The following is a 144,179-nucleotide window of genomic DNA, read 5'->3' on the forward strand; positions in this document are numbered from 1 at the left end:
CGTATATATATATATATATATATATATATATATATAAATATATATATTTATATATTTATTATATATATTGTATATTTTTTTAAGCATTTTTGAAGGTGCGCCGCTACTTCGCGGATTTTCAGTTTTCGCGGGTGGTCTCTGTCCCCATTAACCGCGATTACCGAGGGTTCACTGTACTCCATAAAATTTACAAAAAGCGAGGTGAAACACTCAACCAGGGCTGCTTTTTTTAACATTTCTCGAGGGCCATGGCGAGCCATTTCAAAAAAGCTGCACAACTAACGTATAAAATATTGATAAATTTGCTCGGCCTGATGTGTGTGTAAAGTTTCACGAGTTGTCGTTCATATTTAGAACCTCATAATCAGCGTTGTTTTATTGCCGAACAGTGCAATGCCACTCCCACAACTTTACACGAAAAAGGACGAATTTCGTATTGTGACATCCTCATGGCCGAAACAGTCATCCGAGCATATATGAGGGCGACCTTGTTGAGTTGCACGGGGAAAAACATCCAAGAAAATAACTTGTATTAGCTTTTACCAGTTGGTGGCGCTACTACTACGATGAAAAATAAGTTGGTCGATGTCTTCAGGGCTGAAGTATCCTCAAATGTGTACAACTTCGAGAAGATAGGATCATCTGAGTCATGTTGCCGGAGCTTTTGTTGCCACAGAGTACAATCTGACTTTTCAGCACCGTAATAGCCACGCCTTTTGCCAAAACGTCACAAAATTCGGCAGAGAGAAAGATCATTGTCTTGAGTCTTTTCTGACTAATTTTCAGTCGGATTTGTCAAAAGGGCACCGTGCAGGATGTGAAAATTAAAATAAAAACACATTTTTGATTCCACTTGGCGGCGCTGTGTGTAGAACAAAATAATAACATTAAGATGTCTTCAGGTCGGGACGTTTTATTTACAGGTGAAGGTTTGGATTTTCAGGAGCATGTGCAGGGGAGTTATTAAGCATTCATTTATTTGTATTAGGTTCATTTTGTCTTCTTATTATTGATATTTGACTGATTCATTAAAAGCAGACAATTATGTTTTAGGTTAATTTTTTACCTGACATGTTTCGGCGAGTCTTTCGCCTTCTTCAGAGTGTCGCATGATGGTGTCTTGAGACCCGTCTTTATCAGCTGATGTTCCATGAGGGTGTGACTTACCTGTCAAAAAAATGAAAAATCAGAGCAGTAAAAGAACAAGCACAACATGAACATTACAAATCAGCAATCACTGACCACTGCAAAAGGGAAAACCACATCATGGACCGGGAGAAGGGCAGGGTCATCCGCACCGAAGAGAACAAACAACAGCGCTGGATCAGAGAGGCCATTGAGATCTGCAAGCGAGGCATAAAAACCATGAACAGAGACAAGGGAGCCTTCATCCTCTCTACCACCTAGAGCAGCATCTTGGCGGAGTGAACGGACAGCGGGGGGTGTGACTTGCCTTCATTCTTGTGACAGGTAAGTCACGCCCTCATGGAACATCAGCTGATAAAGACGGGTCACAAGACACCATCATGTGACACTCTGAAGAAGGCGAAAGACTTTCGTATTGTGACATCCTCAAGGCCTAAACACTCATCCGAGCAAATATAAGGTAGATTTTGTGAACCTGCCCGGAGAAAAACATCAACGAAAATAATTTGTATTTGTTTTAACCAGTTGGTGGCGCTACCACTGCGATCAAAAATAAGTTGGCAGCCGTCTTCAGGGCCTGAATATCCTCAAATGTGAAAAATTTCGAGAAGATGGATCATCTGAATCATTTTGCAGGAACTTTTGTTGCCACGGAGAATAATCAGACTCTGCGGCACCGCAATAGCCACGCCCTTCGAAGGAAAGTCACAAAAATAGGGATAGAGTAAGATCAATGTCTTGAGTCTTTTCTAGCCAATTTTCAATCGGATTCGTTAAAAGGGCACCGTGCAGTACGTCAAAATGTAAAAAATGTTATTGATTGGCGCAAGGTGTATAACAGAATATAAACATATAGATGTCTTCAGGTACCGACTCTTTATGTACATGTGAAGTTTTGGATTTTTAGCAGCATGTGCAGGAGAGTTATTAAGCATTTTGTCCATTGCGGCGAAGGAAATCTTAAGTGAAAACTTTGAAGCCCCGCCCCCGTCATATAGTATTTCGGAAACAAAAGATTTTAGCCCCAGTGTTTGTCCCAGGTCTTAAGATGCTACAGACAGAATTTTAAGGCAATCAGATGAAGCCTTTAGGATCAGGGTGCAAAAGAATGACCCCTGTAAACATGCAAAAAAGGGCAAAAGTCGGACTTTCAAAAATTCATAACTCACTTCCTGTTCATATTAGACGTTAAAATATCAAATTTCTCGCCATGCCCGATGAGACTGCCAAGTTTGGTGAGTTTTTGTGCATGTTTCGGGGTCAAAAATGCGATCGTACAATCGGAAAAATAATAATAATAATAATTTCTACAAAAACAACAGGGACTTCGCAGCGGTCGCTGCTCAGGCCCTAATAATAATAATAATAATAATAATAAAAGTAATGATATTTTCTACAAAAACAATAGGGACCTCGCAGCCGTCGCAGCTCGGGCCCTAATAACAATTTCTAGAAAAACAATAGGGACCTCGCAGCGGTCACTGCTCGGGCCCTAATAATAATAATAATAATAATTTCCACAAAAACAATGGGGACCTCGTAGCGGTCGCTGCTCGGGCCCTAATAATAATTTCTACATAAACAATAGGGACCTCGCCGCGGTCGCTGCTCGGGCCCCAATCATAATTTCTACACAAAGTCCATTGTGGTGACCCGCCCCTTTTAAGTAAATTCAAAATGGCCGACTTCCTGTAAAACCTAGCTCATTGCTTCAAGAGACTTTTTTGTAGGTCTTGGTCTTATACATACAGTGAACCCTCGCTACTTCGCGGTTCACCTTTCGCGGGTTCAGTGCTTCGCGGGTATAAAAAATATTCGGGGGCATTGTAGTTTCGCCGAGTGGCACGACGGGCGCTGGAGCGGTTAGACGGCCGGCGTGCGCCGGAGAAGAGCGTGGGCGAAGAGGAGAGTGGACGAAGAAGAGCACGTTCCCCCGGACACGATCGGTGGCGACGTTTCGCGCGGTTCGGACCGTACCAAGGCTCCGGCCGGCGTGCGTGGCAGTTAAGCCGTAGAGGAGCACCGTCCCCGGGCACGGGCGGTGCCAAGCGGCCCCTAAGTTTAACCGAATGGAAGCTCCGGAGGAGGAGGGCATGCTCGCGTCACAGTAAGCCGAAGAGGAGCACCTTCCCCAGGCACGGGCGGTTCCAAGCGGCCCCTAAGTTTAACCAAATGGAAGCTCCGGAGGAGGAGGGCATGCTCGCGTCACAGTAAGCCGAAGAGGAGCACCTTTGCCGGGCACGGGCGGTTCCAAGCGGCCCCTAAGTTTAACGAATGGAAGCTCCGGAGGAGGCGGGCATGCTCGCGTCACAGTAAGCCGAAGAGGAGCACCTTCCCCGGGCACGGGCGGTGCCAAGCGGCCCCTAAGTTTAACCGAATGGAAGCTCCGGGGGAGGAGGGCGGGCGTGTGTCACAGTTAAGCCGAATTGGAACACCTCTTCCGCCCGGACACGAACGGAGCGCGAAGCTGTCAGTTATGAATGAATAAATGAATAAATAAATAAATAATTAAAGAATGCCACCTTTCATTTCACAGGGAACACCGGACGGCGTACCAGCTGGTAAAAGTCGGAGTAATTAAATAAATACAAAAAGAATGGCTGGGGAATAAAAAAATAATACGTTTTAATAATAATTTGGTTTTTTTGTTATAACATGAATTTCACTCTCTCTCTCTCTCTCCGTATATATATATATATATATATATATATATATATATATATATATATATATATATATATATATATATATATATATATATATATATATATATATATATATATATATATTATTATATATATTGTATTTTCTTTTAAGCATTTTTGAAGGTGCGCCGCTACTTCGCGGATTTTCAGTTTCCGCGGGTGGTCTCGGTCCCCATTAACCGCGATAACCGAGGGTTCACTGTACTCCATAAAATTTACAAAAAGCGAGGTGAAACACTCAACCAGGGCTGCTTTTTTGAACATTTCTCGAGGGCCATGGCGAGCCATTTCAAAAAAGCTGCACAACTAACGTATAAAATATTGATAAATTTGCTCTGCCTGATGTGTGTGTCAAGTTTCACGAGTTGTCGTTCATATTTAGAACCTCATAATCAGCGTTGTTTTATTGCCAAACAGTGCAATGCCACTCCCACAACTTTTCACGAAAAAGGATGAATTTCGTATTGTGACATCCTCATGGCCGAAACAGTCCTCGGAGCATATATGAGGGCGACCTTGTTGAGTTGCACGGAGAAAAACATCCAAGAAAATAACTTGTATTAGCTTTTACCAGTTGGTGGCGCTACTACTACGATGAAAAATAAGTTGGTAGATGTCTTCAGGGCTGAAGTATCCTCAAATGTGTACAACTTCGAGAAGATAGGATCATCTGAGTCATGTTGCCGGAGCTTTTGTTGCCACAGAGTACAATCGGACTTTTCAGCACCGTAATAGCCACGCCTTTTGCCAAAACGTCACAAAATTCGGCAGAGAGTAAGATCATTGTCTTGAGTCTTTTCTGACTAATTTTCAGTCGGATTCGTCAAAAGGGCACCGTGCAGTACGTGGAAATTAAAATAAAAACAAATTTTTGATTCCACTTGGCGGCGCTGTGTGTATAACAAAATAATAACATTAAGATGTCTTCAGGTCGGGACATTTTATTGACAGGTGAAGGTTTGGATTATTAGGAGCATGTGCAGGGGAGTTATTAAGCATTCATTTATTTGTATGAGGTTCATTTTGTCTTCTTATTATTGATATTTGACAGATTCATTAAAAGCAGACAATTATGTTTTAGGTAAATGTTTTACCTGACATGTTTCGGCGAGTCTTTCGCCTTCTTCAGAGTGTCGCATGATGGTGTCTTGAGACCCGTCTTTATCAGCTTATGTTCCATGAGGGTGTGAATTACCTGTCAAAAAAATGAAAAATCATAGCAGTAAAAGAACAAGCACAACATGAATATTACAAATCAGCAATCACTGACCACTGCAGAAGGGAAAACCATATCATGGACCGGGCGAAGGGCAGGGTCATCCGCACCGAAGAGAACAAACAACAGCGCTGGATCAGAGAGGCCATTGAGATCTGCAAGCGAGGCATAAAAACCATGAACAGAGACAAGGGAGCCTTCATCCTCTCTACCACCTGGAGCAGCATCTTGGCGGAGTGAACGGACAGCGGGGGGTGTGACTTGCCTTCATTCTTGTGACAGGTAAGTCACGCCCTCATGGAACATCAGCTGATAAAGACGGGTCACAAGACACCATCATGTGACACTCTGAAGAAGGCGAAAGACTTTCGTATTGTGACATCCTCAAGGCCTAAACACTAATCCGAGCAAATATAAGGTAGATTTTGTGAACCTGCCCGGAGAAAAACATCAACGAAAATAATTTGTATTTGTTTTACCAGTTGGTGGCGCTACCACTGCGATCAAAAATAAGTTGGCAGCCGTCTTCAGGGCCTGAATATCCTCAAATGTGAAAAATTTCGAGAAGATGGATCATCTGAATCATTTTGCAGGAACTTTTGTTGCCACGGAGAATAATCAGACTCTGCGGCACCGCAATAGCCACGCCCTTCGAAGGAAAGTCACAAAAATAGGGATAGAGTAAGATCAATGTCTTGAGTCTTTTCTCGCCAATTTTCAATCGGATTCGTTAAAAGGGCACCGTGCAGTATGTCAAAACGTAAAAAATGATATTGATTGGCGCAAGGTGTATAACAGAATATAAACATATAGATGTCTTCAGGTACCGACTCTTTATGTACATGTGAAGTTTTGGATTTTTAGCAGCATGTGCAGGAGAGTTATTAAGCATTTTGTCCATTGCGGCGAAGGAAATCTTAAGTGAAAACTTTGAAGCCCCGCCCCCGTCATATAGTATTTCGGAAACAAAAGATTTTAGCCCCAGTGTTTGTCCCAGGTCTTAAGATGCTACAGACAAAATTTTAAGGCAATCAGATGAAGCCTTTAGGATCAGGGTGCAAAAGAATGACCCCAGTAAACATGCAAAAAAGGGCAAAAGTCGGACTCTCAAAAATTCAAAACTCACTTCCTGTTCATATTCGACGTTAAAATATCAAATTTCTCGCCATGCCCGATGAGACTGCCAAGTTTGGTGAGTTTTTGTGCATGTTTCGGGGGTCAAAAATGCGATCGAACAATCGGAAAAATAATAATAATAATAATTTCTACAAAAACAACAGGGACTTCGCAGCGGTCGCTGCTCAGGCCCTAATAATAATAATAATAATAATAATAAAAAAAGTAATAATATTTTCTAGAAAAACAATAGGGACCTCGCAGCCGTCGCAGCTCGGGCCCTAATAACAATTTCTAGAAAAACAATAGGGACCTCGCAGCGGTCACTGCTCGGGCCCTAATAATAATAATAATAATAATTTCCACAAAAACAATGGGGACCTCGTAGCGGTCGCTGCTCGGGCCCTAATAATAATTTCTACATAAACAATAGGGACCTCGCCGCGGTCGCTGCTCGGGCCCCAATAATAATTTCTACACAAAGTCCATTGTGGTGACCCGCCCCCTTTTAAGTAAATTCAAAATGGCCGACTTCCTGTAAAACCTAGCTCATTGCTCCAAGAGACTTTTTTGTAGGTCTTGGCCTTATACATACAGTGAACCCTCGCTACTTCGCGGTTCACCTTTCGCGGGTTCAGTGCTTCGCGGGTATAAAAAATATTCGGGGGCATTGTAGATTCGCCGAGCGGCACGACGGGCGCTGGAGCGGTTAAACGGCCGGCGTGCGCCGAAGAAGAGCGTGGGCGAAGAGGAGATTGGACGAAGAAGAGCACGTTCCCCCGGACACGATCGGTGGCGACGTTTCGCGCGGTTCGGACCGTACCAGAGCTCCGGCCGGCGTGCGTGGCAGTTAAGCCGTAGAGGAGCACCTTCCCCGGGCACGGGCGGTGCCAAGCGGCCCCTAAGTTTAACCGAATGGAAGCTCCGGAGGAGGAGGGCATGCTCGCGTCACAGTAAGCCGAAGAGGAGCACCTTCCCCGGGCACGGGCGGTTCCAAGCGGCCCCTAAGTTTAACCGAATGGAAGCTCCGGAGGAGGAGGGCATGCTCGCGACACAGTAAGCCGAAGAGGAGCACCTTCCCCGGGCACGGGCGGTGCCAAGCGGCCCCTAAGTTTAACCGAATGGAAGCTCCGGGGGAGGAGGGCGGGCGTGTGTCACAGTTAAGCCGAATTGGAACACCTCTTCCGCCCGGGCACGAACGGAGCGCGAAGCTGTCAGTTATGAATGAATAAATGAATAAATAAATAAATAAATAAAGAATGCCACCTTTCATTTCACAGGGCACACCGGACGGCGTACCAGCAGGTAAAAGTCGGAGTAATTAAATAAATACAAAAAGAATGGCTGGGGAATAAAAAAATAATACGTTTTAATAATAATTTGGTTTTTTTGTTATAACATGAATTTCACTCTCTCTCTCTCTCCTCGTATATATATATATATATATATATATATATATATATAAATATATATATATATATATATTTATATATTTATTATATATATTGTATTTTTTTTAAGCATTTTTGAAGGTGCGCCGCTACTTCGCGGATTTTCAGTTTTTGCGGGTGGTCTCGGTCCCCATTATAATATAATAATAATAATATAATATTCCCTTTATTAGTCCCACAATGGGGAAATTTGAGATTCGAACCCAGGCCTCGTGGGGAGACTGGGTCCTGAACGCGGCGCCTTAGACCACTCGGCCATCCTGGCAGCCAAAGAAATCATGCGAGGCACATCAGGTGGGGATCGAACCCGCGCCGATAATACGTGCTTGCACTGCAATTCTTGTCATTGACCATTCGACCATTTTAACATTAACCGCGATAACCGAGGGTTCACTGTACTCCATAAAATTTACAAAAAGCGAGGTGAAACACTCAACCAGGGCTGCTTTTTTGAACATTTCTCGAGGGCCATGGCGAGCCATTTCAAAAAAGCTGCACAACTAACGTATAAAATATTGATAAATTTGCTCTGCCTGATGTGTGTGTAAAGTTTCACGAGTTGTCGTTCATATTTAGAACCTCATAATCAGCGTTGTTTTATTGCCGAACAGTGCAATGCCACTCCCACAACTTTTCACGAAAAAGGATGAATTTCGTATTGTGACATCCTCATGGCCGAAACAGTCATCCGAGCATATATGAGGGCGACCTTGTTGAGTTGCACGGAGAAAAACATCCAAGAAAATAATTTGTATTAGCTTTTACCAGTTGGTGGCGCTACTACTACGATGAAAAATAAGTTGGTAGATGTCTTCAGGGCTGAAGTATCCTCAAATGTGTACAACTTCGAGAAGATAGGATCATCTGAGTCATGTTGCCGGAGCTTTTGTTGCCACAAAGTACAATCGGACTTTTCAGCACCGTAATAGCCACGCCTTTTGCCAAAACGTCACAAAATTCGGCAGAGAGTAAGATCATTGTCTTGAGTCTTTTCTGACAAATTTTCAGTCGGATTCGTCAAAAGGGCACCGTGCAGTACGTGAAAATTAAAATAAAAACACATTTTTGATTCCACTTGGCGGCGCTGTGTGTATAACAAAATAATAACATTAAGATGTCTTCAGGTCGGGACGTTTTATTTACAGGTGAAGGTTTGGATTTTTAGGAGCATGTGCAGGGGAGTTATTAAGCATTCATTTATTTGTATTAGGTTCATTTTGTCTTCTTATTATTGATATTTGACAGATTCATTAAAAGCAGACAATTATGTTTTAGGTTAATTTTTTACCTGACATGTTTCGGCGAGTCTTTCGCCTTCTTCAGAGTGTCGCATGATGGTGTCTTGAGACCCGTCTTTATCAGCTGATGTTCCATGAGGGTGTGACTTACCTGTCAAAAAAATGAAAAATCAGAGCAGTAAAAGAACAAGCACAACATGAATATTACAAATCAGCAATCACTGACCACTGCAAAAGGGAAAACCACATCATGGACCGGGAGAAGGGCAGGGTCATCCGCAACGAAGAGAACAAACAACAGCGCTGGATCAGAGAGGCCATTGAGATCTGCAAGCGAGGCATAAAAACCATGAACAGAGACAAGGGAGCCTTCATCCTCTCTACCACCTGGAGCAGCATCTTGGCGGAGTGAACGGACAGCGGGGGGCGTGACTTGCCTTCATTCTTGTGACAGGTAAGTCACGCCCTCATGGAACATCAGCTGATAAAGACGGGTCACAAGACACCATCATGTGACACTCTGAAGAAGGCGAAAGACTTTCGTATTGTGACATCCTCAAGGCCTAAACACTCATCCGAGCAAATATAAGGTAGATTTTGTGAACCTGCCCGGAGAAAAACATCAACGAAAATAATTTGTATTTGTTTTAACCAGTTGGTGGCGCTACCACTGCGATCAAAAATAAGTTGGCAGCCGTCTTCAGGGCCTGAATATCCTCAAATGTGAAAAATTTCGAGAAGATGGATCATCTGAATCATTTTGCAGGAACTTTTGTTGCCACGGAGAATAATCAGACTCTGCGGCACCGTAATAGCCACGCCCTTCGAAGGAAAGTCACAAAAATAGGGATAGAGTAAGATCAATGTCTTGAGTCTTTTCTAGCCAATTTTCAATCGGATTCGTTAAAAGGGCACCGTGCAGTACGTCAAAATGTAAAAAATGTTATTGATTGGCGCAAGGTGTATAACAGAATATAAACATATAGATGTCTTCAGGTACCGACTCTTTATGTACATGTGAAGTTTTGGATTTTTAGCAGCATGTGCAGGAGAGTTATTAAGCATTTTGTCCATTGCGGCGAAGGAAATCTTAAGTGAAAACTTTGAAGCCCCGCCCCCGTCATATAGTATTTCGGAAACAAAAGATTTTAGCCCCAGTGTTTGTCCCAGGTCTTAAGATGCTACAGACAGAATTTTAAGGCAATCAGATGAAGCCTTTAGGATCAGGGTGCAAAAGAATGACCCCTGTAAACATGCAAAAAAGGGCAAAAGTCGGACTTTCAAAAATTCATAACTCACTTCCTGTTCATATTAGACGTTAAAATATCAAATTTCTCGCCATGCCCGATGAGACTGCCAAGTTTGGTGAGTTTTTGTGCATGTTTCGGGGTCAAAAATGCGATCGTACAATCGGAAAAATAATAATAATAATAATTTCTACAAAAACAACAGGGACTTCGCAGCGGTCGCTGCTCAGGCCCTAATAATAATAATAATAATAATAATAAAAGTAATAATATTTTCTACAAAAACAATAGGGACCTCGCAGCCGTCGCAGCTCGGGCCCTAATAACAATTTCTAGAAAAACAATAGGGACCTCGCAGCGGTCACTGCTCGGGCCCTAATAATAATAATAATAATAATTTCCACAAAAACAATGGGGACCTCGTAGCGGTCGCTGCTCGGGCCCTAATAATAATTTCTACATAAACAATAGGGACCTCGCCACGGTCGCTGCTCGGGCCCCAATAATAATTTCTACACAAAGTCCATTGTGGTGACCCGCCCCTTTTAAGTAAATTCAAAATGGCCGACTTCCTGTAAAACCTAGCTCATTGCTCCAAGAGACTTTTTTGTAGGTCTTGGTCTTATACATACAGTGAACCCTCGCTACTTCGCGGTTCACCTTTCGCGGGTTCAGTGCTTCGCGGGTATAAAAAATATTCGGGGGCATTGTAGTTTCGCCGAGCGGCACGACGGGCGCTGGAGCGGTTAGACGGCCGGCGTGCGCCGAAGAAGAGCGTGGGCGAAGAGGAGAGTGGACGAAGAAGAGCACGTTCCCCCGGACACGATCGGTGGCGACGTTTCGCGCGGTTCGGACCGTACCAGGGCTCCGGCCGGCGTGCGTGGCAGTTAAGCCGTAGAGGAGCACCGTCCCCGGGCACGAGCGGTGCCAAGCGGCCCCTAAGTTTAACCGAATGGAAGCTCCGGAGGAGGAGGGCATGCTCGCGTCACAGTAAGCCGAAGAGGAGCACCTTCCCCAGGCACGGGCGGTTCCAAGCGGCCCCTAAGTTTAACCAAATGGAAGCTCCGGAGGAGGAGGGCATGCTCGCGTCACAGTAAGCCGAAGAGGAGCACCTTTGCCGGGCACGGGCGGTTCCAAGCGGCCCCTAAGTTTAACCGAATGGAAGCTCCGGAGGAGGCGGGCATGCTCGCGTCACAGTAAGCCGAAGAGGAGCACCTTCCCCGGGCACGGGCGGTGCCAAGCGGCCCCTAAGTTTAACCGAATGGAAGCTCCGGGGGAGGAGGGCGGGCGTGTGTCACAGTTAAGCCGAATTGGAACACCTCTTCCGCCCGGACACGAACGGAGCGCGAAGCTGTCAGTTATGAATGAATAAATGAATAAATAAATAAATAATTAAAGAATGCCACCTTTCATTTCACAGGGAACACCGGACGGCGTACCAGCAGGTAAATGTCGGAGTAATTAAATAAATACAAAAAGAATGGCTGGGGAATAAAAAAATAATACGTTTTAATAATAATTTGGTTTTTTTGTTATAACATGAATTTCACTCTCTCTCTCTCTCTCTCCCCGTATATATATATATATATATATATATATATATATATATATATATATATATATATATATATATTATATATATTATTATATATATTGTATTTTCTTTTAAGCATTTTTGAAGGTGCGCCGCTACTTCGCGGATTTTCAGTTTCCGCGGGTGGTCTCGGTCCCCATTAACCGCGATAACCGAGGGTTCACTGTACTCCATAAAATTTACAAAAAGCGAGGTGAAACACTCAACCAGGGCTGCTTTTTTGAACATTTCTCGAGGGCCATGGCGAGCCATTTCAAAAAAGCTGCACAACTAACGTATAAAATATTGATAAATTTGCTCTGCCTGATGTGTGTGTCAAGTTTCACGAGTTGTCGTTCATATTTAGAACCGCATAATCAGCGTTGTTTTATTGCCAAACAGTGCAATGCCACTCCCACAACTTTTCACGAAAAAGGATGAATTTCGTATTGTGACATCCTCATGGCCGAAACAGTCCTCCGAGCATATATGAGGGCGACCTTGTTGAGTTGCACGGAGAAAAACATCCAAGAAAATAACTTTTATTAGCTTTTACCAGTTGGTGGCGCTACTACTACGATGAAAAATAAGTTGGTAGATGTCTTCAGGGCTGAAGTATCCTCAAATGTGTACAACTTCGAGAAGATAGGATCATCTGAGTCATGTTGCCGGAGCTTTTGTTGCCACAAAGTACAATCGGACTTTTCAGCACCGTAATAGCCACGCCTTTTGCCAAAACGTCACAAAACTCGGCAGAGAGTAAGATCATTGTCTTGAGTCTTTTCTGACTAATTTTCAGTCGGATTCGTCAAAAGGGCACGGTGCAGTACGTGAAAATTAAAATAAAAACAAATTTTTGATTCCACTTGGCGGCGCTGTGTGTATAACAAAATAATAACATTAAGATGTCTTCAGGTCGGGACATTTTATTTACAGGTGAAGGTTTGGATTTTTAGGAGCATGTGCAGGGGAGTTATTAAGCATTCATTTATTTGTATTAGGTTCATTTTGTCTTCTTATTATTGATATTTGACAGATTCATTAAAAGCAGACAATTATGTTTTCGGTAAATTTTTTACCTGACATGTTTCGGCGAGTCTTTCGCCTTCTTCAGAGTGTCGCATGATGGTGTCTTGAGACCCGTCTTTATCAGCTGATGTTCCATGAGGGTGTGACTTACCTGTCAAAAAAATGAAAAATCAGAGCAGTAAAAGAACAAGCACAACATGAACATTACAAATCAGCAATCACTGACCACTGCAAAAGGGAAAACCACATCATGGACCGGGAGAAGGGCAGGGTCATCCGCACAGAAGAGAACAAACAACAGCGCTGGATCAGAGAGGCCATTGAGATCTGCAAGCAAGGCATAAAAACCATGAACAGAGACAAGGGAGCCTTCATCCTCTCTACCACCTGGACCAGCATCTTGGCGGAGTTAACGGACAGCGGGGGGCGTGACTTGCCTTCATTCTTGTGACAGGTAAGTCACGCCCTCATGGAACATCAGCTGATAAAGACGGGCCACAAGACACCATCATGTGACACTCTGAAGAAGGCGAAAGACTTTCGTATTGTGACATCCTCAAGGCCTAAACACTCATCCGAGCAAATATAAGGTAGATTTTGTTAACCTGCCCGGAGAAAAACATCAACGAAAATAATTTGTATTTGTTTTAACCAGTTGGTGGCGCTACCACTGCGATCAAAAATAAGTTGGCAGCCGTCTTCAGGGCCTGAATATCCTCAAATGTGAAAAATTTCGAGAAGATGGATCATCTGAATCATTTTGCAGGAACTTTTGTTGCCACGGAGAATAATCAGACTCTGCGGCACCGTAATAGCCACGCCCTTCGAAGGAAAGTCACAAAAATAGGGATAGAGTAAGATCAATGTCTTGAGTCTTTTCTAGCCAATTTTCAATCGGATTCGTTAAAAGGGCACCGTGCAGTACGTCAAAATGTGAAAAATGATATTTATTGGCGCAAGGTGTATAACTGAATATAAACATATAGATGTCTTCAGGTACCGACTCTTTATGTACATGTGAAGTTTTGGATTTTTAGCAGCATGTGCAAGAGAGTTATTAAGCATTTTGTCCATTGCGGCGAAGGAAATCTTAAGTGAAAACTTCGAAGCCCCGCCCCCGTCATATTGTATTTCGGAAACAAAAAGTTTTAGCCCCAGTGTTTGTCCCAGGTCTTAAGATGCTACAGACAGAATTTTAAGGCAATCAGATGAAGCCTTTAGGATCAGGGTGCAAAAGAATGACCCCTGTAAACATGCAAAAAAGGGCAAAAGTCGGACTTTCAAAAATTCATAACTCACTTCCTGTTCATATTAGACGTTTAAAATATCAAATTTCTCGCCATGCCCGATGAGACTGCCAAGTTTGGTGAGTTTTTGTGCATGTTTCGGGGGTCAAAAATGCAATCGAACAATCGGAAAAATAATAATAATAATAATTTCTACAAAAACAACAGGGACTTCGCAGCGGTCGCTGCTCAGGCCCTAATAATAATAATAATAATAAAAGTAATAATATTTTCTACAAAAACAATAGGGACCTCGCAGCCGTCGCAGCTCGGGCCCTAATAACAATTTCTAGAAAAACAATAGGGACCTCGCAGCGGTCACTGCTCGGGCCCTAATAATAATAATAATAATAATTTCTACAAAAACAATAGGGACCTCGCCGCGGTCGCTGCTCGGGCCCCAATTATAATTTCTACACAAAGTCCATTGTGGTGACCCGCCCCCTTTTAAGTAAATTCAAAATGGCCGACTTCCTGTAAAACCTAGCTCATTGCTCCAAGAGACTTTTTTGTAGGTCTTGGTCTTATACATACAGTGAACCCTCGCTACTTGGCGGTTCACCTTTCGCGGGTTCAGTGCTTCGCGGGTCTAAAAAATATTCGGGGGCATTGTAGTTTCGTCGAGCGGCACGACGGGGCGCTGGAGCGGTTAGACGGCCGGTGTGCGCCGAAGAAGAGCGTGGGCGAAGAGGAGAGTGGACGAAGAAGAGCACGTTCCCCCGGACACGATCGGTGGCGACGTTTCGCGCGGTTCGGACAGTACCAGAGCTCCGGCCGGCGTGCGTGGCAGTTAAGCCGTAGAGGAGAACCTTCCCCGGGCACGGGCGGTGCCAAGCGGCCCCTAAGTTTAACCGAATGGAAGCTCCGGAGGAGGAGGGCATGCTCGCGTCACAGTAAGCCGAAGAGGAGCACCTTCCCCGGGCACGGGCGATTCCAAGCGGCCCCTAAGTTTAACCGAATGGAAGCTCCGGAGGAGGAGGGCATGCTCGCGTCACAGTAAGCCGAAGAGGAGCACCTTCCCCGGGCACGGGCGGTGCCAAGCGGCCCCTAAGTTTAACCGAATGGAAGCTCCGGGGGAGGAGGGCGGGTGTGTGTCACAGTTAAGCCGAATTGGAGCACCTCTTCCGCCCGGGCACGAGCGGAGCGCGAAGCTGTCAGTTATGAATGTATAAAAGAATAAATAAATAAATGAATAAAGAATGCCACCTTTCATTTCACAGGGCACACCGGACGGCGTACCAGCAGATAAAAGTCGGAGTAATTAAATAAATACAAAAAGAATGGCTGGGGAATAAAAAAATAATACGTTTTAATAATAATTTGGTTTTTTTGTTATAACATGAATTTCACTCTCTCTCTCCCCGTATATATATATATATATATATATATATATATATATATATATATATATATATATATATATATATATATATATTTATAATATATATTGTATATTTTTTTAAGCATTTTTGAAGGTGCGCCGCTACTTCGCGGATTTTCAGTTTTCGCGGGTGGTCTCTGTCCCCATTAACCGCGATTACCGAGGGTTCACTGTACTCCATAAAATTTACAAAAAGCGAGGTGAAACACTCAACCAGGGCTGCTTTTTTTAACATTTCTCGAGGGCCATGGCGAGCCATTTCAAAAAAGCTGCACAACTAACGTATAAAATATTGATAAATTTGCTCGGCCTGATGTGTGTGTAAAGTTTCACGAGTTGTCGTTCATATTTAGAACCTCATAATCAGCTTTGTTTTATTGCCGAACAGTGCAATGCCACTCCCACAACTTTACACGAAAAAGGACGAATTTCGTATTGTGACATCCTCATGGCCGAAACAGTCATCCGAGCATATATGAGGGCGACCTTGTTGAGTTGCACGGAGAAAAACATCCAAGAAAATAACTTGTATTAGCTTTTACCAGTTGGTGGCGCTACTACTACGATGAAAAATAAGTTGGTAGATGTCTTCAGGGCTGAAGTATCCTCAAATGTGTACAACTTCGAGAAGATAGGATCATCTGAGTCATGTTGCCGGAGCTTTTGTTGCCACAGAGTACAATCTGACTTTTCAGCACCGTAATAGCCACGCCTTTTGCCAAAACGTCACAAAATTCGGCAGAGAGAAAGATCATTGTCTTGAGTCTTTTCTGACTAATTTTCAGTCGGATTTGTCAAAAGGGCACCGTGCAGGATGTGAAAATTAAAATAAAAACACATTTTTGATTCCACTTGGCGGCGCTGTGTGTATAACAAAATAATAACATTAAGATGTCTTCAGGTCGGGACGTTTTATTTACAGGTGAAGGTTTGGATTTTCAGGAGCATGTGCAGGGGAGTTATTACGCATTCATTTATTTGTATTAGGTTCATTTTGTCTTCTTATTATTGATATTTGACTGATTCATTAAAAGCAGACAATTATGTTTTAGGTTAATTTTTTACCTGACATGTTTCGGCGAGTCTTTCGCCTTCTTCAGAGTGTCGCATGATGGTGTCTTGAGACCCGTCTTTATCAGCTGATGTTCCATGAGGGTGTGACTTACCTGTCAAAAAAATGAAAAATCAGAGCAGTAAAAGAACAAGCACAACATGAACATTACAAATCAGCAATCACTGACCACTGCAAAAGGGAAAACCACATCATGGACCGGGAGAAGGGCAGGGTCATCCGCACCGAAGAGAACAAACAACAGCGCTGGATCAGAGAGGCCATTGAGATCTGCAAGCGAGGCATAAAAACCATGAACAGAGACAAGGGAGCCTTCATCCTCTCTACCACCTAGAGCAGCATCTTGGCGGAGTGAATGGACAGCGGGGGGTGTGACTTGCCTTCATTCTTGTGACAGGTAAGTCACGCCCTCATGGAACATCAGCTGATAAAGACGGGTCACAAGACACCATCATGTGACACTCTGAAGAAGGCGAAAGACTTTCGTATTGTGACATCCTCAAGGCCTAAACACTCATCCGAGCAAATATAAGGTAGATTTTGTGAACCTGCCCGGAGAAAAACATCAACGAAAATAATTTGTATTTGTTTTAACCAGTTGGTGGCGCTACCACTGCGATCAAAAATAAGTTGGCAGCCGTCTTCAGGGCCTGAATATCCTCAAATGTGAAAAATTTCGAGAAGATGGATCATCTGAATCATTTTGCAGGAACTTTTGTTGCCACGGAGAATAATCAGACTCTGCGGCACCGCAATAGCCACGCCCTTCGAAGGAAAGTCACAAAAATAGGGATAGAGTAAGATCAATGTCTTGAGTATTTTCTAGCCAATTTTCAATCGGATTCGTTAAAAGGGCACCGTGCAGTACGTCAAAATGTAAAAAATGTTATTGATTGGCGCAAGGTGTATAACAGAAGATAAACATATAGATGTCTTCAGGTATCGACTCTTTATGTACATGTGAAGTTTTGGATTTTTAGCAGCATGTGCAGGAGAGTTATTAAGCATTTTGTCCATTGCGGCGAAGGAAATCTTAAGTGAAAACTTTGAAGCCCCGCCCCCGTCATATAGTATTTCGGAAACAAAAGATTTTAGCCCCAGTGTTTGTCCCAGGTCTTAAGATGCTACAGACAGAATTTTAAGGCAATCAGACGAAGCCTTTAGGATCAGGGTGCAAAAGAATGACCCCTGTAAACATGCAAAAAAGGGCAAAAGTCGGACTTTCAAAAATTCATAACTCACTTCCTGTTCATATTAGACGTTAAAATATCAAATTTCTCGCCATGCCCGATGAGACTGCCAAGTTTGGTGAGTTTTTGTGCATGTTTCGGGGTCAAAAATGCGATCGTACAATCGGAAAAATAATAATAATAATAATTTCTACAAAAACAACAGGGACTTCGCAGCGGTCGCTGCTCAGGCCCTAATAATAATAATAATAATAATAATAAAAGTAATGATATTTTCTACAAAAACAATAGGGACCTCGCAGCCGTCGCAGCTCGGGCCCTAATAACAATTTCTAGAAAAACAATAGGGACCTCGCAGCGGTCACTGCTCGGGCCCTAATAATAATAATAATAATAATTTCCACAAAAACAATGGGGACCTCGTAGCGGTCGCTGCTCGGGCCCTAATAATAATTTCTACATAAACAATAGGGACCTCGCCGCGGTCGCTGCTCGGGCCCCAATAATAATTTCTACACAAAGTCCATTGTGGTGACCCGCCCCTTTTAAGTAAATTCAAAATGGCCGACTTCCTGTAAAACCTAGCTCATTGCTTCAAGAGACTTTTTTGTAGGTCTTGGTCTTATACATACAGTGAACCCTCGCTACTTCGCGGTTCACCTTTCGCGGGTTCAGTGCTTCGCGGGTATAAAAAATATTCGGGGGCATTGTAGTTTCGCCGAGCGGCACGACGGGCGCTGGAGCGGTTAGACGGCCGGCGTGCGCCGGAGAAGAGCGTGGGCGAAGAGGAGAGTGGACGAAGAAGAGCACGTTCCCCCGGACACGATCGGTGGCGACGTTTCGCGCGGTTCGGACCGTACCAAGGCTCCGGCCGGCGTGCGTGGCAGTTAAGCCGTAGAGGAGCACCGTCCCCGGGCACGGGCGGTGCCAAGCGGCCCCTAAGTTTAACCGAATGGAAGCTCCGGAGGAGGAGGGCATGCTCGCGTCACAGTAAGCCGAAGAGGAGCACCTTCCCCAGGCACGGGCGGTTCCAAGCGGCCCCTAAGTTTAACCAAATGGAAGCTCCGGAGGAGGAGGGCATGCTCGCGTCACAGTAAGCCGAAGAGGAGCACCTTTGCCGGGCACGGGCGGTTCCAAGCGGCCCCTAAGTTTAACCGAATGGAAGCTCCGGAGGAGGCGGGCATGCTCGCGTCACAGTAAGCCGAAGAGGAGCACCTTCCCCGGGCACGGGCGGTGCCAAGCGGCCCCTAAGTTTAACCGAATGGAAGCTCCGGGGGAGGAGGGCGGGCGTGTGTCACAGTTAAGCCGAATTGGAACACCTCTTCCGCCCGGACACGAACGGAGCGCGAAGCTGTCAGTTATGAATGAATAAATGAATAAATAAATAAATAATTAAAGAATGCCACCTTTCATTTCACAGGGAACACCGGACGGCGTACCAGCTGGTAAAAGTCGGAGTAATTAAATAAATACAAAAAGAATGGCTGGGGAATAAAAAAATAATACGTTTTAATAATAATTTGGTTTTTTTGTTATAACATGAATTTCACTCTCTCTCTCTCTCTCTCCCCGTATATATATATATATATATATATATATATATATATATTTATTATATATATTGTATTTTCTTTTAAGCATTTTTGAAGGTGCGCCGCTACTTCGCGGATTTTCAGTTTCCGCGGGTGGTCTCGGTCCCCATTAACCGCGATAACCGAGGGTTCACTGTACTCCATAAAATTTACAAAAAGCGAGGTGAAACACTCAACCAGGGCTGCTTTTTTGAACATTTCTCGAGGGCCATGGCGAGCCATTTCAAAAAAGCTGCACAACTAACGTATAAAATATTGATAAATTTGCTCTGCCTGATGTGTGTGTCAAGTTTCACGAGTTGTCGTTCATATTTAGAACCTCATAATCAGCGTTGTTTTATTGCCAAACAGTGCAATGCCACTCCCACAACTTTTCACGAAAAAGGATGAATTTCGTATTGTGACATCCTCATGGCCGAAACAGTCCTCCGAGCATATATGAGGGCGACCTTGTTGAGTTGCACGGAGAAAAACATCCAAGAAAATAACTTGTATTAGCTTTTACCAGTTGGTGGCGCTACTACTACGATGAAAAATAAGTTGGTAGATGTCTTCAGGGCTGAAGTATCCTCAAATGTGTACAACTTCGAGAAGATAGGATCATCTGAGTAATGTTGCCGGAGCTTTTGTTGCCACAGAGTACAATCGGACTTTTCAGCACCGTAATAGCCACGCCTTTTGCCAAAACGTCACAAAATTCGGCAGAGAGTAAGTGAGTCTTTTCTGACTAATTTTCAGTCGGATTCGTCAAAAGGGCACCGTGCAGTACGTGAAAATTAAAATAAAAACAAATTTTTGATTCCACTTGGCGGCGCTGTGTGTATAACAAAATAATAACATTAAGATGTCTTCAGGTCGGGACGTTTTATTTACAGGTGAAGGTTTGGATTTTTAGGAGCATGTCCAGGGGAGTTATTAAGCATTCATTTATTTGTATTAGGTTCATTTTGTCTTCTTATTATTGATATTTGACTGATTCATTAAAAGCAGACAATTATGTTTTAGGTTAATTTTTTACCTGACATGTTTCGGCGAGTCTTTCGCCTTCTTCAGAGTGTCGCATGATGGTGTCTTGAGACCCGTCTTTATCAGCTGATGTTCCATGAGGGTGTGACTTACCTGTCAAAAAAATTAAAAAATCAGAGCAGTAAAAGAACAAGCACAACATGAACATTACAAATCAGCAATCACTGACCACTGCAAAAGGGAAAACCACATCATGGACTGGGAGAAGGGCAGGGTCATCCGCACCGGAGAGAACAAACTACAGCGCTGGATCAAAGAAGCAATTGAGATCTGCAAGCGAGGCATAAAAACCATGAACAGAGACAAGGGAGCCTTCATCCTCTCTACCACCTGGAGCAGCATCTTGGCGGAGTGAACGGACAGCGGGGGGCGTGACTTGCCTTCATTCTTGTGACAGGTAAGGCACGCCTTCATGGAACATCAGCTGATAAAGACTGGTCACAAGACACCATCACAGGGTTCGAAGTTAACTTTAAAAACTGCTTCCCCATAGGGCAAGTGCCACTAAAATTTGCCTTGCCCGAGTGGCCAAATTACTTGCCCAACTAGGGCAAGTGACAATTTTTTTTCTCTTGCCCTGAGTGACTTTTTGTATGACAAAGTGTCTAATTACAAATTGCATGAATTTTTTGTTCGGACAGTTCCCGCCTAGAAAGAATTAAAAATACGTTACAATCATAAGTGTTGCTTATATAAAAATGTATCATGTATTAACACATTAATTAGGTGTCTGCTGACCCAGGATTATGTTATTGTTATGTTATGTTATATATCAAAGAGAATGTGGAATGACACTGAACGATGGAAGGTGGAAGGATGTGGAAAGATCGTGAATGACATTGAATGATTTGGAATGACACTGAAAGATTTTGAATAATACTGAATGACACTGAATGAAGTAAAACTCTCTGGGAACGGGCCAATTCAAGATAGCTGCCGCACTGTGGGGGAGGCTTTGGTACCAAATTTGGAAAGAGACCCAAACGGTTGGGTCCATTTTATATCAGTGTGGGGGTGAAACGTTGGTCTTGGCGGAGCTGTCTGAATATTGGAGAAGTGAGAAGACAAAGTAAAACAGAACAATTAAAATCACTCTTCAAATACATATTGTTTGGTAAGCAGAGCATGATTTACAGCTCACCATTTTATTGCATGCACCAAGCATGTTATACATTTTTCTGTCCACGGGATGGCGTAGTCAAGAAAAATGAAGCATCTCGAAGCCCATTCGTGTGTGAAGTATTTCCCTGCAGGGCTTGGCTGCTTTATGGGGCTTCATTTTGCCATCACTAGTTTTAGATTGTTTTAATTTTTGAAAGAGCATTTTCATTTTACAGTGAACCCTCGCTACTTCGCGGTTCACCTTTCGCGGGTTCAGTGCTTCGCGGGTCTAAAAAATATTCGGGGGCATTGTAGTTTCGCCGAGCGGCACGACGGGGCGCTGGAGCTGTTAGACGGCCGGCATGCGCCGAAGAAGAGCGTGGGCGAAGAGGAGAGTGGACGAAGAAGAGCACGTTCCCCCGGGCACGATTTGGGGCGACGTTTCACGCGGTTCGGACCGTACCAGAGCTCCGGCCAGCGTGCGTGGCAGTTAAGCCGAAGAGGAACAACTTCCGCCCGGGCACTAGCGGGGCGACATTTCGCTCTGTTCGGGAGCGTACGAGAGCTCCGGAGGAGGCCGGCCGGCGTGCGTGGCAGTTAAGCCGAAGAGGAGCACCTTCCCCGGGCACGGGCGGTGTCAAGCGGCCCCTAAGTTTAACCGAATGGAAGCTCCGGAGGAGGAGGGCATGCTCGCGTCACAGTTAAGCCGAAGAGAAGCACCTTCCCCGGGCACGGGCGGTGCCAAACGGCCCTTAAGTTTAACCGAATGGAAGCTCCGGGGGAGGAGGGCGGGCGTGTGTCACAGTTAAGCCGAATAGGAGCACCTTCCCCGGGCACGGGCGGGGCGAAATGAAACCGAGTTCAATCGAACGGAGACACGCTTCGGGGGAGCAGGTCCGGCGTGCATGACAATTAAGCCGAAGAGGAGCACCTCTTCCGCCCGAGCACGAGCGGAGCGCGAGGCTGTCAGTTATGAATGAATAAATGAATAAAAAAAATAAATGAAGAATGCCACCTTTCATTTCACAGGGCACACCGGACGGCGTACCAGCAGGTAAAGGTCGAAGCAATTAAAAAAATACAAAAAGAGGTAATTGAATAAATACAAAAATAATGGCTGGGGAATAAAAAAATAATAAGTTTTAATAATAATTTTTTTTTTTTTGTTATAGCATGAATTTCACTCTCTCTCTCTCTACCCGTGTGTATATATATATATATATATATATATATATATATATATTTATTAATTTTTTTTTTTTAAACATTTTTGAAGGTGCACCACTACTTCGCACTTTTTTTTTTAAGCATTTTTGAAGGTGCGCCGCTACTTCGCGGATTTTCAGTTTTCGCGGGTGGTCTCGGTCCCCATTAACCGCGATAACCGAGGGTTCACTGTATTTTTTTCATTATCGAATTTTATTTTTTTCTATTCAAGTTTTGAGTTCATTTTCGTTTACTAAAATAACCTTGGGCTGCAACTACTATCACAGCAACGGCTCATTATATTTTGGCTGCTAAATATGCCAATTTGTCAGAGAGAAGACCGTGACAAAGAATGGCCCAATCGCAATAAACACTCTACACCATACGTTCCTCGTTGACGTGTACATGGGGTGTTGCAGAGCACAGGTTCCAAGCGTACCGATATTGCAAAATTGGGACAATGCGTGTGACGACACCAACTTCCGCCTCCTATGTCATCGAGCTTGGCGGCACGTTATCATTATGTATTTATTTGTAACAATTTTGACGTTGAGAGTGATATTAAAACTTAAGTAATGTGGTAGTTAGGAAAAAACCCTGGCTTGGGACCCACCGGAACAAGCTATAGCTTCATTTGTACTATTTGAGGCGCTCTCACAATCTGCGGCGCATGCACACAAGGTCGCTAAGTACGCTAGCTGCACTCGGACAAAACACGTAGGTGACTTTAAAAGAGTGACCGAAATTGCACACATGCAACTGTTTATCATAATGTCATAATTCGATATGTACATTTGAAGAGAATTTTTTTCAGCATGGGCACAAGAATTCCACCGAACATCGCCAGTTCAATGGGATTTTGGTTAAGTCCGCAAATAATTGTGGACAATATACTTTGGCTGCGCGCTCGAATAATTTTACTCGTATATACTTCAATGAGGGTGTAGTGTGGGTATCGGGATCTTTAACACGCCCTAACACGAAGCTGACTCTCCAACCGCCACAGCCTTTTAATGACGAAATTATAAAATAAACAAAAACACTGTTCAACAACATAAAATAAAATAAAAAATCACATCATACTTACATTTATAAACTTTAATCCTCAAGAACATTATTCTCAGGTTGACCGAAAGACGAGGACACGGGAGCGCCTCGGGCATGTTCTTCTTCCTTGTGTAGGCGAATGACATTTTAAGGTGCTTGTCCGCCACCTGCTGTGCTGAACTATGTATTAAATAAGAAAAGCAAATTGTTGAATGTTTTTTCCCCAATGAAGACTGAATTGTAAAATACCCGGAAATGGCTTTTCTGTTTTATTGTGCATTTAAAAAAAATTCAGATTGTCCTTTTTTGTTGAGATAATTGTTGAATATTGAAATTGCACATGTAACTGGTAATTTAGTTTTAGATATTATTTGAACCAGTGGAGGGCCATGCATTTCACACCTGGGCCTTCAACGAAGTCCTACTTCGTCCTACTTGAATAAATCCCCCTCATAATACCATAATTTATGACACCACGGGTGGACAAACAATATACAGAAAAGCACTTAGACAGCACTGACCGAGTGTTGGACGATATAGCTTCTCTTGAAAGGTCCGTGTTGAAAATGGCCTCGCAAGTGAATCTTCAATTTCTAAAGATAAAGATGTCTTTTAGTTGTCCCATAACGGGGACATTTGCAGTGTTACAGCAGCAAAGATATACATCACACAGTGGCACCGACGTAATGTAGCCGTTAATGTATAACATTGGCAGCAGGCATTCATAAAAAGCATGCAAATATACACAGTATATACGTATATACACAGATCCCCATGTATATACACACTTACAGCCCACAACATATACAAGTGTAAGGAAACACTCCTAATGCCTGTCTATGGTTCAGAGGGGAAATAAATAAAAACGCTGCAATGATAAAAAAAAATACTGAATGATTGAAAATACTGCAATGATAAAAATACTGCAAGAATAAAAGTACTGTACCCAGCCAACATGTCCAACTGGGCCCCAAATGGGGTAAATGCGGGATTCCTGGGTACCAAGTGGGAATGGGCTAGAAGTGGGCAATGGTACAGGGTTCCATGTGGGCGCCATCTGGGATTGGTGGGCATGGGCTTAAACTGGGCAAATGTTGTGGGTGCAATACGGGTTGTGTATGGGCTAAGTGGGCATGGGTTAGAACTGGTAAAGATAAAGATAAAGATGTCCTTTATTAGTCCCACAATGGGGAAATTTGAGGTGTTACAGCAGCAAAGATATAGCTCACACAGAGTCGGCGGCGTAATGTAGCCGTTAATGTATAACATTAGCAGCAGACATTCATAAAAAGCATGCAAATATACACAGTATAAACGTATCTAAGTGTAAGGAAACACTCCTAATGTCTGTCCATTATACAGAGGGGAAAATGCTGTAATGATAAAAACTACTGAATCTACTACTGAAACCATTTATAGGTCCTATTTGGGTTATGTGTGGGCTAAGTGGGCATGGGTTAGAACTGGTCAACCATGTGAGGGTCTCATATGGGCTGTATATGGGCCAAGTGGGCATGGGTTAGAGCTGGTCAACCATGTCTGGGTCCTATTTGGGTTATGTGTGGGCTAAGTGGGCATGGGTTAGAAGTGGTCACCATTTATCGGTCCTGTTTGGGTTATGTGTGGGATAAGTGGGCATAGGTTAGAGCTGGTCAACCATGTCTGGGTCCTGTATGGGTTATGGATGAGCTAAGCGGGCATGGGTTTGAAAATTTGTTCTGGAGCCTTTTTGATATTTAATGCATGCTATGCTAATAGTAACCACCCGAAGACTATTCTCAGTAGAACTATTCAATGGATGCCAAAACGATAGAGACGTGGCCATGGAGCCTATGCTGCGAGATTGTGAAAGGACTAAAATAAGTGTAGGATTTTTGAGGACCAGAAGTCAGCTTTTATTAGGTTTGACATTGATTTAACTTATGGAACAATGCAAATTATGGTCGGGTTGTTGTTGGACTTTTTCCGCTTTTGACTAAGGGACGGGTGTTTTTATTTTCTGGGACTCTTTAGAACAAGCGGCACGGTGGCGGACTGGTTAGCAAGTCCGCATCACAGTACAGAAGTGCAAGGTTCTCCCTGTGCCTGCTAGGGTTTTCGCCGGTTTCCTCCCACTTTCCAAAAACATTCATGATAGGTTGATTGGTCACTGGTCCAAGGTCTGAGTGTGAGAGCGGATGGTTGCTTGTCTCTGTGTGCCCTGCGATTGACTGGCAACCAGTTCAGGGTGTACCCTGTCGACTGCCCGAAGACAGCTGGGATAGGCTCCAGCACTCCCGGGGACCCTTGTGAGGACAAGAAGCAGTACAGAGGATTGATTGATTTATTAAAATTAAAATTAAATTCATGTATTTATCTATGCTAAATTTAACAAGGCTGGACGTTATATTTTGTGAATTTACATGTACCCCCAACTGTGACTTAATAACCCTTAAGGGACAAGATAACATTTTATAATATTCCAGACAGCTAAGATTGTCATCTATGAACTATTTGACAAGGCAGGTCCAGCATCGTCAGCCACATCCAACAGTCAACACAGTTACTTTTTTTTTAATAAACAAAATCAACATTATTAATTAATGTTATTTTATTAATTCTGTATGCTGTGAAAGATCTTTATTCAAAGTATATTTGAAGTTATTTCTACCTTATTGCTTGATTTTTGTAGATTCAAGTTGGAGTTGTCAAAATTACAGATTCTTTTGAAGGCAGCATATTCAAACTGTGAGAAAAGGAGCGAATGCAAGCTACGCGGTCTTTGAGGTGCGGCAGAAGAGCTGAAAGCACGGTGAGTCCCGAACGATAATTGAATTAATTAATTAATCTTGGGTAAATGTCTGGCTCTCATTTTTTAGACTTACTTTACAATGTGTTTTGTAATTTTTCAAGGTTGCCTGTGTTGGAAAACTGCTTGGTGCGTTAGCTAAAACACAGTATGCTAAAATGATAAGTGACGAGAACACAGAGGGTATATCAACAACGTACGTACTCGAATTATTTTGGGGAAAACTTAAGTACATTATAATCACCCTTTTAATAATACTGATAAGCGTTGTGTGTTTTATTTATTTTTATGAGGACCTTTACAACGAGCTACATATTGTTAGCATTGGGCCTACGACGCTAAACACAGTGTCCCTCGATCTCTCTCCAAAATTCTCCAAAAGACTTAAGCTTTCACTCAAATTAATACAATCTACTCCACTAGCTCATTTAAGGCTTTTTTGTGATGTGTTTGATTTGGGTAAGTAAAGCAAAACATATTAACTGTTGAATGTTGCCTGTTATTTAAATAATAGAAATTCAAGATGAAAGTTGAACAGATATTGAAATGCTAGATTGGCTCATTCAGAATCATGCCACAATGTGCTTTGTATGTTTTGTGTGTGGGTTTATCAAGCTCTAATTCAATGCAGTGTCCAAAACGAGCGCGCATAATTGTTGGATGAATGTTGGTTAATAGAGTCAGATAATAGTTAAAATTCCAACAGTTGAACAGATGTTGAAATGCTAGATTGGCTCATTCAGAATCATGCCACAATGTGCTTTGTATGTTTTGTGTGTAGGCTTATCAAGCTCTAATTCAATGCAGTGTTGAGCTGCATTTGAGAGGAACTACGTAAGTAACTAATGTGGAAAAATTGTGACTTCTTTGTGTACTTTTATTTTGACTATTCAAATTTTGTGGGTAAAGGTTAGAGAAAATAAGTTTAAAATGAGAGCTGTACAGGTATTTAAGTTTTTGGTTTGTAAAATACCCGAATGTGGGTTTCAGCAGGTGAGGCAATGATTGGACAGAGCAAAAGCTATGCTCCAAAATAGAAGTGATTACACCTTCACTAGACTAACCTGCAGCTAATTACATAATTATAAAATTAACACTTTAACCTGGCTTCCCCATCACAGATGTATTCTTTTAAATGCAAAGCTTTTTGTTCTAGCTTTTGTTGTTAAATGACATTCATGCCCAAGTGTCTATGCATCCATTGCAGGGATGTTTTCTCAAGTGACGAGTCTGAAGCCTGTGATGACGAAGTACCATCTACACCTCCCCATGGATTGTCACAGAGAAAAAGCTTCCTAACCAAGAGAGGCGCTGCAGAAGGTCCTTGAGTACGTCCAACGTGTTGAGTCTGTGAGTCTACTGCAGGATCTAATGCAGGTATGAAAATGATGAAATTTTAATGTATTATCTTCAAAATTATAAATAATTATTTAATTTCTTGAAATATAAAATTAGGTACCCTAAACCCAAGTAGGAACCCCAGTCCCAGTACATTCCTGATTCTGGAGCTACAGAGATCAAACCATCCTACTGTATCACTAAATAGCCCCACCTCTAAAACCCTGATTCGGAAGGCCGAGTTGAAAGACTTCAGAGTTCAAGATGGTCAACTGCAACTATGATAAGCCGAATGTGTTCACCCCAAGTCGGAAACTGAGAAAAAGACTCAATTTTCACATGATTTCAGTCCCTTCTATATTTAAAAGAATGTATTGGGGCTCTAAAAATGTGAAATATTTTTACAAGTATTTCTTTTACTACTCATAGGCAGTTTCATAATAATAGTACAATTTGGCATCGTGTATTGTTTTTTGGTTCCATTCAAAATGCACAAGACGTATAGACATATTTTGTTTGTGGATCGCTGCAGCATCACACGAGCGCACAGAGACAAACGTGGCAGCAACTTAAAACAATTAAAATATCGAATCGAAATCGAGAACTGAAAATCAAAAATCGAATCGGGGCTTGAGTGAATCGTTACCTCCCTAATCATAATCATTTTGGTAGAATGTTGGGCTCTTGCCCTTTGAGTGTATATGGCGTTACCGAAGCTGTTCACTTAATCGACAATTCCTTTCCTGTGACGTTTATCATACCCAGTTTAACTGCCAAAATATTTTTAAGTGTGTGATGATTATCTGGATCGAGTGACACCCATGTTATAATGGTTGCAGGTATTGGTGGATTGGACGATAGTGTCAGAACAATGATGGCGTTCATCATGACAAATCCTCTGTCTCTGAAGTACAATCTCTTTGGACATCGTAGCAAGAACAAGCGCCGAGACCTGCCTTTTTCGGATGTTCTATACGGTAATATATTTTTTTTTTTTTTTTTTTTTTAAGGGATTGTGGTGTGAAGACATTTCAGCATGTCCCATAAGGTTTCACAATCATTAAATAGCTTTACTAAGTTGGCTTCTTGTCTTTTTTGTTTTAGGAGCACTGAAAAGGAATGGAGCCACAAAGGACATCAACGAGAAGGACACAGGCAACCCTGTCCAAGTGGTTCATGGGAGCTTGTGATCAAGGTGGGAATAGGGCAGTTCGAGCTCGGAGATCTCAAGGCAACTGTCAGGTTTAAAACGTCCTGACGCCATTTTTAGACTGAAGGTGGCATAAATCCAGACCAAACCAGTTAGAGTTTTGTTTTTGACCATTCGCGAATGGGAGAGGAAGTCAGGAGGTGAAGCAGGCGTCTTGCCAGTTCAATCTCGCGCACTCTCTCTCACTCTCTACCACCCGTTCGGTCTTTTATCAGCAACCTAAGCAGACAATGGAGGTCTGTCTGAAATTCTAGCAGGCAGGCAGGAAGCAATCAACCACAGTAGTCAGTCAGGAATTCGAAACTAAAGTGTGTGCGTGTGTTCCAGTTGTGCGCGTGTGTGCTAAAGCAATAATGTGAGTGTCTGTGTGTGTGTGCGCAATTATAACTGATACAAATAGTGTATAAAAACATGATTAGAAATACACAAACTATTTACATATCCTCATCCCATCTCACATTCCCCCGTTTGTGGGTTTAAATCATGTCCTTACGGCTTTAAGACAGATCATCATAATGAAGTCATACAACAGTGTGGTCATCCGTGGAGGGGCGAAAACCCTCAGTAGGGACAAAATTCCCCTCCTCCCTTCCGGCGTGGAACGAGATTCTCATGGTATGTTGGTCACTTGGGAATAAAACATAAAAAAACTTCAATATACCTAGTGAAAAATAACAAAACTGTCTCCACGCAGAGCTTGTCTCCACGCAGAGCTTGTCTCTGCGGCGACTTGATGGAGGCCCTTGCCTCGTTGTAGGAGGGGACAGCCGTCTTTACCTCCCGGATCTTCGTGTGTGGTGTATGTGTGTGCATGTGTGGGGGCAGGGGCAAAAGGGTCCATGTGTTATTTAGGTTTCAGTGTCCAGTTCGAGTTTGTCATTGTCCAGTTCGAATTCGTCATTCTCAACATCAATCAGGTTGTAATGGTACATTTGGGCAACAAACATGCAGTTAATAATCATCTTTGTCATAAGAATAATGCAACATGAACAGACTACACATAACAAAAATGAAAACCATAATTATCCCGATATATTGTCTTTCAAATTCTTCGTAGTGGTCATAACATCAATAATTGTTTCATTTTATTAAAAATGTAAATGCAGTAATGTTCTCCAATCAAGGCTAAAATTCTTTATGTACGTCATTAATTTCCAAACAATATCTAATCTTTTTGTTCTGTGGCTTCAACATTCGTATCTGTGGCTGGTTGTGCGGTTCCGATGTGCGTGTGGTCCGATATTGTGACTCAGGTGGGCTCCTGTTCGAGGGATTCGCGTTGCTCGGCCTTTAGCTGGAAACCGGAGAAGCTTGTACTGCAACTGGTGGATCCAGCTGCCACGCCCCGCGACCTTTGCTGCCGTCGGGGTCACTGCAATCATCTGGCGAGGGCCATCTCAGCATTCACTTGTCCCAACGAAGTCGTTTCAGCACCTTGAAGAAGAGTTGGTCTCCCACACGGACGTGATTTCTCTGTGGATCAGAACACACTGGCCAGTAATTGCGTCTTTTTTTTTTTTTTTTTTTTTTTTTTGGGCAAAACATGTTTCCCATGTGGACTGGGACTGATGTGCCAGTCGCTGGTGGTTCTGATGAACCTGAGAGTCGATAGGGGATAGTGTCCTAACTTCGGCTGGCACTATCCTCATTGCTGTGATTGAAACACAGTCTGGTCATTGTCTCCTTTTTTTCCCTCATATTCTTGATAAGTCTGCCCTTAACAGTCCCATTAGTGCGTTCCACAAGTCCTGCAGACTGTATGCACAATGACGCTTTGAGTCAATTTTGCAACAACTGTCCCACTTGTTACAACATCATTCACAAAATGCATAATTTTCACTTCAAATCACTTCTTGAAATTCCAAATGTCAGGATAATTTGTGTTAGGTTGAAGATGTATTTTATCCCATATTTTACTCTATTAGTATTGCAAAAGAATTGTTCCACAGCGTGACCCATGTTTGACCATATGGATGAGAAGACTTCACAGAGAAGCGGATGCCTGAAGACTGGATCAACGTCTGCAACATCAAAGGAGGTGTGCTGAGACACACCTCTGAAACAAAAGGACTGAGACTTTAGTACCAGAGCACTAAAAGGGCATATCTGCCTTTTCAATCAGTGGATGACTGCCATTGATGTCTGTCTTTCCTCTTGTGTCTGAGATGTTTACATGTTCCTGCTGGTGCTCCCCCCTTCATCTCTTAGTGCAAATACATTGTATTGTTAGGGACTTCCCTAATAAAATAGAGGGCTCGGCGGAGTGTGCTCCAGAACGAATTTGGAGATGTAACTGAGCACACCTCTGTTCGTTCTCCTCGCGAGTAAAAGATCAACTCTTGTCTTCCTTCCATTCATTTAGCCTATGTTCAGTGAATGCTTAGGTGATTGAACCTGACAATTTGATTACACAACACTTTTTCCAACTGTTTTAGCATCAACATATGTTGTCGGAAACAACTTAATCCATTTTGAAAACATATGAATTACAACCAAACAATATTGCATCTCAAACAAATAACACTGTCTAAAAAAAAGTTTTTTGTTGAAAAGTCTGTATGTGGGAACAATTTCATATCATACTACCCCTCTCTTGACTCATGGTTATGCTCGTGTGTCACTCTTATTACTTTTCCAATCAATGAATTAGGCAGCCAGGATTTGCCATCTGCCAATTTGCTGATCCTGTCCTCAGCAATGTTTGCACCTTTGTTCTCCCAATTTGTGCGTTCAATTACTGGTACCTTTTTCCCTGGCGTGGGATCAAATTGTCAAGTTGATTTTCTGCGTGTGTGTGCGTGTGGGGGTGTGTTCATTTTCCCTTTTAGCTGCGCTGTGTCGATATAAAGGCGAGGCAGTTTCCAATTGTAATTGTGTCATTTTCTGTTAAGTGAATTTTGCGTTCACAAATAACTATTTTAGACGTGCTTTATGCACAACTTTTCTTTTCCTGTTGTGGTTTTTAAAGCCCAATGTCGACAGAACGCATGAACATTTATCTTGACTGTCAGTCCACATTGTAACCATACAACTCATACAAGATGGGAAACCCCAAATTTTAATTAGCTCACACCCGCCTACGCTCTTCCTGCTTATCCTAACAATCTCTTATCCGTTGGTATCACAATGTTAGTACTCCCATCGCATAAAAGTCAGTTTGATTTCAGGCTGCGACCTTGGTTCTCAAACACTTTTACTTCTTATCAGTCTGGAATGCGCACCTGGTCTGTGTTACAAGTCTGAGTTCCTCCAGTCGGGAGGAAGGTCAAGTCGCGGTTTGGTGATAATTTGGACGGCTCCACAGTCGTGTGGCGCCTCCTAGATGATGCGGGGAAAAAATGACGCTGGGCTGAAATGCACCGCAACTTATCAGTATAATGTGTCCCTGTGACAATTAGGCCGGCGTGCAATGTGAATGTGGTGGGAAAAGAATGTAATTTTTTGATTCCTTAAAGCAGCAGTGAAAGCTCTTAATCACACTCTAAGTGGTTCTCTGCCACGAAATCCAAATTGTTGTGACTAAATATGCAAATGAATTCATTTTGCCCTGGTTCCTGCAGTAACCCAGGCTAATGAAGTCATTTTTTGCAGTCACTGTTTTGCTCAAATGGCTTATAATAATTTGGTAGTGCGTTAAGATGCTTTGTCGATACAATCTTGTAGTGTATCTTCACAAGTTCCAACATACACAACCCATTCCATGGCCATGACGATACTGTTTTAAAGATTACCAAGGCTTGTTGGACCTTTCTCTGCCACATAAATTACAGCCCTGAGAGGCACTGGGCCTCAACTTTATCTATGAAGGGTCAGGGATTTAATGGGGGTCACCGAGGCGTCCCAAGGAAAGTTTTTACAGAAAAGTGGTCTGGCAATATCTTTTCTCTTTCTTATCACTGACAATGCGCCCCTTTAAAGTTTTGACGTTTGTTTGAATTCGCCCGTGCTTATTAATTCTATTGAAGTCCAATTTTGTCAGTGTATCACGGCCTAATGAGTAAAACGCATGTTGATGTAGAACTCCTTCTACACACACTTTTATGTTTGACTTTTTACGTCACGTGATCCTCCATTGCTACCACAACTCGTCCTGAAAAGTTAATGTTTTGTAACAAGACTTACTGCTTCCTCCTTTCTTTCTTTTCTTTTTCCTTCCTTCTGCCCAACACGTTCATGCTTTCTGTGCATAATTTAGAATTTTCTTTTCCATTTTACAAGTTGGCCAATTTAAATTAGGTTGTTTTATTTGAAAAGCCTGTAATTCTCTTTTTTTTCCCCTTTTCACCTAATCACAAATTTCTTATCACAAAAATGAACATGTTAATTCTATTTTATTTCCTATTTTTCCAATCTTGTGACTCATTTCACTTCAACCAGTTCTACCTTAAAGTGGACAAGTACACATCAATGTTTTTTGTAGTTTCTATTTTCTTCTCTGCTTTAATGAAAATTATAGCCCTTCTAGCCAAATTTTTCCTGTGTCATTTCTATCTCTGCATTTCATTCCATTTCTGGCCTACCTTAATACTAAAACAAAAATGCTCTTTCAAAAATTAAAACTATCTAAAACTAGTGATGGCAAAATGAAGCCCCATAAAGCAGCCAAGCCCTGCAGGGAAATACTTCACACACGAATGGGCTTCGAGATGCTTCATTTTTCTTGACTACGCCATCCCATGGACAGAAAAATGTATAACATGCTTGGTGCATGCAATAAAATGGTGAGCTGTAAATCATGCTCTGCCCACCAAACAATATGTATTTGAAGAGTGATTTTAATTGTTCTGTTTTACTTTGTCTTCTAACTTCTCCAATATTCAGACAGCTCCGCCGAGACCAACGTTTCACCCCCACACTGATATAAAATGGACCCAACCGTTTGGGTCTCTTTCCAAATTTGGTACCAAAGCCTCCCCCACAGTGCGGCAGCTATCTTGAATTGGCCCGTTCCCAGAAAGTTTTACTTCATTCAGTGTCATTCAGTATTATTCAAAATCTTTCAGTGTCATTCCAAATCATTCAATGTCATTCACAATCTTTCCACATCCTTCCACCTTCCATCGTTCAGTGTCATTCCACATTCTCTTTCATATATAACATAACATAACAATAACATAATCCTGGGTCAGCAGACACCTAATTAATGTGTTAATACATGATACATTTTTCTATAAGCAACCCTTATGATTGTAACGTATTTTTAATTCTTTCTAGGCGGGAACTGTCCGAACAAAAAATTCATGCAATTTGTAATTAGACACTTTGTCATACAAAAAGTGGCAAGAGAAAAAAAATTGTCACTTGCCCAAGTTGGGCAAGTAATTTGGCCACTCGGGCAAGGCAAATTTTAGTGGCACTTGCCCTATGGGCAAGCAGTTTTTAAAGTTAACTTCGAACCCTGTGATGGTGTCTTGTGACCTGTCTTTATCAGCTGATGTTCCATGAAGGCGTGCCTTACCTGTCACAAGAATGAAGGCAAGTCACGCCCCCCGCTGTCCATTCACTCCGCCAAGACGCTGCTCCAGGTGGTAGAGAGGATGAAGGCTCCCTTGTCTCTGTTCATGGTTTTTATGCCTCGCTTGCAGATCTCAATGGCCTCTCTGATCCAGCGCTGTAGTTTGTTCTCTTCTGTGCGGATGACCCTGCCCTTCTCCCGGTCCATGATGTGGTTTTCCCTTTTGCAGTGGTCAGTGATTGCTGATTTGTAATGTTCATGTTGTGCTTGTTCTTTTACTGCTCTGATTTTTTAATTTTTTTGACAGGTAAGTCACACCCTCATGGAACATCAGCTGATAAAGACTGGTCTCAAGACACCATCATGCGACACTCTGAAGAAGGCGAAAGACTCGCCGAAACATGTCAGGTAAAAAATTAACCTAAAACATAAATGTCTGCTTTTAATGAATCAGTCAAATATCAATAATAAGAAGACAAAATGAACCTAATACAAATAAATGAATGCTTAATAACTCCCCTGCACACGCTCCTAAAAATCCAAACCTTCACCTGTAAATAAAACGTCCCGACCTGAAGACATCTTAATGTTATTATTTTGTTTTACACACAGCGCCGCCAAGTGGAATCAAAAATTTGTTTTTATTTTAATTTTCACGTACTGCACGGTGCCCTTCTGACGAATCCGACTGAAAATTAGTCAGAAAAGACTCAAGACAATGATCTTACTCTCTGCCGAATTTTGTGACGTTTTGGCAAAAGGCGTGGCTATTACGGTGCTGAAAAGTCCGATTGTACTTTGTGACAACAAAAGCTCCGGCAACATGACTCAGATGATCCTATCTTCTCGAAGTTGTACACATTTGAGGATACTTCAGCCCTGAAGACTTCTACCAACTTATTTTTCATCGTAGTAGTAGCGCCACCAACTGGTAAAAGCTAATACAAGTTATTTTCTTGGATGTTTTTCTCCGTGCAACTCAACAAGGTCGCCCTCATATATGCTCGGATTACTGTTTCGGCCATGAGGATGTCACAATACGAAATTCGTCCTTTTTCGTGAAAGGTTGTGGGAGTGGCATTGCACTGTTCGGCAATAAAACAACGCTGATTATGAGGTTGTAAATATGAACGACAACTCGTGAAACTTTACACACACATCAGGCCGAGCATATATATATATATATATATATATATATATATATATATATATATATATACGGGGAGAGAGAGAGTGAAATTCATGTTACAACAAAAAAAAACAAATTATTATTAAAACATTATTTTTTAATTCCCCAGCCATTCTTTTTGTATTTATTTAATTACTCCGACTTTTACCTAATGGTACGCCGTCCGGTGTGCCCTGTGAAATGAAAGGTGGCATTCTTTATTTATTTATTCATTTATTCATTCATAACTGACAGCCTCGCGCTCCGCTCGTGCCCGGGCGGAAGAGGTGCTCCAATTCGGCTTAACTGTGACACACGCCCGCCCTCCTCCCCCGGAACTTCCATTCGGTTAAACTTAGGGGCCGCTTGGCACCGCCCATGCCCGGGGAAGGTGCTCCTCTTCGGCTTACTGTGACGCGAGCATGCCCTCCTCCTCCGGAGCTTCCATTCGGTTAAACTTAGGGGCCGCTTGAAACCGCCCGTGCCCGGGGAAGGTGCTCCTCTTCGGCTTACTGTGACGCGAGCATCCCCTCCTCCTCCGGAGCTTCCATTCGGTTAAACTTAGGGGCCGCTTGGAACCGCCCGTGCCCGTGGAAGGTGCTCCTCTTCGGCTTACTGTGACGCGAGCATGCCCTCCTCCTCCGGAGCTTCCATTCGGTTAAACTTAGGGGCCGCTTGGCACCGCCCGTGCCCGGGGAAGGTGTTCCTCTACGGCTTAACTGCCACGCACGCCGGCCGGAGCTCTGGTACGGTTCAAACCGCGCGAAACGTCGCCACCGATCGTGTCCGGGGGAACGTGCTCTTCTTCGTCCACTCTCCTCTTCGCCCACGCTCTTCTTCGGCGCACGCCGGCCGTCTAACTGCTCCAGCGCCCCGTCGTGCCGCTCGGCGAAACTACAATGCCCCCGAATATTTTTTAGACCCGCGAAGCACTGAACCCGCGAAAGGTGAACCGCGAAGTAGCGAGGGTTCACTGTATGTATAAGACCAAGACCTACAAAAAAGTCTCTTGGAGCAATGAGCTAGGTTTTACAGGAAGTCGGCCATTTTTAATTTACTTAAAAGGGGGCGGGTCACCACAATGGACTTTGTGTAGAAATTATTATTGGGGCCCGAGCAGCGACGGCGGCGAGGTCCCTATTGTTTTTGAAGAAATTATTATTAGGGCCCGAGCAGCGACCGCTACGAGGTCCCCATTGTTTTTGTGGAAATTATTATTATTTTTATTATTATTATTAGGGCCCGAGCAGTAACCGCTGCGAGGTCCCTATTGTTTTTCTAGAAATTGTTATTAGGGCCCGAGCTGCGACGGCTGCGAGGTCCCTATTGTTTTTGTAGAAAATATTATTACTTTTATTATTAATAATATTATTATTATTATTATTAGGGCCTGAGCAGCGACCGCTGCGAAGTCCCTATTGTTTTTGTAGAAATTATTATTATTATTATTTTTCCGATTGTTCGATCGCATTTTTGACCCCCGAAACATGCACAAAAACTCACCAAACTTGGCAGTCTCATCGGGCATGGCGAAAAATTTGATATTTTAACGTCTAATATGAACAGGAAGTGAGTTATGAATTTTTGAAAGTCCGACTTTTGCCCTTTTTTGCATGTTTACAGGGGTCATTCTTTTGCACCCTGATCCTAAAGGCTTCATCTGATTGCCTTAAAATTCTGTCTGTAGCATCTGAAGACCTGGGACAAACACTGGGGCTAAAATTTTTTGTTTCCGAAATACTATATGACAGGGGCGGGGCTTCAAAGTTTTCACTTAAGATTTCCTTCGCCGCAATGGACAAAATGCTTAATAACTCTCCTGCACATGCTGCTAAAAATCCAAAACTTCACATGTACATAAAGAGTCTGTACCTGAAGACATCTATATGTTTATATTCAGTTATACACCTTGCGCCAATCAATATCATTTTTTACATTTTGACGTACTGCACGGTGCCCTTTTAACGAATCTGATTGAAAATTGTCTAGAAAAGACTCAAGACATTGATCTTACTCTATCCCTATTTTTGTGACTTTCCTTCGAAGGGCGTGGCTATTATGGTGCCGCAGAGTCTGATTATTCTCCGTGGCAACAAAAGTTCCTGCAAAATGATTCAGATGATCCATCTTCTCGAAATTTTTCACATTTGAGGATATTCAGGCCCTGAAGACGGCTGCCAACTTATTTTTGATCGCAGTGGTAGCGCCACCAACTGGTTAAAACAAATACAAATTATTTTCGTTGATGTTTTTCTCCGGGCAGGTTAACAAAATCTACCTTATATTTGCTCGGATGAGTGTTTAGGCCTTGAGCATGTCACAATACAAAAGTCTTTCGCCTTCTTCAGAGTGTCACATGATGGTGTCTTGTGACCCGTCTTTATCAGCTGATGTTCCATGAGGGCGTGACTTACCTGTCACAAGAATGAAGGCAAGTCACGCCCCCCGCTGTCCGTTCACTCCGCCAAGATGCTGGTCCAGGTGGTAGAGAGGATGAAGGCTCCCTTGTCTCTGTTCATGGTTTTTATGCCTCGCTTGCAGATCTCAATGGCCTCTCTGATCCAGCGCTGTTGTTTGTTCTCTTCTGTGCGGATGACCCTGCCCTTCTCCCGGTCCATGATGTGGTTTTCCCTTTTGCAGTGGTCAGTGATTGCTGATTTGTAATGTTCATGTTGTGCTTGTTCTTTTACTGCTCTGATTTTTTTCATTTTTTTGACAGGTAAGCCACACCCTCATGGAACATCAGCTCAAGACACCATCATGCGACACTCTGAAGAAGGCGAAAGACTCGCCGAAACATGTCAGGTAAAAAATTATCCTAAAACATAATTGTCTGCTTTTAATGAATCAGTCAAATATCAATAATAAGAAGACAAAATGAACCTAATACAAATAAATGAATGCTTAATAACTCCCCTGCACATGCTCCTAAAAATCCAAACCTTCACCTGTAAATAAAACGTCCCGACCTGAAGACATCTTAATGTTATTATTTTGTTATACACACAGTGCCGCCAAGTGGAATCAAAAAATTTTTTTATTTTAATTTTCACGCACTGCACGGTGCCCTTTTGACGAATCCGACTGAAAATTAGTCAGAAAAGACTCTAGACAATGATCTTACTCTCTGCCGAATTTTGTGACATTTTGGCAAAAGGCGTGGCTATTACGGTGCTGAAAAGTCCGATTGTACTCTGTGGCAACAAAAGCTCCAGCAACATGAGTCAGATGATCCTATCTTCTCGAAGTTGCACACATTTGAGGATACTTAAGCCCTGAAGACATCTACCAACTTATTTTTCATCGTAGTAGTAGCGCCACCAACTGCTAATAGCTAATACAAGTTATTTTCTTGGATGTTTTTCTCCGTGCAACTCAACAAGGTCGCCCTCGTATATGCTCGGATGACTGTTTCGGGCCATGAGGACGTCATAATACGAAATTTGTCCTTTTTCATGAAAAGTTGTGGGAGTGGCATTGCACTGTTCGGCAATAAAACAACGCTGATTATGAGGTTCTAAATATGAACAACAACTCGTGAAACTTTACACACACATCAGGCCGAGCAAATTTATCAATATTTTATACGTTAGTTGTGCAGCTTTTTTTAAATGGCTCACCATGGCCCTCGAGAAATGTTCAAAAAAGCAGCCCTGGTTGAGTGTTTCACCTCGCTTTTTGTAAATTTTATGGAGTACAGTGAACCCTCGGTTATCGCGGTTAATGGGGACCGAGACCATCCGCGAAAACTGAAAATCCGCGAAGTAGCGGCGCACCTTCAAAAATGCTTTAAAAAAATATACAATATATATAATAAATATATAAATATATATATATATATATATATATATATATATATATACGGGGGGAGAGAGAGAGAGAGAGAGTGAAATTCATGTTATAACAAAAAAAACAAATTATTATTAAAACTTATTATTTTTTTATTCCCCAACCATTCTTTTTGTATTTATTTAATTACTCCGACTTTTACCTGCTGGTACGCCGTCCGGTGTGCCCTGTGAAATGAAAGGTGGCATTCTTTATTTATTTATTACATTTATTCATTCATAACTGACAGCCTCGCGCTCCGCTCGTGCCCGGGCAGAAGAGGTGCTCCAATTCGGCTTAACTGTGACACACGCCCGCCCTCCTCCCCCGGAGCTTCCATTCGGTTAAACTTAGGGGCCGCTTGGCACCGCCCGTGCCCGGGGAAGGTGCTCCTCTTCGGCTTACTGTGACGCGAGCATGCCCTCCTCCTCCGGAGCTTCCATTCGGTTAAACTTAGGGGCCGCCTGGAACCGCCCGTGCCCGGGGAAGGTGCTCCTCTTCGACTTACTGTGACGCGAGCATGCCCTCCTCCTCCGGAGCTTCCATTCGGTTAAACTCAGGGGCCGCTTGGAACCGCCCGTGCCCGGGGAAGGTGCTCCTCTACGGCTTAACTGCCACGCACGCCGGCCGGAGCTCTGGTACGGTCCGAACCGCGCGAAACGTCGCCACCGATCGTGTCCGGGGGAACGTGCTCTTCTTCGTCCACTCTCCTCTTCGCCCACGCTCTTCTTCGGCGCCCGCCGGCCGTCTAACCGCTCCAGCGCCCCGTCGTGCCGCTCGGCGAAACTACAATGCCCCCGAATATTTTTTAGACCCGCGAAGCACTGAACCCGCGAAAGGTGAACCTCGAAGTAGCGAGGGTTCACTGTATGTATAAGACCAAGACCTACAAAAAAGTCTCTTGGAGCAATGAGCTAGGTTTTACAGGAAGTCGGCCATTTTGAATTTACTTAAAAGGGGGCGGGTCTCCACAATGGACTTTGTGTAGAAATTATTATTGGGGCCCGAGCAGCGACCGCGGCGAGGTCCCTATTGTTTTTGTAGAAATTATTATTACTTTTATTATTATTATTATTATTATTATTATTAGGGCCTGAGCAGCGACCGCTGCGAAGTCCCTATTGTTTTTGTAGAAATTATTATTATTATTATTTTTCCGATTGTTCGATCGCATTTTTGACCCCCGAAACATGCACAAAAACTCACCAAACTTGGCAGTCTCATCGGGCATGGCGAAAAATTTGATATTTTTTAACGTCTAATATGAACAGGAAGTGAGTTATGAATTTTTGAAAGTCCGACTTTTGCCCTTTTTTGCATGTTTACAGGGGTCATTCTTTTGCACCTTGATCCTAAAGGCTTCATCTGATTGCCTTAAAGTTCTGTCTGGAGCATCTGAAGACCTGGCACAAACACTGGGGCTAAAATTTTTTGTTTCCGAAATACTATATGACGGGGGCGGGGCATCAAAGTTTTCACTTAAGATTTCCTTCGCCGCAATGGACAAAATGCTTAATAACTCTCCTGCACATGCTGCTAAAAATCCAAAACTTCTTATTCCATTCTTATTTATTCATCTAATTTATATATTTGTCTGTATTATTGTTGTATTGCACTGGAGAGGGGAGCCCTCTAATCTCGTTGCACACTTGTGTACAATGACAATAAAGGGATTTCTATTTCTATTCTATTCATGTACATAAAGAGTCTGTACCTGAAGACATCTATATGTTTATATTCAGTTATACACCTTGCGCCAATCAATATCATTTTTTACATTTTGACGTACTGCACGGTGCCCTTTTAACGAATCTGATTGAAAATTGGCTAGAAAAGACTCAAGACATTGATCTTACTCTATCCCTATTTTTGTGACTTTCCTTCGAAGGGCGTGGCTATTACGGTGCCGCAGAGTCTGATTATTCTCCGTGGCAACAAAAGTTCCTGCAAAATGATTCAGATGATCCATCTTCTCGAAATTTTTCACATTTGAGGATATTCAGGCCCTGAAGACGGCTGCCAACTTATTTTTGATCGCAGTGGTAGCGCCACCAACTGGTTAAAACAAATACAAATTATTTTCGTTGATTTTTTTCTCCGGGCAGGTTAACAAAATCTACCTTACATTTGCTCGGATGAGTGTTTAGGCCTTGAGGATGTCACAATACGAAAGTCTTTTGCCTTCTTCAGAGTGTCACATGATGGTGTCTTGTGGCCCGTCTTTATCAGCTGATGTTCCATGAGGGCGTGACTTACCTGTCACAAGAACGAAGGCAAGTCACGCCCCCCGCTGTCCGTTCACTCCGCCAAAATGCTGCTCCAGGTGGTAGAGAGGATGAAGGCTCCCTTGTCTCTGTTCATGGTTTTTATGCCTCGCTTGCAGATCTCAATGGCCTCTCTGATCCAGCGCTGTTGTTTGTTCTCTTCGGTGCGGATGACCCTGCCCTTCTCCCGGTCCATGATGTGGTTTTCCCTTTTGCAGTGGTCAGTGATTGCTGATTTGTAATGTTCATGTTGTGCTTGTTCTTTTACTGCTCTGATTTTTCATTTTTTTGACAGGTAAGTCACACCCTCATGGAACATCAGCTGATAAAGACGGGTCTCAAGACACCATCATGCGACACTCTGAAGAAGGCGAAAGACTCGCCGAAACATGTCAGGTAAAAAATTAACCTAAAACATAATTGTCTGCTTTTAATGAATCAGTCAAATATCAATAATAAGAAGACAAAATGAACCTAATACAAATAAATGAATGCTTAATAACTCCCCTGCACATGCTCCTAAAAATCCAAACCTTCACCTGTAAATAAAACGTCCCGACCTGAAGACATCTTAATGCTATTATTTTGTTATACACACAGTGCCGCCAAGTGGAATCAAAAATTTGTTTTTATTTTAATTTTCACGTACTGCACGGTGCCCTTTTGACGAATCCGACTGAAAATTAGTCAGAAAAGACTCAAGACAATGATCTTACTCTCTGCCGAATTTTGTGACGTTTTGGCAAAAGGCGTGGCTATTAAGGTGCTGAAAAGTCCGATTGTACTTTGTGGCAACAAAAGCTCCGGCAACATGACTCAGATGATCCTATCTTCTCGAAGTTGTACACATTTGAGGATACTTCAGCCCTGAAGACATCTACCAACTTATTTTACATCGTAGTAGTAGCGCCACCAACTGGTAAAAGCTAATACAAGTTATTTTCTTGGATGTTTTTCTCCGTGCAACTCAACAAGGTCGCCCTCATATATGCTCGGATGACTGTTTCGGCCATGAGGATGTCACAATACGAAATTCGTGATTTTTCGTGAAAAGTTGTGGGAGTGGCATTGCACTGTTCGGCAATAAAACAAAGCTGATTATGAGGTTCTAAATATGAACGACAACTCGTAAAACTTTACACACACATCAGGCCGAGCAAATTTATCAATATTTTATAAGTTAGTTGTGCAGCTTTTTTGAAATGGCTCGCCATGGCCCTCGAGAAATGTTAAAAAAAAGCAGCTCTGGTTGAGTGTTTCACCTCGCTTTTTGTAAATTTTATGGAGTACAGTGAACCCTCGGTTATCGCGGTTAATGGGGACCGAGACCACCCGCGAAAACTGAAAATCCGCGAAGTAGCGGCGCACCTTCAAAAATGCTTAAAAAAAATATACAATATATATAATAAATATATATATATATATATATATATATATATATATATATATATATACAGGGAGAGAGAGAGTGAAATTCATGTTATAACAAAAAAACCAAATTATTATTAAAACGTATTATTTTTTTATTCCCCAGCCATTCTTTTTGTATTTATTTAATTACTCCGACTTTTACCTGCTGGTACGCCGTCCGGTGTGCCCTGTGAAATGAAAGGTGGCATTCTTTATTTATTTATTCATTTATTCATTCATAACTGACAGCCTCGCGCTCCGCTCGTGCCCGGGCAGAAGAGGTGCTCCAATTTGGCTTAACTGTGACACACGCCCGTCCTCCTCCCCCGGAGCTTCCATTCGGTTAAACTTAGGGGCCGCTTGGCACCGCCCGTGCCCGGGGAAGGTGCTCCTCTTCGGCTTACTGTGACGCGAGCATGCCCTCCTCCTCCGGAGCTTCCATTCGGTTAAACTTAGGGGCCGCTTGGAACCGCCCGTGCCCGGGGAAGGTGCTCCTCTTCGGCTTACTGTGACGCGAGCATGCCCTCCTCCTCCGGAGCTTCCATTCGGTTAAACTTAGGGGCCGCTTGGAACCGCCCGTGCCCGGGGAAGGTGCTCCTCTTCGGCTTACTGTGACGCGAGCATGCCCTCCTCCTCCGGAGCTTCCATTCGGTTAAACTTAGGGGCCGCTTGGCACCGCCCGTGCCCGGGGAAGGTGCTCCTCTACGGCTTAACTGCCACGCACGCTGGCCGGAGCTCTGGTACGGTCCGAACCGCGCGAAACGTCGCCACCGATCGTGTCCGGGGGAACGTGCTCTTCTTCGTCCACTCTCCTCTTCGCCCACGCTCTTCTTCGGCGCACGCCGGCCGTCTAACCGCTCCAGCGCCCCGTCGTGCCGCTCGGCGAAACTACAATGCCCCCGAATATTTTTTAGACCCGCGAAGCACTGAACCCGCGAAAGGTGAACCGCGAAGTAGCGAGGGTTCACTGTATGTATAAGACCAAGACCTACAAAAAAGTCTCTTGGAGCAATGAGCTAGGTTTTACAGGAAGTCGGCCATTTTGAATTTACTTAAAAGGGGGCGGGTCACCACAATGGACTTTGTGTAGAAATTATTATTGGGGCCCGAGCAGCGACCGCGGCGAGGTCCCTATTGTTTTTGTAGAAAATATTATTACTTTTATTATAATTATTATTATTATTATTAGGGCCTGAGCAGCGACCGCTGCGAAGTCCCTATTGTTTTTGTAGAAATTATTTTTATTATTATTTTTCCGATTGTTCGATCGCATTTTTGACCCCCGAAACATGCACAAAAACTCACCAAAGTTGGCAGTCTCATCGGGCATGGCGAAAAATTTGATATTTTAATGTCTAATATGAACAAGAAGTGAGTTATGAATTTTTGAAAGTCCGACTTTTGCCCTTTTTTGCATGTTTACAGGGGTCATTCTTTTGCACCCTGATCCTAAAGGCTTCATCTGATTGCCTTAAAATTCTGTCTGTAGCTTCTGAAGACCTGGGACAAACACTGGGGCTAAAATTTTTTGTTTCCGAAATACTATATGACGGGGGCGGGGCATCAAAGTTTTCACTTAAGATTTCCTTCGCCGCAATGGACAAAATGCTTAATAACTCTCCTGCACATGCTGCTAAAAATCCAAAACTTCACATGTACATAAAGAGTCTGTACCTGAAGACATCTATATGTTTATATTCAGTTATACACCTTGCGCCAATCAATATCATTTTTTACATTTTGACGTACTGCACGGTGCCCTTTTAACGAATCTGATTGAAAATTGGCTAGAAAAGACTCAAGACATTGATCTTACTCTATCCCTATTTTTGTGACTTTCCTTCGAAGGGCGTGGCTATTACGGTGCCGCAGAGTCTGATTATTCTCAGTGGCAACAAAAGTTCCTGCAAAATGATTCAGATGATCCATCTTCTCGAAATTTTTCACATTTGAGGATATTCAGGCCCTGAAGACGGCTGCCAACTTATTTTTGATCGCAGTGGTAGCGCCACCAACTGGTTAAAACAAATACAAATTATTTTCGTTGATTTTTTTCTCCGGGCAGGTTAACAAAATCTACCTTACATTTGCTCGGATGAGTGTTTAGGCCTTGAGGATGTCACAATACGAAAGTCTTTCGCCTTCTTCAGAGTGTCACATGATGGTGTCTTGTGGCCCGTCTTTATCAGCTGATGTTCCATGAGGGCGTGACTTACCTGTCACAAGAATGAAGGCAAGTCACGCCCCCCGCTGTCCGTTCACTCCGCCAAAATGCTGCTCCAGGTGGTAGAGAGGATGAAGGCTCCCTTGTCTCTGTTCATGGTTTTTATGCCTCGCTTGCAGATCTCAATGGCCTCTCTGATCCAGCGCTGTTGTTTATTCTCTTCGGTGCGGATGACCCTGCCCTTCTCCCGGTCCATGATGTGGTTTTCCCTTTTGCAGCGGTCAGTGATTGCTGATTTGTAATGTTCATGTTGTGCTTGTTCTTTTACTGCTCTGATTTTTTCATTTTTTTGACAGGTAAGTCACACCCTCATGGAACATCAGCTGATAAAGACGGGTCTCAAGACACCATCATGCGACACTCTGAAGAAGGCAAAAGACTCGCCGAAACATGTCAGGTAAAAAATTAACCTAAAACATAATTGTCTGCTTTTAATGAATCAGTCAAATATCAATAATAAGAAGACAAAATGAACCTAATACAAATAAATGAATGCTTAATAACTCCCCTGCACATGCTCCTAAAAATCCAAACCTTCACCTGTAAATAAAACGTCCCGACCTGAAGACATCTTAATGTTATTATTTTGTTATACACACAGCGCCGCCAAGTGGAATCAAAAATTTGTTTTTATTTTAATTTTCACGTACTGCACGGTGCCCTTTTGACGAATCCGACTGAAAATTAGTCAGAAAAGACTCAAGACAATGAATGATCTTACTCTCTGCCGAATTTTGTGACGTTTTGGCAAAAGGCGTGGCTATTACGGTGCTGAAAAGTCCGATTGTACTCTGTGGCAACAAAAGCTCCGGCAACATGACTCAGATGATCCTATCTTCTCGAAGTTGTACACATTTGAGGATACTTCAGCCCTGAAGACATCTACCGACTTATTTTTCATCGTAGTAGTAGCGCCACCAACTGGTAAAAGCTAATACAAGTTATTTTCTTGGATGTTTTTCTCCGTGCAACTCAACAAGGTCGCCCTCATATATGCTCGGATGACTGTTTCGGCCATGAGGATGTCACAATACGAAATTCGTCCTTTTTCGTGAAAAGTTGTGGGAGTGGCATTGCACTGTTCGGCAATAAAACAAAGCTGATTATGAGGTTCTAAATATGAACGACAACTCGTAAAACTTTACACACACATCAGGCCGAGCAAATTTATCAATATTTTATACGTTAGTTGTGCAGCTTTTTTTAAATGGCTCGCCATGGCCCTTGAGAAATGTTCAAAAAAGCAGCCCTGGTTGAGTGTTTCACCTCGCTTTTTGTAAATTTTATGGAGTACAGTGAACCCTCGGTTATCGCGGTTAATGGGGACCGAGACCACCCGCGAAAACTGAAAATCCGCGAAGTAGCGGCGCACCTTCAAAAATGCTTAAAAAAAATATACAATATATATAATAAATATATATATATATATATATATATATATATATATATATATATATACGGGGAGAGAGAGAGTGAAATTCATTTTATAACAAAAAAACCAAATTATTATTAAAACGTATTATTTTTTTATTCCCCAGCCATTCTTTTAGTATTTATTTAATTACTCCGACTTTTACCTGCTGGTACGCCGTCCGGTGTGCCCTGTGAAATGAAAGGTGGCATTCTTTATTTATTTATTCATTTATTCATTCATAACTGACAGCCTCGCGCTCCGCTCGTGCCCGGGCGGAAGAGGTGCTCCAATTCGGCTTAACTGTGACACACGCCCGCCCTCCTCCCCCGGAACTTCCATTCGGTTAAACTTAGGGGCCGCTTGGCACCGCCCGTGCCCGGGGAAGGTGCTCCTCTTCGGCTTACTGTGACGCGAGCATGCCCTCCTCCTCCGGAGCTTCCATTCAGTTAAACTTAGGGGCCGCTTGGAACCGCCTGTGCCCGGGGAAGGTGCTCCTCTTCGGCTTACTGTGACGCGAGCATGCCCTCCTCCTCCGGAGCTTCCATTCGGTTAAACTTAGGGGCCGCTTGGCACCGCCCGTGCCCGGGGAAGGTGCTCCTCTACGGCTTAACTGCCACGCACGCCGGCCGGAGCTCTGGTACGGTCCGAACCGCGCGAAACGTCGCCACCGATCGTGTCAGGGAGAACGTGCTCTTCTTCGTCCACTCTCCTCTTCGCCCACGCTCTTCTTCGGCGCACGCCGGCCGTCTAACCGCTCCAGCGCCCCGTCGTGCCGCTCGGCGAAACTACAATGCCCCCGAATATTTTTTAGACCCGCGAAGCACTGAACCCGCGAAAGGTGAACCGCGAAGTAGCGAGGGTTCACTGTATGTATAAGACCAAGACCTACAAAAAAGTCTCTTGGAGCAATGAGCTAGGTTTTACAGGAAGTCGGCCATTTTGAATTTACTTAAAAGGGGGCGGGTCACCACAATGGACTTTGTGTAGAAATTATTATTGGGGCCCGAGCAGCGACGGCGGCGAGGTCCCTATTGTTTTTGTAGAAATTATTATTAGGGCCTGAGCAGCGACCGCTACGAGGTCCCCATTGTTTTTGTGGAAATTATTATTATTTTTATTATTATTATTATTAGGGCCCGAGCAGTGACCGCTGCGAGGTCCCTATTGTTTTTCTAGAAATTGTTATTAGGGCCCGAGCTGCGACGGCTGCGAGGTCCCTATTGTTTTTGTAGAAAATATTATTACTTTTATTATTATTAATATTATTATTATTATTATTAGGGCCTGAGCAGCGACCGCTGCGAAGTCCCTATTGTTTTTGTAGAAATTATTATTATTATTATTTTTCCGATTGTTCGATCGCATTTTTGACCCCCGAAACATGCACAAAAACTCACCAAACTTGGCAGTCTCATCGGGCATGGCGAAAAATTTGATATTTTAACGTCTAATATGAACAGGAAGTGAGTTATGAATTTTTGAAAGTCCGACTTTTGCCCTTTTTTGCATGTTTACAGGGGTCATTCTTTTGCACCCTGATCCTAAAGGCTTCATCTGATTGCCTTAAAATTCTGTCTGTAGCATCTGAAGACCTGGGACAAACACTGGGGCTAAAATTGTTTGTTTCCGAAATACTATATGACGGGGGCGGGGCATCAAAGTTTTCACTTAAGATTTCCTTCGCCGCAATGGACAAAATGCTTAATAACTCTCCTGCACATGCTGCTAAAAATCCAAAACTTCACATGTACATAAAGAGTCTGTACCTGAAGACATCTATATGTTTATATTCAGTTATACACCTTGCGCCAATCAATATCATTTTTTACATTTTGACGTACTGCACGGTGCCCTTTTAACGAATCTGATTGAAAATTGGCTAGAAAAGACTCAAGACATTGATCTTACTCTATCCCTATTTTTACGACTTTCCTTCAAAGGGCGTGGCTATTACGGTGCCGCAGAGTCTGATTATTCTCCGTGGCAACAAAAGTTCCTGCAAAATGATTCAGATGATCCATCTTCTGGAAATCTTTCACATTTGAGGATATTCAGGCCCTGAAGACGGCTGCCAACTTATTTTTGATCGCAGTGGTAGTGCCACCAACTGGTTAAAACAAATACAAATTATTTTCGTTGATGTTTTTCTCCGGGCAGGTGAACATAATCTACCTTATATTTGCTCGGATGAGTGTTTAGGCCTTGAGCATGTCACAATACGAAAGTCTTTCGCCTTCTTCAGAGTGTCACATGATGCTGTCTTGTGACCCGTCTTTATCAGCTGATGTTCCATGAGGGCGTGACTTACCTGTCACAAGAATGAAGGCAAGTCACGCCCCCGCAGTCCGTTCACTCCGCCAAGATGCTGCTCCAGGTGGTAGAGAGGATGAAGGCTCCCTTGTCTCTGTTCATGGTTTTTATGCCTCGCTTGCAGATCTCAATGGCCTCTCTGATCCAGCGCTGTTGTTTGTTCTCTTCTGTGCGGATGACCCTGCCCTTCTCCCGGTCCATGATGTGGTTTTCCCTTTTGCAGTGGTCAGTGATTGCTGATTTGTAATGTTCATGTTGTGCTTGTTCTTTTACTGCTCTGATTTTTTCATTTTTTTGACAGGTAAGTCACACCCTCATGGAACATCAGCTCAAGACACCATCATGCGACACTCTGAAGAAGGCAAAAGACTCGCCGAAACATGTCAGGTAAAAAATTAACCTAAAACATAATTGTCTGCTTTTAATGAATCAGTCAAATATCAATAATAAGAAGACAAAATGAACCTAATACAAATAAATGAATGCTTAATAACTCCCCTGCACATGCTCCTAAAAATCCAAACCTTCACCTGTAAATAAAACGTCCCGACCTGAAGACATCTTAATGTTATTATTTTGTTATACACACAGTGCCGCCAAGTGGAATCAAAAATTTGTTTTTATTTTAATTTTCACATACTGCACGGTGCCCTTTTGACGAATCCGACTGAAAATGAGTCAGAAAAGATTCAAGACAATGATCTTACTCTCTGCCGAATTTTGTGACGTTTTGGCAAAAGGCGTGGCTATTAAGGTGCTGAAAATTCCGATTGTACTCTGTGGCAACAAAAGCTCCGGCAACATGACTCAGATGATCCTATCTTCTCGAAGTTGTACACATTTGAGGATACTTCAGCCCTGAAGACATCTACCAACTTATTTTACATCGTAGTAGTAGCGCCACCAACTGGTAAAAGCTAATACAAGTTATTTTCTTGGATGTTTTTCTCCGTGCAACTCAACAAGGTCGCCCTCATATATGCTCGGATGACTGTTTCGGCCATGAGGATGTCACAATACGAAATTCGTCCTTTTTCATGAAAAGTTGTGGGAGTGGCATTGCACTGTTCGGCAATAAAACAAAGCTGATTATGAGGTTCTAAATATGAACGACAACTCGTAAAACTTTACACACACATCAGGCCGAGCAAATTTATCAATATTTTATACGTTAGTTGTGCAGCTTTTTTGAAATGGCTCGCCATGGCCCTCGAGAAATGTTAAAAAAAGCAGCTCTGGTTGAGTGTTTCACCTCGCTTTTTGTAAATTTTATGGAGTACAGTGAACCCTCGGTTATCGCGGTTAACGGGGACCGAGACCACCCGCGAAAACTGAAAATCCGCGAAGTAGCGGCGCACCTTCAAAAATGCTTAAAAAAAATAAACAATATATATAATAAATATATATATATATATATATATATATATATGTATATATATATATATATATATATATACGGGGAGAGAGAGAGTGAAATTCATGTTATAACAAAAAAACTAAATTATTATTAAAACGTATTATTTTTTTATTCCCCAGCCATTCTTTTAGTATTTATTTAATTACTCCGACTTTTACCTGCTGGTACGCCGTCCGGTGTGCCCTGTGAAATGAAAGGTGGCATTCTTTATTTATTTATTCATTCATAACTGACAGCCTCGCGCTCCGCTCGTGCCCGGGCAGAAGAGGTGCTCCAATTTGGCTTAACTGTGACACACGCCCGCCCTCCTCCCCCGGAGCTTCCATTCGGTTAAACTTAGGGGCCGCTTGGCACCGCCCGTGCCCGGGGAAGGTGCTCCTCTTCGGCTTACTGTGACGCGAGCATGCCCTCCTCCTCCGGAGCTTCCATTCGGTTAAACTTAGGGGCCGCTTGGAACCGCCCGTGCCCGGGGAAGGTGCTCCTCTACAGCTTAACTGCCACGCACGCCGGCCGGAGCTCTGGTACGGTCCGAACCGCGCGAAACGTCGCCACCGATCGTGTCTGAGGGAACGTGCTCTTCTTCGTCCACTCTCCTCTTCGCCCACGCTCTTCTTCGGCGCACGGCGGCCGTCTAACCGCTCCAGCGCCCCGTCGTGCCGCTCGGCGAAACTACAATGCCCCCGAATATTTTTTAGACCGCGAAGCACTGAACCCGCGAAAGGTGAACCGCGAAGTAGCGAGGGTTCACTGTATGTATAAGACCAAGACCTACAAAAAAGTCTCTTGGAGCAATGAGCTAGGTTTTACAGGAAGTCGGCCATTTTGAATTTACTTAAAAGGGGGCGGGTCACCACAATGGACTTTGTGTAGAAATTATTATTGGGGCCCGAGCACCGACCGCGGCGAGGTCCCTATTGTTTTTGTAGAAAACATTATTACTTTTATTATTATTATTATTATTATTATTAGGGCCTGAGCAGCGACCGCTGCGAAGTCCCTATTGTTTTTGTAGAAATTATTATTATTATTATTTTTCCGATTGTTCGATCGCATTTTTGACCCCCGAAACATGCACAAAAACTCACCAAACTTGGCAGTCTCATCGGGCATGGCGAAAAATTTGATATTTTAACGTCTAATATGAACAGGAAGTGAGTTATGAATTTTTGAAAGTCCGACTTTTGCCCTTTTTTGCATGTTTACAGGGGTCATTCTTTTGCACCCTGATCCTAAAGGCTTCATCTGATTGCCTTAAAATTCTGTCTGTAGCATCTGAAGACCTGGGACAAACACTGGGGCTAAAATTTTTTGTTTCCGAAATACTATATGACGGGGGCGGGGCTTCAAAGTTTTCACTTAAGATTTCCTTCGCCGCAATGGACAAAATGCTTAATAACTCTCCTGCACATGCTGCTAAAAATCCAAAACTTCACATGTACATAAAGAGTCTGTACCTGAAGACATCTATATGTTTATATTCAGTTATACACCTTGCGCCAATCAATATCATTTTTTACATTTTGACGTACTGCATGGTGCCCTTTTAACGAATCCGATTGAAAATTGGCTAGAAAAGACTCAAGACATTGATCTTACTCTATCCCTATTTTTATGACTTTCCTTCAAAGGGCGTGGCTATTACGGTGCCGCAGAGTCTGATTATTCTCCGTGGCAACAAAAGTTCCTGCAAAATGATTCAGATGATCCATCTTCTGGAAATCCTTCACATTTGAGGATATTCAGGCCCTGAAGACGGCTGCCAACTTATTTTTGATCGCAGTGGTAGCGCCACCAACTGGTTAAAACAAATACAAATTATTTTCGTTGATGTTTTTCTCCGGGCAGGTGAACAAAATCTACCTTATATTTGCTCGGATGAGTGTTTAGGCCTTGAGCATGTCACAATACGAAAGTCTTTCGCCTTCTTCAGAGTGTCACATGATGCTGTCTTGTGACCCGTCTTTATCAGCTGATGTTCCATGAGGGCGTGACTTACCTGTCACAAGAATGAAGGCAAGTCACGCCCCCGCAGTCCGTTCACTCCGCCAAGATGCTGCTCCAGGTGGTAGAGAGGATGAAGGCTCCCTTGTCTCTGTTCATGGTTTTTATGCCTCGCTTGCAGATCTCAATGGCCTCTCTGATCCAGCGCTGTTGTTTGTTCTCTTCTGTGCGGATGACCCTGCCCTTCTCCCGGTCCATGATGTGGTTTTCCCTTTTGCAGTGGTCAGTGATTGCTGATTTGTAATGTTCATGTTGTGCTTGTTCTTTTACTGCTCTGATTTTTTCATTTTTTTGACAGGTAAGTCACACCCTCATGGAACATCAGCTCAAGACACCATCATGCGACACTCTGAAGAAGGCAAAAGACTCGCCGAAACATGTCAGGTAAAAAATTAACCTAAAACATAATTGTCTGCTTTTAATGAATCAGTCAAATATCAATAATAAGAAGACAAAATGAACCTAATACAAATAAATGAATGCTTAATAACTCCCCTGCACATGCTCCTAAAAATCCAAACCTTCACCTGTAAATAAAACGTCCCGACCTGAAGACATCTTAATGTTATTATTTTGTTATACACACAGTGCCGCCAAGTGGAATCAAAAATTTGTTTTTATTTTAATTTTCACATACTGCACGGTGCCCTTTTGACGAATCCGACTGAAAATGAGTCAGAAAAGATTCAAGACAATGATCTTACTCTCTGCCGAATTTTGTGACGTTTTGGCAAAAGGCGTGGCTATTAAGGTGCTGAAAATTCCGATTGTACTCTGTGGCAACAAAAGCTCCGGCAACATGACTCAGATGATCCTATCTTCTCGAAGTTGTACACATTTGAGGATACTTCAGCCCTGAAGACATCTACCAACTTATTTTACATCGTAGTAGTAGCGCCACCAACTGGTAAAAGCTAATACAAGTTATTTTCTTGGATGTTTTTCTCCGTGCAACTCAACAAGGTCGCCCTCATATATGCTCGGATGACTGTTTCGGCCATGAGGATGTCACAATACGAAATTCGTCCTTTTTCATGAAAAGTTGTGGGAGTGGCATTGCACTGTTCGGCAATAAAACAAAGCTGATTATGAGGTTCTAAATATGAACGACAACTCGTAAAACTTTACACACACATCAGGCCGAGCAAATTTATCAATATTTTATACGTTAGTTGTGCAGCTTTTTTGAAATGGCTCGCCATGGCCCTCGAGAAATGTTAAAAAAAGCAGCTCTGGTTGAGTGTTTCACCTCGCTTTTTGTAAATTTTATGGAGTACAGTGAACCCTCGGTTATCGCGGTTAACGGGGACCGAGACCACCCGCGAAAACTGAAAATCCGCGAAGTAGCGGCGCACCTTCAAAAATGCTTAAAAAAAATAAACAATATATATAATAAATATATATATATATATATATATATATATATGTATATATATATATATATATATATATACGGGGAGAGAGAGAGTGAAATTCATGTTATAACAAAAAAACTAAATTATTATTAAAACGTATTATTTTTTTATTCCCCAGCCATTCTTTTAGTATTTATTTAATTACTCCGACTTTTACCTGCTGGTACGCCGTCCGGTGTGCCCTGTGAAATGAAAGGTGGCATTCTTTATTTATTTATTCATTCATAACTGACAGCCTCGCGCTCCGCTCGTGCCCGGGCAGAAGAGGTGCTCCAATTTGGCTTAACTGTGACACACGCCCGCCCTCCTCCCCCGGAGCTTCCATTCGGTTAAACTTAGGGGCCGCTTGGCACCGCCCGTGCCCGGGGAAGGTGCTCCTCTTCGGCTTACTGTGACGCGAGCATGCCCTCCTCCTCCGGAGCTTCCATTCGGTTAAACTTAGGGGCCGCTTGGAACCGCCCGTGCCCGGGGAAGGTGCTCCTCTACGGCTTAACTGCCACGCACGCCGGCCGGAGCTCTGGTACGGTCCGAACCGCGCGAAACGTCGCCACCGATCGTGTCCGGGGGAACGTGCTCTTCTTCGTCCACTCTCCTCTTCGCCCACGCTCTTCTTCGGCGCACGCCGGCCGTCTAACCGCTCCAGCGCCCCGTCGTGCCGCTCGGCGAAACTACAATGCCCCCGAATATTTTTTAGACCCGCGAAGCACTGAACCCGCGAAAGGTGAACCGCGAAGTAGCGAGGGTTCACTGTATGTATAAGACCAAGACCTACAAAAAAGTCTCTTGGAGCAATGAGCTAGGTTTTACAGGAAGTCGGCCATTTTGAATTTACTTAAAAGGGGGCGGGTCACCACAATGGACTTTGTGTAGAAATTATTATTGGGGCCCGAGCAGCGACCGCGGCGAGGTCCCTATTGTTTTTGTAGAAAACATTATTACTTTTATTATTATTATTATTATTATTATTAGGGCCTGAGCAGCGACCGCTGCGAAGTCCCTATTGTTTTTGTAGAAATTATTATTATTATTATTTTTCCCATTGTTCGATCGCATTTTTGACCCCCGAAACATGCACAAAAACTCACCAAACTTGGCAGTCTCATCGGGCATGGCGAAAAATTTGATATTTTCACGTCTAATATGAACAGGAAGTGAGTTATGAATTTTTGAAAGTCCGACTTTTGCCCTTTTTTGCATGTTTACAGGGGTCATTCTTTTGCACCCTGATCCTAAAGGCTTCATCTGATTGCCTTAAAATTCTGTCTGTAGCATCTGAAGACCTGGGACAAACACTGGGGCTAAAATTTTTTGTTTCCGAAATACTATATGACGGGGGCGGGGCTTCAAAGTTTTCACTTAAGATTTCCTTCGCCGCAATGGACAAAATGCTTAATAACTCTCCTGCACATGCTGCTAAAAATCCAAAACTTCACATGTACATAAAGAGTCTGTACCTGAAGACATCTATATGTTTATATTCAGTTATACACCTTGCGCCAATCAATATCATTTTTTACATTTTGACGTACTGCACGGTGCCCTTTTAACGAATCTGATTGAAAATTGGCTAGAAAAGACTCAAGACATTGATCTTACTCTATCCCTATTTTTGTGACTTTCCTTCGAAGGGCGTGGCTATTACGGTGCCGCAGAGTCTGATTATTCTCCGTGGCAACAAAAGTTCCTGCAAAATGATTCAGATGATCCATCTTCTCGAAATTTTTCACATTTGAGGATATTCAGGCCCTGAAGACGGCTGCCAACTTATTTTTGATCGCAGTGGTCGCGCCACCAACTGGTTAAAACAAATACAAATTATTTTCGTAGATTTTTTTCTCCGGGCAGGTTAACAAAATCTACCTTACATTTGCTCGGATGAGTGTTTAGGCCTTGAGGATGTCACAATACGTAAGTCTTTCGCCTTCTTCAGAGTGTCACATGATGGTGTCTTGTGGCCCGTCTTTATCAGCTGATGTTCCATGAGGGCGTGACTTACCTGTCACAAGAATGAAGGCAAGTCACGCCCCCCGCTGTCCGTTCACTCCGCCAAAATGCTCCTCCAGGTGGTAGAGAGGATGAAGGCTCCCTTGTCTCTGTTCATGGTTTTTATGCCTCGCTTGCAGATCTCAATGGCCTCTCTGATCCAGCGCTGTTGTTTGTTCTCTTCGGTGCGGATGACCCTGCCCTTCTCCCGGTCCATGATGTGGTTTTCCCTTTTGCAGTGGTCAGTGATTGCTGATTTGTAATGTTCATGTTGTGCTTGTTCTTTTACTGCTCTGATTTTTCATTTTTTTGACAGGTAAGTCACACCCTCATGGAACATCAGCTGATAAAGACGGGTCTCAAGACACCATCATGCGACACTCTGAAGAAGGCGAAAGACTCGCCGAAACATGTCAGGTAAAAAATTAACCTAAAACATAATTGTCTGCTTTTAATGAATCAGTCAAATATCAATAATAAGAAGACAAAATGAACCTAATACAAATAAATGAATGCTTAATAACTCCCCTGCACATGCTCCTAAAAATCCAAACCTTCACCTGTAAATAAAACGTCCCGACCTGAAGACATCTTAATGTTATTATTTTGTTATACACACAGTGCCGCCAAGTGGAATCAAAAATTTGTTTTTATTTTAATTTTCACGTACTGCACGGTGCCCTTTTGACGAATCCGACTGAAAATTAGTCAGAAAAGACTCAAGACAATGATCTTACTCTCTGCCGAATTTTGTGACGTTTTGGCAAAAGGCGTGGCTATTAAGGTGCTGAAAAGTCCGATTGTACTCTGTGGTAACAAAAGCTCCGGCAACATGACTCAGATGATCCTATCTTCTCGAAGTTGTACACATTTGAGGATACTTCAGCCCTGAAGACATCTACCAACTTATTTTACATCGTAGTAGTAGCGCCACCAACTGGTAAAAGCTAATACAAGTTATTTTCTTGGATGTTTTTCTCCGTGCAACTCAACAAGGTCGCCCTCATATATGCTCGGATGACTGTTTCGGCCATGAGGATGTCACAATACGAAATTCCTGATTTTTCGTGAAAAGTTGTGGGAGTGGCATTGCACTGTTCGGCAATAAAACAAAGCTGATTATGAGGTTCTAAATATGAACGACAACTCGTAAAACTTTACACACACATCAGGCCGAGCAAATTTATCAATATTTTATACGTTAGTTGTGCAGCTTTTTTGAAATGGCTCGCCATGGCCCTCGAGAAATGTTAAAAAAAAGCAGCTCTGGTTGAGTGTTTCACCTCGCTTTTTGTAAATTTTATGGAGTACAGTGAACCCTCGGTTATCGCGGTTAATGGGGACCGAGACCATCCGCGAAAACTGAAAATCCGCGAAGTAGCGGCGCACCTTCAAAAATGCTTAAAAAAAATATACAATATATATAATAAATATATAAATATATATATATATATATATATATATATATATATATACGGGGAGAGAGAGAGTGAAATTCATGTTATAACAAAAAAACCAAATTATTATTAAAACGTATTGTTTTTTTATTCCCCAGCCATTCTTTTTGTATTTATTTAATTACTCCGACTTTTACCTGCTGGTACGCCGTCCGGTGTGCCCTGTGAAATGAAAGGTGGCATTCTTTATTTATTTATTCATTTATTCATTCATAACTGACAGCCTCGCGCTCCGCTCGTGCCCGGGCAGAAGAGGTGCTCCAATTTGGCTTAACTGTGACACACGCCCGTCCTCCTCCCCCGGAGCTTCCATTCGGTTAAACTTAGGGGCCGCTTGGCACCGCCCGTGCCCGGGGAAGGTGCTCCTCTTCGGCTTACTGTGACGCGTGCATGCCCTCCTCCTCCGGAGCTTCCATTCGGTTAAACTTAGGGGCCGCTTGGAACCGCCCGTGCCCGGGGAAGGTGCTCCTCTTCGGCTTACTGTGACGCGAGCATGCCCTCCTCCTCCGGAGCTTCCATTCGGTTAAACGTAGGGGCCGCTTGGCACCGCCCGTGCCCGGGGAAGGTGCTCCTCTACGGCTTAACTGCCACGCACGCTGGCCGGAGCTCTGGTACGGTCCGAACCGCGCGAAACGTCGCCACCGATCGTGTCCGGGGGAACGTGCTCTTCTTCGTCCACTCTCCTCTTCGCCCACGCTCTTCTTCGGCGCACGCCGGCCGTCTAACCGCTCCAGCGCCCCGTCGTGCCGCTCGGCGAAACTACAATGCCCCCGAATATTTTTTAGACCCGCGAAGCACTGAACCCGCGAAAGGTGAACCGCGAAGTAGCGAGGGTTCACTGTATGTATAAGACCAAGACCTACAAAAAAGTCTCTTGGAGCAATGAGCTAGGTTTTACAGGAAGTCGGCCATTTTGAATTTACTTAAAAGGGGGCGGGTCACCACAATGGACTTTGTGTAGAAATTATTATTGGGGCCCGAGCAGCGACCGCGGCGAGGTCCCTATTGTTTTTGTAGAAGATATTATTACTTTTATTATTATTATTATTATTATTATTAGGGCCTGAGCAGCGACCGCTGCGAAGTACCTATTGTTTTTGTAGAAATTATTATTATTATTATTTTTCCGATTGTTCGATCGCATTTTTGACCCCCGAAACATGCACAAAAACTCACCAAACTTGGCAGTCTCATCGGGCATGGCGAAAAATTTGATATTTTAACGTCTAATATGAACAGGAAGTGAGTTATGAATTTTTGAAAGTCCGACTTTTGCCCTTTTTTGCATGTTTACAGGGGTCATTCTTTTGCACCCTGATCCTAAAGGCTTCATCTGATTGCCTTAAAATTCTGTCTGTAGCATCTGAAGACCTGGCACAAACACTGGGGCTAAAATTTTTTGTTTCCAAAATACTATATGACGGGGGCGGGGCATCAAAGTTTTCACTTAAGATATCCTTCGCCGCAATGGACAAAATGCTTAATAACTCTCCTGCACATGCTGCTAAAAATCCAAAACTTCACATGTACATAAAGAGTCTGTACCTGAAGACATCTATATGTTTATATTCAGTTATACACCTTGCGCCAATCAATATCATTTTTTACATTTTGACGTACTGCACGGTGCCCTTTTAACGAATCTGATTGAAAATTGGCTAGAAAAGACTCAAGACATTGATCTTACTCTATCCCTATTTTTGTGACTTTCCTTCGAAGGGCGTGGCTATTACGGTGCCGCAGAGTCTGATTATTCTCCGTGGCAACAAAAGTTCCTGCAAAATGATTCAGATGATCCATCTTCTCGAAATTTTTCACATTTGAGGATATTCAGGCCCTGAAGACGGCTGCCAACTTATTTTTGATCGCAGTGGTAGCGCCACCAACTGGTTAAAACAAATACAAATTATTTTCGTTGATTTTTTTCTCCGGGCAGGTTAACAAAATCTACCTTACATTTGCTCGGATGAGTGTTTAGGCCTTGAGGATGTCACAATACGAAAGTCTTTCGCCTTCTTCAGAGTGTCACATGATGGTGTCTTGTGGCCCGTCTTTATCAGCTGATGTTCCATGAGGGCGTGACTTACCTGTCACAAGAATGAAGGCAAGTCACGCCCCCCGCTGTCCGTTCACTCCGCCAAAATGCTGCTCCAGGTGGTAGAGAGGATGAAGGCTCCCTTGTCTCTGTTCATGGTTTTTATGCCTCGCTTGCAGATCTCAATGGCCTCTCTGATCCAGCGCTGTTGTTTGTTCTCTTCGGTGCGGATGACCCTGCCCTTCTCCCGGTCCATGATGTGGTTTTCCCTTTTGCAGTGGTCAGTGATTGCTGATTTGTAATGTTCATGTTGTGCTTGTTCTTTGACTGCTCTGATTTTTCATTTTTTTGACAGGTAAGTCACACCCTCATGGAACATCAGCTGATAAAGACGGGTCTCAAGACACCATCATGCGACACTCTGAAGAAGGCGAAAGACTCGCCGAAACATGTCAGGTAAAAAATTTACCTAAAACATAATTGTCTGCTTTTAATGAATCAGTCAAATATCAATAATAAGAGGACAAAATGAACCTAATACAAATAAACGAATGCTTAATAACTCCCCTGCACATGCTCCTAAAAATCCAAACCTTCACCTGTAAATAAAACGTCCCGACCTGAAGACATCTTAATGTTATTATTTTGTTATACACACAGTGCCGCCAAGTGGAATCAAAAATTTGTTTTTATTTTAATTTTCACGTACTGCACGGTGCCCTTTTGACGAATCCGACTGAAAATTAGTCAGAAAAGACTCAAGACAATGATCTTACTCTCTGCCGAATTTTGTGACGTTTTGGCAAAAGGCGTGGCTATTAAGGTGCTGAAAAGTCCGATTGTACTTTGTGGCAACAAAAGCTCCGGCAACATGACTCAGATGATCCTATCTTCTCGAAGTTGTACACATTTGAGGATACTTCAGCCCTGAAGACATCTACCAACTTATTTTACATCGTAGTAGTAGCGCCACCAACTGGTAAAAGCTAATACAAGTTATTTTCTTGGATGTTTTTCTCCGTGCAACTCAACAAGGTCGCCCTCATATATGCTCGGATGACTGTTTCGGCCATGAGGATGTCACAATACGAAATTCGTGATTTTTCGTGAAAAGTTGTGGGAGTGGCATTGCACTGTTCGGCAATAAAACAAAGCTGATTATGAGGTTCTAAATATGAACGACAACTCGTAAAACTTTACACACACATCAGGCCGAGCAAATTTATCAATATTTTATAAGTTAGTTGTGCAGCTTTTTTGAAATGGCTCGCCATGGCCCTCGAGAAATGTTAAAAAAAAGCAGCTCTGGTTGAGTGTTTCACCTCGCTTTTTGTAAATTTTATGGAGTACAGTGAACCCTCGGTTATCGCGGTTAATGGGGACCGAGACCACCCGCGAAAACTGAAAATCCGCGAAGTAGCGGCGCACCTTCAAAAATGCTTAAAAAAAATATACAATATATATAATAAATATATATATATATATATATATATATATATATATATATATATATACAGGGAGAGAGAGAGTGAAATTCATGTTATAACAAAAAAACCAAATTATTATTAAAACGTATTATTTTTTTATTCCCCAGCCATTCTTTTTGTATTTATTTAATTACTCCGACTTTTACCTGCTGGTACGCCGTCCGGTGTGCCCTGTGAAATGAAAGGTGGCATTCTTTATTTATTTATTCATTTATTCATTCATAACTGACAGCCTCGCGCTCCGCTCGTGCCCGGGCAGAAGAGGTGCTCCAATTTGGCTTAACTGTGACACACGCCCGTCCTCCTCCCCCGGAGCTTCCATTCGGTTAAACTTAGGGGCCGCTTGGCACCGCCCGTGCCCGGGGAAGGTGCTCCTCTTCGGCTTACTGTGACGCGAGCATGCCCTCCTCCTCCGGAGCTTCCATTCGGTTAAACTTAGGGGCCGCTTGGAACCGCCCGTGCCCGGGGAAGGTGCTCCTCTTCGGCTTACTGTGACGCGAGCATGCCCTCCTCCTCCGGAGCTTCCATTCGGTTAAACTTAGGGGCCGCTTGGAACCGCCCGTGCCCGGGGAAGGTGCTCCTCTTCGGCTTACTGTGACGCGAGCATGCCCTCCTCCTCCGGAGCTTCCATTCGGTTAAACTTAGGGGCCGCTTGGCACCGCCCGTGCCCGGGGAAGGTGCTCCTCTACGGCTTAACTGCCACGCACGCTGGCCGGAGCTCTGGTACGGTCCGAACCGCGCGAAACGTCGCCACCGATCGTGTCCGGGGGAACGTGCTCTTCTTCGTCCACTCTCCTCTTCGCCCACGCTCTTCTTCGGCGCACGCCGGCCGTCTAACCGCTCCAGCGCCCCGTCGTGCCGCTCGGCGAAACTACAATGCCCCCGAATATTTTTTAGACCCGCGAAGCACTGAACCCGCGAAAGGTGAACCGCGAAGTAGCGAGGGTTCACTGTATGTATAAGACCAAGACCTACAAAAAAGTCTCTTGGAGCAATGAGCTAGGTTTTACAGGAAGTCGGCCATTTTGAATTTACTTAAAAGGGGGCGGGTCACCACAATGGACTTTGTGTAGAAATTATTATTGGGGCCCGAGCAGCGACCGCGGCGAGGTCCCTATTGTTTTTGTAGAAAATATTATTACTTTTATTATAATTATTATTATTATTATTAGGGCCTGAGCAGCGACCGCTGCGAAGTCCCTATTGTTTTTGTAGAAATTATTTTTATTATTATTTTTCCGATTGTTCGATCGCATTTTTGACCCCCGAAACATGCACAAAAACTCACCAAAGTTGGCAGTCTCATCGGGCATGGCGAAAAATTTGATATTTTAATGTCTAATATGAACAAGAAGTGAGTTATGAATTTTTGAAAGTCCGACTTTTGCCCTTTTTTGCATGTTTACAGGGGTCATTCTTTTGCACCCTGATCCTAAAGGCTTCATCTGATTGCCTTAAAATTCTGTCTGTAGCTTCTGAAGACCTGGGACAAACACTGGGGCTAAAATTTTTTGTTTCCGAAATACTATATGACGGGGGCGGGGCATCAAAGTTTTCACTTAAGATTTCCTTCGCCGCAATGGACAAAATGCTTAATAACTCTCCTGCACATGCTGCTAAAAATCCAAAACTTCACATGTACATAAAGAGTCTGTACCTGAAGACATCTATATGTTTATATTCAGTTATACACCTTGCGCCAATCAATATCATTTTTTACATTTTGACGTACTGCACGGTGCCCTTTTAACGAATCTGATTGAAAATTGGCTAGAAAAGACTCAAGACATTGATCTTACTCTATCCCTATTTTTGTGACTTTCCTTCGAAGGGCGTGGCTATTACGGTGCCGCAGAGTCTGATTATTCTCAGTGGCAACAAAAGTTCCTGCAAAATGATTCAGATGATCCATCTTCTCGAAATTTTTCACATTTGAGGATATTCAGGCCCTGAAGACGGCTGCCAACTTATTTTTGATCGCAGTGGTAGCGCCACCAACTGGTTAAAACAAATACAAATTATTTTCGTTGATTTTTTTCTCCGGGCAGGTTAACAAAATCTACCTTACATTTGCTCGGATGAGTGTTTAGGCCTTGAGGATGTCACAATACGAAAGTCTTTCGCCTTCTTCAGAGTGTCACATGATGGTGTCTTGTGGCCCGTCTTTATCAGCTGATGTTCCATGAGGGCGTGACTTACCTGTCACAAGAATGAAGGCAAGTCACGCCCCCCGCTGTCCGTTCACTCCGCCAAAATGCTGCTCCAGGTGGTAGAGAGGATGAAGGCTCCCTTGTCTCTGTTCATGGTTTTTATGCCTCGCTTGCAGATCTCAATGGCCTCTCTGATCCAGCGCTGTTGTTTATTCTCTTCGGTGCGGATGACCCTGCCCTTCTCCCGGTCCATGATGTGGTTTTCCCTTTTGCAGCGGTCAGTGATTGCTGATTTGTAATGTTCATGTTGTGCTTGTTCTTTTACTGCTCTGATTTTTTCATTTTTTTGACAGGTAAGTCACACCCTCATGGAACATCAGCTGATAAAGACGGGTCTCAAGACACCATCATGCGACACTCTGAAGAAGGCAAAAGACTCGCCGAAACATGTCAGGTAAAAAATTAACCTAAAACATAATTGTCTGCTTTTAATGAATCAGTCAAATATCAATAATAAGAAGACAAAATGAACCTAATACAAATAAATGAATGCTTAATAACTCCCCTGCACATGCTCCTAAAAATCCAAACCTTCACCTGTAAATAAAACGTCCCGACCTGAAGACATCTTAATGTTATTATTTTGTTATACACACAGCGCCGCCAAGTGGAATCAAAAATTTGTTTTTATTTTAATTTTCACGTACTGCACGGTGCCCTTTTGACGAATCCGACTGAAAATTAGTCAGAAAAGACTCAAGACAATGAATGATCTTACTCTCTGCCGAATTTTGTGACGTTTTGGCAAAAGGCGTGGCTATTACGGTGCTGAAAAGTCCGATTGTACTCTGTGGCAACAAAAGCTCCGGCAACATGACTCAGATGATCCTATCTTCTCGAAGTTGTACACATTTGAGGATACTTCAGCCCTGAAGACATCTACCGACTTATTTTTCATCGTAGTAGTAGCGCCACCAACTGGTAAAAGCTAATACAAGTTATTTTCTTGGATGTTTTTCTCCGTGCAACTCAACAAGGTCGCCCTCATATATGCTCGGATGACTGTTTCGGCCATGAGGATGTCACAATACGAAATTCGTCCTTTTTCGTGAAAAGTTGTGGGAGTGGCATTGCACTGTTCGGCAATAAAACAAAGCTGATTATGAGGTTCTAAATATGAACGACAACTCGTAAAACTTTACACACACATCAGGCCGAGCAAATTTATCAATATTTTATACGTTAGTTGTGCAGCTTTTTTTAAATGGCTCGCCATGGCCCTTGAGAAATGTTCAAAAAAGCAGCCCTGGTTGAGTGTTTCACCTCGCTTTTTGTAAATTTTATGGAGTACAGTGAACCCTCGGTTATCGCGGTTAATGGGGACCGAGACCACCCGCGAAAACTGAAAATCCGCGAAGTAGCGGCGCACCTTCAAAAATGCTTAAAAAAAATATACAATATATATAATAAATATATATATATATATATATATATATATATATATATATATATATACGGGGAGAGAGAGAGTGAAATTCATTTTATAACAAAAAAACCAAATTATTATTAAAACGTATTATTTTTTTATTCCCCAGCCATTCTTTTAGTATTTATTTAATTACTCCGACTTTTACCTGCTGGTACGCCGTCCGGTGTGCCCTGTGAAATGAAAGGTGGCATTCTTTATTTATTTATTCATTTATTCATTCATAACTGACAGCCTCGCGCTCCGCTCGTGCCCGGGCGGAAGAGGTGCTCCAATTCGGCTTAACTGTGACACACGCCCGCCCTCCTCCCCCGGAACTTCCATTCGGTTAAACTTAGGGGCCGCTTGGCACCGCCCGTGCCCGGGGAAGGTGCTCCTCTTCGGCTTACTGTGACGCGAGCATGCCCTCCTCCTCCGGAGCTTCCATTCAGTTAAACTTAGGGGCCGCTTGGAACCGCCTGTGCCCGGGGAAGGTGCTCCTCTTCGGCTTACTGTGACGCGAGCATGCCCTCCTCCTCCGGAGCTTCCATTCGGTTAAACTTAGGGGCCGCTTGGCACCGCCCGTGCCCGGGGAAGGTGCTCCTCTACGGCTTAACTGCCACGCACGCCGGCCGGAGCTCTGGTACGGTCCGAACCGCGCGAAACGTCGCCACCGATCGTGTCAGGGAGAACGTGCTCTTCTTCGTCCACTCTCCTCTTCGCCCACGCTCTTCTTCGGCGCACGCCGGCCGTCTAACCGCTCCAGCGCCCCGTCGTGCCGCTCGGCGAAACTACAATGCCCCCGAATATTTTTTAGACCCGCGAAGCACTGAACCCGCGAAAGGTGAACCGCGAAGTAGCGAGGGTTCACTGTATGTATAAGACCAAGACCTACAAAAAAGTCTCTTGGAGCAATGAGCTAGGTTTTACAGGAAGTCGGCCATTTTGAATTTACTTAAAAGGGGGCGGGTCACCACAATGGACTTTGTGTAGAAATTATTATTGGGGCCCGAGCAGCGACGGCGGCGAGGTCCCTATTGTTTTTGTAGAAATTATTATTAGGGCCTGAGCAGCGACCGCTACGAGGTCCCCATTGTTTTTGTGGAAATTATTATTATTTTTATTATTATTATTATTAGGGCCCGAGCAGTGACCGCTGCGAGGTCCCTATTGTTTTTCTAGAAATTGTTATTAGGGCCCGAGCTGCGACGGCTGCGAGGTCCCTATTGTTTTTGTAGAAAATATTATTACTTTTATTATTATTAATATTATTATTATTATTATTAGGGCCTGAGCAGCGACCGCTGCGAAGTCCCTATTGTTTTTGTAGAAATTATTATTATTATTATTTTTCCGATTGTTCGATCGCATTTTTGACCCCCGAAACATGCACAAAAACTCACCAAACTTGGCAGTCTCATCGGGCATGGCGAAAAATTTGATATTTTAACGTCTAATATGAACAGGAAGTGAGTTATGAATTTTTGAAAGTCCGACTTTTGCCCTTTTTTGCATGTTTACAGGGGTCATTCTTTTGCACCCTGATCCTAAAGGCTTCATCTGATTGCCTTAAAATTCTGTCTGTAGCATCTGAAGACCTGGGACAAACACTGGGGCTAAAATTTTTTGTTTCCGAAATACTATATGACGGGGGCGGGGCTTCAAAGTTTTCACTTAAGATTTCCTTCGCCGCAATGGACAAAATGCTTAATAACTCTCCTGCACATGCTGCTAAAAATCCAAAACTTCACATGTACATAAAGAGTCTGTACCTGAAGACATCTATATGTTTATATTCAGTTATACACCTTGCGCCAATCAATATCATTTTTTACATTTTGACGTACTGCATGGTGCCCTTTTAACGAATCCGATTGAAAATTGGCTAGAAAAGACTCAAGACATTGATCTTACTCTATCCCTATTTTTATGACTTTCCTTCAAAGGGCGTGGCTATTACGGTGCCGCAGAGTCTGATTATTCTCCGTGGCAACAAAAGTTCCTGCAAAATGATTCAGATGATCCATCTTCTGGAAATCCTTCACATTTGAGGATATTCAGGCCCTGAAGACGGCTGCCAACTTATTTTTGATCGCAGTGGTAGCGCCACCAACTGGTTAAAACAAATACAAATTATTTTCGTTGATGTTTTTCTCCGGGCAGGTGAACAAAATCTACCTTATATTTGCTCGGATGAGTGTTTAGGCCTTGAGCATGTCACAATACAAAAGTCTTTCGCCTTCTTCAGAGTGTCACATGATGCTGTCTTGTGACCCGTCTTTATCAGCTGATGTTCCATGAGGGCGTGACTTACCTGTCACAAGAATGAAGGCAAGTCACGCCCCCCGCTGTCCGTTCACTCCGCCAAGATGCTGGTCCAGGTGGTAGAGAGGATGAAGGCTCCCTTGTCTCTGTTCATGGTTTTTATGCCTCGCTTGCAGATCTCAATGGCCTCTCTGATCCAGCGCTGTTGTTTGTTCTCTTCTGTGCGGATGACCCTGCCCTTCTCCCGGTCCATGATGTGGTTTTCCCTTTTGCAGTGGTCAGTGATTGCTGATTTGTAATGTTCATGTTGTGCTTGTTCTTTTACTGCTCTGATTTTTTTCATTTTTTTGACAGGTAAGTCACACCCTCATGGAACATCAGCTCAAGACACCATCATGCGACACTCTGAAGAAGGCGAAAGACTCGCCGAAACATGTCAGGTAAAAAATTTACCTAAAACATAATTGTCTGCTTTTAATGAATCAGTCAAATATCAATAATAAGAAGACAAAATGAACCTAATACAAATAAATGAATGCTTAATAACTCCCCTGCACATGCTCCTAAAAATCCAAACCTTCACCTGTAAATAAAACGTCCCGACCTGAAGACATCTTAATGTTATTATTTTGTTATACACACAGTGCCGCCAAGTGGAATAAAAAATTTTTTTTTATTTTAATTTTCACGTACTGCACGGTGCCCTTTTGACGAATCCGACTGAAAATTAGTCAGAAAAGACTCAAGACAATGATCTTACTCTCTGCCGAATTTTGTGACGTTTTGGCAAAAGGCGTGGCTATTAAGGTGCTGAAAAGTCCGATTGTACTCTGTGGCAACAAAAGCTCCGGCAACATGACTCAGATGATCCTATCTTCTCGAAGTTGTACACATTTGAGGATACTTCAGCCCTGAAGACATCTACCAACTTATTTTACATTGTAGTAGTAGCGCCACCAACTGGTAAAAGCTAATACAAGTTATTTTCTTGGATGTTTTTCTCCGTGCAACTCAACAAGGTCGCCCTCATATATGCTCGGATGACTGTTTCGGCCATGAGGATGTCACAATACGAAATTTGTGATTTTTCGTGAAAAGTTGTGGGAGTGGCATTGCACTGTTCGGCAATAAAACAAAGCTGAATATGAGGTTCTAAATATGAACGACAACTCGTAAAACTTTACACACACATCAGGCCGAGCAAATTTATCAATATTTTATACGTTAGTTGTGCAGCTTTTTTGAAATGGCTCGCCATGGCCCTCGAGAAATGTTAAAAAAAAGCAGCTCTGGTTGAGTGTTTCACCTCGCTTTTTGTAAATTTTATGGAGTACAGTGAACCCTCGGTTATCGCGGTTAATGGGGACCGAGACCACCCGCGAAAACTGAAAATCCGCGAAGTAGCGGCGCACCTTCAAAAATGCTTAAAAAAAATATACAATATATACAATAAATATATAAATATATATATATATATATATATATATATATATACGGGGAGAGAGAGAGTGAAATTCATGTTATAACAAAAAAACCAAATTATTATTAAAACGTATTATTTTTTTATTCCCCAGCCATTCTTTTTGTATTTATTTAATTACTCCGACTTTTACCTGCTGGTACGCCGTCCGGTGTGCCCTGTGAAATGAAAGGTGGCATTCTTTATTTATTTATTCATTTATTCATTCATAACTGACAGCCTCGCGCTCCGCTCGTGCCCGGGCAGAAGAGGTGCTCCAATTTGGCTTAACTGTGACACACGCCCGTCCTCCTCCCCCGGAGATTCCATTCGGTTAAACTTAGGGGCCGCTTGGCACCGCCCGTGCCCGGGGAAGGTGCTCCTCTTCGGCTTACTGTGACGCGAGCATGCCCTCCTCCTCCGGAGCTTCCATTCGGTTAAACTTAGGGGCCGCTTGGAACCGCCCGTGCCCGGGGACGGTGCTCCTCTTCGGCTTACTGTGACGCGAGCATGCCCTCCTCCTCCGGAGCTTCCATTCGGTTAAACTTAGGGGCCGCTTGGCACCGCCCGTGCCCGGGGAAGGTGCTCCTCTACGGCTTAACTGCCACGCACGCTGGCCGGAGCTCTGGTACGGTCCGAACCGCGCGAAACGTCGCCACCGATCGTGTCCGGGGGAACGTGCTCTTCTTCGTCCACTCTCCTCTTCGCCCACGCTCTTCTTCGGCGCACGCCGGCCGTCTAACCGCTCCAGCGCCCCGTCGTGCCGCTCGGCGAAACTACAATGCCCCCGAATATTTTTTAGACCCGCGAAGCACTGAACCCGCGAAAGGTGAACCGCGAAGTAGCGAGGGTTCACTGTATGTATAAGACCAAGACCTACAAAAAAGTCTCTTGGAGCAATGAGCTAGGTTTTACAGGAAGTCGGCCATTTTGAATTTACTTAAAAGGGGGCGGGTCACCACAATGGACTTTGTGTAGAAATTATTATTGGGGCCCGAGCAGCGACCGCGGCGAGGTCCCTATTGTTTTTGTAGAAAATATTATTACTTTTATTATTATTATTATTATTATTATTAGGGCCTGAGCAGCGACCGCTGCGAAGTCCCTATTGTTTTTGTAGAAATTATTATTATTATTATTTTTCCGATTGTTCGATCGCATTTTTGACCCCCGAAACATGCACAAAAACTCACCAAACTTGGCAGTCTCATCGGGCATGGCGAAAAATTTGATATTTTAACGTCTAATATGAACAGGAAGTGAGTTATGAATTTTTGAAAGTCCGACTTTTGCCCTTTTTTGCATGTTTACAGGGGTCATTCTTTTGCACCCTGATCCTAAAGGCTTCATCTGATTGCCTTAAAATTCTGTCTGTAGCATCTGAAGACCTGGGACAAACACTGGGGCTAAAATTGTTTGTTTCCGAAATACTATATGACGGGGGCGGGGCATCAAAGTTTTCACTTAAGATTTCCTTCGCCGCAATGGACAAAATGCTTAATAACTCTCCTGCACATGCTGCTAAAAATCCAAAACTTCACATGTACATAAAGAGTCTGTACCTGAAGACATCTATATGTTTATATTCAGTTATACACCTTGCGCCAATCAATATCATTTTTTACATTTTGACGTACTGCACGGTGCCCTTTTAACGAATCTGATTGAAAATTGGCTAGAAAAGACTCAAGACATTGATCTTACTCTATCCCTATTTTTACGACTTTCCTTCAAAGGGCGTGGCTATTACGGTGCCGCAGAGTCTGATTATTCTCCGTGGCAACAAAAGTTCCTGCAAAATGATTCAGATGATCCATCTTCTGGAAATCTTTCACATTTGAGGATATTCAGGCCCTGAAGACGGCTGCCAACTTATTTTTGATCGCAGTGGTAGTGCCACCAACTGGTTAAAACAAATACAAATTATTTTCGTTGATGTTTTTCTCCGGGCAGGTGAACATAATCTACCTTATATTTGCTCGGATGAGTGTTTAGGCCTTGAGCATGTCACAATACGAAAGTCTTTCGCCTTCTTCAGAGTGTCACATGATGCTGTCTTGTGACCCGTCTTTATCAGCTGATGTTCCATGAGGGCGTGACTTACCTGTCACAAGAATGAAGGCAAGTCACGCCCCCGCAGTCCGTTCACTCCGCCAAGATGCTGCTCCAGGTGGTAGAGAGGATGAAGGCTCCCTTGTCTCTGTTCATGGTTTTTATGCCTCGCTTGCAGATCTCAATGGCCTCTCTGATCCAGCGCTGTTGTTTGTTCTCTTCTGTGCGGATGACCCTGCCCTTCTCCCGGTCCATGATGTGGTTTTCCCTTTTGCAGTGGTCAGTGATTGCTGATTTGTAATGTTCATGTTGTGCTTGTTCTTTTACTGCTCTGATTTTTTCATTTTTTTGACAGGTAAGTCACACCCTCATGGAACATCAGCTCAAGACACCATCATGCGACACTCTGAAGAAGGCAAAAGACTCGCCGAAACATGTCAGGTAAAAAATTAACCTAAAACATAATTGTCTGCTTTTAATGAATCAGTCAAATATCAATAATAAGAAGACAAAATGAACCTAATACAAATAAATGAATGCTTAATAACTCCCCTGCACATGCTCCTAAAAATCCAAACCTTCACCTGTAAATAAAACGTCCCGACCTGAAGACATCTTAATGTTATTATTTTGTTATACACACAGTGCCGCCAAGTGGAATCAAAAATTTGTTTTTATTTTAATTTTCACATACTGCACGGTGCCCTTTTGACGAATCCGACTGAAAATGAGTCAGAAAAGATTCAAGACAATGATCTTACTCTCTGCCGAATTTTGTGACGTTTTGGCAAAAGGCGTGGCTATTAAGGTGCTGAAAATTCCGATTGTACTCTGTGGCAACAAAAGCTCCGGCAACATGACTCAGATGATCCTATCTTCTCGAAGTTGTACACATTTGAGGATACTTCAGCCCTGAAGACATCTACCAACTTATTTTACATCGTAGTAGTAGCGCCACCAACTGGTAAAAGCTAATACAAGTTATTTTCTTGGATGTTTTTCTCCGTGCAACTCAACAAGGTCGCCCTCATATATGCTCGGATGACTGTTTCGGCCATGAGGATGTCACAATACGAAATTCGTCCTTTTTCATGAAAAGTTGTGGGAGTGGCATTGCACTGTTCGGCAATAAAACAAAGCTGATTATGAGGTTCTAAATATGAACGACAACTCGTAAAACTTTACACACACATCAGGCCGAGCAAATTTATCAATATTTTATACGTTAGTTGTGCAGCTTTTTTGAAATGGCTCGCCATGGCCCTCGAGAAATGTTAAAAAAAGCAGCTCTGGTTGAGTGTTTCACCTCGCTTTTTGTAAATTTTATGGAGTACAGTGAACCCTCGGTTATCGCGGTTAACGGGGACCGAGACCACCCGCGAAAACTGAAAATCCGCGAAGTAGCGGCGCACCTTCAAAAATGCTTAAAAAAAATAAACAATATATATAATAAATATATATATATATATATATATATATATATGTATATATATATATATATATATATATACGGGGAGAGAGAGAGTGAAATTCATGTTATAACAAAAAAACTAAATTATTATTAAAACGTATTATTTTTTTATTCCCCAGCCATTCTTTTAGTATTTATTTAATTACTCCGACTTTTACCTGCTGGTACGCCGTCCGGTGTGCCCTGTGAAATGAAAGGTGGCATTCTTTATTTATTTATTCATTCATAACTGACAGCCTCGCGCTCCGCTCGTGCCCGGGCAGAAGAGGTGCTCCAATTTGGCTTAACTGTGACACACGCCCGCCCTCCTCCCCCGGAGCTTCCATTCGGTTAAACTTAGGGGCCGCTTGGCACCGCCCGTGCCCGGGGAAGGTGCTCCTCTTCGGCTTACTGTGACGCGAGCATGCCCTCCTCCTCCGGAGCTTCCATTCGGTTAAACTTAGGGGCCGCTTGGAACCGCCCGTGCCCGGGGAAGGTGCTCCTCTACAGCTTAACTGCCACGCACGCCGGCCGGAGCTCTGGTACGGTCCGAACCGCGCGAAACGTCGCCACCGATCGTGTCTGAGGGAACGTGCTCTTCTTCGTCCACTCTCCTCTTCGCCCACGCTCTTCTTCGGCGCACGGCGGCCGTCTAACCGCTCCAGCGCCCCGTCGTGCCGCTCGGCGAAACTACAATGCCCCCGAATATTTTTTAGACCGCGAAGCACTGAACCCGCGAAAGGTGAACCGCGAAGTAGCGAGGGTTCACTGTATGTATAAGACCAAGACCTACAAAAAAGTCTCTTGGAGCAATGAGCTAGGTTTTACAGGAAGTCGGCCATTTTGAATTTACTTAAAAGGGGGCGGGTCACCACAATGGACTTTGTGTAGAAATTATTATTGGGGCCCGAGCACCGACCGCGGCGAGGTCCCTATTGTTTTTGTAGAAAACATTATTACTTTTATTATTATTATTATTATTATTATTAGGGCCTGAGCAGCGACCGCTGCGAAGTCCCTATTGTTTTTGTAGAAATTATTATTATTATTATTTTTCCGATTGTTCGATCGCATTTTTGACCCCCGAAACATGCACAAAAACTCACCAAACTTGGCAGTCTCATCGGGCATGGCGAAAAATTTGATATTTTAACGTCTAATATGAACAGGAAGTGAGTTATGAATTTTTGAAAGTCCGACTTTTGCCCTTTTTTGCATGTTTACAGGGGTCATTCTTTTGCACCCTGATCCTAAAGGCTTCATCTGATTGCCTTAAAATTCTGTCTGTAGCATCTGAAGACCTGGGACAAACACTGGGGCTAAAATTTTTTGTTTCCGAAATACTATATGACGGGGGCGGGGCTTCAAAGTTTTCACTTAAGATTTCCTTCGCCGCAATGGACAAAATGCTTAATAACTCTCCTGCACATGCTGCTAAAAATCCAAAACTTCACATGTACATAAAGAGTCTGTACCTGAAGACATCTATATGTTTATATTCAGTTATACACCTTGCGCCAATCAATATCATTTTTTACATTTTGACGTACTGCATGGTGCCCTTTTAACGAATCCGATTGAAAATTGGCTAGAAAAGACTCAAGACATTGATCTTACTCTATCCCTATTTTTATGACTTTCCTTCAAAGGGCGTGGCTATTACGGTGCCGCAGAGTCTGATTATTCTCCGTGGCAACAAAAGTTCCTGCAAAATGATTCAGATGATCCATCTTCTGGAAATCCTTCACATTTGAGGATATTCAGGCCCTGAAGACGGCTGCCAACTTATTTTTGATCGCAGTGGTAGCGCCACCAACTGGTTAAAACAAATACAAATTATTTTCGTTGATGTTTTTCTCCGGGCAGGTGAACAAAATCTACCTTATATTTGCTCGGATGAGTGTTTAGGCCTTGAGCATGTCACAATACGAAAGTCTTTCGCCTTCTTCAGAGTGTCACATGATGCTGTCTTGTGACCCGTCTTTATCAGCTGATGTTCCATGAGGGCGTGACTTACCTGTCACAAGAATGAAGGCAAGTCACGCCCCCGCAGTCCGTTCACTCCGCCAAGATGCTGCTCCAGGTGGTAGAGAGGATGAAGGCTCCCTTGTCTCTGTTCATGGTTTTTATGCCTCGCTTGCAGATCTCAATGGCCTCTCTGATCCAGCGCTGTTGTTTGTTCTCTTCTGTGCGGATGACCCTGCCCTTCTCCCGGTCCATGATGTGGTTTTCCCTTTTGCAGTGGTCAGTGATTGCTGATTTGTAATGTTCATGTTGTGCTTGTTCTTTTACTGCTCTGATTTTTTCATTTTTTTGACAGGTAAGTCACACCCTCATGGAACATCAGCTCAAGACACCATCATGCGACACTCTGAAGAAGGCAAAAGACTCGCCGAAACATGTCAGGTAAAAAATTAACCTAAAACATAATTGTCTGCTTTTAATGAATCAGTCAAATATCAATAATAAGAAGACAAAATGAACCTAATACAAATAAATGAATGCTTAATAACTCCCCTGCACATGCTCCTAAAAATCCAAACCTTCACCTGTAAATAAAACGTCCCGACCTGAAGACATCTTAATGTTATTATTTTGTTATACACACAGTGCCGCCAAGTGGAATCAAAAATTTGTTTTTATTTTAATTTTCACATACTGCACGGTGCCCTTTTGACGAATCCGACTGAAAATGAGTCAGAAAAGATTCAAGACAATGATCTTACTCTCTGCCGAATTTTGTGACGTTTTGGCAAAAGGCGTGGCTATTAAGGTGCTGAAAATTCCGATTGTACTCTGTGGCAACAAAAGCTCCGGCAACATGACTCAGATGATCCTATCTTCTCGAAGTTGTACACATTTGAGGATACTTCAGCCCTGAAGACATCTACCAACTTATTTTACATCGTAGTAGTAGCGCCACCAACTGGTAAAAGCTAATACAAGTTATTTTCTTGGATGTTTTTCTCCGTGCAACTCAACAAGGTCGCCCTCATATATGCTCGGATGACTGTTTCGGCCATGAGGATGTCACAATACGAAATTCGTCCTTTTTCATGAAAAGTTGTGGGAGTGGCATTGCACTGTTCGGCAATAAAACAAAGCTGATTATGAGGTTCTAAATATGAACGACAACTCGTAAAACTTTACACACACATCAGGCCGAGCAAATTTATCAATATTTTATACGTTAGTTGTGCAGCTTTTTTGAAATGGCTCGCCATGGCCCTCGAGAAATGTTAAAAAAAGCAGCTCTGGTTGAGTGTTTCACCTCGCTTTTTGTAAATTTTATGGAGTACAGTGAACCCTCGGTTATCGCGGTTAACGGGGACCGAGACCACCCGCGAAAACTGAAAATCCGCGAAGTAGCGGCGCACCTTCAAAAATGCTTAAAAAAAATAAACAATATATATAATAAATATATATATATATATATATATATATATATGTATATATATATATATATATATATATACGGGGAGAGAGAGAGTGAAATTCATGTTATAACAAAAAAACTAAATTATTATTAAAACGTATTATTTTTTTATTCCCCAGCCATTCTTTTAGTATTTATTTAATTACTCCGACTTTTACCTGCTGGTACGCCGTCCGGTGTGCCCTGTGAAATGAAAGGTGGCATTCTTTATTTATTTATTCATTCATAACTGACAGCCTCGCGCTCCGCTCGTGCCCGGGCAGAAGAGGTGCTCCAATTTGGCTTAACTGTGACACACGCCCGCCCTCCTCCCCCGGAGCTTCCATTCGGTTAAACTTAGGGGCCGCTTGGCACCGCCCGTGCCCGGGGAAGGTGCTCCTCTTCGGCTTACTGTGACGCGAGCATGCCCTCCTCCTCCGGAGCTTCCATTCGGTTAAACTTAGGGGCCGCTTGGAACCGCCCGTGCCCGGGGAAGGTGCTCCTCTACGGCTTAACTGCCACGCACGCCGGCCGGAGCTCTGGTACGGTCCGAACCGCGCGAAACGTCGCCACCGATCGTGTCCGGGGGAACGTGCTCTTCTTCGTCCACTCTCCTCTTCGCCCACGCTCTTCTTCGGCGCACGCCGGCCGTCTAACCGCTCCAGCGCCCCGTCGTGCCGCTCGGCGAAACTACAATGCCCCCGAATATTTTTTAGACCCGCGAAGCACTGAACCCGCGAAAGGTGAACCGCGAAGTAGCGAGGGTTCACTGTATGTATAAGACCAAGACCTACAAAAAAGTCTCTTGGAGCAATGAGCTAGGTTTTACAGGAAGTCGGCCATTTTGAATTTACTTAAAAGGGGGCGGGTCACCACAATGGACTTTGTGTAGAAATTATTATTGGGGCCCGAGCAGCGACCGCGGCGAGGTCCCTATTGTTTTTGTAGAAAACATTATTACTTTTATTATTATTATTATTATTATTATTAGGGCCTGAGCAGCGACCGCTGCGAAGTCCCTATTGTTTTTGTAGAAATTATTATTATTATTATTTTTCCCATTGTTCGATCGCATTTTTGACCCCCGAAACATGCACAAAAACTCACCAAACTTGGCAGTCTCATCGGGCATGGCGAAAAATTTGATATTTTCACGTCTAATATGAACAGGAAGTGAGTTATGAATTTTTGAAAGTCCGACTTTTGCCCTTTTTTGCATGTTTACAGGGGTCATTCTTTTGCACCCTGATCCTAAAGGCTTCATCTGATTGCCTTAAAATTCTGTCTGTAGCATCTGAAGACCTGGGACAAACACTGGGGCTAAAATTTTTTGTTTCCGAAATACTATATGACGGGGGCGGGGCTTCAAAGTTTTCACTTAAGATTTCCTTCGCCGCAATGGACAAAATGCTTAATAACTCTCCTGCACATGCTGCTAAAAATCCAAAACTTCACATGTACATAAAGAGTCTGTACCTGAAGACATCTATATGTTTATATTCAGTTATACACCTTGCGCCAATCAATATCATTTTTTACATTTTGACGTACTGCACGGTGCCCTTTTAACGAATCTGATTGAAAATTGGCTAGAAAAGACTCAAGACATTGATCTTACTCTATCCCTATTTTTGTGACTTTCCTTCGAAGGGCGTGGCTATTACGGTGCCGCAGAGTCTGATTATTCTCCGTGGCAACAAAAGTTCCTGCAAAATGATTCAGATGATCCATCTTCTCGAAATTTTTCACATTTGAGGATATTCAGGCCCTGAAGACGGCTGCCAACTTATTTTTGATCGCAGTGGTCGCGCCACCAACTGGTTAAAACAAATACAAATTATTTTCGTAGATTTTTTTCTCCGGGCAGGTTAACAAAATCTACCTTACATTTGCTCGGATGAGTGTTTAGGCCTTGAGGATGTCACAATACGTAAGTCTTTCGCCTTCTTCAGAGTGTCACATGATGGTGTCTTGTGGCCCGTCTTTATCAGCTGATGTTCCATGAGGGCGTGACTTACCTGTCACAAGAATGAAGGCAAGTCACGCCCCCCGCTGTCCGTTCACTCCGCCAAAATGCTCCTCCAGGTGGTAGAGAGGATGAAGGCTCCCTTGTCTCTGTTCATGGTTTTTATGCCTCGCTTGCAGATCTCAATGGCCTCTCTGATCCAGCGCTGTTGTTTGTTCTCTTCGGTGCGGATGACCCTGCCCTTCTCCCGGTCCATGATGTGGTTTTCCCTTTTGCAGTGGTCAGTGATTGCTGATTTGTAATGTTCATGTTGTGCTTGTTCTTTTACTGCTCTGATTTTTCATTTTTTTGACAGGTAAGTCACACCCTCATGGAACATCAGCTGATAAAGACGGGTCTCAAGACACCATCATGCGACACTCTGAAGAAGGCGAAAGACTCGCCGAAACATGTCAGGTAAAAAATTAACCTAAAACATAATTGTCTGCTTTTAATGAATCAGTCAAATATCAATAATAAGAAGACAAAATGAACCTAATACAAATAAATGAATGCTTAATAACTCCCCTGCACATGCTCCTAAAAATCCAAACCTTCACCTGTAAATAAAACGTCCCGACCTGAAGACATCTTAATGTTATTATTTTGTTATACACACAGTGCCGCCAAGTGGAATCAAAAATTTGTTTTTATTTTAATTTTCACGTACTGCACGGTGCCCTTTTGACGAATCCGACTGAAAATTAGTCAGAAAAGACTCAAGACAATGATCTTACTCTCTGCCGAATTTTGTGACGTTTTGGCAAAAGGCGTGGCTATTAAGGTGCTGAAAAGTCCGATTGTACTCTGTGGTAACAAAAGCTCCGGCAACATGACTCAGATGATCCTATCTTCTCGAAGTTGTACACATTTGAGGATACTTCAGCCCTGAAGACATCTACCAACTTATTTTACATCGTAGTAGTAGCGCCACCAACTGGTAAAAGCTAATACAAGTTATTTTCTTGGATGTTTTTCTCCGTGCAACTCAACAAGGTCGCCCTCATATATGCTCGGATGACTGTTTCGGCCATGAGGATGTCACAATACGAAATTCCTGATTTTTCGTGAAAAGTTGTGGGAGTGGCATTGCACTGTTCGGCAATAAAACAAAGCTGATTATGAGGTTCTAAATATGAACGACAACTCGTAAAACTTTACACACACATCAGGCCGAGCAAATTTATCAATATTTTATACGTTAGTTGTGCAGCTTTTTTGAAATGGCTCGCCATGGCCCTCGAGAAATGTTAAAAAAAAGCAGCTCTGGTTGAGTGTTTCACCTCGCTTTTTGTAAATTTTATGGAGTACAGTGAACCCTCGGTTATCGCGGTTAATGGGGACCGAGACCATCCGCGAAAACTGAAAATCCGCGAAGTAGCGGCGCACCTTCAAAAATGCTTAAAAAAAATATACAATATATATAATAAATATATAAATATATATATATATATATATATATATATATATATATACGGGGAGAGAGAGAGTGAAATTCATGTTATAACAAAAAAACCAAATTATTATTAAAACGTATTGTTTTTTTATTCCCCAGCCATTCTTTTTGTATTTATTTAATTACTCCGACTTTTACCTGCTGGTACGCCGTCCGGTGTGCCCTGTGAAATGAAAGGTGGCATTCTTTATTTATTTATTCATTTATTCATTCATAACTGACAGCCTCGCGCTCCGCTCGTGCCCGGGCAGAAGAGGTGCTCCAATTTGGCTTAACTGTGACACACGCCCGTCCTCCTCCCCCGGAGCTTCCATTCGGTTAAACTTAGGGGCCGCTTGGCACCGCCCGTGCCCGGGGAAGGTGCTCCTCTTCGGCTTACTGTGACGCGTGCATGCCCTCCTCCTCCGGAGCTTCCATTCGGTTAAACTTAGGGGCCGCTTGGAACCGCCCGTGCCCGGGGAAGGTGCTCCTCTTCGGCTTACTGTGACGCGAGCATGCCCTCCTCCTCCGGAGCTTCCATTCGGTTAAACGTAGGGGCCGCTTGGCACCGCCCGTGCCCGGGGAAGGTGCTCCTCTACGGCTTAACTGCCACGCACGCTGGCCGGAGCTCTGGTACGGTCCGAACCGCGCGAAACGTCGCCACCGATCGTGTCCGGGGGAACGTGCTCTTCTTCGTCCACTCTCCTCTTCGCCCACGCTCTTCTTCGGCGCACGCCGGCCGTCTAACCGCTCCAGCGCCCCGTCGTGCCGCTCGGCGAAACTACAATGCCCCCGAATATTTTTTAGACCCGCGAAGCACTGAACCCGCGAAAGGTGAACCGCGAAGTAGCGAGGGTTCACTGTATGTATAAGACCAAGACCTACAAAAAAGTCTCTTGGAGCAATGAGCTAGGTTTTACAGGAAGTCGGCCATTTTGAATTTACTTAAAAGGGGGCGGGTCACCACAATGGACTTTGTGTAGAAATTATTATTGGGGCCCGAGCAGCGACCGCGGCGAGGTCCCTATTGTTTTTGTAGAAGATATTATTACTTTTATTATTATTATTATTATTATTATTAGGGCCTGAGCAGCGACCGCTGCGAAGTACCTATTGTTTTTGTAGAAATTATTATTATTATTATTTTTCCGATTGTTCGATCGCATTTTTGACCCCCGAAACATGCACAAAAACTCACCAAACTTGGCAGTCTCATCGGGCATGGCGAAAAATTTGATATTTTAACGTCTAATATGAACAGGAAGTGAGTTATGAATTTTTGAAAGTCCGACTTTTGCCCTTTTTTGCATGTTTACAGGGGTCATTCTTTTGCACCCTGATCCTAAAGGCTTCATCTGATTGCCTTAAAATTCTGTCTGTAGCATCTGAAGACCTGGCACAAACACTGGGGCTAAAATTTTTTGTTTCCAAAATACTATATGACGGGGGCGGGGCATCAAAGTTTTCACTTAAGATATCCTTCGCCGCAATGGACAAAATGCTTAATAACTCTCCTGCACATGCTGCTAAAAATCCAAAACTTCACATGTACATAAAGAGTCTGTACCTGAAGACATCTATATGTTTATATTCAGTTATACACCTTGCGCCAATCAATATCATTTTTTACATTTTGACGTACTGCACGGTGCCCTTTTAACGAATCTGATTGAAAATTGGCTAGAAAAGACTCAAGACATTGATCTTACTCTATCCCTATTTTTGTGACTTTCCTTCGAAGGGCGTGGCTATTACGGTGCCGCAGAGTCTGATTATTCTCCGTGGCAACAAAAGTTCCTGCAAAATGATTCAGATGATCCATCTTCTCGAAATTTTTCACATTTGAGGATATTCAGGCCCTGAAGACGGCTGCCAACTTATTTTTGATCGCAGTGGTAGCGCCACCAACTGGTTAAAACAAATACAAATTATTTTCGTTGATTTTTTTCTCCGGGCAGGTTAACAAAATCTACCTTACATTTGCTCGGATGAGTGTTTAGGCCTTGAGGATGTCACAATACGAAAGTCTTTCGCCTTCTTCAGAGTGTCACATGATGGTGTCTTGTGGCCCGTCTTTATCAGCTGATGTTCCATGAGGGCGTGACTTACCTGTCACAAGAATGAAGGCAAGTCACGCCCCCCGCTGTCCGTTCACTCCGCCAAAATGCTGCTCCAGGTGGTAGAGAGGATGAAGGCTCCCTTGTCTCTGTTCATGGTTTTTATGCCTCGCTTGCAGATCTCAATGGCCTCTCTGATCCAGCGCTGTTGTTTGTTCTCTTCGGTGCGGATGACCCTGCCCTTCTCCCGGTCCATGATGTGGTTTTCCCTTTTGCAGTGGTCAGTGATTGCTGATTTGTAATGTTCATGTTGTGCTTGTTCTTTGACTGCTCTGATTTTTCATTTTTTTGACAGGTAAGTCACACCCTCATGGAACATCAGCTGATAAAGACGGGTCTCAAGACACCATCATGCGACACTCTGAAGAAGGCGAAAGACTCGCCGAAACATGTCAGGTAAAAAATTTACCTAAAACATAATTGTCTGCTTTTAATGAATCAGTCAAATATCAATAATAAGAGGACAAAATGAACCTAATACAAATAAACGAATGCTTAATAACTCCCCTGCACATGCTCCTAAAAATCCAAACCTTCACCGGTAAATAAAACGTCCCGACCTGAAGACATCTTAATGTTATTATTTTGTTATACACACAGTGCCGCCAAGTGGAATCAAAAATTTGTTTTTATTTTAATTTTCACGTACTGCACGGTGCCCTTTTGACGAATCCGACTGAAAATTAGTCAGAAAAGACTCAAGACAATGATCTTACTCTCTGCCGAATTTTGTGACGTTTTGGCAAAAGGCGTGGCTATTAAGGTGCTGAAAAGTCCGATTGTACTCTGTGGCAACAAAAGCTCCGGCAACATGACTCAGATGATCCTATCTTCTCGAAGTTGTACACATTTGAGGATACCTCAGCCCTGAAGACATCTACCAACTTATTTTACATCGTAGTAGTAGCGCCACCAACTGGTAAAAGCTAATACAAGTTATTTTCTTGGATGTTTTTCTCCGTGCAACTCAACAAGGTCGCCCTCATATATGCTCGGATGACTGTTTCGGCCATGAGGATGTCACAATACGAAATTCGTGATTTTTCGTGAAAAGTTGTGGGAGTGGCATTGCACTGTTCGGCAATAAAACAAAGCTGATTATGAGGTTCTAAATATGAACGACAACTCGTAAAACTTTACACACACATCAGGCCGAGCAAATTTATCAATATTTTATACGTTAGTTGTGCAGCTTTTTTGAAATGGCTCGCCATGGCCCTCGAGAAATGTTAAAAAAAAGCAGCTCTGGTTGAATGTTTCACCTCGCTTTTTGTAAATTTTATGGAGTACAGTGAACTCTCTGTTATCGCGGTTAATGGGGACCGAGACCATCCGCGAAAACTGAAAATCCGCGAAGTAGCGGCGCACCTTCAAAAATGCTTAAAAAAAATATACAATATATATAATAAATATATAAATATATATATATATATATATATATATATATATATACGGGGAGAGAGAGAGTGAAATTCATGTTATAACAAAAAAAACAAATTATTATTAAAACGTATTATTTTTTTATTCCCCAGCCATTCTTTTTGTATTTATTTAATTACTCCGACTTTTACCTGCTGGTACGCCGTCCGGTGTGCCCTGTGAAATGAAAGGTGGCATTCTTTATTTATTTATTCATTTATTCATTCATAACTGACAGCCTCGCGCTCCGCTCGTGCCCGGGCAGAAGAGGTGCTCCAATTTGGCTTAACTGTGACACACGCCCGTCCTCCTCCCCCGGAGCTTCCATTCGGTTAAACTTAGGGGCCGCTTGGCACCGCCCGTGCCCGGGGAAGGTGCTCCTCTTCGGCTTACTGTGACGCGAGCATGCCCTCCTCCTCCGGAGCTTCCATTCGGTTAAACTTAGGGGCCGCTTGGAACCGCCCGTGCCCGGGGAAGGTGCTCCTCTTCGGCTTACTGTGACGCGAGCATGCCCTCCTCCTCCGGAGCTTCCATTCGGTTAAACTTAGGGGCCGCTTGGCACCGCCCGTGCCCGGGGAAGGTGCTCCTCTACGGCTTAACTGCCACGCACGCTGGCCGGAGCTCTGGTACGGTCCGAACCGCGCGAAACGTCGCCACCGATCGTGTCCGGGGGAACGTGCTCTTCTTCGTCCACTCTCCTCTTCGCCCACGCTCTTCTTCGGCGCACGCCGGCCGTCTAACCGCTCCAGCGCCCCGTCGTGCCGCTCGGCGAAACTACAATGCCCCCGAATATTTTTTAGACCCGCGAAGCACTGAACCCGCGAAAGGTGAACCGCGAAGTAGCGAGGGTTCACTGTATGTATAAGACCAAGACCTACAAAAAAGTCTCTTGGAGCAATGAGCTAGGTTTTACAGGAAGTCGGCCATTTTGAATTTACTGAAAAGGGGGCGGGTCACCACAATGGACTTTGTGTAGAAATTATTATTGGGGCCCGAGCAGCGACCGCGGCGAGGTCCCTATTGTTTTTGTAGAAGATATTATTACTTTTATTATTATTATTATTATTATTATTAGGGTCTGAGCAGCGACCGCTGCGAAGTCCCTATTGTTTTTGTAGAAATTATTATTATTATTATTTTTCCGATTGTTCGATCGCATTTTTGACCCCCGAAACATGCACAAAAACTCACCAAACTTGGCAGTCTCATCGGGCATGGCGAAAAATTTGATATTTTAACGTCTAATATGAACAGGAAGTGAGTTATGAATTTTTGAAAGTCCGACTTTTGCCCTTTTTTGCATGTTTACAGGGGTCATTCTTTTGCACCCTGATCCTAAAGGCTTCATCTGATTGCCTTAAAATTCTGTCTGTAGCATCTGAAGACCTGGCACAAACACTGGGGCTAAAATTTTTTGTTTCCGAAATACTATATGACGGGGGCGAGGCATCAAAGTTTTCACTTAAGATTTCCTTCGCCGCAATGGACAAAATGCTTAATAACTCTCCTGCACATGCTGCTAAAAATCCAAAACTTCACATGTTCATAAAGAGTCTGTACCTGAAGACTTCTATATATTTATATTCATTTATACACCTTGCGCCAATCAATATCATTTTTTACATTTTGACGTACTGCACGGTGCCCTTTTAACGAATCTGATTGAAAATTGGCTAGAAAAGACTCAAGACATTGATCTTACTCTATCCCTATTTTTGTGACTTTCCTTCGAAGGGCGTGGCTATTACGGTGCCGCAGAGTCTGATTATTCTCCGTGGCAACAAAAGTTCCTGCAAAATGATTCAGATGATCCATCTTCTCGAAATTTTTCACATTTGAGGATATTCAGGCCCTGAAGACGGCTGCCAACTTATTTTTGATCGCAGTGGTAGCGCCACCAACTGGTTAAAACAAATACAAATTATTTTCGTTGATTTTTTTCTCCGGGCAGGTTAACAAAATCTACCTTACATTTGCTCGGATGAGTGTTTAGGCCTTGAGGATGTCACAATACGAAAGTCTTTCGCCTTCTTCAGAGTGTCACATGATGGTGTCTTGTGGCCCGTCTTTATCAGCTGATGTTCCATGAGGGCGTGACTTACCTGTCACAAGAATGAAGGCAAGTCACGCCCCCCGCTGTCCGTTCACTCCGCCAAAATGCTGCTCCAGGTGGTAGAGAGGATGAAGGCTCCCTTGTCTCTGTTCATGGTTTTTATGCCTCGCTTGCAGATCTCAATGGCCTCTCTGATCCAGCGCTGTTGTTTATTCTCTTCGGTGCGGATGACCCTGCCCTTCTCCCGGTCCATGATGTGGTTTTCCCTTTTGCAGCGGTCAGTGATTGCTGATTTGTAATGTTCATGTTGTGCTTGTTCTTTTACTGCTCTGATTTTTTCATTTTTTTGACAGGTAAGTCACACCCTCATGGAACATCAGCTGATAAAGACGGGTCTCAAGACACCATCATGCGACACTCTGAAGAAGGCAAAAGACTCGCCGAAACATGTCAGGTAAAAAATTAACCTAAAACATAATTGTCTGCTTTTAATGAATCAGTCAAATATCAATAATAAGAAGACAAAATGAACCTAATACAAATAAATGAATGCTTAATAACTCCCCTGCACATGCTCCTAAAAATCCAAACCTTCACCTGTAAATAAAACGTCCCGACCTGAAGACATCTTAATGTTATTATTTTGTTATACACACAGCGCCGCCAAGTGGAATCAAAAATTTGTTTTTATTTTAATTTTCACGTACTGCACGGTGCCCTTTTGACGAATCCGACTGAAAATTAGTCAGAAAAGACTCAAGACAATGATCTTACTCTCTGCCGAATTTTGTGACGTTTTGGCAAAAGGCGTGGCTATTACGGTGCTGAAAAGTCCGATTGTACTCTGTGGCAACAAAAGCTCCGGCAACATGACTCAGATGATCCTATCTTCTCGAAGTTGTACACATTTGAGGATACTTCAGCCCTGAAGACATCTACCGACTTATTTTTCATCGTAGTAGTAGCGGCACCAACTGGTAAAAGCTAATACAAGTTATTTTCTTGGATGTTTTTCTCCGTGCAACTCAACAAGGTCGCCCTCATATATGCTCGGATGACTGTTTCGGCCATGAGGATGTCACAATACGAAATTAGTCCTTTTTCGTGAAAAGTTGTGGGAGTGGCATTGCACTGTTCGGCAATAAAACAACGCTGATTATGAGGTTCTAAATATGAACGACAACTCGTGAAACTTTACACACACATCAGGCCGAGCAAATTTATCAATATTTTATACGTTAGTTGTGCAGCTTTTTTTAAATGGCTCGCCATGGCCCTTGAGAAATGTTCAAAAAAGCAGCCCTGATTGAGTGTTTCACCTCGCTTTTTGTAAATTTTATGGAGTACAGTGAACCCTCGGTTATCGCGGTTAATGGGGACCGAGACCACCCGCGAAAACTGAAAATCCGCGAAGTAGCGGCGCACCTTCAAAAATGCTTAAAAAAAATATACAATATATATAATAAATATATATATATATATATATATATATATATATATATATATATACGGGGAGAGAGAGAGTGAAATTCATTTTATAACAAAAAAACCAAATTATTATTAAAACGTATTATTTTTTTATTCCCCAGCCATTCTTTTTGTATTTATTTAATTACTCCGACTTTTACCTGCTGGTACGCCGTCCGGTGTGCCCTGTGAAATGAAAGGTGGCATTCTTTATTTATTTATTCATTTATTCATTCATAACTGACAGCCTCGCGCTCCGCTCGTGCCCGGGCGGAAGAGGTGCTCCAATTCGGCTTAACTGTGACACACGCCCGCCCTCCTCCCCCGGAACTTCCATTCGGTTAAACTTAGGGGCCGCTTGGCACCGCCCGTGCCCGGGGAAGGTGCTCCTCTTCGGCTTACTGTGACGCGAGCATGCCCTCCTCCTCCGGAGCTTCCATTCAGTTAAACTTAGGGGCCGCTTGGAACCGCCCGTGCCCGGGGAAGGTGCTCCTCTTCGGCTTACTGTGACGCGAGCATGCCCTCCTCCTCCGGAGCTTCCATTCGGTTAAACTTAGGGGCCGCTTGGCACCGCCCGTGCCCGGGGAAGGTGCTCCTCTACGGCTTAACTGCCACGCACGCCGGCCGGAGCTCTGGTACGGTCCGAACCGCGCGAAACGTCGCCACCGATCGTGTCAGGGAGAACGTGCTCTTCTTCGTCCACTCTCCTCTTCGCCCACGCTCTTCTTCGGCGCACGCCGGCCGTCTAACCGCTCCAGCGCCCCGTCGTGCCGCTCGGCGAAACTACAATGCCCCCGAATATTTTTTAGACCCGCGAAGCACTGAACCCGCGAAAGGTGAACCGCGAAGTAGCGAGGGTTCACTGTATGTATAAGACCAAGACCTACAAAAAAGTCTCTTGGAGCAATGAGCTAGGTTTTACAGGAAGTCGGCCATTTTGAATTTACTTAAAAGGGGGCGGGTCACCACAATGGACTTTGTGTAGAAATTATTATTGGGGCCCGAGCAGCGACGGCGGCGAGGTCCCTATTGTTTTTGTAGAAATTATTATTAGGGCCTGAGCAGCGACCGCTACGAGGTCCCCATTGTTTTTGTGGAAATTATTATTATTTTTATTATTATTATTATTAGGGCCCGAGCAGTGACCGCTGCGAGGTCCCTATTGTTTTTCTAGAAATTGTTATTAGGGCCCGAGCTGCGACGGCTGCGAGGTCCCTATTGTTTTTGTAGAAAATATTATTACTTTTATTATTATTAATATTATTATTATTATTATTAGGGCCTGAGCAGCGACCGCTGCGAAGTCCCTATTGTTTTTGTAGAAATTATTATTATTATTATTTTTCCCATTGTTCGATCGCATTTTTGACCCCCGAAACATGCACAAAAACTCACCAAACTTGGCAGTCTCATCGGGCATGGCGAAAAATTTGATATTTTAACGTCTAATATGAACAGGAAGTGAGTTATGAATTTTTGAAAGTCCGACTTTTGCCCTTTTTTGCATGTTTACAGGGGTCATTCTTTTGCACCCTGATCCTAAAGGCTTCATCTGATTGCCTTAAAATTCTGTCTGTAGCATCTGAAGACCTGGGACAAACACTGGGGCTAAATTTTTTTGTTTCCGAAATACTATATGACGGGGGCGGGGCTTCAAAGTTTTCACTTAAGATTTCCTTCGCCGCAATGGACAAAATGCTTAATAACTCTCCTGCACATGCTGCTAAAAATCCAAAACTTCACATGTACATAAAAAGTCTGTACCTGAAGACATCTATATGTTTATATTCAGTTATACACCTTGCGCCAATCAATATCATTTTTTACATTTTGACGTACTGCACGGTGCCCTTTTAACGAATCTGATTGAAAATTGGCTAGAAAAGACTCAAGACATTGATCTTACTCTATCCCTATTTTTGTGACTTTCCTTCGAAGGGCGTGGCTATTACGGTGCCGCAGAGTCTGATTATTCTCCGTGGCAACAAAAGTTCCTGCAAAATGATTCAGATGATCCATCTTCTCGAAATTTTTCACATTTGAGGATATTCAGGCCCTGAAGACGGCTGCCAACTTATTTTTGATCGCAGTGGTAGCGCCACCAACTGGTTAAAACAAATACAAATTATTTTCGTTGATGTTTTTCTCCGGGCAGGTGAACAAAATCTACCTTATATTTGCTCGGATGAGTGTTTAGGCCTTGAGCATGTCACAATACGAAAGTCTTTCGCCTTCTTCAGAGTGTCACATGATGCTGTCTTGTGACCCGTCTTTATCAGCTGATGTTCCATGAGGGCGTGACTTACCTGTCACAAGAATGAAGGCTGTCCGTTCACTCCGCCAAGATGCTGGTCCAGGTGGTAGAGAGGATGAAGGCTCCCTTGTCTCTGTTCATGGTTTTTATGCCTCGCTTGCAGATCTCAATGGCCTCTCTGATCCAGCGCTGTTGTTTGTTCTCTTCTGTGCGGATGACCCTGCCCTTCTCCCGGTCCATGATGTGGTTTTCCCTTTTGCAGTGGTCAGTGATTGCTGATTTGTAATGTTCATGTTGTGCTTGTTCTTTTACTGCTCTGATTTTTTTCATTTTTTTGACAGGTAAGTCACACCCTCATGGAACATCAGCTCAAGACACCATCATGCGACACTCTGAAGAAGGCGAAAGACTCGCCGAAACATGTCAGGTAAAAAATTAACCTAAAACATAATTGTCTGCTTTTAATGAATCAGTCAAATATCAATAATAAGAAGACAAAATGAACCTAATACAAATAAATGAATGCTTAATAACTCCCCTGCACATGCTCCTAAAAATCCAAACCTTCACCTGTAAATAAAACGTCCCGACCTGAAGACATCGTAATGTTATTATTTTGTTATACACACAGTGCCGCCAAGTGGAATCAAAAATTTGTTTTTATTTTAATTTTCACGTACTGCACGGTGCCCTTTTGACGAATCCGACTGAAAATGAGTCAGAAAAGACTCAAGACAATGATCTTACTCTCTGCCGAATTTTGTGGCGTTTTGGCAAAAGGCGTGGCTATTAAGGTGCTGAAAAGTCCGATTGTACTCTGTGGCAACAAAAGCTCCGGCAACATGACTCAGATGATCTTATCTTCTCGAAGTTGTACACATTTGAGGATACTTCAGCCCTGAAGACATCTACCAACTTATTTTACATCGTAGTAGTAGCGCCACCAACTGGTAAAAGCTAATACAAGTTATTTTCTTGTATGTTTTTCTCCGTGCAACTCAACAAGGTCGCCCTCATATATGCTCGGATGACTGTTTCGGCCATGAGGATGTCACAATACGAAATTCGTCCTTTTTCGTGAAAAGTTGTGGGAGTGGCATTGCACTGTTCGGCAATAAAACAAAGCTGATTATGAGGTTCTAAATATGAACGACAACTCGTAAAACTTTACACACACATCAGGCCGAGCAAATTTATCAATATTTTATACGTTAGTTGTGCAGCTTTTTTGAAATGGCTCGCCATGGCCCTCGAGAAATGTTAAAAAAAGCAGCTCTGGTTGAGTGTTTCACCTCGCTTTTTGTAAATTTTATGGAGTACAGTGAACCCTCGGTTATCGCGGTTAATGGGGACCGAGACCACCCGCGAAAACTGAAAATCCGCGAAGTAGCGGCGCACCTTCAAAAATGCTTAAAAAAAATATACAATATATATAATAAATATATATAAATATATATATATATATATATATATATATATATATATATATATATATATATATATATATATATACGGGGAGAGAGAGAGTGAAATTCATGTTATAACAAAAAAACCAAATTATTATTAAAACGTATTATTTTTTTATTCCCCAGCCATTCTTTTAGTATTTATTTAATTACTCCGACTTTTACCTGCTGGTACGCCGTCCGGTGTGCCCTGTGAAATGAAAGGTGGCATTCTTTATTTATTTATTCATTTATTCATTCATAACTGACAGCCTCGCGCTCCGCTCGTGCCCGGGCAGAAGAGGTGCTCCAATTTGGCTTAACTGTGACACACGCCCGCCCTCCTCCCCCGGAGCTTCCATTCGGTTAAACTTAGGGGCCGCTTGGCACCGCCCGTGCCCGGGGAAGGTGCTCCTCTTCGGCTTACTGTGACGCGAGCATGCCCTCCTCCTCCGGAGCTTCCATTCGGTTAAACTTAGGGGCCGCTTGGAACCGCCCGTGCCCGGGGAAGGTGCTCCTCTACAGCTTAACTGCCACGCACGCCGGCCGGAGCTCTGGTACGGTCCGAACCGCGCGAAACGTCGCCACCGATCGTGTCCGAGGGAACGTGCTCTTCTTCGTCCACTCTCCTCTTCGCCCACGCTCTTCTTCGGCGCACGGCGGCCGTCTAACCGCTCCAGCGCCCCGTCGTGCCGCTCGGCGAAACTACAATGCCCCCGAATATTTTTTAGACCCGCGAAGCACTGAACCCGCGAAAGGTGAACCACGAAGTAGCGAGGGTTCACTGTATGTATAAGACCAAGACCTACAAAAAAGTCTCTTGGAGCAATGAGCTAGGTTTTACAGGAAGTCGGCCATTTTGAATTTACTTAAAAGGGGGCGGGTCACCACAATGGACTTTGTGTAGAAATTATTATTGGGGCCCGAGCACCGACCGCGGCGAGGTCCCTATTGTTTTTGTAGAAAACATTATTACTTTTATTATTATTATTATTATTATTATTAGGGCCTGAGCAGCGACCGCTGCGAAGTCCCTATTGTTTTTGTAGAAATTATTATTATTATTATTTTTCCGATTGTTCGATCGCATTTTTGACCCCCGAAACATGCACAAAAACTCACCAAACTTGGCAGTCTCATCGGGCATGGCGAAAAATTTGATATTTTAACGTCTAATATGAACAGGAAGTGAGTTATGAATTTTTGAAAGTCCGACTTTTGCCCTTTTTTGCATGTTTACAGGGGTCATTCTTTTGCACCCTGATCCTAAAGGCTTCATCTGATTGCCTTAAAATTCTGTCTGTAGCATCTGAAGACCTGGGACAAACACTGGGGCTAAAATTTTTTGTTTCCGAAATACTATATGACGGGGGCGGGGCTTCAAAGTTTTCACTTAAGATTTCCTTCGCCGCAATGGACAAAATGCTTAATAACTCTCCTGCACATGCTGCTAAAAATCCAAAACTTCACATGTACATAAAGAGTCTGTACCTGAAGACATCTATATGTTTATATTCAGTTATACACCTTGCGCCAATCAATATCATTTTTTACATTTTGACGTACTGCATGGTGCCCTTTTAACGAATCCGATTGAAAATTGGCTAGAAAAGACTCAAGACATTGATCTTACTCTATCCCTATTTTTATGACTTTCCTTCAAAGGGCGTGGCTATTACGGTGCCGCAGAGTCTGATTATTCTCCGTGGCAACAAAAGTTCCTGCAAAATGATTCAGATGATCCATCTTCTGGAAATCCTTCACATTTGAGGATATTCAGGCCCTGAAGACGGCTGCCAACTTATTTTTGATCGCAGTGGTAGCGCCACCAACTGGTTAAAACAAATACAAATTATTTTCGTTGATGTTTTTCTCCGGGCAGGTGAACAAAATCTACCTTATATTTGCTCGGATGAGTGTTTAGGCCTTGAGCATGTCACAATACAAAAGTCTTTCGCCTTCTTCAGAGTGTCACATGATGCTGTCTTGTGACCCGTCTTTATCAGCTGATGTTCCATGAGGGCGTGACTTACCTGTCACAAGAATGAAGGCAAGTCACGCCCCCCGCTGTCCGTTCACTCCGCCAAGATGCTGGTCCAGGTGGTAGAGAGGATGAAGGCTCCCTTGTCTCTGTTCATGGTTTTTATGCCTCGCTTGCAGATCTCAATGGCCTCTCTGATCCAGCGCTGTTGTTTGTTCTCTTCTGTGCGGATGACCCTGCCCTTCTCCCGGTCCATGATGTGGTTTTCCCTTTTGCAGTGGTCAGTGATTGCTGATTTGTAATGTTCATGTTGTGCTTGTTCTTTTACTGCTCTGATTTTTTCATTTTTTTGACAGGTAAGTCACACCCTCATGGAACATCAGCTGATAAAGACGGGTCTCAAGACACCATCATGCGACACTCTGAAGAAGGCGAAAGACTCGCCGAAACATGTCAGGTAAAAAATTAACCTAAAACATAATTGTCTGCTTTTAATGAATCAGTCAAATATCAATAATAAGAAGACAAAATGAACCTAATACAAATAAATGAATGCTTAATAACTCCCCTGCACATGCTCCTAAAAATCCAAACCTTCACCTGTAAATAAAACGTCCCGACCTGAAGACATCTTAATGTTATTATTTTGTTATACACACAGTGCCGCCAAGTGGAATAAAAATTTTTTTTTTATTTTAATTTTCACGTACTGCACGGTGCCCTTTTGACGAATCCGACTGAAAATTAGTCAGAAAAGACTCAAGACAATGATCTTACTCTCTGCCGAATTTTGTGACGTTTTGGCAAAAGGCGTGGCTATTAAGGTGCTGAAAAGTCCGATTGTACTCTGTGGCAACAAAAGCTCCGGCAACATGACTCAGATGATCCTATCTTCTCGAAGTTGTACACATTTGAGGATACTTCAGCCCTGAAGACATCTACCAACTTATTTTACATCGTAGTAGTAGCGCCACCAACTGGTAAAAGCTAATACAAGTTATTTTCTTGTATGTTTTTCTCCGTGCAACTCAACAAGGTCGCCCTCATATATGCTCGGATGACTGTTTCGGCCATGAGGATGTCACAATACGAAATTCGTCCTTTTTCGTGAAAAGTTGTGGGAGTGGCATTGCACTGTTCGGCAATAAAACAAAGCTGATTATGAGGTTCTAAATATGAACGACAACTCGTAAAACTTTACACACACATCAGGCCGAGCAAATTTATCAATATTTTATACGTTAGTTGTGCAGCTTTTTTGAAATGGCTCGCCATGGCCCTCGAGAAATGTTAAAAAAAGCAGCTCTGGTTGAGTGTTTCACCTCGCTTTTTGTAAATTTTATGGAGTACAGTGAACCCTCGGTTATCGCGGTTAATGGGGACCGAGACCACCCGCGAAAACTGAAAATCCGCGAAGTAGCGGCGCACCTTCAAAAATGCTTAAAAAAAATATACAATATATATAATAAATATATATAAATATATATATATATATATATATATATATATATATATATATATATATATATATATATATATATATACGGGGAGAGAGAGAGTGAAATTCATGTTATAACAAAAAAACCAAATTATTATTAAAACGTATTATTTTTTTATTCCCCAGCCATTCTTTTAGTATTTATTTAATTACTCCGACTTTTACCTGCTGGTACGCCGTCCGGTGTGCCCTGTGAAATGAAAGGTGGCATTCTTTATTTATTTATTCATTTATTCATTCATAACTGACAGCCTCGCGCTCCGCTCGTGCCCGGGCAGAAGAGGTGCTCCAATTTGGCTTAACTGTGACACACGCCCGCCCTCCTCCCCCGGAGCTTCCATTCGGTTAAACTTAGGGGCCGCTTGGCACCGCCCGTGCCCGGGGAAGGTGCTCCTCTTCGGCTTACTGTGACGCGAGCATGCCCTCCTCCTCCGGAGCTTCCATTCGGTTAAACTTAGGGGCCGCTTGGAACCGCCCGTGCCCGGGGAAGGTGCTCCTCTACAGCTTAACTGCCACGCACGCCGGCCGGAGCTCTGGTACGGTCCGAACCGCGCGAAACGTCGCCACCGATCGTGTCCGAGGGAACGTGCTCTTCTTCGTCCACTCTCCTCTTCGCCCACGCTCTTCTTCGGCGCACGGCGGCCGTCTAACCGCTCCAGCGCCCCGTCGTGCCGCTCGGCGAAACTACAATGCCCCCGAATATTTTTTAGACCCGCGAAGCACTGAACCCGCGAAAGGTGAACCACGAAGTAGCGAGGGTTCACTGTATGTATAAGACCAAGACCTACAAAAAAGTCTCTTGGAGCAATGAGCTAGGTTTTACAGGAAGTCGGCCATTTTGAATTTACTTAAAAGGGGGCGGGTCACCACAATGGACTTTGTGTAGAAATTATTATTGGGGCCCGAGCACCGACCGCGGCGAGGTCCCTATTGTTTTTGTAGAAAACATTATTACTTTTATTATTATTATTATTATTATTATTAGGGCCTGAGCAGCGACCGCTGCGAAGTCCCTATTGTTTTTGTAGAAATTATTATTATTATTATTTTTCCGATTGTTCGATCGCATTTTTGACCCCCGAAACATGCACAAAAACTCACCAAACTTGGCAGTCTCATCGGGCATGGCGAAAAATTTGATATTTTAACGTCTAATATGAACAGGAAGTGAGTTATGAATTTTTGAAAGTCCGACTTTTGCCCTTTTTTGCATGTTTACAGGGGTCATTCTTTTGCACCCTGATCCTAAAGGCTTCATCTGATTGCCTTAAAATTCTGTCTGTAGCATCTGAAGACCTGGGACAAACACTGGGGCTAAAATTTTTTGTTTCCGAAATACTATATGACGGGGGCGGGGCTTCAAAGTTTTCACTTAAGATTTCCTTCGCCGCAATGGACAAAATGCTTAATAACTCTCCTGCACATGCTGCTAAAAATCCAAAACTTCACATGTACATAAAGAGTCTGTACCTGAAGACATCTATATGTTTATATTCAGTTATACACCTTGCGCCAATCAATATCATTTTTTACATTTTGACGTACTGCATGGTGCCCTTTTAACGAATCCGATTGAAAATTGGCTAGAAAAGACTCAAGACATTGATCTTACTCTATCCCTATTTTTATGACTTTCCTTCAAAGGGCGTGGCTATTACGGTGCCGCAGAGTCTGATTATTCTCCGTGGCAACAAAAGTTCCTGCAAAATGATTCAGATGATCCATCTTCTGGAAATCCTTCACATTTGAGGATATTCAGGCCCTGAAGACGGCTGCCAACTTATTTTTGATCGCAGTGGTAGCGCCACCAACTGGTTAAAACAAATACAAATTATTTTCGTTGATGTTTTTCTCCGGGCAGGTGAACAAAATCTACCTTATATTTGCTCGGATGAGTGTTTAGGCCTTGAGCATGTCACAATACAAAAGTCTTTCGCCTTCTTCAGAGTGTCACATGATGCTGTCTTGTGACCCGTCTTTATCAGCTGATGTTCCATGAGGGCGTGACTTACCTGTCACAAGAATGAAGGCAAGTCACGCCCCCCGCTGTCCGTTCACTCCGCCAAGATGCTGGTCCAGGTGGTAGAGAGGATGAAGGCTCCCTTGTCTCTGTTCATGGTTTTTATGCCTCGCTTGCAGATCTCAATGGCCTCTCTGATCCAGCGCTGTTGTTTGTTCTCTTCTGTGCGGATGACCCTGCCCTTCTCCCGGTCCATGATGTGGTTTTCCCTTTTGCAGTGGTCAGTGATTGCTGATTTGTAATGTTCATGTTGTGCTTGTTCTTTTACTGCTCTGATTTTTTCATTTTTTTGACAGGTAAGTCACACCCTCATGGAACATCAGCTGATAAAGACGGGTCTCAAGACACCATCATGCGACACTCTGAAGAAGGCGAAAGACTCGCCGAAACATGTCAGGTAAAAAATTAACCTAAAACATAATTGTCTGCTTTTAATGAATCAGTCAAATATCAATAATAAGAAGACAAAATGAACCTAATACAAATAAATGAATGCTTAATAACTCCCCTGCACATGCTCCTAAAAATCCAAACCTTCACCTGTAAATAAAACGTCCCGACCTGAAGACATCTTAATGTTATTATTTTGTTATACACACAGTGCCGCCAAGTGGAATAAAAATTTTTTTTTTATTTTAATTTTCACGTACTGCACGGTGCCCTTTTGACGAATCCGACTGAAAATTAGTCAGAAAAGACTCAAGACAATGATCTTACTCTCTGCCGAATTTTGTGACGTTTTGGCAAAAGGCGTGGCTATTAAGGTGCTGAAAAGTCCGATTGTACTCTGTGGCAACAAAAGCTCCGGCAACATGACTCAGATGATCCTATCTTCTCGAAGTTGTACACATTTGAGGATACTTCAGCCCTGAAGACATCTACCAACTTATTTTACATTGTAGTAGTAGCGCCACCAACTGGTAAAAGCTAATACAAGTTATTTTCTTGGATGTTTTTCTCCGTGCAACTCAACAAGGTCGCCCTCATATATGCTCGGATGACTGTTTCGGCCATGAGGATGTCACAATACGAAATTTGTGATTTTTCGTGAAAAGTTGTGGGAGTGGCATTGCACTGTTCGGCAATAAAACAAAGCTGAATATGAGGTTCTAAATATGAACGACAACTCGTAAAACTTTACACACACATCAGGCCGAGCAAATTTATCAATATTTTATACGTTAGTTGTGCAGCTTTTTTGAAATGGCTCGCCATGGCCCTCGAGAAATGTTAAAAAAAAGCAGCTCTGGTTGAGTGTTTCACCTCGCTTTTTGTAAATTTTATGGAGTACAGTGAACCCTCGGTTATCGCGGTTAATGGGGACCGAGACCACCCGCGAAAACTGAAAATCCGCGAAGTAGCGGCGCACCTTCAAAAATGCTTAAAAAAAATATACAATATATACAATAAATATATAAATATATATATATATATATATATATATATATATATATATATATATATATATATATATATATACGGGGAGAGAGAGAGTGAAATTCATGTTATAACAAAAAAACCAAATTATTATTAAAACGTATTATTTTTTTATTCCCCAGCCATTCTTTTTGTATTTATTTAATTACTCCGACTTTTACCTGCTGGTACGCCGTCCGGTGTGCCCTGTGAAATGAAAGGTGGCATTCTTTATTTATTTATTCATTTATTCATTCATAACTGACAGCCTCGCGCTCCGCTCGTGCCCGGGCAGAAGAGGTGCTCCAATTTGGCTTAACTGTGACACACGCCCGTCCTCCTCCCCCGGAGATTCCATTCGGTTAAACTTAGGGGCCGCTTGGCACCGCCCGTGCCCGGGGAAGGTGCTCCTCTTCGGCTTACTGTGACGCGAGCATGCCCTCCTCCTCCGGAGCTTCCATTCGGTTAAACTTAGGGGCCGCTTGGAACCGCCCGTGCCCGGGGACGGTGCTCCTCTTCGGCTTACTGTGACGCGAGCATGCCCTCCTCCTCCGGAGCTTCCATTCGGTTAAACTTAGGGGCCGCTTGGCACCGCCCGTGCCCGGGGAAGGTGCTCCTCTACGGCTTAACTGCCACGCACGCTGGCCGGAGCTCTGGTACGGTCCGAACCGCGCGAAACGTCGCCACCGATCGTGTCCGGGGGAACGTGCTCTTCTTCGTCCACTCTCCTCTTCGCCCACGCTCTTCTTCGGCGCACGCCGGCCGTCTAACCGCTCCAGCGCCCCGTCGTGCCGCTCGGCGAAACTACAATGCCCCCGAATATTTTTTAGACCCGCGAAGCACTGAACCCGCGAAAGGTGAACCGCGAAGTAGCGAGGGTTCACTGTATGTATAAGACCAAGACCTACAAAAAAGTCTCTTGGAGCAATGAGCTAGGTTTTACAGGAAGTCGGCCATTTTGAATTTACTTAAAAGGGGGCGGGTCACCACAATGGACTTTGTGTAGAAATTATTATTGGGGCCCGAGCAGCGACCGCGGCGAGGTCCCTATTGTTTTTGTAGAAGATATTATTACTTTTATTATTATTATTATTATTATTATTAGGGCCTGAGCAGCGACCGCTGCGAAGTACCTATTGTTTTTGTAGAAATTATTATTATTATTATTTTTCCGATTGTTCGATCGCATTTTTGACCCCCGAAACATGCACAAAAACTCACCAAACTTGGCAGTCTCATCGGGCATGGCGAAAAATTTGATATTTTAACGTCTAATATGAACAGGAAGTGAGTTATGAATTTTTGAAAGTCCGACTTTTGCCCTTTTTTGCATGTTTACAGGGGTCATTCTTTTGCACCCTGATCCTAAAGGCTTCATCTGATTGCCTTAAAATTCTGTCTGTAGCATCTGAAGACCTGGCACAAACACTGGGGCTAAAATTTTTTGTTTCCAAAATACTATATGACGGGGGCGGGGCATCAAAGTTTTCACTTAAGATATCCTTCGCCGCAATGGACAAAATGCTTAATAACTCTCCTGCACATGCTGCTAAAAATCCAAAACTTCACATGTACATAAAGAGTCTGTACCTGAAGACATCTATATGTTTATATTCAGTTATACACCTTGCGCCAATCAATATCATTTTTTACATTTTGACGTACTGCACGGTGCCCTTTTAACGAATCTGATTGAAAATTGGCTAGAAAAGACTCAAGACATTGATCTTACTCTATCCCTATTTTTGTGACTTTCCTTCGAAGGGCGTGGCTATTACGGTGCCGCAGAGTCTGATTATTCTCCGTGGCAACAAAAGTTCCTGCAAAATGATTCAGATGATCCATCTTCTCGAAATTTTTCACATTTGAGGATATTCAGGCCCTGAAGACGGCTGCCAACTTATTTTTGATCGCAGTGGTAGCGCCACCAACTGGTTAAAACAAATACAAATTATTTTCGTTGATGTTTTTCTCCGGGCAGGTTAACAAAATCTACCTTATATTTGCTCGGATGAGTGTTTAGGCCTTGAGCATGTCACAATACGAAAGTCTTTCGCCTTCTTCAGAGTGTCACATGATGGTGTCTTGTGGCCCGTCTTTATCAGCTGATGTTCCATGAGGGCGTGACTTACCTGTCACAAGAATGAAGGCAAGTCACGCCCCCCGCTGTCCGTTCACTCCGCCAAAATGCTGCTCCAGGTGGTAGAGAGGATGAAGGCTCCCTTGTCTCTGTTCATGGTTTTTATGCCTCGCTTGCAGATCTCAATGGCCTCTCTGATCCAGCGCTGTTGTTTGTTCTCTTCGGTGCGGATGACCCTGCCCTTCTCCCGGTCCATGATGTGGTTTTCCCTTTTGCAGTGGTCAGTGATTGCTGATTTGTAATGTTCATGTTGTGCTTGTTCTTTGACTGCTCTGATTTTTCATTTTTTTGACAGGTAAGTCACACCCTCATGGAACATCAGCTGATAAAGACGGGTCTCAAGACACCATCATGCGACACTCTGAAGAAGGCGAAAGACTCGCCGAAACATGTCAGGTAAAAAATTTACCTAAAACATAATTGTCTGCTTTTAATGAATCAGTCAAATATCAATAATAAGAGGACAAAATGAACCTAATACAAATAAACGAATGCTTAATAACTCCCCTGCACATGCTCCTAAAAATCCAAACCTTCACCTGTAAATAAAACGTCCCGACCTGAAGACATCTTAATGTTATTATTTAGTTATACACACAGTGCCGCCAAGTGGAATCAAAAATTTGTTTTTATTTTAATTTTCACGTACTGCACGGTGCCCTTTTGACGAATCCGACTGAAAATTAGTCAGAAAAGACTCAAGACAATGATCTTACTCTCTGCCGAATTTTGTGACGTTTTGGCAAAAGGCGTGGCTATTAAGGTGCTGAAAAGTCCGATTGTACTCTGTGGCAACAAAAGCTCCGGCAACATGACTCAGATGATCCTATCTTCTCGAAGTTGTACACATTTGAGGATACCTCAGCCCTGAAGACATCTACCAACTTATTTTACATCGTAGTAGTAGCGCCACCAACTGGTAAAAGCTAATACAAGTTATTTTCTTGGATGTTTTTCTCCGTGCAACTCAACAAGGTCGCCCTCATATATGCTCGGATGACTGTTTCGGCCATGAGGATGTCACAATACGAAATTCGTGATTTTTCGTGAAAAGTTGTGGGAGTGGCATTGCACTGTTCGGCAATAAAACAAAGCTGATTATGAGGTTCTAAATATGAACGACAACTCGTAAAACTTTACACACACATCAGGCCGAGCAAATTTATCAATATTTTATACGTTAGTTGTGCAGCTTTTTTGAAATGGCTCGCCATGGCCCTCGAGAAATGTTAAAAAAAAGCAGCTCTGGTTGAATGTTTCACCTCGCTTTTTGTAAATTTTATGGAGTACAGTGAACTCTCTGTTATCGCGGTTAATGGGGACCGAGACCATCCGCGAAAACTGAAAATCCGCGAAGTAGCGGCGCACCTTCAAAAATGCTTAAAAAAAATATACAATATATATAATAAATATATAAATATATATATATATATATATATATATATATATACGGGGAGAGAGAGAGTGAAATTCATGTTATAACAAAAAAAACAAATTATTATTAAAACGTATTATTTTTTTATTCCCCAGCCATTCTTTTTGTATTTATTTAATTACTCCGACTTTTACCTGCTGGTACGCCGTCCGGTGTGCCCTGTGAAATAAAAGGTGGCATTCTTTATTTATTTATTCATTTTTTCATTCATAACTGACAGCCTCGCGCTCCGCTCGTGCCCGGGCAGAAGAGGTGCTCCAATTTGGCTTAACTGTGACACACGCCCGTCCTCCTCCCCCGGAGCTTCCATTCGGTTAAACTTAGGGGCCGCTTGGCACCGCCCGTGCCCGGGGAAGGTGCTCCTCTTCGGCTTACTGTGACGCGAGCATGCCCTCCTCCTCCGGAGCTTCCATTCGGTTAAACTTAGGGGCCGCTTGGAACCGCCCGTGCCCGGGGAAGGTGCTCCTCTTCGGCTTACTGTGACGCGAGCATGCCCTCCTCCTCCGGAGCTTCCATTCGGTTAAACTTAGGGGCCGCTTGGCACCGCCCGTGCCCGGGGAAGGTGCTCCTCTACGGCTTAACTGCCACGCACGCTGGCCGGAGCTCTGGTACGGTCCGAACCGCGCGAAACGTCGCCACCGATCGTGTCCGGGGGAACGTGCTCTTCTTCGTCCACTCTCCTCTTCGCCCACGCTCTTCTTCGGCGCACGCCGGCCGTCTAACCGCTCCAGCGCCCCGTCGTGCCGCTCGGCGAAACTACAATGCCCCGGAATATTTTTTAGACCCGCGAAGCACTGAACCCGCGAAAGGTGAACCGCGAAGTAGCGAGGGTTCACTGTATGTATAAGACCAAGACCTACAAAAAAGTCTCTTGGAGCAATGAGCTAGGTTTTACAGGAAGTCGGCCATTTTGAATTTACTGAAAAGGGGGCGGGTCACCACAATGGACTTTGTGTAGAAATTATTATTGGGGCCCGAGCAGCGACCGCGGCGAGGTCCCTATTGTTTTTGTAGAAGATATTATTACTTTTATTATTATTATTATTATTATTATTAGGGTCTGAGCAGCGACCGCTGCGAAGTCCCTATTGTTTTTGTAGAAATTATTATTATTATTATTTTTCCGATTGTTCGATCGCATTTTTGACCCCCGAAACATGCACAAAAACTCACCAAACTTGGCAGTCTCATCGGGCATGGCGAAAAATTTGATATTTTAACGTCTAATATGAACAGGAAGTGAGTTATGAATTTTTGAAAGTCCGACTTTTGCCCTTTTTTGCATGTTTACAGGGGTCATTCTTTTGCACCCTGATCCTAAAGGCTTCATCTGATTGCCTTAAAATTCTGTCTGTAGCATCTGAAGACCTGGCACAAACACTGGGGCTAAAATTTTTTGTTTCCGAAATACTATATGACGGGGGCGGGGCTTCAAAGTTTTCACTTAAGATTTCCTTCGCCGCAATGGACAAAATGCTTAATAACTCTCCTGCACATGCTGCTAAAAATCCAAAACTTCACATGTACATAAAGAGTCTGTACCTGAAGACATCTATATGTTTATATTCAGTTATACACCTTGCGCCAATCAATATCATTTTTTACATTTTGACGTACTGCACGGTGCCCTTTTAACGAATCTGATTGAAAATTGGCTAGAAAAGACTCAAGACATTGATCTTACTCTATCCCTATTTTTGTGACTTTCCTTCGAAGGGCGTGGCTATTACGGTGCCGCAGAGTCTGATTATTCTCCGTGGCAACAAAAGTTCCTGCAAAATGATTCAGATGATCCATCTTCTCGAAATTTTTCACATTTGAGGATATTCAGGCCCTGAAGACGGCTGCCAACTTATTTTTGATCGCAGTGGTAGCGCCACCAACTGGTTAAAACAAATACAAATTATTTTCGTTGATGTTTTTCTCCGGGCAGGTTAACAAAATCTACCTTATATTTGCTCGGATGAGTGTTTAGGCCTTGAGCATGTCACAATACGAAAGTCTTTCGCCTTCTTCAGAGTGTCACATGATGGTGTCTTGTGGCCCGTCTTTATCAGCTGATGTTCCATGAGGGCGTGACTTACCTGTCACAAGAATGAAGGCAAGTCACGCCCCCCGCTGTCCGTTCACTCCGCCAAAATGCTGCTCCAGGTGGTAGAGAGGATGAAGGCTCCCTTGTCTCTGTTCATGGTTTTTATGCCTCGCTTGCAGATCTCAATGGCCTCTCTGATCCAGCGCTGTTGTTTGTTCTCTTCGGTGCGGATGACCCTGCCCTTCTCCCGGTCCATGATGTGGTTTTCCCTTTTGCAGTGGTCAGTGATTGCTGATTTGTAATGTTCATGTTGTGCTTGTTCTTTGACTGCTCTGATTTTTCATTTTTTTGACAGGTAAGTCACACCCTCATGGAACATCAGCTGATAAAGACGGGTCTCAAGACACCATCATGCGACACTCTGAAGAAGGCGAAAGACTCGCCGAAACATGTCAGGTAAAAAATTTACCTAAAACATAATTGTCTGCTTTTAATGAATCAGTCAAATATCAATAATAAGAGGACAAAATGAACCTAATACAAATAAACGAATGCTTAATAACTCCCCTGCACATGCTCCTAAAAATCCAAACCTTCACCTGTAAATAAAACGTCCCGACCTGAAGACATCTTAATGTTATTATTTAGTTATACACACAGTGCCGCCAAGTGGAATCAAAAATTTGTTTTTATTTTAATTTTCACGTACTGCACGGTGCCCTTTTGACGAATCCGACTGAAAATTAGTCAGAAAAGACTCAAGACAATGATCTTACTCTCTGCCGAATTTTGTGACGTTTTGGCAAAAGGCGTGGCTATTAAGGTGCTGAAAAGTCCGATTGTACTCTGTGGCAACAAAAGCTCCGGCAACATGACTCAGATGATCCTATCTTCTCGAAGTTGTACACATTTGAGGATACCTCAGCCCTGAAGACATCTACCAACTTATTTTACATCGTAGTAGTAGCGCCACCAACTGGTAAAAGCTAATACAAGTTATTTTCTTGGATGTTTTTCTCCGTGCAACTCAACAAGGTCGCCCTCATATATGCTCGGATGACTGTTTCGGCCATGAGGATGTCACAATACGAAATTCGTGATTTTTCGTGAAAAGTTGTGGGAGTGGCATTGCACTGTTCGGCAATAAAACAAAGCTGATTATGAGGTTCTAAATATGAACGACAACTCGTAAAACTTTACACACACATCAGGCCGAGCAAATTTATCAATATTTTATACGTTAGTTGTGCAGCTTTTTTGAAATGGCTCGCCATGGCCCTCGAGAAATGTTAAAAAAAAGCAGCTCTGGTTGAATGTTTCACCTCGCTTTTTGTAAATTTTATGGAGTACAGTGAACTCTCTGTTATCGCGGTTAATGGGGACCGAGACCATCCGCGAAAACTGAAAATCCGCGAAGTAGCGGCGCACCTTCAAAAATGCTTAAAAAAAATATACAATATATATAATAAATATATAAATATATATATATATATATATATATATATATATACGGGGAGAGAGAGAGTGAAATTCATGTTATAACAAAAAAAACAAATTATTATTAAAACGTATTATTTTTTTATTCCCCAGCCATTCTTTTTGTATTTATTTAATTACTCCGACTTTTACCTGCTGGTACGCCGTCCGGTGTGCCCTGTGAAATAAAAGGTGGCATTCTTTATTTATTTATTCATTTTTTCATTCATAACTGACAGCCTCGCGCTCCGCTCGTGCCCGGGCAGAAGAGGTGCTCCAATTTGGCTTAACTGTGACACACGCCCGTCCTCCTCCCCCGGAGCTTCCATTCGGTTAAACTTAGGGGCCGCTTGGCACCGCCCGTGCCCGGGGAAGGTGCTCCTCTTCGGCTTACTGTGACGCGAGCATGCCCTCCTCCTCCGGAGCTTCCATTCGGTTAAACTTAGGGGCCGCTTGGAACCGCCCGTGCCCGGGGAAGGTGCTCCTCTTCGGCTTACTGTGACGCGAGCATGCCCTCCTCCTCCGGAGCTTCCATTCGGTTAAACTTAGGGGCCGCTTGGCACCGCCCGTGCCCGGGGAAGGTGCTCCTCTACGGCTTAACTGCCACGCACGCTGGCCGGAGCTCTGGTACGGTCCGAACCGCGCGAAACGTCGCCACCGATCGTGTCCGGGGGAACGTGCTCTTCTTCGTCCACTCTCCTCTTCGCCCACGCTCTTCTTCGGCGCACGCCGGCCGTCTAACCGCTCCAGCGCCCCGTCGTGCCGCTCGGCGAAACTACAATGCCCCGGAATATTTTTTAGACCCGCGAAGCACTGAACCCGCGAAAGGTGAACCGCGAAGTAGCGAGGGTTCACTGTATGTATAAGACCAAGACCTACAAAAAAGTCTCTTGGAGCAATGAGCTAGGTTTTACAGGAAGTCGGCCATTTTGAATTTACTGAAAAGGGGGCGGGTCACCACAATGGACTTTGTGTAGAAATTATTATTGGGGCCCGAGCAGCGACCGCGGCGAGGTCCCTATTGTTTTTGTAGAAGATATTATTACTTTTATTATTATTATTATTATTATTATTAGGGTCTGAGCAGCGACCGCTGCGAAGTCCCTATTGTTTTTGTAGAAATTATTATTATTATTATTTTTCCGATTGTTCGATCGCATTTTTGACCCCCGAAACATGCACAAAAACTCACCAAACTTGGCAGTCTCATCGGGCATGGCGAAAAATTTGATATTTTAACGTCTAATATGAACAGGAAGTGAGTTATGAATTTTTGAAAGTCCGACTTTTGCCCTTTTTTGCATGTTTACAGGGGTCATTCTTTTGCACCCTGATCCTAAAGGCTTCATCTGATTGCCTTAAAATTCTGTCTGTAGCATCTGAAGACCTGGCACAAACACTGGGGCTAAAATTTTTTGTTTCCGAAATACTATATGACGGGGGCGAGGCATCAAAGTTTTCACTTAAGATTTCCTTCGCCGCAATGGACAAAATGCTTAATAACTCTCCTGCACATGCTGCTAAAAATCCAAAACTTCACATGTTCATAAAGAGTCTGTACCTGAAGACTTCTATATATTTATATTCATTTATACACCTTGCGCCAATCAATATCATTTTTTACATTTTGACGTACTGCACGGTGCCCTTTTAACGAATCTGATTGAAAATTGGCTAGAAAAGACTCAAGACATTGATCTTACTCTATCCCTATTTTTGTGACTTTCCTTCGAAGGGCGTGGCTATTACGGTGCCGCAGAGTCTGATTATTCTCCGTGGCAACAAAAGTTCCTGCAAAATGATTCAGATGATCCATCTTCTCGAAATTTTTCACATTTGAGGATATTCAGGCCCTGAAGACGGCTGCCAACTTATTTTTGATCGCAGTGGTAGCGCCACCAACTGGTTAAAACAAATACAAATTATTTTCGTTGATTTTTTTCTCCGGGCAGGTTAACAAAATCTACCTTACATTTGCTCGGATGAGTGTTTAGGCCTTGAGGATGTCACAATACGAAAGTCTTTCGCCTTCTTCAGAGTGTCACATGATGGTGTCTTGTGGCCCGTCTTTATCAGCTGATGTTCCATGAGGGCGTGACTTACCTGTCACAAGAATGAAGGCAAGTCACGCCCCCCGCTGTCCGTTCACTCCGCCAAAATGCTGCTCCAGGTGGTAGAGAGGATGAAGGCTCCCTTGTCTCTGTTCATGGTTTTTATGCCTCGCTTGCAGATCTCAATGGCCTCTCTGATCCAGCGCTGTTGTTTGTTCTCTTCGGTGCGGATGACCCTGCCCTTCTCCCGGTCCATGATGTGGTTTTCCCTTTTGCAGTGGTCAGTGATTGCTGATTTGTAATGTTCATGTTGTGCTTGTTCTTTGACTGCTCTGATTTTTCATTTTTTTGACAGGTAAGTCACACCCTCATGGAACATCAGCTGATAAAGACGGGTCTCAAGACACCATCATGCGACACTCTGAAGAAGGCGAAAGACTCGCCGAAACATGTCAGGTAAAATATTAACCTAAAACATAATTGTCTGCTTTTAATGAATCAGTCAAATATCAATAATAAGAAGACAAAATGAACCTAATACAAATAAATGAATGCTTAATAACTCCCCTGCACATGCTCCTAAAAATCCAAACCTTCACCTGTAAATAAAACGTCCCGACCTGAAGACATCTTAATGTTATTATTTTGTTATACACACAGTGCCGCCAAGTGGAATCAAAAATTTGTTTTTATTTTAATTTTCACGTACTGCACGGTGCCCTTTTGACGAATCCGACTGAAAATTAGTCAGAAAAGACTCAAGACAATGATCTTACTCTCTGCCGAATTTTGTGACGTTTTGGCAAAAGGCGTGGCTATTAAGGTGCTGAAAAGTCCGATTGTACTCTGTGGCAACAAAAGCTCCGGCAACATGACTCAGATGATCCTATCTTCTCGAAGTTGTACACATTTGAGGATACTTCAGCCCTGAAGACATCTACCAACTTATTTTACATCGTAGTAGTAGCGCCACCAACTGGTAAAAGCTAATACAAGTTATTTTCTTGGATGTTTTTCTCCGTGCAACTCAACAAGGTCGCCCTCATATATGCTCGGATGACTGTTTCGGCCATGAGGATGTCACAATACGAAATTCGTCCTTTTTCATGAAAAGTTGTGGGAGTGGCATTGCACTGTTCGGCAATAAAACAAAGCTGATTATGAGGTTCTAAATATGAACGTCAACTCGTAAAACTTTACACACACATCAGGCCGAGCAAATTTATCAATATTTTATACGTTAGTTGTGCAGCTTTTTTGAAATGGCTCGCCATGGCCCTCGAGAAATGTTAAAAAAAAGCAGCTCTGGTTGAGTGTTTCACCTCGCTTTTTGTAAATTTTATGGAGTACAGTGAACCCTCGGTTATCGCCGTTAATGGGGACCGAGACCATCCGCGAAAACTGAAAATCCGCGAAGTAGCGGCGCACCTTCAAAAATGCTTAAAAAAAATATACAATATATATAATAAATATATATATATATATATATATATATATATATATATATGTATATACGGGGAGAGAGAGAGTGAAATTCATGTTATAACAAAAAAAACAAATTATTATTAAAACGTATTATTTTTTTATTCCCCAGCCATTCTTTTTGTATTTATTTAATTACTCCGACTTTTACCTGCTGGTACGCCGTCCGGTGTGCCCTGTGAAATGAAAGGTGGCATTCTTTATTTATTTATTCATTTATTCATTCATAACTGACAGCCTCGCGCTCCGCTCGTGCCCGGGCAGAAGAGGTGCTCCAATTTGGCTTAACTGTGACACACGCCCGTCCTCCTCCCCCGGAGCTTCCATTCGGTTAAACTTAGGGGCCGCTTGGCACCGCCCGTGCCCGGGGAAGGTGCTCCTCTTCGGCTTACTGTGACGCGAGCATGCCCTCCTCCTCCGGAGCTTCCATTCGGTTAAACTTAGGGGCCGCTTGGAACCGCCCGTGCCCGGGGAAGGTGCTCCTCTACGACTTAACTGCCACGCACGCTGGCCGGAGCTCTGGTACGGTCCGAACCGCGCGAAACGTCGCCACCGATCGTGTCCGGGGGAACGTGCTCTTCTTCGTCCACTCTCCTCTTCGCCCACGCTCTTCTTCGGCGCACGCCGGCCGTCTAACCGCTCCAGCGCCCCGTCGTGCCGCTCGGCGAAACTACAATGCCCCCGAATATTTTTTAGACCCGCGAAGCACTGAACCCGCGAAAGGTGAACCGCGAAGTAGCGAGGGTTCACTGTATGTATAAGACCAAGACCTACAAAAAAGTCTCTTGGAGCAATGAGCTAGGTTTTACAGGAAGTCGGCCATTTTGAATTTACTTAAAAGGGGGCGGGTCACCACAATGGACTTTGTGTAGAAATTATTATTGGGGCCCGAGCAGCGACCGCGGCGAGGTCCCTATTGTTTTTGTAGAAGATATTATTACTTTTATTATTATTATTATTATTATTATTAGGGTCTGAGCAGCGACCGCTGCGAAGTCCCTATTGTTTTTGTAGAAATTATTATTATTATTATTTTTCCGATTGTTCGATCGCATTTTTGACCCCCGAAACATGCACAAAAACTCACCAAACTTGGCAGTCTCATCGGGCATGGCGAAAAATTTGATATTTTAACGTCTAATATGAACAGGAAGTGAGTTATGAATTTTTGAAAGTCCGACTTTTGCCCTTTTTTGCATGTTTACAGGGGTCATTCTTTTGCACCCTGATCCTAAAGGCTTCATCTGATTGCCTTAAAATTCTGTCTGTAGCATCTGAAGACCTGGCACAAACACTGGGGCTAAAATTTTTTGTTTCCGAAATACTATATGACGGGGGCGAGGCATCAAAGTTTTCACTTAAGATTTCCTTCGCCGCAATGGACAAAATGCTTAATAACTCTCCTGCACATGCTGCTAAAAATCCAAAACTTCACATGTTCATAAAGAGTCTGTACCTGAAGACTTCTATATATTTATATTCATTTATACACCTTGCGCCAATCAATATCATTTTTTACATTTTGACGTACTGCACGGTGCCCTTTTAACGAATCTGATTGAAAATTGGCTAGAAAAGACTCAAGACATTGATCTTACTCTATCCCTATTTTTGTGACTTTCCTTCGAAGGGCGTGGCTATTACGGTGCCGCAGAGTCTGATTATTCTCCGTGGCAACAAAAGTTCCTGCAAAATGATTCAGATGATCCATCTTCTCGAAATTTTTCACATTTGAGGATATTCAGGCCCTGAAGACGGCTGCCAACTTATTTTTGATCGCAGTGGTAGCGCCACCAACTGGTTAAAACAAATACAAATTATTTTCGTTGATTTTTTTCTCCGGGCAGGTTAACAAAATCTACCTTACATTTGCTCGGATGAGTGTTTAGGCCTTGAGGATGTCACAATACGAAAGTCTTTCGCCTTCTTCAGAGTGTCACATGATGGTGTCTTGTGGCCCGTCTTTATCAGCTGATGTTCCATGAGGGCGTGACTTACCTGTCACAAGAATGAAGGCAAGTCACGCCCCCCGCTGTCCGTTCACTCCGCCAAAATGCTGCTCCAGGTGGTAGAGAGGATGAAGGCTCCCTTGTCTCTGTTCATGGTTTTTATGCCTCGCTTGCAGATCTCAATGGCCTCTCTGATCCAGCGCTGTTGTTTGTTCTCTTCGGTGCGGATGACCCTGCCCTTCTCCCGGTCCATGATGTGGTTTTCCCTTTTGCAGTGGTCAGTGATTGCTGATTTGTAATGTTCATGTTGTGCTTGTTCTTTGACTGCTCTGATTTTTCATTTTTTTGACAGGTAAGTCACACCCTCATGGAACATCAGCTGATAAAGACGGGTCTCAAGACACCATCATGCAACACTCTGAAGAAGGCGAAAGACTCGCCGAAACATGTCAGGTAAAATATTAACCTAAAACATAATTGTCTGCTTTTAATGAATCAGTCAAATATCAATAATAAGAAGACAAAATGAACCTAATACAAATAAATGAATGCTTAATAACTCCCCTGCACATGCTCCTAAAAATCCAAACCTTCACCTGTAAATAAAACGTCCCGACCTGAAGACATCTTAATGTTATTATTTTGTTATACACACAGTGCCGCCAAGTGGAATCAAAAATTTGTTTTTATTTTAATTTTCACGTACTGCACGGTGCCCTTTTGACGAATCCGACTGAAAATTAGTCAGAAAAGACTCAAGACAATGATCTTACTCTCTGCCGAATTTTGTGACGTTTTGGCAAAAGGCGTGGCTATTAAGGTGCTGAAAAGTCCGATTGTACTCTGTGGCAACAAAAGCTCCGGCAACATGACTCAGATGATCCTATCTTCTCGAAGTTGTACACATTTGAGGATACTTCAGCCCTGAAGACATCTACCAACTTATTTTACATCGTAGTAGTAGCGCCACCAACTGGTAAAAGCTAATACAAGTTATTTTCTTGGATGTTTTTCTCCGTGCAACTCAACAAGGTCGCCCTCATATATGCTCGGATGACTGTTTCGGCCATGAGGATGTCACAATACGAAATTCGTGATTTTTCGTGAAAAGTTGTGGGAGTGGCATTGCACTGTTCGGCAATAAAACAAAGCTGATTATGAGGTTCTAAATATGAACGTCAACTCGTAAAACTTTACACACACATCAGGCCGAGCAAATTTATCAATATTTTATACGTTAGTTGTGCAGCTTTTTTGAAATGGCTCGCCATGGCCCTCGAGAAATGTTAAAAAAAAGCAGCTCTGGTTGAGTGTTTCACCTCGCTTTTTGTAAATTTTATGGAGTACAGTGAACCCTCGGTTATCGCCGTTAATGGGGACCGAGACCATCCGCGAAAACTGAAAATCCGCGAAGTAGCGGCGCACCTTCAAAAATGCTTAAAAAAAATATACAATATATATAATAAATATATATATATATATATATATATATATATATATACGGGGAGAGAGAGAGTGAAATTCATGTTATAACAAAAAAAACAAATTATTATTAAAACGTATTATTTTTTTATTCCCCAGCCATTCTTTTTGTATTTATTTAATTACTCCGACTTTTACCTGCTGGTACGCCGTCCGGTGTGCCCTGTGAAATGAAAGGTGGCATTCTTTATTTATTTATTCATTTATTCATTCATAACTGACAGCCTCGCGCTCCGCTCGTGCCCGGGCAGAAGAGGTGCTCCAATTTGGCTTAACTGTGACACACGCCCGTCCTCCTCCCCCGGAGCTTCCATTCGGTTAAACTTAGGGGCCGCTTGGCACCGCCCGTGCCCGGGGAAGGTGCTCCTCTTCGGCTTACTGTGACGCGAGCATGCCCTCCTCCTCCGGAGCTTTCATTCGGTTAAACTTAGGGGCCGCTTGGCACTGCCCGTGCCCGGGGAAGGTGCTCCTCTACGGCTTAACTGCCACGCACGCTGGCCGGAGCTCTGGTACGGTCCGAACCGCGCGAAACGTCGCCACCGATCGTGTCCGGGGGAACGTGCTCTTCTTCGTCCACTCTCCTCTTCGCCCACGCTCTTCTTCGGCGCACGCCGGCCGTCTAACCGCTCCAGCGCCCCGTCGTGCCGCTCGGCGAAACTACAATGCGCCCGAATATTTTTTAGACCCGCGAAGCACTGAACCCGCGAAAGGTGAACCGCGAAGTAGCGAGGGTTCACTGTATGTATAAGACCAAGACCTACAAAAAAGTCTCTTGGAGCAATGAGCTAGGTTTTACAGGAAGTCGGCCATTTTGAATTTACTTAAAAGGGGGCGGGTCACCACAATGGACTTTGTGTAGAAATTATTATTGGGGCCCGAGCAGCGACCGCGGCGAGGTCCCTATTGTTTTTGTAGAAAATATTATTACTTTTATTATTATTATTATTATTATTATTAGGGCCTGAGCAGCGACCGCTGCGAAGTCCCTATTGTTTTTGTTGAAATTATTATTATTATTATTTTTCCGATTGTTCGATCGCATTTTTGACCCCTGAAACATGCACAAAAACTCACCAAACTTGGCAGTCTCATCGGGCATGGCGAAAAATTTGATATTTTAACGTCTAATATGAACAGGAAGTGAGTTATGAATTTTTGAAAGTCCGACTTTTGCCCTTTTTTGCATGTTTACAGGGGTCATTCTTTTGCACCCTGATCCTAAAGGCTTCATCTGATTGCCTTAAAATTCTGTCTGTAGCATCTGAAGACCTGGCACAAACACTGGGGCTAAAATTTTTTGTTTCCGAAATACTATATGACGGGGGCGGGGCATCAAAGTTTTCACTTAAGATTTCCTTCGCCGCAATGGACAAAATGCTTAATAACTCTCCTGCACATGCTGCTAAAAATCCAAAACTTCACATGTACATAAAGAGTCTGTACCTGAAGACATCTATATGTTTATATTCAGTTATACACCTTGCGCCAATCAATATCATTTTTTACATTTTGACGTACTGCACGGTGCCCTTTTAACGAATCTGATTGAAAATTGGCTAGAAAAGACTCAAGACATTGATCTTACTCTATCCCTATTTTTGTGACTTTCCTTCGAAGGGCGTGGCTATTACGGTGCCGCAGAGTCTGATTATTCTCCGTGGCAACAAAAGTTCCTGCAAAATGATTCAGATGATCCATCTTCTCGAAATTTTTCACATTTGAGGATATTCAGGCCCTGAAGACGGCTGCCAACTTATTTTTGATCGCAGTGGTAGCGCCACCAACTGGTTAAAACAAATACAAATAATTTTCGTTGATTTTTTTCTCCGGGCAGGTTAACAAAATCTACCTTACATTTGCTCGGATGAGTGTTTAGGCCTTGAGGATGTCACAATACGAAAGTCTTTCGCCTTCTTCAGAGTGTCACATGATGGTGTCTTGTGGCCCGTCTTTATCAGCTGATGTTCCATGAGGGCGTGACTTACCTGTCACAAGAATGAAGGCAAGTCACGCCCCCCGCTGTCCGTTCACTCCGCCAAAATGCTGCTCCAGGTGGTAGAGAGGATGAAGGCTCCCTTGTCTCTGTTCATGGTTTTTATGCCTCGCTTGCAGATCTCAATGGCCTCTCTGATCCAGCGCTGTTGTTTGTTCTCTTCGGTGCGGATGACCCTGCCCTTCTCCCGGTCCATGATGTGGTTTTCCCTTTTGCAGTGGTCAGTGATTGCTGATTTGTAATGTTCATGTTGTGCTTGTTCTTTTACTGCTCTGATTTTTCATTTTTTTGACAGGTAAGTCACACCCTCATGGAACATCAGCTGATAAAGACGGGTCTCAAGACACCATCATGCGACACTCTGAAGTAGGCGAAAGACTCGCCGAAACATGTCAGGTAAAAAATTAACCTAAAACATAATTGTCTGCTTTTAATGAATCAGTCAAATATCAATAATAAGAAGACAAAATGAACCTAATACAAATAAATGAATGCTTAATAACTCCCCTGCACATGCTCCTAAAAATCCAAACCTTCACCTGTAAATAAAACGTCCCGACCTGAAGACATCTTAATGTTATTATTTTGTTATACACACAGTGCCGCCAAGTGGAATCAAAAATTTGTTTTTATTTTAATTGTCACGTACTGCACGGTGCCCTTTTGACGAATCCGACTGAAAATTAGTCAGAAAAGACTCAAGACAATGATCTTACTCTCTGCCGAATTTTGTGACGTTTTGGCAAAAGGCGTGGCTATTAAGGTGCTGAAAAGTCCGATTGTACTCTGTGGCAACAAAAGCTCCGGCAACATGACTCAGATCATCCTATCTTCTCGAAGTTGTACACATTTGAGGATACTTCAGCCCTGAAGACATCTACCAACTTATTTTATATCGTAGTAGTAGCGCCACCAACTGGTAAAAGCTAATACAAGTTATTTTCTTGGATGTTTTTCTCCGTGCAACTCAACAAGGTCGCCCTCATATATGCTCGGATGACTGTTTCGGCCATGAGGATGTCACAATACGAAATTCGTGATTTTTCGTGAAAAGTTGTGGGAGTGGCATTGCACTGTTCGGCAATAAAACAAAGCTGATTATGAGGTTCTAAATATGAACGACAACTCGTAAAACTTTACACACACATCAGGCCGAGCAAATTTATCAATATTTTATACGTTAGTTGTGCAGCTTTTTTGAAATGGCTCGCCATGGCCCTCGAGAAATGTTAAAAAAAAGCAGCTCTGGTTGAGTGTTTCACCTCGCTTTTTGTAAATTTTATGGAGTACAGTGAACCCTCGGTTATCGCGGTTAATGGGGACCGAGACCACCCGCGAAAACTGAAAATCCGCGAAGTAGCGGCGCACCTTCAAAAATGCTTAAAAAAAATATACAATATATATAATAAATATATATATATATATATATATATATATATATATATATATATATATATATATATATATATATATATATATATATATATATACGGGGAGAGAGAGAGTGAAATTCATGTTATAACAAAAAAACCAAATTATTATTAAAACGTATTATTTTTTTATTCCCCAGCCATTCTTTTTGTATTTATTTAATTACTCCGACTTTTACCTGCTGGTACGCCGTCCGGTGTGCCCTGTGAAATGAAAGGTGGCATTCTTTATTTATTTATTCATTTATTCATTCATAACTGACAGCCTCGCGCTCCGCTCGTGCCCGGGCAGAAGAGGTGCTCCAATTTGGCTTAACTGTGACACACGCCCGTCCTCCTCCCCCGGAGCTTCCATTCGGTTAAACTTAGGGGCCGCTTGGCACCGCCCGTGCCCGGGGAAGGTGCTCCTCTTCGGCTTACTGTGACGCGAGCATGCCCTCCTCCTCCGGAGCTTCCATTCGGTTAAACTTAGGGGCCGCTTGGAACCGCCCGTGCCCGGGGAAGGTGCTCCTCTTCGGCTTACTGTGACGCGAGCATGCCCTCCTCCTCCGGAGCTTCCATTCGGTTAAACTTAGGGGCCGCTTGGCACCGCCCGTGCCCGGGGAAGGTGCTCCTCTACGGCTTAACTGCCACGCACGCTGGCCGGAGCTCTGGTACGGTCCGAACCGCGCGAAACGTCGCCACCGATCGTGTCCGGGGGAACGTGCTCTTCTTCGTCCACTCTCCTCTTCGCCCACGCTCTTCTTCGGCGCACGCCGGCCGTCTAACCGCTCCAGCGCCCCGTCGTGCCGCTCGGCGAAACTACTATGCCCCCGAATATTTTTTAGACCCGCGAAGCACTGAACCTGCGAAAGGTGAACCGCGAAGTAGCGAGGGTTCACTGTATGTATAAGACCAAGACCTACAAAAAAGTCTCTTGGAGCAATGAGCTAGGTTTTACAGGAAGTCGGCCATTTTGAATTTACTTAAAAGGGGGCGGGTCACCACAATGGACTTTGTGTAGAAATTATTATTGGGGCCCGAGCAGCGACCGCGGCGAGGTCCCTATTGTTTTTGTAAAAATTATTATTATTATTATTTTTCCGATTGTTCGATCGCATTTTTGACCCCCGAAACATGCACAAAAACTCACCAAACTTGGCAGTCTCATCGGGCATGGCGAAAAATTTGATATTTTAACGTCTAATATGAACAGGAAGTGAGTTATGAATTTTTGAAAGTCCGACTTTTGCCCTTTTTTGCATGTTTACAGGGGTCATTCTTTTGCACCCTGATCCTAAAGGCTTCATCTGATTGCCTTAAAATTCTGTCTGTAGCATCTGAAGACCTGGGACAAACACTGGGGCTAAAATTTTTTGTTTCCGAAATACTATATGACGGGGGCGGGGCATCAAAGTTTTCACTTAAGATTTCCTTCGCCGCAATGGACAAAATGCTTAATAACTCTCCTGCCCGTGCTGCTAAAAATCCAAAACTTCACATGTACATAAAGAGTCGGTACCTGAAGACATCTATATGTTTATATTCAGTTATACACCTTGCGCCAATCAATATAAATGTTTACATTTTGACGTACTGCACGGTGCCCTTTTAACGAATCCGACTGAAAATTGGCTAGAAAAGACTCAAGACATTGGTCTTACTCTATCCCTATTTTTATGACTTTCCTTCAAAGGGCGTGGCTATTACGGTGCCGCAGAGTCTGATTATTCTCCGTGGCAACAAAAGTTCCTGCAAAATGATTCAGATGATCCATCTTCTGGAAATCTTTCACATTTGAGGATATTCAGGCCCTGAAGACGGCTGCCAACTTATTTTTGATCGCAGTGGTAGCGCCACCAACTGGTTAAAACAAATACAAATTATTTTCGTTGATGTTTTTCTCCGGGCAGGTTAACAAAATCTACCTTATATTTGCTCGGATGAGTGTTTAGGCCTTGAGCATGTCACAATACGAAAGTCTTTCGCCTTCTTCAGAGTGTCACATGATGGTGTCTTGTGACCCGTCTTTATCAGCTGATGTTCCATGAGGGCGTGACTTACCTGTCACAAGAATGAAGGCAAGTCACGCCCCCCGCTGTCCGTTCACTCCGCCAAGATGCTGGTCCAGGTGGTAGAGAGGATGAAGGCTCCCTTGTCTCTGTTCATGGTTTTTATGCCTCGCTTGCAGATCTCAATGGCCTCTCTGATCCAGCGCTGTTGTTTGTTCTCTTCTGTGCGGATGACCCTGCCCTTCTCCCGGTCCATGATGTGGTTTTCCCTTTTGCAGTGGTCAGTGATTGCTGATTTGTAATGTTCATGTTGTGCTTGTTCTTTTACTGCTCTGATTTTTTCATTTTTTTGACAGGTAAGTCACACCCTCATGGAACATCAGCTCAAGACACCATCATGCGACACTCTGAAGAAGGCGAAAGACTCGCCGAAACATGTCAGGTAAAAAATTAACCTAAAACATAATTGTCTGCTTTTAATGAATCAGTCAAATATCAATAATAAGAAGACAAAATGAACCTAATACAAATAAATGAATGCTTAATAACTCCCCTGCACATGCTCCTAAAAATCCAAACCTTCACCTGTAAATAAAACGTCCCGACCTGAAGACATCTTAATGTTATTATTTTGTTATACACACAGTGCCGCCAAGTGGAATCAAAAATTTGTTTTTATTTTAATTTTCACGTACTGCATGGTGCCCTTTTGACGAATCCGACTGAAAATTAGTCAGAAAAGACTTAAGACAATGATCTTACTCTCTGCCGAATTTTGTGACGTTTTGGCAAAAGGCGTGGCTATTAAGGTGCTGAAAAGTCCGATTGTACTCTGTGGCAACAAAAGCTCCGGCAACATGACTCAGATGATCCTATCTTCTCGAAGTTGTACACATTTGAGGATACTTCAGCCCTGAAGACATCTACCAACTTATTTTACATCGTAGTAGTAGCGCCACCAACTGGTAAAAGCTAATACAAGTTATTTTCTTGGATGTTTTTCTCCGTGCAACTCAACAAGGTCGCCCTCATATATGCTCGGATGACTGTTTCGGCCATGAGGATGTCACAATACGAAATTCGTGATTTTTCGTGAAAAGTTGTGGGAGTGGCATTGCACTGTTCAGCAATAAAACAAAGCTGATTATGAGGTTCTAAATATGAACGACAACTCGTAAAACTTTACACACACATCAGGCCGAGCAAATTTATCAATATTTTATACGTTAGTTGTGCAGCTTTTTTTAAATGGCTCGCCATGGCCCTCGAGAAATGTTAAAAAAAAAGCAGCTCTGGTTGAGTGTTTCACCTCGCTTTTTGTAAATTTTATGGAGTACAGTGAACCCTCGGTTATCGCGGTTAATGGGGACCGAGACCACCCGCGAAAACTGAAAATCCGCGAAGTAGCGGCGCACCTTCAAAAATGCTTAAAAAAAATATACAATATATATAATAAATATATAAATATATATATATATATATATATATATATATATATATATATATATATACGGGGAGAGAGCGAGTGAAATTCATGTTATAACAAAAAAAACAAATTATTATTAAAACGTATTATTTTTTTATTCCCCAGCCATTCTTTTTGTATTTATTTAATTACTCCGACTTTTACCTGCTGGTACGCCGTCCGGTGTGCCCTGTGAAATGAAAGGTGGCATTCTTTATTTATTTATTCATTTATACATTCATAACTGACAGCCTCGCGCTCCGCTCGTGCCCGGGCAGAAGAGGTGCTCCAATTTGGCTTAACTGTGACACACGCCCGTCCTCCTCCCCCGGAGCTTCCATTCGGTTAAACTTAGGGGCCGCTTGGCACCGCCCGTGCCCGGGGAAGGTGCTCCTCTTCGGCTTACTGTGACGCGAGCATGCCCTCCTCCTCCGGAGCTTCCATTCGGTTAAACTTAGGGGCCGCTTGGAACCGCCCGTGCCCGGGGAAGGTGCTCCTCTTCGGCTTACTGTGACGCGAGCATGCCCTCCTCCTCCGGAGCTTTCATTCGGTTAAACTTAGGGGCCGCTTGGCACTGCCCGTGCCCGGGGAAGGTGCTCCTCTACGGCTTAACTGCCACGCACGCTGGCCGGAGCTCTGGTACGGTCCGAACCGCGCGAAACGTCGCCACCGATCGTGTCCGGGGGAACGTGCTCTTCTTCGTCCACTCTCCTCTTCGCCCACGCTCTTCTTCGGCGCACGCCGGCCGTCTAACCGCTCCAGCGCCCCGTCGTGCCGCTCGGCGAAACTACAATGCGCCCGAATATTTTTTAGACCCGCGAAGCACTGAACCCGCGAAAGGTGAACCGCGAAGTAGCGAGGGTTCACTGTATGTATAAGACCAAGACCTACAAAAAAGTCTCTTGGAGCAATGAGCTAGGTTTTACAGGAAGTCGGCCATTTTGAATTTACTTAAAAGGGGGCGGGTCACCACAATGGACTTTGTGTAGAAATTATTATTGGGGCCCGAGCAGCGACCGCGGCGAGGTCCCTATTGTTTTTGTAGAAAATATTATTACTTTTATTATTATTATTATTATTATTATTAGGGCCTGAGCAGCGACCGCTGCGAAGTCCCTATTGTTTTTGTTGAAATTATTATTATTATTATTTTTCCGATTGTTCGATCGCATTTTTGACCCCTGAAACATGCACAAAAACTCACCAAACTTGGCAGTCTCATCGGGCATGGCGAAAAATTTGATATTTTAACGTCTAATATGAACAGGAAGTGAGTTATGAATTTTTGAAAGTCCGACTTTTGCCCTTTTTTGCATGTTTACAGGGGTCATTCTTTTGCACCCTGATCCTAAAGGCTTCATCTGATTGCCTTAAAATTCTGTCTGTAGCATCTGAAGACCTGGCACAAACACTGGGGCTAAAATTTTTTGTTTCCGAAATACTATATGACGGGGGCGGGGCATCAAAGTTTTCACTTAAGATTTCCTTCGCCGCAATGGACAAAATGCTTAATAACTCTCCTGCACATGCTGCTAAAAATCCAAAACTTCACATGTACATAAAGAGTCTGTACCTGAAGACATCTATATGTTTATATTCAGTTATACACCTTGCGCCAATCAATATCATTTTTTACATTTTGACGTACTGCACGGTGCCCTTTTAACGAATCTGATTGAAAATTGGCTAGAAAAGACTCAAGACATTGATCTTACTCTATCCCTATTTTTGTGACTTTCCTTCGAAGGGCGTGGCTATTACGGTGCCGCAGAGTCTGATTATTCTCCGTGGCAACAAAAGTTCCTGCAAAATGATTCAGATGATCCATCTTCTCGAAATTTTTCACATTTGAGGATATTCAGGCCCTGAAGACGGCTGCCAACTTATTTTTGATCGCAGTGGTAGCGCCACCAACTGGTTAAAACAAATACAAATCATTTTCGTTGATTTTTTTCTCCGGGCAGGTTAACAAAATCTACCTTACATTTGCTCGGATGAGTGTTTAGGCCTTGAGGATGTCACAATACGAAAGTCTTTCGCCTTCTTCAGAGTGTCACATGATGGTGTCTTGTGGCCCGTCTTTATCAGCTGATGTTCCATGAGGGCGTGACTTACCTGTCACAAGAATGAAGGCAAGTCACGCCCCCCGCTGTCCGTTCACTCCGCCAAAATGCTGCTCCAGGTGGTAGAGAGGATGAAGGCTCCCTTGTCTCTGTTCATGGTTTTTATGCCTCGCTTGCAGATCTCAATGGCCTCTCTGATCCAGCGCTGTTGTTTGTTCTCTTCGGTGCGGATGACCCTGCCCTTCTCCCGGTCCATGATGTGGTTTTCCCTTTTGCAGTGGTCAGTGATTGCTGATTTGTAATGTTCATGTTGTGCTTGTTCTTTTACTGCTCTGATTTTTCATTTTTTTGACAGGTAAGTCACACCCTCATGGAACATCAGCTGATAAAGACGGGTCTCAAGACACCATCATGCGACACTCTGAAGAAGGCGAAAGACTCGCCGAAACATGTCAGGTAAAAAATTAACCTAAAACATAATTGTCTGCTTTTAATGAATCAGTCAAATATCAATAATAAGAAGACAAAATGAACCTAATACAAATAAATGAATGCTTAATAACTCCCCTGCACATGCTCCTAAAAATCCAAACCTTCACCTGTAAATAAAACGTCCCGACCTGAAGACATCTTAATGTTATTATTTTGTTATACACACAGTGCCGCCAAGTGGAATCAAAAATTTGTTTTTATTTTAATTTTCACGTACTGCACGGTGCCCTTTTGACGAATCCGACTGAAAATTAGTCAGAAAAGACTCAAGACAATGATCTTACTCTCTGCCGAATTTTGTGACGTTTTGGCAAAAGGCGTGGCTATTAAGGTGCTGAAAAGTCCGATTGTACTCTGTGGCAACAAAAGCTCCGGCAACATGACTCAGATCATCCTATCTTCTCGAAGTTGTACACATTTGAGGATACTTCAGCCCTGAAGACATCTACCAACTTATTTTATATCGTAGTAGTAGCGCCACCAACTGGTAAAAGCTAATACAAGTTATTTTCTTGGATGTTTTTCTCCGTGCAACTCAACAAGGTCGCCCTCATATATGCTCGGATGACTGTTTCGGCCATGAGGATGTCACAATACGAAATTCGTGATTTTTCGTGAAAAGTTGTGGGAGTGGCATTGCACTGTTCGGCAATAAAACAAAGCTGATTATGAGGTTCTAAATATGAACGACAACTCGTAAAACTTTACACACACATCAGGCCGAGCAAATTTATCAATATTTTATACGTTAGTTGTGCAGCTTTTTTGAAATGGCTCGCCATGGCCCTCGAGAAATGTTAAAAAAAAGCAGCTCTGGTTGAGTGTTTCACCTCGCTTTTTGTAAATTTTATGGAGTACAGTGAACCCTCGGTTATCGCGGTTAATGGGGACCGAGACCACCCGCGAAAACTGAAAATCCGCGAAGTAGCGGCGCACCTTCAAAAATGCTTAAAAAAAATATACAATATATATAATAAATATATATATATATATATATATATATATATATATATATATATATATATATATATATATATATATATATATATACGGGGAGAGAGAGAGTGAAATTCATGTTATAACAAAAAAACCAAATTATTATTAAAACGTATTATTTTTTTATTCCCCAGCCATTCTTTTTGTATTTATTTAATTACTCCGACTTTTACCTGCTGGTACGCCGTCCGGTGTGCCCTGTGAAATGAAAGGTGGCATTCTTTATTTATTTATTCATTTATTCATTCATAACTGACAGCCTCGCGCTCCGCTCGTGCCCGGGCAGAAGAGGTGCTCCAATTTGGCTTAACTGTGACACACGCCCGTCCTCCTCCGTCCGGAGCTTCCATTCGGTTAAACTTAGGGGCCGCTTGGCACCGCCCGTGCCCGGGGAAGGTGCTCCTCTTCGGCTTACTGTGACGCGAGCATGCCCTCCTCCTCCGGAGCTTCCATTCGGTTAAACTTAGGGGCCGCTTGGAACCGCCCGTGCCCGGGGAAGGTGCTCCTCTTCGGCTTACTGTGACGCGAGCATGCCCTCCTCCTCCGGAGCTTCCATTCGGTTAAACTTAGGGGCCGCTTGGCACCGCCCGTGCCCGGGGAAGGTGCTCCTCTACGGCTTAACTGCCACGCACGCTGGCCGGAGCTCTGGTACGGTCCGAACCGCGCGAAACGTCGCCACCGATCGTGTCCGGGGGAACGTGCTCTTCTTCGTCCACTCTCCTCTTCGCCCACGCTCTTCTTCGGCGCACGCCGGCCGTCTAACCGCTCCAGCGCCCCGTCGTGCCGCTCGGCGAAACTACAATGCCCCCGAATATTTTTTAGACCCGCGAAGCACTGAACCTGCGAAAGGTGAACCGCGAAGTAGCGAGGGTTCACTGTATGTATAAGACCAAGACCTACAAAAAAGTCTCTTGGAGCAATGAGCTAGGTTTTACAGGAAGTCGGCCATTTTGAATTTACTTAAAAGGGGGCGGGTCACCACAATGGACTTTGTGTAGAAATTATTTTTGGGGCCCGAGCAGCGACCGCGGCGAGGTCCCTATTGTTTTTGTAGAAAATATTATTACTTTTATTATTATTATTATTATTATTATTAGGGCCTGAGCAGCGACCGCTGCGAAGTCCCTATTGTTTTTGTAGAAATTATTATTATTATTTTTCCGATTGTTCGATCGCATTTTTGACCCCCGAAACATGCACAAAAACTCACCAAACCTGGCAGTCTCATCGGGCATGGCGAAAAATTTGATATTTTAACGTCTAATATGAACAGGAAGTGAGTTATGAATTTTTGAAAGTCCGACTTTTGCCCTTTTTTGCATGTTTACAGGGGTCATTCTTTTGCACCCTGATCCTAAAGGCTTCATCTGATTGCCTTAAAATTCTGTCTGTAGCATCTGAAGACCTGGGACAAACACTGGGGCTAAAATTTTTTGTTTCCGAAATACTATATGACGGGGGCGGGGCATCAAAGTTTTCACTTAAGATTTCCTTCGCCGCAATGGACAAAATGCTTAATAACTCTCCTGCACATGCTGCTAAAAATCCAAAACTTCACATGTACATAAAGAGTCTGTACCTGAAGACATCTATATGTTTATATTCAGTTATACACCTTGCGCCAATCAATATCATTTTTTACATTTTGACGTACTGCACGGTGCCCTTGTAACGAATCTGATTGAAAATTGGCTAGAAAAGACTCAAGACATTGATCTTACTCTATCCCTATTTTTGTGACTTTCCTTCGAAGGGCGTGGCTATTACGGTGCCGCAGAGTCTGATTATTCTCCGTGGCAACAAAAGTTCCTGCAAAATGATTCAGATGATCCATCTTCTCGAAATTTTTCACATTTGAGGATATTCAGGCCCTGAAGACGGCTGCCAACTTATTTTTGATCGCAGTGGTAGCGCCACCAACTGGTTAAAACAAATATAAATTATTTTCGTTGATGTTTTTCTCCGGGCATGTTAACAAAATCTACCTTATATTTGCTCGGATGAGTGTTTAGGCCTTGAGCATGTCACAATACGAAAGTCTTTCGCCTTCTTCAGAGTGTCACATGATGGTGTCTTGTGACCCGCCTTTATCAGCTTATGTTCCATGAGGGCGTGACTTACCTGTCACAAGAATGAAGGCAAGTCACGCCCCCCGCTGTCCGTTCACTCCGCCAAGATGCTGGTCCAGGTGGTAGAGAGGATGAAGGCTCCCTTGTCTCTGTTCATGGTTTTTATGCCTCGCTTGCAGATCTCAATGGCCTCTCTGATCCAGCGCTGTTGTTTGTTCTCTTCTGTGCGGATGACCCTGCCCTTCTCCCGGTCCATGATGTGGTTTTCCCTTTTGCAGTGGTCAGTGATTGCTGATTTGTAATGTTCATGTTGTGCTTGTTCTTTTACTGCTCTGATTTTTTTCATTTTTTTGACAGGTAAGTCACACCCTCATGGAACATCAGCTCAAGACACCATCATGCGACACTCTGAAGTAGGCGAAAGACTCGCCGAAACATGTCAGGTAAAAAATTAACCTAAAACATAATTGTCTGCTTTTAATGAATCAGTCAAATATCAATAATAAGAAGACAAAATGAACCTAATACAAATAAATGAATGCTTAATAACTCCCCTGCACATGCTCCTAAAAATCCAAACCTTCACCTGTAAATAAAACGTCCCGACCTGAAGACATCTTAATGTTATTATTTTGTTATACACACAGTGCCGCCAAGTGGAATCAAAAATTTGTTTTTATTTTAATTGTCACGTACTGCACGGTGCCCTTTCGACGAATCCGACTGAAAATTAGTCAGAAAAGACTCAAGACAATGATCTTACTCTCTGCCGAATTTTGTGACGTTTTGGCAAAAGGCGTGGCTATTACGGTGCTGAAAAGTCCGATTGTACTCTGTGGCAACAAAAGCTCCAGCAACATGACTCAGATGATCCTATCTTCTCGAAGTTGCACACATTTGAGGATACTTCAGCCCTGAAGACATCTACCAACTTATTTTTCATCGTAGTAGTAGCGCCCCCAACTGGTAAAAGCTAATACAAGTTATTTTCTTGGATGTTTTTCTCCGTGCAACTCAACAAGGTCGCCCTCATATATGCTCGGATGACTGTTTCGGCCATGAGGATGTCACAATACGAAATTCGTCCTTTTTCATGAAAAGTTGTGGGAGTGGCATTGCACTGTTCGGCAATAAAACAAAGCTGATTATGAGGTTCTAAATATGAACGACAACTCGTGAAACTTTACACACACATCAGGCCGAGCAAATTTATCAATATTTTATACGTTAGTTGTGCAGCTTTTTTGAAATGGCTCGCCATGGCCCTCGAGAAATGTTCAAAAAAGCAGCCCTGGTTGAGTGTTTCACCTCGCTTTTTGTAAATTTTATGGAGTACAGTGAACCCTCGGTTATCGCGGTTAATGGGGACCGAGACCACCCGCGAAAACTGAAAATCCGCGAAGTAGCGGCGCACCTTCAAAAATGCTTAAAAAAAATATATAATAAATATATAAATATATATATATATATATATATATATATATATATATATATATATATATATATATACGGGGGGAGAGAGAGAGAGAGAGAGAGTGAAATTCATGTTATAACAAAAAAAACAAATTATTATTAAAACTTATTATTTTTTTATTCCCCAACCATTCTTTTTGTATTTATTTAATTACTCCGACTTTTACCTGCTGGTACGCCGTCCGGTGTGCCCTGTGAAATGAAAGGTGGCATTCTTTATTTATTTATTCATTTATTCATTCATAACTGACAGCCTCGCGCTCCGCTTGTGCCCGGCAGAAGAGGTGCTCCAATTCGGCTTAACTGTGACACACGCCCGCCCTCCTCCCCCGGAGCTTCCATTCGGTTAAACTTATGGGCCGCTTGGCACCGCCCGTGCCCGGGGAAGGTGCTCCTCTTCGGCTTACTGTGACGCGAGCATGCCCTCCTCCTCCGGAGCTTCCATTCGGTTAAACTTAGGGGCCGCTTGGAACCGCCCGTGCCCGGGGAAGGTGCTCCTCTTCGGCTTACTGTGACGCGAGCATGCCCTCCTCCTCCGGAGCTTCCATTCGGTTAAACTCAGGGGCCGCTTGGAACCGCCCGTGCCCGGGGAAGGTGCTCCTCTACGGCTTAACTGCCACGCACGCCGACCGGAGCTCTGGTACGGTCCGAACCGCGCGAAACGTCGCCACCGATCGTGTCCGGGGGAACGTGCTCTTCTTCGTCCACTCTCCTCTTCGCCCACGCTCTTCTTCGGCGCACGCCGGCCGTCTAACCGCTCCAGCGCCCCGTCGTGCCGCTCGGCGAAACTACAATGCCCCCGAATATTTTTTAGACCCGCGAAGCACTGAACCCGCGAAAGGTGAACCTCGAAGTAGCGAGGGTTCACTGTATGTATAAGACCAAGACCTACAAAAAAGTCTCTTGGAGCAATGAGCTAGGTTTTACAGGAAGTCGGCCATTTTGAATTTACTTAAAAGGGGGCGGGTCTCCACAATGGACTTTGTGTAGAAATTATTATTGGGGCCCGAGCAGCGACCGCGGCGAGGTCCCTATTGTTTTTGTAGAAAATATTATTACTTTTATTATTATTATTATTATTATTATTATTATTATTAGGGCCTGAGCAGCGACCGCTGCGAAGTCCCTATTGTTTTTGTAGAAATTATTATTATTATTATTTTTCCGATTGTTCGATCGCATTTTTGACCCCCGAAACATGCACAAAAACTCACCAAACTTGGCAGTCTCATCGGGCATGGCGAAAAATTTGATATTTTTTAACGTCTAATATGAACAGGAAGTGAGTTATGAATTTTTGAAAGTCCGACTTTTGCCCTTTTTTGCATGTTTACAGGGGTCATTCTTTTGCACCCTGATCCTAAAGGCTTCATCTGATTGCCTTAAAGTTCTGTCTGGAGCATCTTAAGACCTGGGACAAACACTGGGGCTAAAATTTTTTGTTTCCGAAATACTATATGACGGGGGCGGGGTTTCAAAGTTTTCACTTAAGATTTCCTTCGCCGCAATGGACAAAATGCTTAATAACTCTCCTGCCCGTGCTGCTAAAAATCCAAAACTTCACATGTACATAAAGAGTCGGTACCTGAAGACATCTATATGTTTATATTCAGTTATACACCTTGCGCCAATCAATATAAATGTTTACATTTTGACGTACTGCACGGTGCCCTTTTAACGAATCCGACTGAAAATTGGCTAGAAAAGACTCAAGACATTGATCTTACTCTATCCCTATTTCTATGACTTTCCTTCAAAGGGCGTGGCTATTACGGTGCCGCAGAGTCTGATTATTCTCCGTGGCAACAAAAGTTCCTGCAAAATGATTCAGATGATCCATCTTCTGGAAATCTTTCACATTTGAGGATATTCAGGCCCTGAAGACGGCTGCCAACTTATTTTTGATCGCAGTGGTAGCGCCACCAACTGGTTAAAACAAATACAAATTATTTTCGTTGATGTTTTTCTCCGGGCAGGTTAACAAAATCTACCTTATATTTGCTCGGATGAGTGTTTAGGCCTTGAGCATGTCACAATACGAAAGTCTTTCGCCTTCTTCAGAGTGTCACATGATGGTGTCTTGTGACCCGTCTTTATCAGCTGATGTTCCATGAGGGCGTGACTTACCTGTCACAAGAATGAAGGCAAGTCACGCCCCCCGCTGTCCGTTCACTCCGCCAAGATGCTGGTCCAGGTGGTAGAGAGGATGAAGGCTCCCTTGTCTCTGTTCATGGTTTTTATGCCTCGCTTGCAGATCTCAATGGCCTCTCTGATCCAGCGCTGTTGTTTGTTCTCTTCTGTGCGGATGACCCTGCCCTTCTCCCGGTCCATGATGTGGTTTTCCCTTTTGCAGTGGTCAGTGATTGCTGATTTGTAATGTTCATGTTGTGCTTGTTCTTTTACTGCTCTGATTTTTTCATTTTTTTGACAGGTAAGTCACACCCTCATGGAACATCAGCTCAAGACACCATCATGCGACACTCTGAAGAAGGCGAAAGACTCGCCGAAACATGTCAGGTAAAAAATTAACCTAAAACATAATTGTCTGCTTTTAATGAATCAGTCAAATATCAATAATAAGAAGACAAAATGAACCTAATACAAATAAATGAATGCTTAATAACTCCCCTGCACATGCTCCTAAAAATCCAAACCTTCACCTGTAAATAAAACGTCCCGACCTGAAGACATCTTAATGTTATTATTTTGTTATACACACAGTGCCGCCAAGTGGAATCAAAAATTTGTTTTTATCTTAATTTTCACGTACTGCATGGTGCCCTTTTGACGAATCCGACTGAAAATTAGTCAGAAAAGACTTAAGACAATGATCTTACTCTCTGCCGAATTTTGTGACGTTTTGGCAAAAGGCGTGGCTATTAAGGTGCTGAAAAGTCCGATTGTACTCTGTGGCAACAAAAGCTCCGGCAACATGACTCAGATGATCCTATCTTCTCGAAGTTGTACACATTTGAGGATACTTCAGCCCTGAAGACATCTACCAACTTATTTTACATCGTAGTAGTAGCGCCACCAACTGGTAAAAGCTAATACAAGTTATTTTCTTGGATGTTTTTCTCCGTGCAACTCAACAAGGTCGCCCTCATATATGCTCGGATGACTGTTTCGGCCATGAGGATGTCACAATACGAAATTCGTGATTTTTCGTGAAAAGTTGTGGGAGTGGCATTGCACTGTTCAGCAATAAAACAAAGCTGATTATGAGGTTCTAAATATGAACGACAACTCGTAAAACTTTACACACACATCAGGCCGAGCAAATTTATCAATATTTTATACGTTAGTTGTGCAGCTTTTTTGAAATGGCTCGCCATGGCCCTCGAGAAATGTTAAAAAAAAGCAGCTCTGGTTGAGTGTTTCACCTCGCTTTTTGTAAATTTTATGGAGTACAGTGAACCCTCGGTTATCGCGGTTAATGGGGACCGAGACCACCCGCGAAAACTGAAAATCCGCGAAGTAGCGGCGCACCTTCAAAAATGCTTAAAAAAAATATACAATATATATAATAAATATATAAATATATATATATATATATATATATATATATATATATATATATATATACGGGGAGAGAGAGAGTGAAATTCATGTTATAACAAAAAAACCAAATTATTATTAAAACGTATTATTTTTTTATTCCCCAGCCATTCTTTTTGTATTTATTTAATTACTCCGACTTTTACCTGCTGGTACGCCGTCCGGTGTGCCCTGTGAAATGAAAGGTGGCATTCTTTATTTATTTATTCATTTATTCATTCATAACTGACAGCCTCGCGCTCCGCTCGTGCCCGGGCAGAAGAGGTGCTCCAATTTGGCTTAACTGTGACACACGCCCGTCCTCCTCCCCCGGAGCTTCCATTCGGTTAAACTTAGGGGCCGCTTGGCACCGCCCGTGCCCGGGGAAGGTGCTCCTCTTCGGCTTACTGTGACGCGAGCATGCCCTCCTCCTCCGGAGCTTCCATTCGGTTAAACTTAGGGGCCGCTTGGAACCGCCCGTGCCCGGGGAAGGTGCTCCTCTTCGGCTTACTGTGACGCGAGCATGCCCTCCTCCTCCGGAGCTTCCATTCGGTTAAACTTAGGGGCCGCTTGGCACTGCCCGTGCCCGGGGAAGGTGCTCCTCTACGGCTTAACTGCCACGCACGCTGGCCGGAGCTCTGGTACGGTCCGAACCGCGCGAAACGTCGCCACCGATCGTGTCCGGGGGAACGTGCTCTTCTTCGTCCACTCTCCTCTTCGCCCACGCTCTTCTTCGGCGCACGCCGGCCGTCTAACCGCTCCAGCGCCCCGTCGTGCCGCTCGGCGAAACTACAATGCCCCCGAATATTTTTTAGACCCGCGAAGCACTGAACCCGCGAAAGGTGAACCGCGAAGTAGCGAGGGTTCACTGTATGTATAAGACCAAGACCTACAAAAAAGTCTCTTGGAGCAATGAGCTAGGTTTTACAGGAAGTCGGCCATTTTGAATTTACTGAAAAGGGGGCGGGTCACCACAATGGACTTTGTGTAGAAATTATTATTGGGGCCCGAGCAGCGACCGCGGCGAGGTCCCTATTGTTTTTGTAGAAGATATTATTACTTTTATTATTATTATTATTATTATTATTAGGGTCTGAGCAGCGACCGCTGCGAAGTCCCTATTGTTTTTGTAGAAATTATTATTATTATTATTTTTCCGATTGTTCGATCGCATTTTTGACCCCCGAAACATGCACAAAAACTCACCAAACTTGGCAGTCTCATCGGGCATGGCGAAAAATTTGATATTTTAACGTCTAATATGAACAGGAAGTGAGTTATGAATTTTTGAAAGTCCGACTTTTGCCCTTTTTTGCATGTTTACAGGGGTCATTCTTTTGCACCCTGATCCTAAAGGCTTCATCTGATTGCCTTAAAATTCTGTCTGTAGCATCTGAAGACCTGGCACAAACACTGGGGCTAAAATTTTTTGTTTCCGAAATACTATATGACGGGGGCGGGGCATCAAAGTTTTCACTTAAGATTTCCTTCGCCGCAATGGACAAAATGCTTAATAACTCTCCTGCACATGCTGCTAAAAATCCAAAACTTCACATGTACATAAAGAGTCTGTACCTGAAGACATCTATATGTTTATATTCAGTTATACACCTTGCGCCAATCAATATCATTTTTTACATTTTGACGTACTGCACGGTGCCCTTTTAACGAATCTGATTGAAAATTGGCTAGAAAAGACTCAAGACATTGATCTTACTCTATCCCTATTTTTGTGACTTTCCTTCGAAGGGCGTGGCTATTACGGTGCCGCAGAGTCTGATTATTCTCCGTGGCAACAAAAGTTCCTGCAAAATGATTCAGATGATCCATCTTCTCGAAATTTTTCACATTTGAGGATATTCAGGCCCTGAAGACGGCTGCCAACTTATTTTTGATCGCAGTGGTAGCGCCACCAACTGGTTAAAACAAATACAAATCATTTTCGTTGATTTTTTTCTCCGGGCAGGTTAACAAAATCTACCTTACATTTGCTCGGATGAGTGTTTAGGCCTTGAGGATGTCACAATACGAAAGTCTTTCGCCTTCTTCAGAGTGTCACATGATGGTGTCTTGTGGCCCGTCTTTATCAGCTGATGTTCCATGAGGGCGTGACTTACCTGTCACAAGAATGAAGGCAAGTCACGCCCCCCGCTGTCCGTTCACTCCGCCAAAATGCTGCTCCAGGTGGTAGAGAGGATGAAGGCTCCCTTGTCTCTGTTCATGGTTTTTATGCCTCGCTTGCAGATCTCAATGGCCTCTCTGATCCAGCGCTGTTGTTTGTTCTCTTCGGTGCGGATGACCCTGCCCTTCTCCCGGTCCATGATGTGGTTTTCCCTTTTGCAGTGGTCAGTGATTGCTGATTTGTAATGTTCATGTTGTGCTTGTTCTTTTACTGCTCTGATTTTTCATTTTTTTGACAGGTAAGTCACACCCTCATGGAACATCAGCTGATAAAGACGGGTCTCAAGACACCATCATGCGACACTCTGAAGAAGGCGAAAGACTCGCCGAAACATGTCAGGTAAAAAATTAACCTAAAACATAATTGTCTGCTTTTAATGAATCAGTCAAATATCAATAATAAGAAGACAAAATGAACCTAATACAAATAAATGAATGCTTAATAACTCCCCTGCACATGCTCCTAAAAATCCAAACCTTCACCTGTAAATAAAACGTCCCGACCTGAAGACATCTTAATGTTATTATTTTGTTATACACACAGTGCCGCCAAGTGGAATCAAAAATTTGTTTTTATTTTAATTTTCACGTACTGCACGGTGCCCTTTTGACGAATCCGACTGAAAATTAGTCAGAAAAGACTCAAGACAATGACCTTACTCTCTGCCGAATTTTGTGACGTTTTGGCAAAAGGCGTGGCTATTAAGGTGCTGAAAAGTCCGATTGTACTCTGTGGCAACAAAAGCTCCGGCAACATGACTCAGATCATCCTATCTTCTCGAAGTTGTACACATTTGAGGATACTTCAGCCCTGAAGACATCTACCAACTTATTTTATATCGTAGTAGTAGCGCCACCAACTGGTAAAAGCTAATACAAGTTATTTTCTTGGATGTTTTTCTCCGTGCAACTCAACAAGGTCGCCCTCATATATGCTCGGATGACTGTTTCGGCCATGAGGATGTCACAATACGAAATTCGTGATTTTTCGTGAAAAGTTGTGGGAGTGGCATTGCACTGTTCGGCAATAAAACAAAGCTGATTATGAGGTTCTAAATATGAACGACAACTCGTAAAACTTTACACACACATCAGGCCGAGCAAATTTATCAATATTTTATACGTTAGTTGTGCAGCTTTTTTGAAATGGCTCGCCATGGCCCTCGAGAAATGTTAAAAAAAAGCAGCTCTGGTTGAGTGTTTCACCTCGCTTTTTGTAAATTTTATGGAGTACAGTGAACCCTCGGTTATCGCGGTTAATGGGGACCGAGACCACCCGCGAAAACTGAAAATCCGCGAAGTAGCGGCGCACCTTCAAAAATGCTTAAAAAAAATATACAATATATATAATAAATATATATATATATATATATATATATATATATATATATATATACGGGGAGAGAGAGAGTGAAATTCATGTTATAACAAAAAAACCAAATTATTATTAAAACGTATTATTTTTTTATTCCCCAGCCATTCTTTTTGTATTTATTTAATTACTCCGACTTTTACCTGCTGGTACGCCGTCCGGTGTGCCCTGTGAAATGAAAGGTGGCATTCTTTATTTATTTATTCATTTATTCATTCATAACTGACAGCCTCGCGCTCCGCTCGTGCCCGGGCAGAAGAGGTGCTCCAATTTGGCTTAACTGTGACACACGCCCGTCCTCCTCCGTCCGGAGCTTCCATTCGGTTAAACTTAGGGGCCGCTTGGCACCGCCCATGCCCGGGGAAGGTGCTCCTCTTCGGCTTACTGTGACGCGAGCATGCCCTCCTCCTCCGGAGCTTCCATTCGGTTAAACTTAGGGGCCGCTTGGAACCGCCCGTGCCCGGGGAAGGTGCTCCTCTTCGGCTTACTGTGACGCGAGCATGCCCTCCTCCTCCGGAGCTTCCATTCGGTTAAACTTAGGGGCCGCTTGGCACCGCCCGTGCCCGGGGAAGGTGCTCCTCTACGGCTTAACTGCCACGCACGCTGGCCGGAGCTCTGGTACGGTCCGAACCGCGCGAAACGTCGCCACAGATCGTGTCCGGGGGAACGTGCTCTTCTTCGTCCACTCTCCTCTTCGCCCGCGCTCTTCTTCGGCGCACGCCGGCCGTCTAACCGCTCCAGCGCCCCGTCGTGCCGCTCGGCGAAACTACAATGCCCCCGAATATTTTTTAGACCCGCGAAGCACTGAACCTGCGAAAGGTGAACCGCGAAGTAGCGAGGGTTCACTGTATGTATAAGACCAAGACCTACAAAAAAGTCTCTTGGAGCAATGAGCTAGGTTTTACAGGAAGTCGGCCATTTTGAATTTACTTAAAAGGGGGCGGGTCACCACAATGGACTTTGTGTAGAAATTATTATTGGGGCCCGAGCAGCGACCGCGGCGAGGTCCCTATTGTTTTTGTAGAAAATATTATTACTTTTATTATTATTATTATTATTATTATTAGGGCCTGAGCAGCGACCGCTGTGAAGTCCCTATTGTTTTTGTAGAAATTATTATTATTATTTTTCCGATTGTTCGATCGCATTTTTGACCCCCGAAACATGCACAAAAACTCACCAAACCTGGCAGTCTCATCGGGCATGGCGAAAAATTTGATATTTTAACGTCTAATATGAACAGGAAGTGAGTTATGAATTTTTGAAAGTCCGACTTTTGCCCTTTTTTGCATGTTTACAGGGGTCATTCTTTTGCACCCTGATCCTAAAGGCTTCATCTGATTGCCTTAAAATTCTGTCTGTAGCATCTGAAGACCTGGGACAAACACTGGGGCTAAAATTTTTTGTTTCCGAAATACTATATGACGGGGGCGGGGCATCAAAGTTTTCACTTAAGATTTCCTTCGCCGCAATGGACAAAATGCTTAATAACTCTCCTGCACATGCTGCTAAAAATCCAAAACTTCACATGTACATAAAGAGTCTGTACCTGAAGACATCTATATGTTTATATTCAGTTATACACCTTGCGCCAATCAATATCATTTTTTACATTTTGACGTACTGCACGGTGCCCTTGTAACGAATCTGATTGAAAATTGGCTAGAAAAGACTCAAGACATTGATCTTACTCTATCCCTATTTTTGTGACTTTCCTTCGAAGGGCGTGGCTGTTACGGTGCCGCAGAGTCTGATTATTCTCCGTGGCAACAAAAGTTCCTGCAAAATGATTCAGATGATCCATCTTCTCGAAATTTTTCACATTTGAGGATATTCAGGCCCTGAAGACGGCTGCCAACTTATTTTTGATCGCAGTAGTAGCGCCACCAACTGGTTAAAACAAATATAAATTATTTTCGTTGATGTTTTTCTCCGGGCATGTTAACAAAATCTACCTTATATTTGCTCGGATGAGTGTTTAGGCCTTGAGCATGTCACAATACGAAAGTCTTTCGCCTTCTTCAGAGTGTCACATGATGGTGTCTTGTGACCCGCCTTTATCAGCTGATGTTCCATGAGGGCGTGACTTACCTGTCACAAGAATGAAGGCAAGTCACGCCCCCCGCTGTCCGTTCACTCCGCCAAGATGCTGGTCCAGGTGGTAGAGAGGATGAAGGCTCCCTTGTCTCTGTTCATGGTTTTTATGCCTCGCTTGCAGATCTCAATGGCCTCTCTGATCCAGCGCTGTTGTTTGTTCTCTTCTGTGCGGATGACCCTGCCCTTCTCCCGGTCCATGATGTGGTTTTCCCTTTTGCAGTGGTCAGTGATTGCTGATTTGTAATGTTCATGTTGTGCTTGTTCTTTTACTGCTCTGATTTTTCATTTTTTTGACAGGTAAGTCACACCCTCATGGAACATCAGCTGATAAAGACGGGTCTCAAGACACCATCATGCGACACTCTGAAGAAGGCGAAAGACTCGCCGAAACATGTCAGGTAAAAAATTAACCTAAAACATAATTGTCTGCTTTTAATGAATCAGTCAAATATCAATAATAAGAAGACAAAATGAACCTAATACAAATAAATGAATGCTTAATAACTCCCCTGCACATGCTCCTAAAAATCCAAACCTTCACCTGTAAATAAAACGTCCCGACCTGAAGACATCTTAATGTTATTATTTTGTTATACACACAGTGCCGCCAAGTGGAATCAAAAATTTGTTTTTATTTTAATTTTCACGTACTGCACGGTGCCCTTTTGACGAATCCGACTGAAAATTAGTCAGAAAAGACTCAAGACAATGATCTTACTCTCTGCCGAATTTTGTGACGTTTTGGCAAAAGGCGTGGCTATTAAGGTGCTGAAAAGTCCGATTGTACTCTGTGGCAACAAAAGCTCCGGCAACATGACTCAGATCATCCTATCTTCTCGAAGTTGTACACATTTGAGGATACTTCAGCCCTGAAGACATCTACCAACTTATTTTATATCGTAGTAGTAGCGCCACCAACTGGTAAAAGCTAATACAAGTTATTTTCTTGGATGTTTTTCTCCGTGCAACTCAACAAGGTCGCCCTCATATATGCTCGGATGACTGTTTCGGCCATGAGGATGTCACAATACGAAATTCGTGATTTTTCGTGAAAAGTTGTGGGAGTGGCATTGCACTGTTCGGCAATAAAACAAAGCTGATTATGAGGTTCTAAATATGAACGACAACTCGTAAAACTTTACACACACATCAGGCCGAGCAAATTTATCAATATTTTATACGTTAGTTGTGCAGCTTTTTTGAAATGGCTCGCCATGGCCCTCGAGAAATGTTAAAAAAAAGCAGCTCTGGTTGAGTGTTTCACCTCGCTTTTTGTAAATTTTATGGAGTACAGTGAACCCTCGGTTATCGCGGTTAATGGGGACCGAGACCACCCGCGAAAACTGAAAATCCGCGAAGTAGCGGCGCACCTTCAAAAATGCTTAAAAAAAATATACAATATATATAATAAATATATATATATATATATATATATATATATATATATATATATATATATATATATACGGGGAGAGAGAGAGTGAAATTCATGTTATAACAAAAAAACCAAATTATTATTAAAACGTATTATTTTTTTATTCCCCAGCCATTCTTTTTGTATTTATTTAATTACTCCGACTTTTACCTGCTGGTACGCCGTCCGGTGTGCCCTGTGAAATGAAAGGTGGCATTCTTTATTTATTTATTCATTTATTCATTCATAACTGACAACCTCGCGCTCCGCTCGTGCCCGGGCAGAAGAGGTGCTCCAATTTGGCTTAACTGTGACACACGCCCGTCCTCCTCCGTCCGGAGCTTCCATTCGGTTAAACTTAGGGGCCGCTTGGCACCGCCCGTGCCCGGGGAAGGTGCTCCTCTTCGGCTTACTGTGACGCGAGCATGCCCTCCTCCTCCGGAGCTTCCATTCGGTTAAACTTAGGGGCCGCTTGGAACCGCCCGTGCCCGGGGAAGGTGCTCCTCTTCGGCTTACTGTGACGCGAGCATGCCCTCCTCCTCCGGAGCTTCCATTCGGTTAAACTTAGGGGCCGCTTGGCACCGCCCGTGCCCGGGGAAGGTGCTCCTCTACGGCTTAACTGCCACGCACGCTGGCCGGAGCTCTGGTACGGTCCGAACCGCGCGAAACGTCGCCACCGATCGTGTCCGGGGGAACGTGCTCTTCTTCGTCCACTCTCCTCTTCGCCCACGCTCTTCTTCGGCGCACGCCGGCCGTCTAACCGCTCCAGCGCCCCGTCGTGCCGCTCGGCGAAACTACAATGCCCCCGAATATTTTTTAGACCCGCGAAGCACTGAACCTGCGAAAGGTGAACCGCGAAGTAGCGAGGGTTCACTGTATGTATAAGACCAAGACCTACAAAAAAGTCTCTTGGAGCAATGAGCTAGGTTTTACAGGAAGTCGGCCATTTTGAATTTACTTAAAAGGGGGCGGGTCACCACAATGGACTTTGTGTAGAAATTATTATTGGGGCCCGAGCAGCGACCGCGGCGAGGTCCCTATTGTTTTTGTAGAAAATATTATTACTTTTATTATTATTATTATTATTATTATTAGGGCCTGAGCAGCGACCGCTGCGAAGTCCCTATTGTTTTTGTAGAAATTATTATTATTATTTTTCCGATTGTTCGATCGCATTTTTGACCCCCGAAACATGCACAAAAACTCACCAAACCTGGCAGTCTCATCGGGCATGGCGAAAAATTTGATATTTTAACGTCTAATATGAACAGGAAGTGAGTTATGAATTTTTGAAAGTCCGACTTTTGCCCTTTTTTGCATGTTTACAGGGGTCATTCTTTTGCACCCTGATCCTAAAGGCTTCATCTGATTGCCTTAAAATTCTGTCTGTAGCATCTGAAGACCTGGGACAAACACTGGGGCTAAAAATTTTTGTTTCCGAAATACTATATGACGGGGGCGGGGCATCAAAGTTTTCACTTAAGATTTCCTTCGCCGCAATGGACAAAATGCTTAATAACTCTCCTGCACATGCTGCTAAAAATCCAAAACTTCACATGTACATAAAGAGTCTGTACCTGAAGACATCTATATGTTTATATTCAGTTATACACCTTGCGCCAATCAATATCATTTTTTACATTTTGACGTACTGCACGGTGCCCTTTTAACGAATCTGATTGAAAATTGGCTAGAAAAGACTCAAGACATTGATCTTACTCTATCCCTATTTTTGTGACTTTCCTTCGAAGGGCGTGGCTATTACGGTGCCGCAGAGTCTGATTATTCTCCGTGGCAACAAAAGTTCCTGCAAAATGATTCAGATGATCCATCTTCTCGAAATTTTTCACATTTGAGGATATTCAGGCCCTGAAGACGGCTGCCAACTTATTTTTGATCGCAGTAGTAGCGCCACCAACTGGTTAAAACAAATATAAATTATTTTCGTTGATGTTTTTCTCCGGGCATGTTAACAAAATCTACCTTATATTTGCTCGGATGAGTGTTTAGGCCTTGAGCATGTCACAATACGAAAGTCTTTCGCCTTCTTCAGAGTGTCACATGATGGTGTCTTGTGACCCGCCTTTATCAGCTGATGTTCCATGAGGGCGTGACTTACCTGTCACAAGAATGAAGGCAAGTCACGCCCCCCGCTGTCCGTTCACTCCGCCAAGATGCTGGTCCAGGTGGTAGAGAGGATGAAGGCTCCCTTGTCTCTGTTCATGGTTTTTATGCCTCGCTTGCAGATCTCAATGGCCTCTCTGATCCAGCGCTGTTGTCTGTTCTCTTCTGTGCGGATGACCCTGCCCTTCTCCCGGTCCATGATGTGGTTTTCCCTTTTGCAGTGGTCAGTGATTGCTGATTTGTAATGTTCATGTTGTGCTTGTTCTTTTACTGCTCTGATTTTTTTCATTTTTTTGACAGGTAAGTCACACCCTCATGGAACATCAGCTCAAGACACCATCATGCGACACTCTGAAGTAGGCGAAAGACTCGCCGAAACATGTCAGGTAAAAAATTAACCTAAAACATAATTGTCTGCTTTTAATGAATCAGTCAAATATCAATAATAAGAAGACAAAATGAACCTAATACAAATAAATGAATGCTTAATAACTCCCCTGCACATGCTCCTAAAAATCCAAACCTTCACCTGTAAATAAAACGTCCCGACCTGAAGACATCTTAATGTTATTATTTTGTTATACACACAGTGCCGCCAAGTGGAATCAAAAATTTGTTTTTATTTTAATTGTCACGTACTGCACGGTGCCCTTTCGACGAATCCGACTGAAAATTAGTCAGAAAAGACTCAAGACAATGATCTTACTCTCTGCCGAATTTTGTGACGTTTTGGCAAAAGGCGTGGCTATTACGGTGCTGAAAAGTCCGATTGTACTCTGTGGCAACAAAAGCTCCAGCAACATGACTCAGATGATCCTATCTTCTCGAAGTTGCACACATTTGAGGATACTTCAGCCCTGAAGACATCTACCAACTTATTTTTCATCGTAGTAGTAGCGCCCCCAACTGGTAAAAGCTAATACAAGTTATTTTCTTGGATGTTTTTCTCCGTGCAACTCAACAAGGTCGCCCTCATATATGCTCGGATGACTGTTTCGGCCATGAGGATGTCACAATACGAAATTCGTCCTTTTTCATGAAAAGTTGTGGGAGTGGCATTGCACTGTTCGGCAATAAAACAAAGCTGATTATGAGGTTCTAAATATGAACGACAACTCGTGAAACTTTACACACACATCAGGCCGAGCAAATTTATCAATATTTTATACGTTAGTTGTGCAGCTTTTTTGAAATGGCTCGCCATGGCCCTCGAGAAATGTTCAAAAAAGCAGCCCTGGTTGAGTGTTTCACCTCGCTTTTTGTAAATTTTATGGAGTACAGTGAACCCTCGGTTATCGCGGTTAATGGGGACCGAGACCACCCGCGAAAACTGAAAATCCGCGAAGTAGCGGCGCACCTTCAAAAATGCTTAAAAAAAATATATAATAAATATATAAATATATATATATATATATATATATATATATATATATATATATATATATACGGGGGGAGAGAGAGAGAGAGAGAGTGAAATTCATGTTATAACAAAAAAAAAAAATTATTATTAAAACTTATTATTTTTTTATTCCCCAACCATTCTTTTTGTATTTATTTAATTACTCCGACTTTTACCTGCTGGTACGCCGTCCGGTGTGCCCTGTGAAATGAAAGGTGGCATTCTTTATTTATTTATTCATTTATTCATTCATAACTGACAGCCTCGCGCTCCGCTTGTGCCCGGCAGAAGAGGTGCTCCAATTCGGCTTAACTGTGACACACGCCCGCCCTCCTCCCCCGGAGCTTCCATTCGGTTAAACTTAGGGGCCGCTTGGCACCGCCCGTGCCCGGGGAAGGTGCTCCTCTTCGGCTTACTGTGACGCGAGCATGCCCTCCTCCTCCGGAGCTTCCATTCGGTTAAACTCAGGGGCCGCTTGGAACCGCCCGTGCCCGGGGAAGGTGCTCCTCTACGGCTTAACTGCCACGCACGCCGGCCGGAGCTCTGGTACGGTCCGAACCGCGCGAAACGTCGCCACCGATCGTGTCCGGGGGAACGTGCTCTTCTTCGTCCACTCTCCTCTTCGCCCACGCTCTTCTTCGGCGCACGCCGGCCGTCTAACCGCTCCAGCGCCCCGTCGTGCCGCTCGGCGAAACTACAATGCCCCCGAATATTTTTTAGACCCGCGAAGCACTGAACCCGCGAAAGGTGAACCTCGAAGTAGCGAGGGTTCACTGTATGTATAAGACCAAGACCTACAAAAAAGTCTCTTGGAGCAATGAGCTAGGTTTTACAGGAAGTCGGCCATTTTGAATTTACTTAAAAGGGGGCGGGTCTCCACAATGGACTTTGTGTAGAAATTATTATTGGGGCCCGAGCAGCGACCGCGGCGAGGTCCCTATTGTTTTTGTAGAAAATATTATTACTTTTATTATTATTATTATTATTATTATTATTATTATTAGGGCCTGAGCAGCGACCGCTGCGAAGTCCCTATTGTTTTTGTAGAAATTATTATTATTATTATTTTTCCGATTGTTCGATCGCATTTTTGACCCCCGAAACATGCACAAAAACTCACCAAACTTGGCAGTCTCATCGGGCATGGCGAAAAATTTGATATTTTTTAACGTCTAATATGAACAGGAAGTGAGTTATGAATTTTTGAAAGTCCGACTTTTGCCCTTTTTTGCATGTTTACAGGGGTCATTCTTTTGCACCCTGATCCTAAAGGCTTCATCTGATTGCCTTAAAGTTCTGTCTGGAGCATCTTAAGACCTGGGACAAACACTGGGGCTAAAATTTTTTGTTTCCGAAATACTATATGACGGGGGCGGGGCTTCAAAGTTTTCACTTAAGATTTCCTTCGCCGCAATGGACAAAATGCTTAATAACTCTCCTGCCCGTGCTGCTAAAAATCCAAAACTTCACATGTACATAAAGAGTCGGTACCTGAAGACATCTATATGTTAATATTCAGTTATACACCTTGCGCCAATCAATATAAATGTTTACATTTTGACGTACTGCACGGTGCCCTTTTAACGAATCCGACTGAAAATTGGCTAGAAAAGACTCAAGACATTGATCTTACTCTATCCCTATTTTTATGACTTTCCTTCAAAGGGCGTGGCTATTACGGTGCCGCAGAGTCTGATTATTCTCCGTGGCAACAAAAGTTCCTGCAAAATGATTCAGATGATCCATCTTCTGGAAATCTTTCACATTTGAGGATATTCAGGCCCTGAAGACGGCTGCCAACTTATTTTTGATCGCAGTGGTAGCGCCACCAACTGGTTAAAACAAATACAAATTATTTTCGTTGATGTTTTTCTCTGGGCAGGTTAACAAAATCTACCTGATATTTGCTCGGATGAGTGTTTAGGCCTTGAGCATGTCACAATACGAAAGTCTTTCGCCTTCTTCAGAGTGTCACATGATGGTGTCTTGTGACCCGCCTTTATCAGCTGATGTTCCATGAGGGCGTGACTTACCTGTCACAAGAATGAAGGCAAGTCACGCCCCCCGCTGTCCGTTCACTCCGCCAAGATGCTGGTCCAGGTGGTAGAGAGGATGAAGGCTCCCTTGTCTCTGTTCATGGTTTTTATGCCTCGCTTGCAGATCTCAATGGCCTCTCTGATCCAGCGCTGTTGTTTGTTCTCTTCGGTGCGGATGACCCTGCCCTTCTCCCGGTCCATGATGTGGTTTTCCCTTTTGCAGTGGTCAGTGATTGCTGATTTGTAATGTTCATGTTGTGCTTGTTCTTTTACTGCTCTGATTTTTCATTTTTTTGACAGGTAAGTCACACCCTCATGGAACATCAGCTGATAAAGACGGGTCTCAAGACACCATCATGCGACACTCTGAAGAAGGCGAAAGACTCGCCGAAACATGTCAGGTAAAAAATTAACCTAAAACATAATTGTCTGCTTTTAATGAATCAGTCAAATATCAATAATAAGAAGACAAAATGAACCTAATACAAATAAATGAATGCTTAATAACTCCCCTGCACATGCTCCTAAAAATCCAAACCTTCACCTGTAAATAAAACGTCCCGACCTGAAGACATCTTAATGTTATTATTTTGTTATACACACAGTGCCGCCAAGTGGAATCAAAAATTTGTTTTTATTTTAATTTTCACGTACTGCACGGTGCCCTTTTGACGAATCCGACTGAAAATTAGTCAGAAAAGACTCAAGACAATGATCTTACTCTCTGCCGAATTTTGTGACGTTTTGGCAAAAGGCGTGGCTATTAAGGTGCTGAAAAGTCCGATTGTACTCTGTGGCAACAAAAGCTCCGGCAACATGACTCAGATCATCCTATCTTCTCGAAGTTGTACACATTTGAGGATACTTCAGCCCTGAAGACATCTACCAACTTATTTTATATCGTAGTAGTAGCGCCACCAACTGGTAAAAGCTAATACAAGTTATTTTCTTGGATGTTTTTCTCCGTGCAACTCAACAAGGTCGCCCTCATATATGCTCGGATGACTGTTTCGGCCATGAGGATGTCACAATACGAAATTCGTGATTTTTCGTGAAAAGTTGTGGGAGTGGCATTGCACTGTTCGGCAATAAAACAAAGCTGATTATGAGGTTCTAAATATGAACGACAACTCGTAAAACTTTACACACACATCAGGCCGAGCAAATTTATCAATATTTTATACGTTAGTTGTGCAGCTTTTTTGAAATGGCTCGCCATGGCCCTCGAGAAATGTTAAAAAAAAGCAGCTCTGGTTGAGTGTTTCACCTCGCTTTTTGTAAATTTTATGGAGTACAGTGAACCCTCGGTTATCGCGGTTAATGGGGACCGAGACCACCCGCGAAAACTGAAAATCCGCGAAGTAGCGGCGCACCTTCAAAAATGCTTAAAAAAAATATACAATATATATCATAAATATATAAATATATAAATATATATATATATATATATATATATATATATATATATATATATATATATATATATATATATATATATATACGGGGAGAGAGAGAGTGAAATTCATGTTATAACAAAAAAACCAAATTATTATTAAAACGTATTATTTTTTTATTCCCCAGCCATTCTTTTTGTATTTATTTAATTACTCCGACTTTTACCTGCTGGTACGCCGTCCGGTGTGCCCTGTGAAATGAAAGGTGGCATTCTTTATTTATTTATTCATTTATTCATTCATAACTGACAGCCTCGCGCTCCGCTCGTGCCCGGGCAGAAGAGGTGCTCCATTTTGGCTTAACTGTGACACACGCCCGCCCTCCTCCCCCGGAGCTTCCATTCGGTTAAACTTAGGGGCCGCTTGGCACCGCCCGTGCCCGGGGAAGGTGCTCCTCTTCGGCTTACTGTGACGCGAGCATGCCCTCCTCCTGCGGAGCTTCCATTCGGTTAAACTTAGGGGCCGCTTGGAACCGCCCGTGCCCGGGGAAGGTGCTCCTCTTCGGCTTACTGTGACGCGAGCATGCCCTCCTCCTCCGGAGCTTCCATTCGGTTAAACTTAGGGGCCGCTTGGCACCGCCCGTGCCCGGGGAAGGTGCTCCTCTACGGCTTAACTGCCACGCACGCCGGCCGGAGCTCTGGTACGGTCCGAACCGCGCGAAACGTCGCCACCGATCGTGTCCGGGGGAACGTGCTCTTCTTCGTCCACTCTCCTCTTCGCCCACGCTCTTCTTCGGCGCACGCCGGCCGTCTAACCGCTCCAGCGCCCCGTCGTGCCGCTCGGCGAAACTACAATGCCCCCGAATATTTTTTATACCCGCGAAGCACTGAACCCGCGAAAGGTGAACCGCGAAGTAGCGAGGGTTCACTGTATGTATAAGACCAAGACCTACAAAAAAGTCTCTTGGAGCAATGAGCTAGGTTTTACAGGAAGTCGGCCATTTTGAATTTACTTAATAGGGGGCGGGTCACCACAATGGACTTTGTGTAGAAATTATTATTGGGGCCCGAGCAGCGACCGCGGCGAGGTCCCTATTGTTTTTGTAGAAAATATTATTACTTTTATTATTATTATTATTATTATTATTAGGGCCTGAGCAGCGACCGCTGCGAAGTCCCTATTGTTTTTGTAGAAATTATTATTATTATTATTTTTCCGATTGTTCGATCGCATTTTTGACCCCCGAAACATGCACAAAAACTCACCAAACTTGGCAGTCTCATCGGGCATGGCGAAAAATTTGATATTTTAACGTCTAATATGAACAGGAAGTGAGTTATGAATTTTTGAAAGTCCGACTTTTGCCCTTTTTTGCATGTTTACAGGGGTCATTCTTTTGCACCCTGATCCTAAAGGCTTCATCTGATTGCCTTAAAATTCTGTCTGTAGCATCTGAAGACCTGGCACAAACACTGGGGCTAAAATGTTTTGTTTCCGAAATACTATATGACGGGGGCGGGGCATCAAAGTTTTCACTTAAGATTTCCTTCGCCGCAATGGACAAAATGCTTAATAACTCTCCTGCACATGCTGCTAAAAATCCAAAACTTCACATGTACATAAAGAGTCTGTACCTGAAGACATCTATATGTTTATATTCAGTTATACACCTTGCGCCAATCAATATCATTTTTTACATTTTGACGTACTGCACGGTGCCCTTTTAACGAATCTGATTGAAAATTGGCTAGAAAAGACTCAAGACATTGATCTTACTCTATCCCTATTTTTGTGACTTTCCTTCGAAGGGCGTGGCTATTACGGTGCCGCAGAGTCTGATTATTCTCCGTGGCAACAAAAGTTCCTGCAAAATGATTCAGATGATCCATCTTCTCGAAATTTTTCACATTTGAGGATATTCAGGCCCTGAAGACGGCTGCCAACTTATTTTTGATCGCAGTGGTAGCGCCACCAACTGGTTAAAACAAATACAAATTATTTTCGTTGATGTTTTTCTCCGGGCAGGTTAACAAAATCTACCTTATATTTGCTCGGATGAGTGTTTAGGCCTTGAGCATGTCACAATACGAAAGTCTTTCGCCTTCTTCAGAGTGTCACATGATGGTGCCTTGTGACCCGTCTTTATCAGATGATGTTCCATGAGGGCGTGACTTACCTGTCACAAGAATGAAGGCAAGTCACGCCCCCCGCTGTCCGTTCACTCCGCCAAAATGCTGCTCCAGGTGGTAGAGAGGATGAAGGCTCCCTTGTCTCTGTTCATGGTTTTTATGCCTCGCTTGCAGATCTCAATGGCCTCTCTGATCCAGCGCTGTTGTTTGTTCTCTTCTGTGCGGATGACCCTGCCCTTCTCCCGGTCCATGATGTGGTTTTCCCTTTTGCAGTGGTCAGTGATT

Source organism: Idiotropiscis lumnitzeri, unplaced genomic scaffold, assembly GCF_059441095.1.
Source record: "Idiotropiscis lumnitzeri isolate Australia: NSW breed Sydney's pygmy pipehorse unplaced genomic scaffold, RoL_Ilum_1.0 HiC_scaffold_88, whole genome shotgun sequence".
NCBI lineage: Eukaryota > Metazoa > Chordata > Actinopteri > Syngnathiformes > Syngnathidae > Idiotropiscis > Idiotropiscis lumnitzeri.